Source organism: Oryx dammah, unplaced genomic scaffold, assembly GCF_014754425.2.
Source record: "Oryx dammah isolate SB20612 unplaced genomic scaffold, SCBI_Odam_1.1 HiC_scaffold_23, whole genome shotgun sequence".
In the NCBI taxonomy this organism is placed as follows: domain Eukaryota; kingdom Metazoa; phylum Chordata; class Mammalia; order Artiodactyla; family Bovidae; genus Oryx; species Oryx dammah.
Window position 1 is genome coordinate 118,626,735 of NW_024070207.1, and position 129,090 is coordinate 118,755,824.

Below are 129,090 nucleotides of genomic sequence, written 5' to 3' on the forward strand. Positions count from 1 at the left end.
TTTTTTCTATCAGTCTCTAATAGGGCAGCTCTGCAGTTTGTAAAAGTACAGTCTATGCTAACTTAATAAAGTACTAATCATCTCTTTTTGATTAACTGATTGTGGTCTGCAATTTGTTTTCACACTGTGGAACACAGTAAGTTCAATTTTTATGTTATGTTTAATCTGCTCACCAGTCCTAGAAATAAATTACTTTTGTTGTGTGTATCCCTGCTTGAAGATTATAGTTTTTAGACTTGATTTTACCCTCAGAATGAGAGAAAATAATAGCAAATGAAACAACTGACAAAGGATTAATCTCTAAAATATACAAGCAGCTCATAAAACTCAATACCAGAAAAACAGACAACTCAATCAAAAAGTGGGCAGAAGACCTAAACAAACATTTCTCCAAAGAAGACATACAGATGGCTAATAAACACATGAAAAGATGCTCAGCATCACTCATTATCAGAGAAATGCAAATCAAAACCACAATGAGGTATCACCTCACACTGGTCAGAATGGCCATCATCAAAAAGTCTACAAACAATAAATGCTGGAGAGGTTGTGGAGAAAAGGGAACACTCTTGCACTGTTGGTGGGAATGTAAATTGATACAGCCACTATATAGAACAGTGTGTAGAGTCCTTAAAAAACTAGGAATAAAACTACCATAGGACCCAGGAATCCTACTACTGGGCATATACCCTGAGAAAACCAGAACTGAAAAAGACACATGTAACCCAGTGTTCATTACAGCTCTATTTACAATACCTAGGACATGGAAGCAACCTAGATGTCCATCGACAGATGAATGGATGAAAATGTTGTGGTACTTATATACAATGGAATATTACTCAGCCATTAAAAAGAACACATTTGAGTCAGTTCTAATGAGGTGGATGAACCTAGAGCCTATTATACAGAGTGAAGTAACTCAGAAAGAGAAAAACAAGTATCATATATTAATGCATATATATGGAATCTAGAAAGATGATACTGATGAACCTATTTGCAGGCAGCAATGAGGATGCAGACATAGAAAACAGACTTGTGGACACAGTAGTGGGGAAGGAGAGGTTGGGACGAATTGAAAGAGGAACACTGAAACATTTATATTACCATATGTAAAATAGATAGCCAGTGAGAATGTGCTGTATGATGCAGGGAGCTCAAACCTGGTGCTCTGTGACAACCTAGAGGGTGGGATGGGGTGGGAGGTGGGAAGGAGGTTCTACAGGGAGGGGACATATGTATACCTATGGCTGATTTATGTTGATGTATAGCAGAAACTAACACAATATTGTAAAGCAATTATCCTCCAATTAAAAGAATCATACTAATAGACTTGATTTTACTTCCAGATAGGTATCGTTCTAAATTCTAATAATAATTATACATGTACTGGGAAAGATTGAGGGCAGGAGGAAAAGGGGATGACAGAGAATGAGATGGTTGGATGGCATTACTGACTCGATGGACATGGGTTTGGGTGGACTCCGGGAGTTGGTGATGGACAGGGAGGCCTGTCGTGCTGTAGTTCATGGGGTCGAAAGAGTCGGACATGACTGAGCAACTGAACTGAACTGATAGAAAATTTGCAGCTCAGTCTCCCACTGCCATCACCAACAGTTGGTGTTATAGCAGTAGTCGCTAACTCGCTTCCCATATCCCTTTTTATTTTGAAGGCATGGGATGGACCAATTTGATCACTAGAACATTTTCTTCACTGTTTATCGTGAAGCTGAGGGGGTTTGTTCCACTTGCAAAAGTCTGTTCCACTAAATATCCTTGCTGAGGAAGTTTTCTTTGCTAGCAGAAATGCGCTGTAAAATTGACCATCAATATAACAGCAAAATAGAGCTTATGTCTCCTGCACTGGCTTTGACAAACATTGCAGGTAATTAGACAGCAGTCAATCATAAACCATACCTTTCATTTTAAAAATAATGATCCTGTAATGTCCCACAAAGGAACACATTGTGAGGTGATATGTAGTGGAAATAAAATGTTGTAAATTGAGTGGAAATATGGCTGTCACTCTCATCTCCCAGTCCTTAGCAAAAACGATGATGAAACTGGAAAGACAGAAGCATGTGAAAACCAAGTCACTGCAGAAAAAATGAGCTGAGATGGTGATATTTGGATTTGTCTCACAGAAGAAATGTAAATGCAGGTAGATTTTGGTTTTGGGGGTGTAGTTTCATCTACTATATTTTCCATAAGGACTAACCAATACAAAACATCACTATTTAAAAGAATGCAGTGGACTCTTGCATCTAGAATGATGCATGATCAGATATTAATATCATCAAGTGAAGTATACACATTTTTCATCCCTATATAAGGAACAAGGAATAGAGAACACAGGTGAAGAACCAAAAAGAGTGTAAAATCCCTCAAACTCCAGATTCCCAGTCCTTACTGCAAAAGCCAATGGGCCCCTTAACTTAGTATTTTATTTCCCGTCTTACACCTTGTTTTTTATTTATTTTTAATTTTTGAATTTTGCATCTTGTTTTCTTTCAATTACATAAGCAAATGCATGGAAGTTTTCTTTCCTTCTTTCCTACTAACCTTCCTTTGACCCTTCCTCCATTCATTCCTCCATCCCTCTCTCCCTGCCTGAAGAATTTATTAAATGGAGACGCTCTGTGTAAGATAAGATGCTAGGTTCAGGAAATATAAACAGAGAGAGAATTTCCTAGAAGGGATTTGTTCAGTATTTAGATTCAGTTTATTGCCGAGCATACCATTCTTTTTTAGGAGATTTTAGTTTAAATGAATATGGGCATGGGAATTTGGGTTGTAGGATGGAGACATTTAATCAGATGCAGAGAAAGAGATCCCAGGGTTGTTTTTTTTTTTTTCCCAAGTGTCTGATGTCTTTTGGCCCAATCTGAAAGTAGATTCCCAGAACAACATGGCTAGGTCATATCCAAGACCATTGGAAAGGGTGCACAAGAGCTCCTGGGCATGGTGGAGCTCTTGTGAGAACCAAGGTGAGCGCTAGCCACCATGGGCAGGCAAGCCTAGAAGGTGCCATGGTCAAGTGTCTTGCTGCACTGAACAAGTGGCCCCTTTTGCAAAACTTAGCAAAAGTTCAGTTAAGACTCATGTGTTCATCACTCCTGGATTCCAGCTCTCCTCCTCCACTATTAGTTCATAGTCCACCATAATTAGTGAACTAACATGACAATATTGTTTATATCAAGGTTGCATTTGTAAACTTAGGAGGTTGAACCAGATCAAATAGCTGCTATGCAGTCATTTTTGCCCTACAAAAATGACAGTTAACCTATGTTTCAAGCTGTTAGTTCTCTAGTCAGTTCTTCGAAATTTAGAAATGATGTTCCCCATGTAAATATGTCATACATAGTAAGGGAGCCTTCAGGCCGGTTCACAGGAGCATATTAACCCATGGTGTAGCAGAAATATTGTATATTTATGTTGTAAAATATTAGAAGATGAACTGTTGTAATGTTTAATGAAAACAAACAAAAAGAAGACAATGTAATACAAACCAGCTTTGGTTGTGTTTTATTGTCAGTGCTTGAGGAAAAGCAGATTTTAATGGAAGAGTGAGGAAGTGCATGGAACTGGTAAAAGGAACTTAACTCTGAAGACCTTCAAAAGTTGTTAATCCTGGCTCATTAAAAATTGTCTATATTTATTGTCTTGGCCTCACCAACATCCACATGCTCTCCAACTGTGCCTTCTGGGGTCCATTCCCATGTGTGTGTGCTAAGTTGCTTCAGTCGTGTCTGACTGTGAGACCCCACGGACTGTAGCCCGCCAGGCTCCTCTGTCCATGGGATTCTCCAAGCAAGAATACTGGAGTGGGTTGCCACGCCCTCCTCCAGGGGATCTTCCCGACCCGGGATCAAACCTGTATCCCTTACATTACATGTGTCTCCTGCATTGGCAGGCAGGTTCTTTACCACTAGTGCCACCTGGGAAGCCCTCCATTCCCATAACCCTGAAGAAACTGTTCCCTCAAAGGTGACTAGTGAATTGCTTGTTGTCAAGGTCACAGTGTCTTGGTCCTCAACTTCCTGAATCTTTTTGTCCCTTTGACAGTGTAGGGCACTCTGCTCCCCACCTTTTGATACTCTCCCTCCTTGACTTTTCTGTGATATGACCTTATCATTTTACTCATCCCCTCTCTCTAACCTTTTTTTGTGTGTGTGTGGCCACCCTGTGCAGCATACAGGATCTTGCTTCCCAGCAACCAGGGATTGAATTTGTACCCCCTGCATTGGAAACATGGAGTCTTAACCACTGGACCACCAGGGAAGTCCCTCTAACTGTTCTTAAAGAATCCAGAGAAGAAATTGAAAGGGAAATAAAGATACCAGTGATGAAAAATTAAGAGATGTTGTATAAAGTATGGCTGAGCTCTCAGTAGTGAAAGAAAAGAGTTGTCTCTTGTGCATAATGAAGGTGGTGGAGAAAATGCTTGGGCTTAATGGTTCTCTCTGCTGACCACCAACAGGTTGCTTGGTATTCAGAGAAGGCTTGGAGTAAAAGATAAAACGTGCATTAAGTAGTCATTGTATCTTAAATGATGAGTGCTTCACGCAGTGGTGGAGAGAGAGCACCAAGGCTAAGAGAACACACTTTCACAATCCTGCAACTCCAAAATCCAGAACCCTCTAAAAACCGTTTGACAGCAACCCCTGACCCAAACAGATATAGTACTCTTTATGAGCTATATTTATTGTACTCAATGGTCTTTATTTATTGTACTTAATATTATTGAATGCAGAAATAGTCAAGTGTTTACTGATAGGACGCTGCCCCAGATCTCACAGAGTGTAGATTAATAGTTGGTATATGCACAGTATTACCTCTATTCATGAGTCATTTTTAAAATATATATTTGGCTGCATCATCTTAGTTGCACCATGTGGGATCTTCCTTGCAGCGTACAGGATCTTTTTAGTTTTAGCATGCAAACTCTTAGTTACAGAATGTGGGATCTAGTTCCCTGATCAGGGATTGAACCTGGACTCCCTGCCTTGGGAGAACAGAGTCTTAGTCACTGGACCACCAGGGAAGTCCCTATATTGCCTGAGTTCTAATCCTAAGACCACCATTTACTAAGTGGGTGGCCCCAGGTGAGTAGGGGCTCATAAAAGTGGAGAGGAAGCAGTCCAGTGAAATAACTTATTTCCATTTGATGTTAATAGACTAGCTGTAAAAAGGAACTAATACTTGCCCTATCTGCCCAAAGAGCTATTGCGAGAACAGAATGAAATAAAGAATAAAAACAGCAGGATTAATAAAGAAAATGTGCACTGTGAATGCAGTTTTTACTTATTAAAATTGATAGTGAAACTTCTAAACTTGAGGCCATAAAAAGTAATAAAGATTTATTTAAGGAAAATATTTTGTTATATGAATAATGCATAACTATATACTGGCTTAATCTCAGAAGTAGATAGCCTGCCCGCCTAGGAAGACACAACTACACACAGATGAAGTATTTATTTGAATTTTCAGCCCAGAGGTATTAAAACCTACAAAACTCTGCTAGTGTAATTGCAAAGAAAAACTCATCCAAGTCCATACACATTAATTCTAACCACCATGATCCCTCATTTTCCCCCCATTGGCTATAATCCTATATAACCCCTGAAGAGACAGAGAGAGCAGCTTGTGGCAACTCAGCTAATTATTCCAATAATAACTTTAATTCAATTAGGTAACAATGATTATGTTTTTAAATTATTTTTTTTTGATTCTCTGACTTATCATTGAACCAGTTGATATTTGTTGAATCAAGTGGCCTACCTATCAATTCAGGTAAACAATTTTATCTGACTGGATGGACAAGCTGTTTTGTTGGATTGACAAGTTAATTCACAGTAGAACTTTGTGCATCCAGTCAAATTTTGATGATACTCAGATTCTCCTATATCGAGGATTGGTACCTGTGACTTGTCTGCCAGGTATGTGGGAATGAGTCACCCATCCCTGTTTCTTTATTACTTGGGGCTGTTACTAGCAAAGACTCAAAGGTCCTGGGAAGACAGGGCCACAAGACAGCAGTAGAACAATTAATTCATGTGACAAGCCTTTTTGGTTTTTATTTAGGAGAATTCCAGGTAATCTAACATGCTTTCTGAAGAACTAAGAAGTAAAGTCGCTCAGTCGTGTCCGACTCTTTGCGACCCCATGGACTCTAGCCTACCAGGCTTCTCCGTCCATCGGATTTTCCAGGCAAGGGTACTGGAATGGGTTGCCATTTCCTTCTGCAGGAGATCTTCCCGACTCAGGGATTGAACCTGGGTCTCCTGCATTGTAGGCAGATGCTTTACCGTCTGAGCCACCAGGGAATCTCTGAAGAACTAAAGAAAATTTAAATCTATAAATGCAAGAACTAAAACCTGCTTGCTCAAAAGTGACAGAGGCTTGTCAATGTTAATATCTTTGCCATCATTCCAAGGGTTACTGAGGCTCATATTAAATTCTCATCACATATTATAGTATTACCTGCTAGATTATCATCTGCTTAGCTATAAAGGGGAATACCAAGGTTCATTTTAGTAGTACAAAAACCTCAGGTTACAGTTTCAAATACAGTGCTTTGACACAGCACAATCCAATAGATCAAGGGAAAAAAAGCCATTTAGAAAACCTCCCAAAGGATTATACAGGTGTCTCTTCAGGAGAATTGAGGGTGTGGGGGGCTAGAAATTGGGGTACCTAGTAATTTTTCGCAGAGTTTTGTATAGTACTTTTTTATTTGTGTTGAGAATCCAAATAGATGCCTTACATATCTCTATTTCCTTTCATCACCTCCATCCCAGAGCTATGTTTCTTTCCAGATAGATAGGTTATCCTGCTTAAGATTTAGTCATTGTAGATTTGCATATCCATATTGTAAAAATTTTTCCCTAAACAAATGCTGTTTTCTTTTCTTTGTGAACTCGAGTTTAATACTACTTTTTATAAAGAATATATAGGTTTTATTCACAAGATTAATTTCCTTCATGAATTTTTACTGCTTCACCTTATTTTATTCAAAAGCAATTATTACTAATCCTACTTAAGGAAAGTAGAAACAGCTGAGTGAATTTAAATATCTTGCCGAAAATCATGCAGCATTTAAAAATGTTCCCGTGTTGTTAGAGGGTTTGAGCAGTCATTGTGCTGGTTTTCATATTTTAACTTATTTTTCTACATTTAGCTCTATTCCGCTTATAAAGGATTTTGTCATCAATTCGTCTTCCTAGAGTAACTTGAACGTGTCATCTATGCCATGCTAGCTGTGTCCTCAGTGGAGGACACGAGCTGGGATTGGGGTGCCAGAAATCCCACAGCTGGGTAATGTGCGGGCTGGTTGCCAGGATTATTCTTGGTCCAAACTGAATACATTACCATGGGTGGTGGCATACAGAGAAATTAGAATCTGAAACAGATTGAACATGTTTCACAACTGGAAAGTTTTAAAACCATGGATTATATTTTTGCTTCAGCATTTGTATAGCTCTTTGGATCATTGTTGACCATGCCTGTGCTATGCTTGATTTAGGTCATTTTCTCTTTATACTTGGCTTGGGAGTAATGAAGGGCACATTTTAGAGGCTCTGGTAAAATTGCAATCAGAATTGCAACTTTCCTCATCCTATATGGAGTCAGATTTAAATGGAGGAAGGAAGCCTTGACATATCCTGTTAAAATGGAAAGCCAGGGAATTCCCTGGTGGTCCAATGGTGAGAACTCTGTGCTGTCACTGCCAAGGGCCTGAGTTCAATCCCTGGTTGGGGAACTAAAATCTCACAAACTACACAACACAGAAATAAATAGCAAACACCCAAATGGAAAGTCAGACGATATCGTTCCTTTGCTTAAACCTCTCCTCTCTACCCATCTCTTTCCGGGTAGAACCCAACCTCTCACGATCTGCCCTCAGCCCCTGTATAAAGATAAAAAGTAAAGTGAAGTTGCTCAGTCGTGTCCAACTCTTTGCGACCCCCACAGACTGTAGTTTACCATGCTCCTCCATCCATGGGATTTTCCAGGCAAGAGTACTGGAGTGGATTGCCATTGCCTTCTCCAGAGGATCTTCCCAACCCAGGGATCAAACCCAGGTATCCCGTTATACCTCCTGATATTTTTTATCATAAACATTATCATACATAAAGAAAGGTTGAGGAATAGTATAATGAACACCCACTTATCTCCCACCTAGATCTAACCATTCAAAACTGAAATTATAAAGGGCTGGGAGAGATGGGGTCCTGAGAGGGCTGGCAGTGAGAGAGAACCCAGTGGGCAGGCTGTTGGTAGTGGAGGATGGGCTAGGCTGCCTAGGAAGCTGAGGTCCTCACACAGGGAGTGGGAGGTAGGGACGGGGCGGCAGGTGAGGAAGAAGCCACATCTGGACTGTGGGTGGGCTCATTCCTAGGGCAGCTCTTGGTTTCATTTGTTTGTTTGCCAGCTTTATAGAGATATATCAGTAACTGACCTATAATGTGTGTAAATTTAAGGTGTACAATATGTGTTCATTTGATACAGATTGTAAAATGATGGCCACCATAGTGTTAACTAACACCTCCATTACATCACATAATTACAATCTCCTTTTTTGTGTGATAAGAACATTTAAGATTTACTCTCAGCAACTTGCAAGTATTTAGTATAGAATCATTAATTATAATCACCATGTTTTACATTAAATCTCCAGAACTTGTCTTATAACCAGGAGTTTGTACCCTTTGACCAACATCTCCCAGTTTTCCCACTCCCAACCCCTAGCAACCACCCTGTACCCTCTGTTTTTCTGAACTCAACTTTTTTAATTTCCACATATAAGTGAGATCATACAGTATTCATCTTTTTCTGTTTGACTTATTTTGCTTAGCATAATGCCCTCAAGGTCAATCCACATTGTCATGAATGGCAGAATTTTTTTTCTCATGGCTAATAATAGTCTAATATGAATATGACATATATATATAACATATATAGCTATTTTATATATGTATATATATATCACATCTCTTTTTCAGTGTCATTGAAATATAATTGACATATAACATTGTATGAATTTAAGGTGTGCAACATAATGATTTTTTATATGTATATACTGCAAAATAATTACCACAATAAAGTTGGTTAACACACCTATACCTCATATAGTTACAATTTTTCTTTTTGTGATGAGAACTTATAAAATCTACTCTCTTACCAACTTTCAAATATACAGTATTGTTAACTATAGTCACCATACTGTACACTATATTTCCAGAACTTCTTTATCCATTCATACATTGACAGACACTTCAGATGTTTCCATATCCTGCCTATTGTGACTAATGCTGCAATAGACACAGGAGTGCTGATATCTCTGAGAACCTGTTTTCATTTTCTTTGGATCTATACCCAGAAGTGCGGTTGCTGGACCATATGGTAGTTGTGTTTTTTAATTTTTTGAAGACCCTCCATATTGATTTCCATAGTGGTTGTACCAATTTACATTCCCAGCAACAGTGAGCAAGGGTTCCCTATTCTTCATCCTCATCAGTACCACCTTTTGCCTTTTGATGGTACCCATTTAAAAAGGTGTGAGGTGATATCTCATAATGGTTTTGATTTGCATTTTCCTGATGGTTAGTGATGTTGGGAACCTTTTCATGTACCTGTTGGCCATTTGTATGTTGTTTTTGGGGGTGGGGTGGGGTGGGGTGGGGAATGTCTTTTAGAAGAGAATGATGTGTTGTGTTTCCATTGTCATTTGTTTCAAGATGTTTTTTCCTATTTTTATTTATTTGACTTATTGGTTGTTCAGGAGTGTGTTATTTCCCACATATTTATGAATTTTCCATAAATTGAATTTATTTATGGAATAATAAATTCCATAAAATGTTATTGAATTCTAGTTTAATACCACTGTTGTTGGAAAAGATATGTTGGTATGATTTCCATCTTCTAAAGCTTGCCAAGACTTGTTATATGACCTATCATATGATATATCCTGGAGAGTGATCCATGTGTGTATTCTGCTTCTGTTGGATGGAATTTTTTATGTCTGTTAGATTCACTTGATCTAAAATATGGTTCAAGTCTAATGCTTCCATATTGATTTTCTGCCTGGATGATCTATCATTGCTGAAAGTGGGGTATTGAAGTCCCTACTATAATTACATTGTTGTCTATCTTCAGATCTTTATTTGCTTAATATATTTAGATACTCCAAAGTTGGGTGCACATGTATTTACAATCATTGTATCTTCTTGATTAATTGACTCTCCAGTTCAGTTCAGTTCAGTTCAATTCAGTTGCTCAATCATGTCCAACTCTTTGCGACCCCATGAATTGCAGCACACTAGGCCTCCCTGTTCATCACCATTTCCCAGAGTTCACTCAGACTCACGTCCATCGAGTCAGTGATGCCATCCAGCCATCTCATCCTCGGTTGTCCCCTTCTCCTCCTGCCCCCAATCCTTCCCAGCATCAGAGTTTTTTCCAATGAGTCAACTCTTTGCATGAGGTGGCCAAAGTACTGGAGTTTCAGCTTTAGCATCATTCCTTCCAAAGAAATCCCAGGGTTGATCTCCTTCAGAATGGACCGGTTGGATCTCCTTGCAGTCCAAGGGACTCTCAAGAGTCTTCTCCAACACCACAGTTCAAAAGCATCAATTCTTCGGCGCTTAGCTTTCTTCACAGTCCAACTCTCACATCCATACATGACCACAGGAAAAACCATAGCCTTGACTAGACGGGCCTTAGTTGGCAAAGTAATGTCTCTGCTTTTGAATATGCTATCTAGGTTGGTCATAACTTTTCTTCCAAGGAGTAAGCATCTTTTAATTTCATGGCTGCAGTCACCATCTGCAGTGATTTTGGAGCCCAAAACAATAAAGTCTGACACTGTTTCCACTGTTTCCCCATCTATTTCCCATGAAGTGATGGGACCGGATGCCATGATCTTCATTTTCTGAATGTTGAGCTTTAGGCTAACTTTTTCGCTCTCCTCTTTCACTTTCATCAAGAGGCTTTTTAGTTCCTCTTCACTTTCTGCCATAAGGGTGGTCTCATCTGCATATCTGAGGTTATTGGTATTTCTCCTGGCAATCTTGATTCCAGCTTCTGTTTCTTCCAGCCCAGCGTTTCTCATGATGTACTCTGCATATAAGTTAAATAAGCAGAGTGACAATATACAGCCTTGACGTACTCCTTTTCCTATTTGGAACCAGTCTGTTGTTCCATGTCCAGTTCTAACTGTTGCTTCCTGACCTGCATACAGGTTTCTCAAGAGGCAGGTCGGGTGATCTGGTATTCCCATCTCTTTCAGAATTTTCCAGTTTATTGTGATCCACACAGTCAAAGGCTTTCGCATTCTGCTTTACTGACTATGCCAAAGCCTTTGACTGTGTGGATCACAATAAACTATGGAAATTGACTCTTATTATTATATAATGACTTTTTTGTCTGTTATTACCGTTTTTCACTTAAAGTCAATTTTTTTCTAATATAAGTATAGCCACCCTTATTCTCTTTTGGCTTCCACTTGAGTGAATTATCTCTTTTCATCCCTTTGTTTTGTTTTGTGTGCCCTTGAAGCTGAAGTGTATCTCTTGTAGGCAGCATATAGTTGGTTCTTGTTTTTAGCTGTTCTGTGTCTTTTGATTGAAGCATTCAATTTATTTACAATTAAAGTAATTATTGATAGGTAAAGATTTACTAATGCCATCTTTTTAGTGGCATCTTATTCATTGTTTTCTACTGGTTTGTGGTTCTCTTGTTCCATTATGAACTGACCATTTTCCATGTGACATGCTTTGACTCCCTTCACTTTATCTTTTGTGGATCTACTGTAGGTTTTTCTTTTATGGTTACCACGAGGCTCACATAAAACATCATATGGCTATAACAGAATATTTTACACTGATAGCAATTTAACTTTGATCACATGTAAAAACTCTCCCCTTTTATGGTTTGGATGTCAGAATTTACATCTTTTTATATTGTGTATGCATAACCAAATTATTATAGTTATAGCTATTTTAACTAATTTTGTCCTTTAAACTGTATGCTAGAGTTAAGTGTTAACACACCACTGTATTACAGTATTAGGGTATTCTAAATCCTTTACCAGTGTGTTATATATTATGCTACTAATTAGCACTCATACATTTCAGCTTGAGGAGTTCCTTTCAGCATTTCCTGTAAGACAGGTCTAGTGGTAATGAACTTCTTCAACTTTTGTTTGTTAGAGAATCTGTATCTCAACTCCATTTTTGCCTCTACTTTTTTCACCTCCATTTTTGAAGGACAGCTTTGCTAGTTACAGTATTCTTGGCTAATAGTTTTTTTTTCTTTTAGCCCTTTGAATACATCATCCCATTTTCTCTCCAAGCTTAAAAAGTTTTTGCTGAAAAATATGGTTATACCCTTATTGGGGGAGGGATTGCCTTGTATAAGAGAAAATTTTTCTCCTTGCTGTTTAAAAAATTCTCTCTTTGGCTTTGATTTAGTTTTATTATAATGTGTCTTGGAAAAGACTGTTTTGGATTGAAATTTTGGGGGTGACCTATTAGCTTTGAGAACTTGGATGTCCAAATCTTTCCCCAGGTTTGGGAAGTTCTCAGCCATTATTTCTTTAAACAGTCTTTCTACCATTTTGCCCCTCTCTTCTCCTTCTGGAATTTCAATGATACAGACATTATTTCTCTTAATGGTGTCCCATTATTCCCATAGGCATTCTTCATTCCCTTTCTTTCTGTTTTTCCCAGAGCAGCATTTGACTGGAGCTCTGACCATCCAGCTTTGACCTCTGTCAAGGTCAAGTTTAAACCCTCCTAAACCTTCCTCAGCCTGTGAAAGCTTCCAGAGACAAAGATTCAATAGTCTATGTCAGTGTTGACAACTGTCAAGTGATTCTCCCTTAGGACTAAACTTGAACTCTTGCCATTGTGTCCTCTCAACCCGTTTCCTCCTATCCTTTTCTTGGGAGTAACAGAACTGTCTGGATTATATCTCCTACACATTGACGTCAACAAATTTCAAGGCAGAAGTACAGCATCATTTTCATCTATTTTTAAAAATTGTAATTATCTTCTTCTTCAATAATCTTACTGGTACTTTTGAACTGAACATCCCATGGAAAGAGACAGGAATTGAAATGGAAAACACACTGGCAGATTTACCCTGGTTCTCTTACTGGGTCGTATAGAGCTAGTTACTGATCGTGCTGAGTATTTAGAAGTAACAGTTTCCACAAATGTAGATTGTGAACACTCCGTAAGGTGATCTATAGTAAATGCTTTAAGTGTTAGTTTCTCTCCTGTCATTTTAAACTCAGGGCTAATTATTTGTACTGATATTTTATTTTATTTTTTCCTGCTTTCTCCTATTTGTTATTGAGACTAGTGCAAATGCAGACATATAAATGTCTAAACAGGGTTAGTTATTACTCAAATGTCTTAGCAGCTTTGCTATTGGGATTAGGTAATTTACTATTCTGCTTGGCCCTGATTGAGATGTAGGGAGGTGGAATCATGCATGCATGATTCTTGAAAGTACTGTGTTCATAGCATTATCTATTAATACGTCAGGGTCCCTTAACCTCAGCACTCGACATTGGGGCCAAATAATTCTTGTTTGTAGGGGAGCTGTCCTAGGCGTTGTACAGTGTTTAGCAGCATCCCTGAGCTCTACCCACCAGACGCAGTAGCATCCTCTCCCAAGTGGTGACAGCTCCAAATGTTTCTAGGCGTTGTCATCCGTCCCCTGGGAGACAAAATCATCCTGGTTGAGAACCCCTGTTCTCTATTACAGACATACATTTGCTTTTAAGAGAACACAATGACTGCCGTGCCATCTGAGGTGGTTGTCTGTGAATCTATGATCTCTAATTACTCTCCATTCCTGAACATTCTCACTGTACTGAGAAAAACATAGCTTTTCACCAGAAGAGGTAGAGCACCAATGACCTCCCTTCAGTGAAAACTGTGAAGATGAATGCAGTCAAAGGAGTGTAAGGAAAGAACTGTGTTTGTGACTTGTGCAAATTTGCTGTCATCCTGGGACCCTTTCTCCAGCTGTCCAGCTATACATGTTGCTTCTTTATGCCTTGACTGTCCTTCTTGTCCATGCTTGCCACAGGAATTCTTTCAGAAAGCCCTTTCTAACCATCGTCTGGGCATGCATTTGAACTGCTGAGGTTCCAACCCCAGTTCCATTGCTTCCCAGCTTTGTGATCTAGATGGCATGCCTTCGGTTTCCTCGTCTAGAAAATATGGATGGTGCTATCACTTACCTCATGGGGCCATTGTGAGGATTAAATGCAGGGACACATGAAAAGTAGCTACATTCTGCCTGACACATAATAAGCACTCATCAGAATTTGCATATTATTGTTTTTATCGTTAGCATTATTGTATTAGTTTCTAAGATTTAGAGTCTCATCTACTTTTTAAAGCCTTTCTGGCTGATTCCTTGGGTTCATTCTGACCTCATATTTCTCTGAAATCATGAAAAGTGTTATATTCTTACAAATCAGAGTTTGTTCCATCATCTTTTATCTGTGTCTTCTGAGTAAAATTTCCCAGCAATACAGAATGTAATGAGCCAGAGTTTATGTGTTCTACTTGATTTGCATTCTCTCATCCATCTCATTTATTGGATAAGTAGTTAACACTGTTGTTAACGCTGTTGTGGGGATCTATATCCCTGGAAAAAATTAGGTAGTCACTTGGGAAAATATCTTTTCTTTCCTATTAGGACTTTCTCCTCCTCTCGCCCACTCTTATCAGTTATATCATATATAGTCACTGGGTAGAGACATCAGGATGATATTGATACTAAGATGGAAACTCCCTCCAGACCAAAGCACAATTCAGGAAGATCTCACAAGCTCTGTCTTCTGTCCTGATATTCGTAAGAACCCACACTCATGGTTGGAATGAAATCTCTACAGAAAATGTCCCAGAAATAGCGTGACCTAGATTAAGTATGTGAAAGGCATTCCCTCATACTCTCTTAAGACATAGCCATGTTGAGCTGGAGGTCTACCATTTTCCAGCATGAATCAGATGTAAACCTTGATTAGTCTAAGTCAGTTATGCTAGTTCTCTGAGAAAGCTTTCCTTAGTCTTACAAGAAGTCATTAAAAAAAGAGAGATTCACAAAAAGAAACTGTTCTTCTTTTTCCATATTGTCATTTCTGGATGTGACACTTGAAATGAGTGTAGCCATCTTGTGACCCCAAGGGGAGCTTTAATCAGAACAGAGGCCAACATGCCGAGGGTGCACAGTGGAAAGATGGAAGAAACCTGGGTCTTTGATGATATCAATAAGGCACTAAATTAACTAACTCTGGATTTAACACATCATAGTCTTTCATTTGCATGAAAGTTAATATGTTTTCTTTGTTGTTTAAAGCCAGTTGAGTAAGAGTGTCTTCTTACTTGCAATCCAAGAGCTTCATAACTGAATAGAGAATTTGGAAAGACCTTTGTGAAGTTATTGAGAGGTTGTGTGGGTTAGCTTTTGCTACACAAAAAGCCACCCTAAAACTCCATGGCTTGAAATGGTAGCCATTTGTTTAGTTCATGATTCTATGGGCTGATAGTTTTTTCTGGGCTCACCTGAGAAGTTCTTCTGGTTTTAGTTGCTCTCATTCATACATCTGCAGTCAGTTGCCAGGGAGGCTGGGAGCTGACTGGTCTAGGATGGCCTCAGCTTGGTTGTCTTATCTGCTCCATTGGTCCCTCACTCTGCAGGACTTTCGGTCAGGCTGTTCACTTGGTAAGCTACTCAGCCTTCAGAAAAAGAGAGAGAGAGAGAGAAAGAATGGAGTGGCCCACTTTCATTTCTACCACATGCTGTTGGCCAAAGCAGGGAAGAAGAAGAAGGGAAGAAGGGAAATAGACTATATATCTTGTTGGGAGAAACTGCACAGTTACATTATAAAGGGTGTTGAAGAAGTAATTTTGCAGTCTACTGCAAATATCTTGTAGTGAATATTTACAAAGCCCTCTCCCTGATTAGTTGAGCGTCATGGTAAATAAATGGGTTAAAATGTGGGCACCTCTACTTGTTAAACAGACTTGGGCTCTTTAGTTAACCTCTTTAAATCTTCATTAATGATCCTATTAGGTGGAAATCATCATGATTCCTTACCCATAGGGTAACAGTGAGGATTCAAGAAGATACTTCTTCTAAAGTGCTTAACACAGTCCCTGGAATATAAATATTATTCATGATTTGTAATCTGTAAAGACAGGCCTGTGTGCTATCTAGTTAATGCCCTAGCATTCTCTCTCCCTCTTTCTCATTTTCCTCGTTCTCTTCTCCTCTCTTAGTTAAACAAAACTCTGAGTAATTTCTTATCTGTTCTGCCACTACCTTTGCCCTATGGCTATTCTAGTGGGCAGCTGGATCACAGCATCTCCATATCTGTCAGAGGCTGATGCCCCCAGTGAAGCTCTTTAGGATATTGGCTTGCCAATGCCTAATGCTCGCTGATGGGTGCAATGGGGCCTGGCTTAAGGCCTTACCTTGTCTTGGGCCTTGTTACTTCTGGGTTTTGATTACCAGCAGCTTCCTCTTTAGGAGAGTGCCAGGTTGAAATCCCAACTGAGTAATACATGGAGATTTTGGCCCTCCCCTACTACTTCTCCAAGTTTTCCAAGGAGTGTGTTACTTGTAGGCATAGATCTGGACTATGAAAAATGTCTCTCAAGTGCCCCATGCTCCCAGGCATCCTAGATCATCCAGAAACATTGTATGGAAGAGTTGGCGCTGTCCCCAAATTTCAGGTTCATGTTGAATTTGTATGGAACTTGGCCATAAAGACTTCTTCACCAAATAAATTCAGAGAGGATTCTGAATCAGCTTTGAAAGAAGATCAAGCATCCCAGCAAGCTATAACTGACTCCTGCTCCCCAGCTAATTTTAGGGAAATTCCAGTTTTACAATAGGAGGGGCAAAAAAGCTTGTGACAATACCAATCAGAAAATCCAGGGGAAAGAGTGAACAGAGAAAGATACTCTATGAGAGTTCCTCCAAGTGTATTCTCAAATTTTCAATATTCACAGTTGCTTGGTGATTTTATCCTTGCACAGATCACTGAGGCTTTGCCTAACCTCATTTAAAGCAATGTCAAAATATCAGGAATATCTGAGATCCAAAATTAACATCTTATAACATAATGGCATGGTCCAAGTTCCAAGGTCCTAAAGGCCTTGATTCTTTCCAAATGAATATTATTAATATTTACCACATTCTGACTGTCCTAGAAAAAATGCAAGGCTGTCCTGGGATTTATGTTATATAGTGTCTGCTTTCTAGGCATACTTCATCTGACATGTTTCTCCAGCCAAAGCAGATTCCTAATGAAACTGATGACAGGCCGGCAAACCTTGGGAGGAGCTTTAATGACAAAGAATGAGATAGTTGTCTCTTACTCAGCTGAGCTTTCAGCCTTTATGTATTTGTGGTGACATTTCATCAAAAGCCAAGATATTTTTATTTAAAAAATGGTAGATTCTGAAGTCTCAGAAAAGTTCTTATAATTTCAAGTGCTTGTATCCATGTAGGCAAGAGATTGAAGCTTTTACCATTCAACTTTTGACTTCCAGACTGATCCTCCTTGAACCTCAGATGCTAGGCCCTTGAGGATTTATAATGTGATTTATCTACTCCACATCTCTCTGATCTGGCCAAGGTAACTAGCCCTGGCCAAGCCACCCTGATGACCTACACCAGATACATCCCTTAGAAGAGGAGGTAGGAAGGGTACAATGTGTCTCCAAGATAAACCTACTAGACTTCAAAAAGATGACTACTGTTGGACATTTCTAGCTGGATCAGAAAATATGGCTGTTATACTCAATTGACAGACTATAGTAGAGGTCAGTAGGGATGAAGGCTTATCCTAAGATATTTAGTTGGTGATGGACAGAGAAGCCTGGCATGCTGGAGTCCATGGGGTCGCAAAGAGTCGGACACGACCGAGCGACTGAACTGAACTGAGGAAATATTAACCAAAGTGTAAAGGTCTTCAGTCACCCTCGGATTCCAGCTGACAGATAGGAGCTAGCTGCAAATGGAGTCTTCTGTGCTTTGAATGTCCACCCGTGTTTCAGCATTGACCTGGACTGGGTTTAAGCTACTTGGCTTCAACTCTGTATCGTGTCAGCTGCCTTCTCTGCACCTGCACCTTGCTTCAACTCAACCATCCTGTGCTCCTGAGATGAGTCTACTCTTCTATAAACCAGTTGAGAAATGTGGTACTGCCTTTTATCACTTCCCTGTACAGTCCACAGATGGCTCCCCTAGGGAGGGTTATTTGAAGGAACTTTTTTCCTTCTTATTCCATCCCATTTTCCTCCTGAGGTCTGGACTAAGTCATACTTGCCAGCACACTGGAATCCCGAACAAGACCCTTTCCTCTTTGCCTTAACTGAAAAGACCTATTTGACTAACCATCTCTAGATAACAACTCTCAAATTTTATATCTTCATCCCCGACTTCACTGCCAAACTGCAGGTTTGTATATCTAGTTGCCTTTTCAGCACCCTCACTTGGATTTCTCATGACCTCAACTAAACTCCTAGTCTTCCCTCCAAACCATTTTACCTGCAACCATCCCATTTAAATTGATGTCAGTATCATCCTTCTAGTTGTTCAGTCCAAAAACCCTGGGATAATCTTTGACTCTCTTGATCTTTCACAGCCTACATCTAATTTCCCAGAGAATCCTGCTGGTTTTGCTTTCAAATTGTATTCAAAATCTAGCCACCTGTTCTCCATAAAGCAGCCAGAGTGATTCTTTCATATATAAATGATATGGTGTCACTCCTCTGTTCAAACTCTACCATAGAGTCCCATTTCATTTAGGATAACGGTTCAAGTTTTGCTTCTAAGGCCCTAGATATAAATTTATACTAGTGGCTCTAGTGTTACCTGCTATTTTGTACAGTTTGGGTGTGGGAATAAATGTGGGTTATATGAAAAGCACTGTACTATCATAAATTCAGACAAATAATCAGTATAACCTTCCTGGAATCCACAGTTTGACTTTTACAACTTGAACTCTGTCTGTTGAAAACATTTGTCAATTGGTTAATGAAGATTATCTTTCCTCTATCTGTAAGAAAACGGGACAGCTATGCAACTAGAATGTAAACAGGAAAAAGCTTTAGCTTTTCCTTTGGGTTAAAGAGTCAACTTATTGTTTATTTTAAGTAAAGTACTTATAAATTCACTTTGTGTGATAAATATGTGGTTGAAACCAATTGGACTAAAGGCAAATCATTCTTGATCATGTACAGTTTTAAATTCCCTCTGTTTTATATTCCTGATATCCTTTCTTATTTCTATTAGAAGCATTACTTTATCAATTTTAAGATAAATTATGCAAAACATCCTTTTTTCTCTGACCAAAGTTATCGTCTCAACTTGGAGCACTAGAGGAAGTTTATGCTATAGCTGTTTAGAGACCTCACCGTTTATTACTCAGTTGGAAGTGGATAGAAAGCTGAGCAGTAAGGGAAATATGGATCTCAAAGTCTATGCACTTTGCTCGAGCAGGATGAAGACCCACCCTCAGGTCCAAGCCTATGAAGAGGGAGCGTCCTAATTGAACTCCATGGTTGTCTGGTTCTTACTTAGTTCTCAGCATACAGCACATCAAACACAGGGAGAGAATTTGCAGTGGGCAGGGCCACTCAAAGTGCATTCTTCAAGAAGTGGCACCGAATTCAGAGCCTGCAGAGACAGCAAAGTTAATAGCAATAAAGCTGTCTGGAGCCATTTAATGTGCAACCCCAAAGATGTTGTCATGTTGGAGCCTAGTCAGTGAATGCTGTCCAAGATGATGACACTGAGTCACCTGGAAAGAAAAAAAGGACACATAGAATAATGTTCAGGCAACATTCTGACTAGGATGGAATATATTGTAGGAAAATACCTACCTTAAATGGTTAAAAATGCAAAACTAGTAAGAATCAGAGCAGTACCTTTTCATTTTGCCCACATGTGCACACTTATTCTCAGAATATGACAGCTTTCCTTCAGAACTCTTATGGTTGAATCTCCCATCTCCCTCACTGCTCAATGTCCCCTAATTGTTACATAGCTTTGCACACTTTGAGTGACTTTTATTCCTAGTCATTTTTCTCTGTGTTCTCATGTATTCATTCATAGAACACGCACAATGTCCCTGTGAGATGGCTATACTATTATTATCAGCTTTGAAATAAGGAAATTAAGTATGAGGGAAATATTAAGTATTACCTGCCCAAAGTCATACAGCTAATTAGTGGCAGAGTCAATCCGTTAAGCTACCCAAGTCTTCTAAATGACAGTCCTGTGACAGAGGAGAGCAGTCTTTGCTGGGTCTCCTTTCTCACGTATGCACCGTGCTTCAGATAAAGTTATTTTAGTCCTACTTATTGCAGAATCTCATGGACAGAGGAGCCTGGTGGGTTGGTTACCCTTCCCATAGGGTCACAAAAAATCAGGCCCAACTGAGCAAATAACAGGTTCTTGCTTTCACTCTTTTCTTTATTTTCCTCTGGATGCAGCCATGTTGGATTGATAGCTCATGTTAAGCTTTTATTCAGCCTCGCTTGACAAGGCATCTATAGTAGCTCCCTGACTGACCTCCTTGCTTCTGCCGTACTCCCTCAGTGTCTGTTCTCTAACCAGCAGTGAGAGTGATCCTGTTTAAACAGTTGCCGGATCACTTCTCTGCTGGAGGCCCTCCAATGTCTTCCCACATTTCTCAAGAATAGAAGCCAAAGTCCTACAATTGTCTTTAAGGCCCTCCTTACAGCTTCCTATCCATCTTCACCTCCTGCCACATTCCCCATGCACTTTGGGCTCCAGCCATAAAGGCCTCTAATGTTCTTGAGACCTTTGCACTCGCAGTTCCCTCTGCCTACAACAGACTCCCCTCAGATATCCACGTGGCTTTCATCTCTTCCTCCAGGTCTTTGCTCAAATGTCATCCTGTCATCCCCACCCCATCATTTACCACCCTGCTTTCCTGCTTATTATAAAGCCATGGCATTTACCACCAGCTATTTGTTTCTTCCTGCTACCTCACCTCATATATTATCCACAGAACTTTTCTTGTCTTATTCATTAGTGTGTATCCAGTATTTAGAATAGTGCCTTGCATATAGCATGTAGCCAATAAATAATTGTTAAATCAAGATTCTTTTTTAAAAATTGAAGTGTAGTTGATTTACAATGTTGTGTTAGTTTCTAGTGTACAGCACAGTGATTCAGTATTATACACACACACACACACACACACACACACATCTGGGCTTCCCTGGTGGCTCAGATGGTAAAGAATCCACCTGCAATGTGGGAGACCTGGGCTCGATCCCTGAGTCGGGAAGATCCCCTGGAGGAGGGCATGGCTACCCACTCCAGTATTCTTTCCTAGAGAATCCCCATGGACAGAGCAGCCTAGTGGGCTGCAGTCCATGGGGTAGAAAAGAGTCAGACACAAGTGAGCAACTAAGCACAGCATACACGCATGTGCACACACACACACACACACATATATATTCTTTTTCATATTCTTTTGCATTATAGGTTATTTTAAGATATTGAATATGCTTCCCTATACTATATCATATATCCTTGTTGCTTATCCATTTTATATATGTGACTCAAGACTTGTTGTCTTCAACATGAATTGTTGTTGATCAGAGGACTGCTTAGTTCTGTGCTATGTGGTTCTTTTGGGGACATTTAGATCAGATCTAGTCATAGAACTTCGCATTTTGTTAAATCTCTTATTGAAATGGAAGATACAAAGGTAATGAATCAGGCAGCATCTGATTTGTTCCTAGTGAATCCCTAGATATATATTTGAGATTAAAGATATATATTTTCCAAGTACAAACCACATTCTAAAAAATGATATTTTATAGTTTTGTCAGGTGTCACAACCAAACTCTCCCTGTATCCTTTTGAAAAGAAGAGTAAGTTTCCTCACTCTCCGTTCTACTTTTTTTCTAGTTCTTCATTCTTTAACAAAGAATCTGTTCATCTGGCAAGTTGTTTTTCTGGGTCCCATCCTCTAGGTCTTTAGTGGATTCTTTCCATTTTCAGAACGGGCTGAAAGAACACTTCTGGGGAGCTAGCAGAACATAAGTATCTTCTCAGTAGGGAGTCAACAAAAATTTCAATAGTCACTGCTTACAGTTGGCCATTGCAAGCTAGTTTTCCTACAGAATTATTGTGACAAAATTCTCCCATTTCCCTCACTTCTCAAAATTTCTTGGCTGCCAGAATTTTCCTGCCTCAGTGTTAGGCTCCTTGTTCATCTATTTTTAGCTTTCTGATTTCATATCCTGCTGTCTCTATTTCAATTCGATTGCATTCACCTGACTTTCTGCCTCAATGTGTTGGAGTTGGACTACTCCCTTTTTTTTTTTTTTTTTTCTGAATCTGAGAGCTTCATTCAGGAAGCAACCTGAGTAGACTTGTATTTCAGCTTTTATTAAAGTGACATCCCGCCTCTTTGTTCAGAGCCTCACACACTGCCCTCTTTTCTCTTGACTGGTTTTTCTCTTAATGCTGTGAGAAGCAAGTGGATCTCAGCTTCCCTGAATGTGGGAGGAATTTGACTGAAACTGCACTGACCCCTGCCAGCTCACTTTGTTTTAACCTTCTTGATCATAATTGCTTAAATGTGTCAATTACTTTATGTCTTAGAAAGATGATGTCTTTTGATTCATATCAAGGGTAGTAAGAATCCACCTCTTTTTGATGTGGCCGAACCAGATCCATCATCATCCTCAAAGGCCCACATCCCTGCGCTGCTCCCAATCCGTACCTACATCGTTGCTGTTAGACTACTGACAGCACTAAAGGCCTATACTGTACGCTCAAACGGCATACCTTCATATCCTGGCTCTGCCACTTCCTGTGTGAGTGAGGTTTGGACATTTATTTAAGTTCTCTGAGCCTCAGTTTCATAATCTGTATAATGGCAATAAAAATGTTTGCCTCTAGGTTTGCTTCAATGAGATATTATAATGCAAAGCACTTTAAACAATTGCTTATTATTTTTTGCTTTTGAACAATAATACGTACAATGTTAGAATAAGGGGAAGTAGTGGAAAGTTTGTTTTAAAGGCCTAGTTACTGCCATTTCACCTGGACTGGAAGACTTGTTTTTCTGGGTGAAGAAATGTTTTCCCTGTGTGAAAGTTTCATAATCACAGCCAAGCAGGCCCACAAGCCCTGCCATTTAAAGCGGCTCGTCTCTTTTATCTATAACACTTATATCTATAGCCTGGGAATGAGGATACTGGTCCAACTCCTGATATTCTACAGGATAACCACTGAAATCTCTCTGAATTCGATGCCATGATCCATGGCTATGGATGACCAGGACTGACATGGACACTCTCTGATTTTCATACCATGTGGTGGCGTTCTGATTTCCTTGTGAGCTTGACCGAGTTTTGAACAGGTAAGTAAGTGAAAGGGATGGAGGCACACAGTGATCACCTGAGAGATAAAAAAGGACCCTTTTGAAGTTTTTCCAAGTTAAATCAGGAGACTCAACTTGTGGAGTGAAGGGTAGTTTTATAATTCAAAAAAATGGCCCTGGAAATGAAAATTTACCAGAAAAAAATGAATTCTATAAAGACAAGGGCAAAGTTGTTTACTTAGGAAAGGAAAGTATTATCCAAGTGGAGAGTTTTTGTGAATATGAGCTTAAAATTAAAAAAGGAAGGAAAGATAAGTGATTATTAATGGACTTGTCTGTAAAACATCTAAGTCCCCAACATTAGCCCCAAGATTCCTAATACAAGAGTTCATTGGTCACTGTAAAATCCTAATATCTTCAGTGTATCTTTAACAGATTTTAAGGAACATATTAACCAAATGTACAAGTTTTGATTTGGCCATAAAAATGCAAGAAGAGCTGTGATTCTCTAGGATTAATGAATAACATTTGTTTATTTGATTTGCTCTAAGAAATCATTCTAAAATCTGTTTACATATCTGGCCTCTCCAGGATGAGTTTTATGTTGGTTCAGCAGATTGTTTACAGTTTTCTCTTCTTCTTCCTTTTTTTTTCATCTTCCCTGCTCAGTGCCCAACCCAAGGTCAAAGGCTGATAGAGAGTAAATCTCATGAGAAGGTTTTACTCTAGGGAAGTTGTTCAGTGGATGGGATCTTGGCGTACAGAGAAAGATGACAGGCTCTTTCTGGCTCCTTCTCAGCCTTGTTGCTGTAACTGCTGCTCAATCCACCACTGAAGGACAGGCCAAGACATTTTTGGAGAAGTTTAACCATGAAGCCGAAGACCTGTCTTATCAAAGTTCACTTGCTTCTTGGAATTATAACACCAATATTACCGATGAGAATGTCCAAAAGATGGTGAGTCCTCATGGCTACAGAGGGGTATTGGTTGCTTCTTAAAAATCAGCTTACTGCCCAGGAAACTGAAAAGGGAAATCAAACAAATGCTCTGAGCTGTGAGATTGGATGTTTGCCTCAGTATTTCTGATTCTGGAGTCCCAGATGACTGAAAAATTGACCTTTGAGTTTATTTGAAAAAATGTTACAAAATAATTCACTGGTCTCAGTCCAGATTCTTGGTGAACATGCTTTAGAAATTTGCCACCATAATTCTTATCATAGTCAGGCTTTCAAAGCATGTCACAGAAATGCCATAAGTTATTCAGTTAATAATTTCCTCAAGCCTACAATGTCAACAGGAATATCTAAAGACTCTCTACAAATCATCTATTAACTGAAAAAATATGCAGCTGGAGGCTTAGTGAAAGAGCTCGCTAGTAATTAAGATTACCAGGGGTCGGGTGAGGCTGGACTTGGGAATTCCTTCCTTAATTGTCATGGAGTTCTGAGGGACTTCCAGAGCATACAAGATCCACAGAGCCCTCCAAGAAAACCCGTAATCAAACCAGTTCTGACAAATCTCAGAATGCTCTGGGAAAGCAAGATGTACTATTTGACAAGTGCAAGGATTTAGGAAGTTCCTTCCCTCACATATCTGAAAGCAGTGCTGGAAATGGAGTGACATTATTTAAGGAAAGTTTTTGTGACATTTGTCCAGCAATGCGTTCTTTCAAAAATGTAGTTCAAATCTGGTTTTTTCAAATAGTGGGTTACGGGTTTAAGTTAAATCACTGCCACTCACTGGACAGATTCTATATTCTGGATAGATTCAGTCTGAGATCTGCTGCTTCATGTGAATTCCCCAGGAGATTTCCCCCCCACCCCCGCCACAGTTTTTCTAAAGCTTTAAGAGATCCAGGAGATTTTGACAGCCCAGTGTTGTCATAGGAGACCTTTTTTTTTTTCTTGTCTCATATTTTGGTCTTATCTTTCTTCATCTCTTCATGTTTGCTTTTTTCTAGCGTTGTATTTGATCTTGATGTGCACTGTGCATTTGTTTTCATTCTCAGTCAAATGGTCCATAGGTGGTGTTGAAGGTAGACCAGCATTGTGCCTAAGAGCTCTGGAGTCAAACTGCCGAGGTCCAAGTCCTGGCTCCACCGCTGTCTACCTGGGTGAACTTGAACTACTTAATGAACCTTTCTGCGCTTTAGTTTTTCTGCCTGTGAAAAGCCACCTAGTACTCATATTTGCTTCATAGGGTTGCTGTGACAACAGTTAACACACAAAACCACCAGAATTGTGCTCAATGCTTGTGGGCCTGGGAGAACGATACAGTACCACTGCTGTGAATGTGAGAGGGAATTCTAATTGCTGAAAAAGTGTGTAACAGTTCTGTTCAGTGTCCAGATACTGAGAAGGCATTTTACAGAAGGAGATGTAGCGATGTTTGTTGAAATCATCTCTGGATCATTAAGTGCTATCACTTTTGAATTGCACTGGTTGATTAGAGGAAAGGCAGAAATGAAAGGGCATAAGTCCAAGAAGGGTAGTCAAAGTGCAGACAGTATGGGCCCTTTAAAGAAAAGTGAAAATATGCAAATACAAGAAGCAAGCAGGGGGCCCAGTATCTCCTTCCTCCAGCAGTGATGAAGGGCGAGTTAGCACATTAGTGCATCTGTGTGAATTTACCTGGGGAGGAGGCAATAGACAGGGAGGACAACGGCTCATCTGTTTTCTTATCACATTTATTGAGATCCCCTAATGAAACGGGAACTGCAGCTGGTGCTACAAGAGGTACCAAGACAAATAGGAAGCTGAGATAATGGTCCACTGCTGATGGCCATGCTTACAGAAAGAACTGGAGAAATGGAGAATGTTTTCCAAGAAAAGAGCCACTGGAGTGATTACGGGGATGAGAGAGAGTTAGAAGGGAAAACAGAATTAGCTCTACAAAGCCTAACTCAAAAAGAAAACCAACATGAGTCTGAGATGGAAGAAGAAAGGGTAGAATGTTCCCAGTTGTATTGGCCAACTCTCTTCAGATTAGAAAGGTGGTGCCTTTGAAAGCTCAAAAGAGATAAATTTACAATAAATAGGAGGAGGTGCTGTTTCTATTACAGGTAGTGAAAATGGTAAGACTTGTAAATCTAGACCATTCTTGAATCTGAAAAAGTGAGACATTGAAAACTATAAATAGGTTTTGGAAATATTTAAGCAAATGTAAGGATTGTAGATCCACTGTGGGTGAGACATGCATTTATAAACCCAATTATTTACCTTCCTCAGTATCAATGCCCAAGGCTATGTCACTTTACAGTGCCATCTCACTGAAGGTGACGTGACTGTGTCCTTTGCCATGTGACTTACTTTGACCAATGGGCTGTTAGCAGAAGTAGAGGCGTGGAAGGACTTGAACAATGGGACTTTTCCTTTGCACCTTTGCCTTTGCCATGAGGACATGCCTGGATTGACCAGGTAAAGAGTGAGAGATGTGTGGAATAGTTGTCCTGGCAGAAACTAATCCCCCAGAGTTTTAAGAGGATCCAGCCAAGATTAGCAGAGTTGCCTGGCAACACTCAGTGATTCTAGGCACACAAACAATGAACACTTATGCCGTTGAGATTTTGGGTTGTCTGTTATGTAGTACTATTGTAGCAATAGATAACTAATATAGGAAGAGAAATTTGGGCTGTATGACATGTGTATGTTCATATCCCATTATGGTCACATTATTGAGGGCAATCTGTCATTTCATAATTATCCCTTGGTATAACGTTCAGAGTCAGAGTATTGGGCTTATCAGCCAATCGACCTAGTGTGGCAATTCTTAGATCAAGTCATGAGAATAGTTTAAAACAATAGAGGGCACTAGAATTTGATCAGTATGGTGTCCCCAAAGCTCCCTGTTTAGGAGAGGTCCATCAGATAGATATAAGGAAAAAAACTTTGTTCAAAACAGATTTCCACATAGTTCAGAAATTCAATGAAAATTAATTACCAGACACTTGCTTTAGAGCAAATACAGTTCTCATGTTTGAGATCAAGCATTCACCAATTAAACTGTAATTCTCTTCTCAGTAAAATGACATTACTTTTTTGCATTTATTGTTGGTTTGATTTTTGAAAGAGTCGTTTGTAAGTCGAAGGATTTTTGTTTCTCTTTTTTGCAAAGTCAGAAGCTCTTTGGCAACATGGGAGGTCCCTGGACAATTTTTTTCCCCTGGAAGAGAGTGAAAGGATCCTGCCACTGGCAGGGGCATCCTGGTTCTTTGTTCCAGTATTTGGCAGTAGCTACTACAGCTGCCCCCAATTCCTGTGGGCACAACTGTGAAGGGAGCATTGAAGACTGCCCTGTTGGAGCCCCAGAGGTCTCAGAACACTTCATAAATATTTCTTGTTGAGTTATCAGAAGCTGTGAAGAGACAGCATAAGGCCCACACTTACCCTTTGGGTGGTCAGGGCCCCTAGAGCCCTTGGGCACACCTGCTTCCTGGACCTTTTCCTCTGTCTTTAGGGCGGGGGCACAGTGAACCCAGAGCAGGGTCATTTTAAACTGCTATTCTGTACCCAAGGAGAGAACGCAGACTTCAACCCTGTCTGCAATGAGTCTGTCCCACACTCCCCAAGATATGTAGGCACCTACGCATAGGTACAGGGGTGGGGCAAGGTCAGTGTGATGCAGATACGATGGAATTCAGGAAATCTGATACTATCCTGATTCTGCTAAGCTGGCTGTGATGCGTTGGGCAAGTCACTTACTTTTTATCTCATAAATGTAAGATAGTAGATGGGCCCAGTCAAGATTTTTCAGTGGATAACAGTGATGAGTGGATAAGTCCCACATGTGGAGGGTTCACAGGAGTCAAGTGCATTGGAGGTATTGTTCATACTAGTTTTCCTTTGTCATGAAAACTTGATAATGTCCCAGTTGAGTGATGTAATTTGGTAAAATTGAACTTGAGCAATTCAAAATGACATGTTTCACGCCATCCAGATTTGACACTCATTGATCTGAGCACTCTGATGGGACACCAGGCAGCCGCCAGCTACACCCAGGGAGGGCAGCCTAGTGGTCAGGGACTACTGCTGCTTCTCAGTGTGTGCCAGGTAACTGGGCAAAAGAGAAAACACTTAATTTTGGCTAAATCTTCTGGTTTGGAGCAGTTCCATGGGGGTTTCAGATCTAGTTCTAGGACCTAGGGAATAAAGTGGGTTTTCTTTTTCTTTACTTTTACTATTAAGGGCTTTTATAACAACAGCTTTATTGAGATATAACTGTGTGCTAAGTTGCTTCAGTCATGTCCAACTCTTTGTGACTCCATGGACTGTAGCCCGCCAGGCTCCTCTGTCCATAGGATTTCCCAGGCAAGAATACTGGAGTGGGTTGCCGTTCCCTTCTCTAGGGGATCTTCCTGACCCAGGGATCGAACCCGGGTCTCTTAATCTCCTGCACTGGCATTGGCAAGCAGGTTCTTTACCACTAGCACCACCTGGGTTATGTACCATAAAATTCACCAATTTAAAGTATACAGTTCAATGCTTCTTAGTATATTTACAGAATTATGCAAATATCATCACTATCTCATCTTAGCACATTTTCATCACTCCAAAAGGAAAGCACATGCTTATTAGCAATCACTCTTCTTCCCCTAATCCCCCAGCTCTCAGCAACCACTAATCTACTTTCTGTCTATAGATTCGCCTATTCTGGACTTTTCATATAAATGGAATTATACACTAGGTGGTCTTTTGTGCATGCCGTAGCATGTACCATTATTTTGTCCCATTTTACTGCCAAATAGTATTCCATTATATGGATTTTACTTTACTTTTTATTATAAAAATTTTCAAGCACATATACAAGAAGAAAGACTAATATGTTGAATCTCCTTATACCCATCATCCAGCTTCAGCAATTATCAACACTTCGGCCAATCTTGTTTTATTTTTCTACCCAATGCCATGTTTATTGGATTATTTTGAAGGAATAACTATATGTTTTATGTAATAAATGTTTTACCTTGAGCTCCCAATGTAAGAATTTTTAAATAACCTTAATAGCAGTTTCATGTCAAAGACTTAACAATAATTCCTCAATATAATCAACTATCTAGGCAATATACAAATGTACCCTAATATCTCATTTTAAAAATTCAGCTGGTTTATTTTAATCAGGATCTAGCAAAGTCCTCTCTTGATCATTTTGGCAGATGTACTTTAAGTCTCTTTCAGTCTATAGAGCCCTTCCTCTTTTTTTTTTTTTTTTGTAATTTATTTGCAGAAAAATTGAGTTGTTGCTCCTAGAGAAACTCCCACATACTGGATTGGCTGATTGTGTTCCCATAATGTTGCTTAACATGCTCTTTTGACCCTTGTATTTGCTACAAATGTATAGATCTGGTACGGAGGTCAGCACACTTTTTTCTGTAAAAGGCCAAGTAGTAAATATTTCAGGCTTTCTGAGCCCTACAGTCCCTATTCAATCCTGCTATTGTAGACCAGTCAGCTCTGCCATTGTAACACAAAAGCAGGTATAGACAATACATAAATAGGTGTGAATATGAAAACTTTATTTATAAAAAAAGATGGTAGGCAGAGTCCTGCTCTAAAGACTTGATCAAAATCAGGTTTCCCCTGTGAGGTTTTTTAATAGGTGTGGAAATTGAATTTACACTACTAGCAGGGTGCAGGAATATTGAGCCAAAAAATTAATTCAGGTTCCTAGAGCTCTGGAAAAAAGAAGGAAATTAAAAAATCTGTAGGGACCCTTTTTCGATCCAAAGCTCAAGGCATTTCTACTTTATGCAATAGATACAAATAAATTTAAGATAGACCAAAACTTAAATAGGAAAAGCAAGTCAAGCTTTTATAAGAAAATATAGGTGACTTTTGGTTAGGAATGGTTTATTAAGTGAGTCTCGGTTGGAAATGGTTTACTAAATGAGTTTTAGTTGAGAATGGTTTATTAAATAAAAGACAAAAAGATCAATCTATAAAGGAAAAGGCTGAGCAAATAAATTTCATCAGAATTAAAAACAAACTTTTGTGCACCAAAAGACATCATAAACACATACACACACAAGACAAGAAGCAGAGCTTGAGAAAACATTTTGATACATATAATTAACAAAAGATTGACAGCCGAGATATATAAAGAAATTTTACTAAATGATAAAGACAAAAATTCACTAGAAAAATGGGGGAAAGATATGAGCAACAAATGCATAGAAGAAGAAATTCAAATAAATAAATAAAGATATATATATACCTCATATATATGTTTAACCTGACTAATAATCAGGATAACATTATTTTAATAGTGAAATACCAAATTGACATAAAATCATATTTGCCAAAATATGATATCTGTAGAAGTTGAAACTTGCTTTAACCCATCAGTTCCACTCCCAAGAATTCCACCTGGAGAGCCTCACCTGTGTACTCAAGAAACTTTATATATTTGCAGATTTAAATTAAATATTAGCAATTTTATATGATTTAACCTAATACAAGGATGTATATGGTAAAAAGTATTACTTGAAGACAGGAAACGTTCATAGATCAGAAATTATTAAATAAATTTGAACTTGGTCATATACTTAAATATTATACAGCAGTTAAGATCAATAAGGAATGTATACTTGAAAAACTGGAAAAAATAAGTAATGCTAAGTGAAAAAAGCAGAGAGATTTTCTTTTTTTCTCAACTTTATTGAGATATAATTGACATATAACATTGTGTAAGTTTAAGCTATACAAACTGTTGAGTTGATACACTGATATATTTCAAAATATATGGTAGCAGTAGTAGCAGTAGTCTTAACTAATACCTGCATTACATCACATGATTACCATTTGAGAACATTTAAGATGTATTCTCTTAGCAACTTTTGAGTATATAATATGATATTATTGACTCTAACCACTAAATAAATATGTCTGAAGCAACTATTATAAAGTATTAACATTTTAAAAACCTGAGTAGAGGTTTTTGTGACATTTGCTATGTTATTTATACTATATTATATTTTTATTATGAAATACATCAAATATATATCTGGTGGGCCACTTTCTGGCAGGGCCTAATTTCAGGAGTGAGTTTTTTTTTCCCTATAAACTAAAATTTTTTAAAAATCCCACAGACAGAGTAGCTTAGTGGGCTACAGTCCATGTGGTCGCAAAGAGTTGAACACAACTAAGCAACTAACAGACACACAAAGTGTAATTTAGGATTTTATATTTTCAGTCCTTGAAATGACAAAGCATCTCTCAATAGGATGAAAATATGGTATCCACTACAGTTATACATAGTGGGTCAGAGAGGGTTTTAACTTCCTGTGATTGTACTGAGTAATGTGTATCTTGACCCCAAGCCCCCATCAATGGCTGCAGAAACATTTGCTGTGTTAATTGCTGCTCTTCTGCCTTTGCACAGAGGCAGTATGGGATGCTGTTTATTTGACCTGTAATGGTTCTTTTTGAACCCTGTAGCTATGTAAGTAACTGTATATGCTTCAATTCATTCATCATTCAAATCCAAAAATTACCTATAGCTGTCAAGCATTATCTAAGTGACTTGGTTGGTATGTATGAACTGACTTTGATTCTCTGTGTAACTGCTTAGCTGTCAGTTTTATTTAGGCATGGGTACCTTATAGTATGAATATGGAATAAATTGTAAAAAAGATTAAAAAGAACAGCTTGAGATGGAACAGTGTGTCCTCAGGGGCCAAATTTCAAGACAACATAATGTTTTTGTGATACAAAGTATAACACTTCTAGTATGATAATGATAAATAAAACATATCCTCAAAGTTCCCACATACATTATAATTTAAAAAAATGTTTTAAGACTGAGGCCTTTTGGGGATTCTGGGTTATCTCCAAGGGAGATTGAAATAAAAAAATGCTCTTAATTTGGGATCAAATTTTACCAGAAATTTTGCTGTAAATAATCCTAGATTGGATGAAAAAGGGTAGGGGCTGAGAGGTGGGTGGTGGGTTATGTAAATGAATCTGTGCTATAGACCAAACTCCTCTTTCCATAGCTCATTCCTTCTCATTCAGACATGGTACAAAGAAGACTAGAATGTGTTGAATCCAATCTACAGCCAGTGGTTAAGAGCATTTAGCTTTAGAGGCAAACATATCTGTGTTGATTCCCTGATTCTTCCAGTTAATAGCTGTGTGACCTAGTCAAAATTACTTACCTGCTCTGTGCTTCATTTGCTTCATTTGTGAATTGGAGACAATCACAACTACCTCACAAGATTGTGCAGATTCATTGAACAGTAGTTCCTAAGGGGTTGTGTGTGCTCAATAAAGAGAAATCATTTTCCATTTCACTGTGACTATTCTATTCATCACTTGTATGATCCATGGCTGCACCGTTCATGAACCACTTTCATTATGTCACACACCTGCTTGCAACCCGTAAGTGACTCCCTAGTATTCACAGGATAAAAGTAAAATTTCCTAATCTAGAAAATGCAGTCATGCCTGGAGTCCTGCTTTGGAATCTCTACTATTTATCTATTGTGTAAAAGATTACCACAAAAGATTATCTATTGAGTAAAAGATTACCAGATAAAAACAACACACATTTATTATCTCCTGGGATAGTTTAGCTGGATCTGCTTCTGAGTCTTACAAGATTACAATCAAGGTCTTGGCTAGAGTTGTGTTCTCATCTGCAACTTAACCGGAGATGAATCCACTTTCAAGCTAATGTGGCTAGTGGTAGCATTCAGGTCCTCCTATGCTCCTTAGGATGTCAGTCAGAGGCCATCTTGAATTCCTCACCATGTGGCCCTAGCCATGGGATAGCTCACAACATAGCATCTTGCTGCATCAGTATTAGCAAGGGAGATTCTTCAAACAAGATAAAAATGATAGCCTTGGAAATTCCCTGGCTGTCCAGTGGTTAGTGCTCTGTGCTTCCACTGCAGGAGGGAACGAGTTTGATCTCTGGTTAGGGAAGTAAGATCCCACAAGCTGTGTGGCTAAAAACAAACAAACAAAACAATCTTATCTAACATAAACATGTATATCCTTCACTTCTGCTGTATTCTCCTTGTTGGAATGAGTCAGAGGTCCTGCTCACACTCAAGGGAAGGGAGACACAGGAGGGTGTGCCACCAGGAAGTAGGGGTCCTGGGAACCATCTTAGAGTCTACGCGCCTCAGGATCCAGGATTCAGACGCTGGCAATTAGTTGCCGGCTCTACTGTTCATTTTTCTTAGCTCCTTCTTCACATACGAAAAATGGAAATAGAATAATTTTCTGTCTCTTGGGATTGTTAAGAAAATCAAATGAGGTAAATTATTTTGCAAAGTACTCTACACCGGTCTGTTTTCTGCCTACTTTAAGATCTGTCTTAAGTTCCGCTGCCTCCAGGAAAGTGAAAGTGAAGTTGCTCAGTCGTGTCCGACTGTTTGCGACCCGTGGACTGTAGCCCACCAAGCCTCTCCATCCATGGGATTCTCTAGGCAAGAATACTGGAGTGGGTTGCCATTTCCTTGCCAAATCTGGTCCCTATAACAGGAACTGCTTGGCCCCACTCATAGTTTATATGGAATCATAGGCTTTTATGTTTCAGTAATGAAACATTCATGATGTGTATCTTATCTGCTTGATAAAACAATAAGCAGCTTAAGGACAAGGACTTTTTTTCTATAAGTGATAAAGTAGCTACCATTGTTTAGTGCTTAGGATGTATCAGGGACTCTGAGAGGCATTTTATTATTTGTTAAATTTTCTTGTCCTTTCAACAACCCTTTGAGGTGAGTTCTACTATTACTCTCATTTTATGGATAAGGTAACATGACTCAGGCTAAGTAATTTGCTCAAGGTCACACAGCTAGTTAGAGGTGTCTGACTCGAGGAATGCAGTTCTTACATGCCTCATATGCTACCTCTTTTTATAGTCTAGAGAAGTACAGTGTAGAAAGGGGTTGCTCGTTTTAGCCTTTGATAAATGGAAGTGAGCTTGTCCACTGAGAGAAGACTGCATTGGATGCATATGGAGAAGTCAAGATGGGGGCAAGTGAACCCTGCTATCACTACCTGCTTCTTGGTTTCTCTGGTGAGTGGATAATCACCATGGCTACCAAATGGCCATGTTCAGGGCAGTCTTGAACTGGGGATCAAAATTCAAGATCAGAATCTCTGGTAAATCACAGTACTATGGAGTTTCCTACAAACTGGGTATTTCTCATGGTTTTCATCACCATGAGAAGCTGTATTCTCAGGAACTGTGCTCTGAGCTCTGCTGGGCTTTCCCTTTAGAGTGTTTATTGTTGAATCCTTGAGCGACTCACCCACGTCACAGTGCTAAGGCCGTACATTCCAGGACCCCACAACATAAATCATCTGTGAGAATTCACTTCCAGTTCTGGGGACAGGACCCTTGGGAAAACGAAGCAAAAGGCCAGGAAGAGAGAGTGACCAAGAGTGGCTTGGTCACGCTTAACCTAAACCTTGACCTTCAGCAAAGTAGAGAATTAAATAACTCAGGAAATATTAGACGTTCCACCAGATGTTCTTTGGCCTGTATCTTCTATTTGAACAGTCCCATTCTAACTTCAACTTCATTTTTTGTTGTTGTCATTTCAGAATGAAGCCAGGGCCAAATGGTCTGCCTTTTATGAAGAACAGTCCCGGATGGCCAGAACTTACTCACTCGAAGAAATTCAGAATCTCACACTCAAGCGTCAATTGAAGGCCCTTCAGCATAGTGGGACCTCAGTGCTCTCGACAGAGAAGAGCAAACGAGTATGTGACGTCCTAGCACTGATCCCAAGAATGGAAATACTGGGGAAATCTTAAACATTAGTATCACTCAGGGCTGCTTACTTTATCTGCAAACCTAGCAATGCTCAGAATAGAAAGAGTGCTGTGCCTCGGTGGGGTGATCACGTAATTTATCGTCCAAATTGGGATCCTTTGAGAGTCAAGGGGGATGCTGGTATGTTAGGACACATCATTAAACTAGGATAGTCAGGGCTCTGCGGTCCATAGATGCAGTGACAGAGGTTGCCTTCCTGAGGACCAGGCACTTAGTCCATGTCTGTGCTTCTCAACTGCGAGTGATTTTGCCCACCAGGGCCATTTGACAATGTCTGGAGATATTTTTGATTGTCACAACTGTTGAAGGGTGTTATTGGCCTCTAGTGAGGAGGGATGTTGCTAAACACTTTGCAAAGCACAAGGAAGTCCCCAGTGACACTTGTCTGGTCTAAACTATCAGCAGTCCTAAGCCCGAGAAGCCCGACATGTCATCTCATCCTCCCCAACCCCTTTCATTCTTGACTGTCTTCTGCAACTTCTTTAAAATGTTGCTAAACCACCCCAGCTCAGACCACTTTAAGGATAGGCAAGTCGCTTCTTTCTAAAACATCATTTCCATATGTGGGTCCCTCTAAGTAATGGCAAGATTCTTCCTCCATTGAGTGTAAAGAGATTTACCTCCACTTTCTACTGCCTTCTGGAGCCAAATGGCTGTCTCCTGTAATCAATTCAGTTCAGTCGCTCAGTCGTGTTCGACTCTTTGCGGCCCCATGAATCACAGCACGCTAGGCCTCCCTGTCCATCACCATTTCCCGGAGTTCACTCAGACTCACGTCCATCGAGTCCGTGATGCCATCCAGCCATCTCATCCTCGGTCGTCCCCTTCTCCTCCTGCCCCCAATCCCTCCCAGCATCAGAGTCTTTTCCAATGAGTCAACTCTTTGCATGAGGTGGCCAAAGTACTGGAGTTTCAGCTTTAGCATCATTCCTTCCAAAGAAATCCCAGGGTTGATCTCCTTCAGAATGGACTGGTTGGATCTCCTTCCAGTCCAAGAGACTCTCAAGAGTCTTCTCCAACACCACAGTTCAAAAGCATCAATTCTTTGGCACTCAGCCTTCTTCACAGTCCAACTCTCACATCCATACATGACCACTGGAAAAACCATAGTCTTGACTAGATGGACCTTAGTCGGCAAAGTAATGTCTCTGCTTTTGAATATACCATCTAGATTGGTCATAACTTTTCTTTCAAGGAGTAAGAGTCTTTCAATTTCATGGCTGCAGTCACCATCTACAGTGATTTTGGAGCCCAAAACAATAAAGTCTGACACTGTTTCCACTGTTTCCCCATCTATTTCCCATGAAGTGATGGGACCAGATGCCATGATCTTCATTTTCTGAATGTTGACCTTTAAGACAACTTTTTCACTCTCCACTTTCACTTTCATCAAGAGGCTTTTTAGTTCCTCTTCACTTTCTGCCATAAGGGTGGTATCATCTGTATATCTGAGGTTCTTGATATTTCTCCCGGCAATCTTGATTCCAGCTTGTGTTTCTTCCAACTCAGCGTTTCTCATGATGTACTCTGCATATAAGTTAAATAAACAGGGTGACAATATACAGCTTTGACGTACTCCTTTTCCTATTTGGAACCAGGCTGTTGTTCCATGTCCATTTCTAACTGTTGCTTCCTGACCTGCATACAGATTTCTCAAGAGGCAGGTCAGGTGGTCTGGTATTCCCATCTCTTTCAGAATTTTCCACAGTTGATTGTGATCCACACAATCAAAGGCTTTGGCATAGTCAATAAAGCAGAAATAGATGTTTTTCTGGCACTCTCTTGCTTTTTCCATGATCCAGCGGATGTTGGCAATATGATCTCTGGTTTCTTTGCCTTTTCTAAAACCAGCTTGAACATCAGGGAGTTTGCGGTTCACGTATTGCCGAAGCCTGGCTTGGAGAATATTGAGCATTACTTTACTAGCATGTGAGATGAGTGCAATTGTGTGGTAGTTTGAGCATTCTTTTGCATTGCCTTTCTTTGGAATTGGAATGAAAACTGACCTTTTCCAGTCCTGTGGCCACTGCTGAGTTTTCCAAATTTGCTGGCATATTGAGCACAGCACTTTCACAGCATCATCTTTCAGGATTTGAAATAGCTCCACTGGAATTCCATCACCTCCACTAGCTTTGTTCGTAGTGATGCTTTCTAAGGCCCACTTGACTTCACATTCCAAGATGTCTGGCTCTAGATTAGTGATCACACCATCGTGATTATCTTGGTCTCCTATAATAGTCTTCAAATAAAGGAAGGCAGATTTTTTTTAAAACTATTTGAGGCTTTTTTCTCTAACCTAAAACATCCTTCCATCCGTTGATTTTTTTCTTATATGATGGTTTCAAGTTCCCTAACCAGTCCTGGTTGCTGGCTTCATTTTGTCAGTATCCTTGGACTGAATGCAGCCCTCCAAGTGGGTTCATCTCTGCATGAAAGTGAGCAGCGATATGACATCCTGCTCTTCCAAGACATAGCTCTAATGTGCCCCCTCTTTGAAACCATTCCTGAATTTCCAAGTTACTAATTCAACCACTCCCCCCATCCTGCCACACCTTTTTGGTGACAGTTGTAGCATCTGTCACTCTGTTATGTAATCATTGATTTCATGACTCGCTGTGGCATGTCTGTGGGGCTCTTAAAGACCAGTGACTGGTTCATGTCATAATTATCAGAGTGTAGGACGTAGTAGATGCTCAGTGAAGCCTGAATGGAACAAGAAATGCACTACTCTGTGCATGTGTAGGTAAGAAACATTCTTGGGATTTGGGTAGATCTGTTTTTTTTTCCAGTCACTCCACATGTATTTATCATATGCTTATAAAGGCAGTCCATGCTAGTTGATGATGGGAAAATTTAGCTGAGATATTCCAACCCTACATAAAAGGAGATACTTGGCCAAGAAGCTGTGAACTTCTGTATTTTGAGGCATAAAAAATTGCATGATTGAAAAGACATCTCTACATTAGCATTCTCTTTTGTATATCTTCCATTTTTAACATTGTTTATTATCTTTAATTTGTAGTTGAACACGATTCTAAATAAAATGAGCACCATCTACAGTACTGGGAAAGTCTTGGACCCAAATACACAAGAGTGCTTAGCACTTGAACCAGGTGGGCTATTCATTTTTAGCAGTGATTATAAAATTTACTTTTTTTTATTCCAAGCTTTAAAAATGAGATTAACATCCGATGATGATGTTGTGCCTTTTAGACAGACAATCCAAAAGGGAAAAATTCCAAATGTGTGTGTTTTATCACACGGATGCTCTTTTAAGTTTTAACAAAACTTCACTATAAATCCTGTCACACTCAAGTAGTTTAATTAAGTTAGTAGTTCAATGATCTCAGTGGTTTATTTTCTCTGCAGAATTATTTTGAAGCTCTTATAAGGGTGAGGACACAAAATGGATTAAAGATCTAAACGTAAGACCAGAAACTATAAAACTCCTAGAGGAAAACATAGGCAAAACACTCTCTGACATAAATCACAGCAGGATCCTCTATGACCCACCTCCCAGAGTAATGGAAATAAAAGCAAAAATAAACAAATGGGACCTAATTAAACTTAAAAGCTTCTGCACAACAAAGGAAACTATAAGCAAAGTGAAAAGACAGACTTCAGAATGGGAGAAAATAATAGTAAATGAAGGAACTGACAAAGGATTAATCTCAAAAATATACAAGCAACTCCCACAGCTCAATTCCAGAAAAATAAATGACCCAATCAAAAAATGGGCCAGAGAACTAAGCAGACAATTCTCCAAAGAAGACATACAGATGGCTAACAAACACATGAAAAGATGCTCAGCATCACACATTATCAGAGAAATGCAAATCAAAACCACAATGAGGTACCATTTCACACCAGTCAGAAGGGCTGCGATCCAAAAGTCTACAAGCAATAAATGCTGGAGAGGGTGTGGAGAAAAGGGAACCCTCTTACACTGTTGGTGGGAATGTAAACTAGTACAGCCACTATGGAGAACAGTGTGGAGATTCCTTAAAAAACTGGAAATAGAACTGCCCTATGACCCAGCAATCCCACTGCTGGGCATACACACCGAGGAAACCAGAAGTGAAATAGACGCATGTACCCCAATGTTCATCGCAGCACTGTTTACAATAGCCAGGACATGGAAGCAACCCAGATGTCCATCAGCAGACGAATGGATAAGAAAGCTGTGGTGCATATACACAATGGAATATTACTCAGCCATTAAAAAGAATACATTTGAATCAGTTCTAATGAGGTGGATGAAACTGGAACTGATTATACAGAGTGAAATAAGCCAGAAAGGAAAACACCAATACAGTATACTAAGGCATATATATGGAATTTAGAAAGATAGTAACAATGACCCTATATGCGAGACAGCAAAAGAGACACAGATATATAGAACAGTCTTTTGGACTCTGTGGGAGAGGGCGAGGGTGGGATGATTTGGGAGAATGGCACTGAAACATGTATATTATCACATGTGAAATGAATCACCAGTCCAGGTTTGATGCAGGATACAGGATGCTCGGGGCTGGTGCACTGGGATGACCCTGAGGGATGGGATGGGGAGGGAGGTGGAAGGGGGGTTCAGGATGGGAAACACATGTACACCCATGGTAGATTCATGTCAGTGTATGGCAAAACCACTACAATACTGTAAAGTAATTAGCCTCCAATTAAATAAGTTTATTAAAAAAATAAGGGTGAGGACATGAATGAATCATGAGATTTCATTGAACAACTTTATGACCTTGATATTTGCCAGCCTTTCAATTCTTTAGAGATGAAAATTTCTAAAACTGCATGTTTTTTTCCTTTGGGTGCTTTGTGATAATAGGTTTGGATGACATAATGGAAAACAGCAGAGACTACAATCGGAGGCTCTGGGCTTGGGAAGGCTGGAGGGCTGAGGTTGGCAAGCAGCTAAGGCCATTGTATGAAGAGTATGTGGTCCTGGAAAATGAGATGGCGAGAGCCAACAGTAAGTTTGCTGGGCTGTGGCAGTTGTGAAGCTCCCTATAGGGCTGTGGGGCTATTTCTCATGAATTACCAAGCCTGCCCTTTGATATAAGGGGTATCCCTAAATTAATCACCTGCTGAACAATTCAGGTTACATGTCTCCAAGAGGAGACCACTAGGGAATAAGGAAAGGTGAATTGACATTCTACACTTTAAAGGGCTTGAGAGCGAGAATAAGTTACCAGGCCTCAAACAAATCAGTAGTCTGGGAAGGGCTCAGGCTCCTGAGGGTTCCTAAGGTAGTCTGTGGATGGACAGATTCTATTTACCAGAAAGGATGAGAGACAGAGATACCGTCTCTCCTTTCAACTCCCATGTGGCTGCAGTTCATTCTCAAAGGTCATTTGTGTGATTACCTCAGAGTGGTGTCCCAGAAAGAAACAAGTGAGAGTACTTTAGGCTGGAAACTGCAGTCATCAAAATCTTAACATGGGGAGGAATTTCCATATCTCTCAAGTCATCCTCCTGCCTGAATAATGAGCTCAGGCCATGGCATTGTGAGGAAATTTCTGTTTTGGTCGTTTACTGCCTCCTGGGGTTGAGGAAGGGAAAACAGTTTTCATCTGTCTTTCTGTGCTCTACTGCCGCTTAAACTCATATTCTCAGGCCAGAGGCAAACTGGAGACTGGAACCCATCGCCACATCCAAATATTTACTTCTCTCCTCATCTTCCTGATCATTCATTGCCAGTGAGCATGTAAACATTAAAATGCCGAAAATACACTGTGGCCGTGTCCAAGATGGGTTGGGTTACAGTTGAAAATATAAGGCCCTAAACAAAATGAGAATTTAAAGACCCAATCACATGTTTTAAAGCTAAAGATGCTAACTGACCTATGGAGAGAGTAGAGACCTGGGGTTAGGCGGCTAGGAGTCCGCCTCTCATCCTCACCAGTTGTGTGACCTTGGACGAATCCTTTAATCAGCCAAGAACCAGCTGTTACCCAGCACCATGGGGATTGTAATACTGACCATCTTGTAGAGTTTTTGTGCTCATTAGATGAGATAATGAATTAAATTTCAGGCACATTAGCTAGTGTTATTCATTTGTATCCCTTTGAGTTGAAGGCCAATAAAAATGTGACAGGTCTTTGGATTTTTTTAACCTCCCAGGAAGGCTAGTCTATGTATACTGTGCTTTATCTCTTTCTTTCCAGATGTTCTCATTTTCTTCTTTTTAAAACAGATTATGAGGACTACGGGGACTATTGGAGAGGGGATTATGAGGTGACTGGGGCAGGGGACTATGACTACAGCCGTGACCAGTTGATGAAAGATGTGGAACGTACCTTTGCAGAGGTAATGAGACACAGAAGTTCACATATTGTATGGTTTCATTTATGTTAAATGTGTATAATCAGCCAAACTATAGAGAAAGAAATCAGTGACCACCTGGGGCTGGAGGTGGGAATGGAGTTGACTGCAGATGGGTACAAGAAAACTTTTGGGAATATTGGAAATGTTCTAAAACTGGGCAGTAGAGATGGTTGTCCAAAAGTAGACTTTTATTAAAACTCACAAAACTGTATACTTTAAAATGGGTAAATTTTATAATATATAAATGATACTTCAATTTAAAAATGAAGGAAGTAGGTAGCATCTTAAAATGAATATATATATTTTTTGCATCTGCCTTCCAACTGGGGCTTCCAAAGTGGTGCTAACGGTAAAAAACCTGCCTGCCAATGCAGGAGACATAAGAGATACGGGTGTGATCTCTGAGTCAGGAAGATCTCCCAGAGGAGGGCATGGCAACCCACTCCAGTATTCTTGCCTAGAGAATCCCATGGACAGAGGAGCCTGGCGGGCTACAGTCCATGGGGTCACAGAGTCAGACACGATGGAAGGAACTTAGCATGCACACCTTCCATGTGGTGTTTGTACACCTCCAGATGTGTTCACCGCTTTATTTTATGCAGTGGAACTAGTCATCATCTATATCTGGTAAGAAGGAATGCTTTCAAAATCTTCAGAATATTTCAGAGGAGAAGAAATTAAAATTTAGGGTAATTCTACTGTCTAAAGAAGCCCCTATTTTTAGTGTTGGGAATTGGAAATTGGAATAGGCTATTCTTGGTCTTAAACTGTCTTCCTGGGCTTTTCAGATTAAACCATTATATGAACAACTTCATGCTTATGTGAGGGCAAAGTTGATGGATACCTACCCTTCCTATATCAGCCCTACTGGATGCCTCCCTGCGCATTTGCTTGGTGAGAAACTCGAGGAATTCCTTGTCTACTTTGCTCTTTGCTGTTTCCACCAATAAGGTTGTTATTTTGGGGTGAGGCCCAACTTTTGAAACATTCTGTCAATGAAGTTAGTAACATTATAGAAATCATATTTTGAAAGCACTGTCTTCACCAGAAAAGTCATTTTAAATTGTCCTCTATTGCATTACTTTATACACAGAGAGTTGTTTTGTTTGGCCTCAATCCATGGATAAAGGGGTTATTAAAGATCACCAGAGAATTAGAGTGAAAATGGAGAAAAAAAGTTTTTGTTTTGTTTTTTAAGATCCTCAGGTTTATTTTTATTTTTTAATTCTTTTGGCTGTTCTGGGTCTCCCTTGCTGCATGCGGGCTTTTTCTAGTTGTGCTGCGTGGGCTTCTCTTGTTACACAGCATGGGCTCTAGGCACGTGGGCTTCAGTAACTAAAGCTCATGAGCTCTAGAGCGTGGGCTCAGTAGTTGGGGCACACAGACTTGGTTGCCCTATGGCATGTGGAATCTTCCTGGACCAGGCATCGAATCTGTGTCCCCTCCATTGGAGGGTGGATTTTTAGCCACTGGACCACCAGAGAGGTCTGAAATTAAATTGTGTTGTTCAACTTGATTGGCTGAGATTTTAGCATCTTGTTGTCAGACGAAAGAAGCTTAGTTGGTTGGGAGTGGTCAGGGGTGAGAGAAAAGCTCTCTAGAATTAAGGTATAGCCTGAGTGAAAGCTTCGTAAGTTGGTTGTTCAACTGCAATAGTATCTTTTGCTGCAAAGTACTTGGTTTGGAATCATATGGGTAATCAATGAAATCCTCCTCATGAAGAAAGCTGCCTAGCTTAAGAGGAGAAACAGTCTTCAGAGAACTCAGGATCCTGCTGTAGAGCTTTGGTAGACCAGGCAAGACCTGGGGCCCTTTACTGAACTCCTTTATTCCTTCCCAGAGAGTGATCACCCTCCCTCCCCTCTCCCTCACCCTCAAAGCCTAGGCCAAAGAAAATATCTGTGTTTGGAAAGTTTATGTCCTGCATACACAGCAGGCCTACTACAGGCAAGCTAAGTTGCTAGTAGCTGATTCTCTATAGGCAAGCCTCTTTCTTAGCAAGAGGGAATCTGGACAAAGGAGCAGTGGAGACTTTTTCCTCTAAAGCAATATATAAATACTCTCTACAGTGTCTTTGGCAACCATTCTTTGGTAATTCATTTTCTGCTTAAACCTGTCTGGCGTGAAGTGGCTCTTGCTTCCTTCCAAAATAGTCTCATCTATCACTACACTTTAAAGAAAGTCCTACGTTATGTGGAGGTGAACCAACACCCCTCTCATGCCTCCCATTCATTCTGCCTAATTCTGTGCTCTGAGGTTACCCAGAGTATGTCCACTTTTCTTCCACAAGAGGCCTTCTAGAGATTTGTAAACAACCACTGTCAAGGTACGGCATAGTTCCTGACACAAGAGTATGTACTCAGTATATTTTACTATTATTATTGTCATCATGTATACACTATTTTCTTCTTGTATGTTAAATATCCTACACAGACTTTCAACCATTCTTAAAAAATCTCACTTTTCTACTTGTTCTCATTTGGACAAGCAAATAAATAAAATAAAACTTTATTGATGTCCCTCTTCAAATATCATGCTTAGAACTGAGCAGTTACTCCAGCTAAGGTTTGACCAACATGGAATAAAGGTGGTGCTGTGACTTCCTTGTTCTAGACACTAATTCTGTTCGTTTACCTTAAGGTGATATTTGCATTTTGGAAGCCACGTCATACTGTTTGTTGGACCACTTTTGGTCTTTACATGTGATCTGTGTTTCAACCTGATGTCATATATCACATATTTTTATAATAGCTATTTCTTGACAGTTGAAGCATAGGAGTTTGCATCTATCTCTATTGGATTTTATCTTCTAAAACATGAATTTGTTGGCATATTCTTCAGGTAGTTATTTTGCTCCATTCCTTTGGTGCCAGAATTCTGGTCCTGCTGTTACATTGATTTTTTTTTTCAGATCCATTTTCTCTTTTAGGGTTTCTGGCCTTGGAATCCAGTTTAACATTTGTTTGAGATGTTTGAAAAGTCACCAGTTAAGTAGATTACTATAGTATAGTAATAAAAGTGGAACCTAGTTACTAGTTACTAGCAGAGTTTCCTGAATGATCATCCTATATGCTCTCACTTTTCTTTTCCATTATAGTTTATTACAGGATCTTGAATATAATTTCCCATGCTATACAGTAGGACCTTGTTTATTTATTCTATATATAAAGACTTGCATCTGTTAACCCCAAACTCCGAATCCATCCTTCCCCCACTCCCTCTTCCCCTTAGCAACAGCAAATCTGTCTATATACTCTCTCTTAAATTCAATATCATAGATTACTAACAGTTTAATTTGTAGTATTTTGTCCCATGGATGAGGGACTATATAAACCTATTTCTAATCTATAGTAGCTATGATGTCCTATATATTTAATACATTGTGCCTTTGAATTGTGATTTGAAATGAAAGAAACAGGGATGATTCCCTAACAAGCTTTGCCTCACCACATCACTCTTGCCATTTTAACCTTTTAGAGGAGACAGTAAAAGAAGGGAATGTTGAAAATATAAAATAAGAGAAGAGGAAAAGAGGTAGTGAAAGGAAGCACAGAAACTACTGAGTTGGCCAAAAAGTTCATTCATGTTTTTCTGTAACATCACTTTTTGGCCAACCCAATAAATTAAATCTAGAATACTCTATGGCCTGTTTACCAGTCCTACCTCATGTGCTATGTAAAATCATGTCTATACTTCTACTGTCTTTATCACATATTAACAAATCTTTTTTTTTTAATAGGTGATATGTGGGGGAGATTTTGGACAAATCTGTACTCTTTGACAGTCCCCTTTGAACACAAACCAAGCATAGATGTTACTGAAAAAATGAAGAATCAGGTAGGGAGAAGACACCTTGAAAACTAAATCTTCAACCTCATTCCTTTTTATGCTACCTTTCTCTTCTTATGTTATAAAGTCATGTAAATGAGAAAAATTTCAAGCAATTTTAAATTTATTTCTTATGTAGGTGTCCTTTCATAGAAAACTAGTTTACAATGACAGTGACATCTAGTACCTAGAGTAAGTATGGCATTGATCTTGCTGAGAGTAACTAAAAGTGGAGATGACCTGGTTTTCCATTAAGCAATAAGATGTGAAATTGTGAACTTATAATTCTTTCTAAAGTTAGTCATTGCTATGTAGTCAGTAACCTCTATGAATAGGGGAAAAAAGGATATCTTTAGGAGATTTTTACATATTAAAAATCATTATTGTTAAAGATACCATAAGAGTCTGCAATGGTTTGCAAATAAACTTTTTGTTACCATCTGGGAATAATTGTTTTAATTCTCTGTGTTCCCTTCCATTGATGAAAGCATATTATAGCTGTAATTATGTGTTTTTCTTTATTGAGCTAATACTCTACAATTCTGGGTAGAATCTATAATCATACATCTATTAGCTGTGTAAAATTGTTCCGAATCATTGCACTGTGATTTATGTTAGTATTTATGCATTGCTTGTGAACAGTTTTAAATCTGTAAGCAACTACGCAATGAACACCTTCACTTGCATAACATATTCCTGAGATAAGTCCACAGCAGAATGAAAACATGAAGCTTCAAGAGCCCCCAAACTCCTGCAGCTGTTCTAGCCCCATTTTGCAATTGAGTAGCAGCAGGGGCTCATTTTTATGTACCTCCATTGCCTGTCTATGGTGTTTTCACACCCACCATCTCTCCTAATGTTATGTTTACAACAAATCTATGGGACTATCAGGGCAGGTATTGTGATAGTTCCATGTCGTAGGTAAAGAAACTGAGGCTTGGGTAAATGATTCACCCAAAGTCACAAAGACAACCAGTCAGTGGCAATTAAGGTTGGAACACAGAATTTGCAGTCTGGTTTTCTACCCATTCATTCTTCATTCAACAGATATTAACTGTGCTTGCCAGTCTACACTCTTCTGGTATACGTTCATTTTCCTTAAGAATACCATAGTCACCAATAGCAACATTGTCTGACGTTAAGCCTTTAAAGGTAAAAAAACAATCCATAGTGTCTCTTATACCCAGTTTCATATTTTCAAGGCAGACATGAGAGAAGAAATTAACTTGACTGGTTTTTAAGATCAGAGGAAGTTTTCTGTGTCACTAAAAAGTGATTCATTAACTATCTACCAATTATACAAATTTAGTTTGACTGATATATGGGCCTTATCGCCAAAGAAGTCTTGGTCAGCTCCAGGGACACTGGTTCCCAGAAAGATTTGCTGAATAGCAGACACCTTCTGCTGCCCTTCTGCAGTTCCAGAATATTCTGAAAGTTTAGGTTCCTATACAGACTATGAAGCCAAGGCCCAGCTACCCATTGGCTGCTGGGTCTCTTGTGGGCCTTTTTGACTTCGAAAGCATGTGACTTCATGTTTGCTTTATTGTTTGTGTCTTCCTCTGACACAGACATTAGGAATCCCCAGCCTAATACTGGGGCCTTGTTCACTGAACGAACTCAATCAAGGGTTGTTGTCTGGAGTTGAACAGTTTTTAGTAAAGAGAAGGTCATTACTACTTGTCTTTATACCTGGAGCATAAAGGCAAAAAAATTCATACATAATCGCAGTCTACTCCTGACATTTTAATGTACTTCTTTATTAAAATTATACTATATAAGTGTTTTACATATTTTATCTTCTCATTATTATTTTAAAAAATCAATAAAAATTCTTTATAAATCCAATTTATTTAGGTTTTCTATTCCACAAAGGCATTGTTATTTACTTAGCTATTCTGGAGGCTTTTTCCACTTTTCCCTCTATTAAAAATAATTTTGTAACACTTTACAATTTGTCAAATATATTTTAGTTGAAAAATAGTAATAAAAATCATTTAAAATGTAATTCTTTGACCTAATTTCTGAAAATTTCCTAGGTTAGTTCCCTAGAGACTGGATTACTGAGACAAAGAGTATAAACACTGTGAAAGCTGTCTGTACATGTTGCCAAATTGCCTTTCAGAAAGGCTATGCCTTTGTACATACCCAACAAAAAGAATGCTGTGATTTTTAATGCTACAATTAAATGCTGTTCTTTTTTTTCCCCAGTCGTGGGATGCAGAAAGGATATTCAAGGAGGCTGAGAAGTTCTTCGTGTCTATCAGCCTTCCTTACATGACTCAAGGATTCTGGGACAACTCCATGCTGACTGAGCCAGGCGATGGCCGGAAGGTGGTCTGCCACCCCACAGCGTGGGACTTGGGGAAGGGTGACTTCAGGTAGTGAGACTGATGTTCACACTGCCAGAATTCGAACAGGAGACAATGGAGGGATGAGGATGAATTTGGATTCCTTGTCTGATTCTCTGAGCACTGAAGAGAGGAGTGAATTTTTCTTGAATAGAGGCTGGGAGTCCAGGAGACCACATCTGGGTTTCTGAGGAAAAGGGGATTGTCATCAGGCCCTCAACTGCACCTTTAGACAGTTAACCTCGTCTGAAATAATATGCGTTCATTAGAGTTTCACGGTCATAAGTATGGTGGTGCCCCCATTAGGAAAGGCTTGGTGCAAAGATTTATGGAAGATAAAATATATGAATCAGACATTAATCCCCCCTCCCCGTTTCTTTCTTCTGAGTGAACTAGGACAGGTGGATGGAAAATCTGGTATGTATCATAGGAGAAATGCAGAGAGTACTTAAATCGTTTCTTTAGGCTTTGCAGGTCTCTGTTGAAATTACTCGTCTCTGCCCTTGTGGCATGCAAGCAGCCAGAGACAATACAGAAACAAGTGGTTGGGGCTGTGTCACAGTAAAGTCTAATTTATCACAACAGTGGCCAGCTGCAGGCCAGAGCTTACTGACTCCAGTACTAGGGTAAGGTTGAAAAATGAGGAAGTGTATATAAGCTTCCTAGCACAGGCTCTTACACACAGTAGACATTAAGTAAGTACCTATTCTTATAATTGTGTCAAAGAGAATAGAGAAAAACCAAAATTAGAAAAAGAGGTCATATTGGGTGTATAAAAGAGATTGAGTTTGTTCCTGAGCAGTGGGAGTCCTTAAAAGGTATCAAGGGGATGGTGTGCTCAGAGTGGTGGGAAAATGACAGCACCTACTGGAATATGACCCCTCCGCTCACCTACCTGAAACTGCTCTTGCCAAGTTGAAAAGGACTGGTATCTAATTGCCAAATGCAGTCTTTGGGCCACAGCAGCATGAGACAGTGTTGGTTGGTTGTCTTTGACGTGTTTTTTTTCACTAGTGTCTGCATGGTCCTCCCTTCCGGACTTCTCTCTCTGTCCCCTTTTCCTCTCTCCACCCTGTACATCCTGGGACCTCCTGGGGCTTGTCCTTGGCCCTCTTTCCTTGCCATCCTACACTAGCTCCATGGGCCATCACATCCACTCCCCTACTTACATGCTAATGATTCCCAAATGTCAATTTCTAGTCCCTCCCCCCTCCTTTTTTTTTTTTTTTTTTTTTTTACTGCTTCTCTGTCCTAGCTGTCCCAAACTTCTGGCCGTGTTCCCATTCTTTTCTCAAGCCATCCTCGTTGAGCATTTCTATGAAGGTCAGTCTCTTGACCCTTCCTGCCATCTACCGGGCAAACTGCTGTGCTTTAATCAAGGTCCAGATTGCTCATTGCATCTTGAGTCATGCCATTCCTGGTGCTTCTAGAAGACTAGGCCTGCATTTACTCATCATTATGGCCAAGGCCATGTCTGCTGATCACTTGTAGAGCACTTGCCTCAGAGTTTTTGTAGTAGAAGACTGTCTTCCTTTCTATTAGTCTGTGAGTAGGAGGACAGGATTCAGCCCTGCCTATCGCTTTATATTGAGCACCTAGAATAGTTTCTAGAACATGGAAGGTAGGTCCTCAAGATTCATTGGTCAATAAATCTTGGAAATGTGATCCATGCTATAGAAATCCCATATAACTATTATGATGAATAAATGAAATTCAGTGAGGTTCACGTTAATCTTGCCCATTTTTGTTCAGGATCAAGATGTGCACGAAGGTCACAATGGATGATTTCCTGACAGCCCATCACGAGATGGGCCACATCCAGTATGACATGGCATATGCTGCACAGCCCTACCTGCTCAGAAATGGAGCTAATGAAGGTTTCCATGAAGCTGTTGGGGAGATCATGTCACTGTCTGCAGCTACACCTCACTATCTGAAGGCGCTTGGTCTTCTGGCACCTGATTTTTATGAAGACAATGGTATGAACATTTTTCTCATGGCTTCTTTTGGGTATTCTTTATTCTGACATGGGCAAAGGTATTTATTGTCATGCGTAGGATATATTTAATCTTTGCCATATAAAATATAATGTAATTATGGGTAACTGGGAATTGCTTCTGGTTAAAAAAAACCAGTATGTAACATAACATGCCAACTTTTGTTTTTGTGTCTTTGAGAAGAGGTAACTAAGTGAATGATCTTGGGACTCTAAGAATCATCTAGCAGAAAACTTTTATTTTATTTTACTTGTTGTTGTTGTTTAGTTGCTCAGTCATGTCTGACTCTTTGTGACCCCATGGACTGTAGCCCACCAGGCTCCTCTGTCCATGGAATTTTCTAGGCAAGAATACTGGAGTGGGGTGCTGTTTTCTTCTCCAGAGGATCTTCCCCACCCAGGGACTGAACTTGTGTCCCTGCATTGGCAGGGGGATTTTTTTTATCACTCAGCCACCAGGGAAACCCAGAAGATTTTTAAAAAGATGTTAAAACAGACCCACAGAACTGAAATGGCTTGTCCAAGGTCACCTAGCTAATTAGTGTCAGAGCTCAGATTGAATTCCCCCAGTTCTAGGTAAAAACCTCAGTGATGGAGCTGGAAAAGATTCTAAAAATCACTTTGTAGAGGAAGCAAGCTGAAGGCATGAGAGGGAAAATAGCTAGCCCAAGGCCAAAAAGCAGCATGGCAGAACCAGAACCAAAGACCTAATATACAACGTTTCCCATAATATTATGGGAATATTATGGGAGTTGTTAGGGAGCAGGTGGTAGAATATGAAGATTGGAAGAGACTGAAACATTTTTTTTCATCTAGCTGAAGCATGAATTTGCCCCATAACATCCCCTCAGATCCAGGCCATCATTCGAGGCACCCTTTTTCTCTTTGGATGGCCTAGACTTGATGGAACCCAACAAATTCACGAGATCCAGATTTTTTTTCTGTGAGGATTCTTCGCTCAGTCGTGTCCGACTCTTTGTGACCCCATGGACTGTAGCCTATCAGGCTCCTCCGTCCATGGGATTTTCCAGGGAAGAGTGCTGGAGTGGATTGCCATTTCCTTTTCCAGGGGATCTTCTCGACCCAGGAATCGAACCCAGGTCTCCTGCATTGCAGGCAGACGCTTTACCATCTGAGCCACCAGGGAAGCCCTGTAAAAGGACACTTAGAACCAAATATGTTCTTCTTTTCCATGTTTTTCTCTCCCCTCATTTTAGCCATTTGGGAAATAAACATCAGCTCTGCTGACTGGTACATTTAGTCAATGAGGTCAAGGTCATAAGCTCCATCTTTGTGTGGACAGTTCACTTTGCCTTGACTTCTGACTCCAGACCTTGATGATCTCACAAGTGCCTGGGAGTAGGTCACTGTAAAGCCATCATCATGTCTGAAAAAGTGTGAGTACAGACCCAGTGGGTAATAGACAAGTAGCAGTATCCTCCCAGAAGTGAGCAACCAAGGAAAGGGGTTTCACAGTAACCAGACCTGTCGCCTAATTTTAAATGATCATTCTCAAGTCAATTCACAGAAAAGTGTTTTATCATTTTTAATATTCCTTGACTGCAGGCAAAGATGATTGAATCACTGGTATGAAAAACTCCTGCTTCTTTCCTTGGCTCTGCTCCTGATCTGTGAATTATATTTGATAAAATAAAGTCCTTCATTCCTTCTTTTCCTCTTTCTTTCTCCCTCTCTTCCTTTCTTCTTCCAAAAGTGTTTACTGAGCACTTGCTACGTGTAAATCATTTTTTTAAAGACACTAGAGAGATACAGTGATAATAGCCCCCTGCTTACATTCCAGTAAGCTGCATTTATACAACAGATATGAGCTCCACTGCCCTTTTACACCACTGCTGCTGCTGCTGCTGCTGCTAAGTCGCTTCAGTCGTGTCCTACTCTGTACGACCCCAGGGACAGCAGCCCACCAGGCTCCCCTGTCCACGGGCTCCTCTAGGCAAGAATACTGGAGTGGGTTGCCATTTCCTTCTCCATTTATACCACTAATAAAGGATAAATGAAATAATATAATTTGTTAAAGCATTTTAAACTCTGATAAGGAAGATATTTGTAAGGCCTGAGGAAACCTTACAAATAGCTGTGAAAAGAAGAGAAGCGAAAAGCAAAGGAGAAAAGGAAAGATATACCCATTCCAAAGAATAGCAAGGAGAGATAAGAAAGCCTTCCTCAGTGATCAGTGCAAAGAAATAGAGGAAAAACAATAGAATGGGAAAGACTAGAGATCTCTTCAAGAGAATTAGAGATACCAAGGGAACATTTCATGCAAAGATGGGCTCAATAAAGGACAGAAATGGTATGGACCTAACAGAAGCAGAAGATATTAAGAAAAGGTGGCAAGAATACACAGAACTGTACAAATAAAAGATCTTCACAACCCAGATAATCACGATGGTGTGATCACTCATCTAGAGCCAGACATCCTGGAATGTGAAGTCAAGTGGCCTTAGGAAGTATCACTATGAACAAAGCTAGTGGAGGTGATGGAATTCCAGTTGAGCTATTTCAAATCCTGAAAGATGATGCTGTGAAAGTGCTGCACTCAATATGTCAGCAAATTTGGAAAACTCAGCAGTGGCCATAGGACTGGAAAAGGTCAGTTTTCATCCCAATCCCAAAGAAAGGCAATGCCAAAGAATGCTCAAACTACTGGACAATTGCACTCATCTCACATGCTAGTAAAGTAATGCTCAAAATTCTCCAAGCCAGGCTTCAGCAATACGTGAACCATGAACTTCCAGATGTTCAAGCTGGTTTTAGAAAAGGCAGAGGAACCAGAGATCAAATTGCCAACATCTGCTGGATCATGGAAAAAGGAAGAGAGTGCCAGAAAAACATCTATTTCTGCTTTATTGACTATGCCAAAGCCTTTGACTGTGTGGATCACAATCAACTGTGGAAAATTCTGAAAGAGATGGGAATACCAGACCACCTGACCTGCCTTTTGAGAAACCTATATGCAGGTCAGGAAGCAACAGTTAGAACTGGACATGGAACAACAGCCTGGTTCCAAATAGGAAAAGGAGTATGTCAAGGCTGTATACTGTCAGCCTTCTTATTTAACTTCTATGCAGAGTACATCATGAGAAACACTGGGCTGGAGGAAGCACAAGCTGGAATGAAGATTGCCGGGAGAAATATCAAGAACCGCAGATATGCAGATGACACCACCCTATGGCAGAAAGTGAAAAAGAACTAAAGAGCCTGTTGATGAAAGTGAAAGAGGAGAGTGAAAAAGTTGGCTTAAAGGTCAACATTCAGAAAACAAAGATCATGGCATCCTGTCCCATCACTTCATGGGAAATAGATGGGGAAACAGTGAAAACAGTGACTGACTTTATTTTTTTGGACTCCAAAATCACTGCAGATGGTGACTGCAGCCATGAAATTAAAAGATGCTTACTCCTTGGAAGAAAAGTTATGACCAACCTAGACAGCATATTAAAAAGCAGAGACATTACTTTGTCAACAAAAGTCTATCTAGTCAAGGCTATGGTTTTTCCAGTAGTCATGTATGGATGTGAGAGTTGGACTGTAAAGAAATTGAGTGCTGAAGAATTGATGCTTTTGAACTGTGGTGTTGGAGAAGACTCTTGAGAGTCCCTTGGACTGCAAGGAGATCCAACCAGTCCATCCTAAAGGAGATCAGTCCTGAGTGTTCATTGGAAGGACTGATGTTGAAGCTGAAACTCCAATACTTTGGCCACCTGATGCAAAGCGCTGACTCATTTGAAAAGACCCTGATTCTGGGAAAGATTGAAAGCAGGAGGAGAAGGGGATGACAGAGGATGAGATGGTTGGATGGCATCGCCGACTCAATGGACATGGGTTTGGGTGAACTCTGGGAATTGGTGATGGACAGGGAGGCCTGGCATGCTGCAGTCCATGGGGTCGCAGAGTTGGACACAGCTGAGCGACTCAACTGAACTGAACTGAAGGAAGATATCAGTAAATTTAAAATTCATGATACTTCTGATTTTCCACTGGATAATTAGAGGAGGGAGGCTGTTTTTTCTTTGTTTTCTTTCCTCCCTGGTTTACTGGCTTTTGGCCACATCTGTTTAATATCCATTTATTTAGCAAAAACTCACACAGGGCCTCATGTAGCAGACACCAGTTTAGGTATATAGTCTTGAATGAGACATTGACAGTCACTGCCTTCATGGAGCTTACAAGAATAAATAGTATGACTAGGAAAGCAGGTGAAATAGCCCTACTTAGCTCTGACAAGAGGTAGTTAAGGAAGGTAGTACTGAAACTAATGCAAAAAGCAGGGTTCCTTGTGGATTTATTTAACCTATTCTATCCAAGGCTTCACCCTACTTCAAATCCCTCAGCTGAGAAAATGAATAAATACATATTATTATGTCCACTGTCAATATTTCTCATGTGATCATGCTTATAGTAAGTATATCTTGAGGAATAATATCTTGAGATTAGGAAATTATTGAACACAAAATGTCTACTGTCATCCTCATCTTAATATTTATCCTTTCCCATTTTCCTTTCAGAAACAGAAATAAACTTCCTGCTCAAACAAGCACTTACAATTGTTGGAACTCTACCATTTACTTACATGTTAGAAAAGTGGAGGTGGATGGTCTTTAAGGGTGAAATTCCCAAACAGCAGTGGATGGAAAAGTGGTGGGAGATGAAGTAAGTCAGTGAATATGCATGCAGTCAGTAAAATGTTTTCTCATGAATTTGCTGTTTATTTAAAAGCATCTAATCGGCCTGTATAGACATATACACATTCACATTAACTACTTGCTTTTTATTAAGTCTCCATTTGGGTGCCTTCTTCTCAGATAACATTTCCTTGGCTTTGCCCAACCCCTCAGAAGCAGGGTCAAGTGACAAAATTTCTCATGCTCTATCTTCTTGCATGTTGGGGCACCCGTTAAACTCTGATATTATTTAGGAAGTAATCAATGTGTTCATTTTCATTTTTTATTTTGTCCATTCTTTGAAACAAAACTTAATAACCCCATATTTTAGGTAAAGCACCAGGGGTCCAAGACTGATCGTTTGCACCAGGGATCTGAGGCTGATCGATTTTGATGTTCTCTTTGACTTCCAAGAGCTTTTAGTTTATGGAGGGATGTGGAAAATGAAACCACTGCAGTGTGTTGAATTGTGATGGAGGGTGTGGGGATCCGTGAGCATCCAAGGGGGGATCCAAAGCCCTGGCCAGTGAGTCAGATGAGGAGAGGCATCCAAGCTGAGGTTTGAGAACAATGTGGGAGTTAACCAGGTGTATGTAGAAGGGAAGGGAGAGAATTCCAAGCAAGTGAAAGCCTGCCATATTTGGGCAACAGATGGTGATGCCTTTCAATAGTTTCAGTGCTACGTCATTCATCACTATATCCCAAGTGCTTTGCACAGGGCCTGGCTCAGACACGTGTGAAATAATGATCAAAGTACTACTGAAGAAGATGGAAGGAAGAAAAGCGACCTCCCCACCATATTAGTCAGACTCCTGTTAATGATTTTTCTTTGTTTTTCCTTTTTGGAGTGAAGATCTACAATTATAACATTTAGCCCCACGTCCATAAGTTGAAGTCAGTGCCACTATTCTGCTAAGATTCTTTCTGTTGACATAAATCCTCCTTGGGAGGAAGGAGACAGCATCTCTAATAACTGTCTCTAGCATTTAAGTATTACCAAAATTATGTCTCTCATGATCCCACAATCAGCAAGGACAAATGTATTCAAACAATGCGAAATACATGGTTTCTGTACCTTTTAATCCTGATTAAATTTTTGACCCCTTTTAGTTTATTTCCAGAGGTACATGGAATCAGGCCCTGAAAATGATTCATTGTGCTCTATGCATGTAATAAGTCCACATGAAGTCTTTTCTTAGCATTGGGCATTGTGGCTGGCCCTGGAACTATAAAGATGACCAGAACACAGCCCTGTCCGCTAGGTGCTCAAGTCTCCAGAGCAAGAAGGAGCTGTATGTGAATAATTATAAAACAGAGAGAGAAATGGCAAAGGAGGCAGAGCTAGAGAAGGCCTGGGGAGCTGGAGGGCTTGCTGTAGTGGCAGGTGCTTGGGGTCAGGGGCAGCACTTACAGATGGGAGGGCATTTGAGCTGGCCTTGAAGAATCAGATCAATCAGAAGAATCAGCGAGGTTTCAATTTTAGAAAATTCTGCCTACCAAGAGCCCATAAAATATGGTGCAGGAGAGGAATTTTTAGGACTTTCACTGTATGGCTTTGGTCACATAATATACTTTATGAAATTGGTGTTTTGATGATACAGCTATTTTTCAATGGTATAGATTGGCTGAAGTAACAAAAAACAGAGATGATTACATGATGGGATTTATTCTGTAATTCTTTACACTGTTTCAATTTCACCTGACCACAAATTCCAATAGAAATGCCATTGACTGATGGCACTGCACAATGGCCCATCTATACTTTCTCTCAGTGAGCGACCCACAGCTAATATACCTTCTTTTTCCTCCAAAGGCGAGAGATAGTCGGAGTGGTGGAGCCTCTGCCCCATGATGAGACATACTGTGATCCCGCGTGTCTGTTCCATGTGGCTGAAGATTACTCATTCATCCGGTAAGTGACAGTTTTCTTCTGTTTCACTTCTAGAATTTGTAGACAGGGTGACAACTTTAATTTCTCCATCTCCATTCCCCTCCCCCTTAGAACCTCAAAATAGATGATCAGTTTCAATTCTATGTAACTGAACATGATGTATTGAGTTCAACAAAAGTTATATGAGATCCTTTTCTCCACCAACAGGGAATTTATAGTCTCCTTGGGAGCAATAGAAATGTTTTTGTTTGTCTCCTTGTTACTGGCAGAGTTCAGGGTGGTCATAATAAAGCATTTTTAACTTGAAGTCCCAAAATCTATGTTCTTCACCTATTAGCTCCAGATCTTGAATTTGTTGAGTCTCAGTTTCTTTATTTGTAAAGTAGAAATAATATTGATGATTTGCCAAAAGGATTGATTGGCATCAATTATGTGAAAAGGCTATAAATCGGTAAAACACAATACAAATGTGAGCTCACATTTAACAAGATAATGCTGCCTTTTTATCAGCTGATACATAAAAGAGGTTTAACTGATACTTCTTTGGTTGCTGGGGCCTCAAAATTTAAATATATGTCCCAATCTATGACTTTACCACAGAAACTACACATGGGACAACTCTTTTTTTTCTTTATCTCTTTTACAGGTATTACACAAGGACCATTTATCAATTCCAGTTTCATGAAGCCCTTTGTAAAACAGCTAAACATGAAGGTGCCCTGTTCAAATGTGACATCTCAAATTCCACTGAAGCTGGGCAGAGGCTGCTGTAAGAGATGCTTCAAAAATATTGAACCTCTCGTCCTATTTAATGTTACTCATTCCCATGCCTAGGTTGGAATTTTATTTCTTTGATCCAAAAAAGAAAATTTGGGGACTCAAAATGTCTTCATCCATGAATTAAATGTTTGTTCTGTGATCACACAGGAACCTGCATCCTGTGATGGCTAGACAGGCCACCTCCTCTCCCCATGTCGTAACTATAGAGCTCTCTGGGGAAGGGAGATTGAAAGATGAACACATCTTTTACCCTGCTTTCTTGTCTTATTTGCCAGGAGCAAACTTAGTCAAACCAAAGAGGAGTGACCATAGATTGTACATGTAAACAGATACGCATCTGGAATCCATCCAAAGGCCCTGAACCCACCTTCCCCTGCTTTTTTTTTTTTTTCTTTTCCTTTTTTTTTTTTAATGTAGCCAAATGCTGCGCCTTGGAAAATCAGAACCCTGGACCTTAGCATTGGAAAGTATTGTGGGCATAAAGACTATGGATGTAAAACCCCTGCTCAACTACTTTGAGCCCTTGTTTACCTGGCTGAAAGAGCAGAACAGGAATTCATTCGTGGGATGGAGCACGGAATGGACTCCGTGTGAGTAGATGGCGTTGACACATTTCTAATGGCCCTTTTTCTGCTTCCCTAGTCCTCTCTGGCCCTAGTCTCACGGGACTCACACAGTTGAGTGTGTTCTTCCTCTACTTACCCCCTGTACTGTGGTGGCAGATGCCATTTTCTCTGGGAGGAAACACATTTGTTGAGCACCTACTGTGTACCCGACACAGTGAAAACTCCCCCCTTCTTGTTTTCAGTCTGCTTTACTAGCCCATATTTAAAATAAGAGTCTAACAGTTTCCAACCCACTGTATGTGAATCCTGCCCTTCAAAGGCAAATACGTTTAACAATTTTAATGCAATCCCCTCTTCTTTCTGGCAGTTACATTCATATTTCTAAACAGCTTGTTTATATTGTCATTTCCCCATTGCTCAGTTTTAGACATGCATTTCTGCCTACTCTTCTGCCTCCATTTCCCATTCTCCCAATGCAATTTAATGTAATTTTTAGTAAAGAAATTACCAACATTTGCATCATTATACCTGTAAAACCTAGTAATATACTATTTTATATATTTTTTAATGTAGCTTTTTGTTTGTCCTGAAGTTTCTATTGCCTCACTTTTTTGCATGCCTAATTTGCTGTCTATACTATATTCTTCTCCGACTATTCCAACGTATCTATTCTTTTCAGTCTCATTTTTTCCTAAAGAACTCCCTCTTGGAGTCCTCCTGTCTCCATCTGGACCACAGTTTTCATCCCAAGTTACCCCTTTGCTGCTGTCCTGGGTTGAATCCTCTCCTTCCTGGATGCCATATCTTCTTTCATGAATTGCCTCCTGTTTTGCTGCAGCACGGCCTCCAGGTGACTTTCTAAGCAAGAGCTCATGGGGTAGGAGCATCAGCTGTTCCCCTAAGTGGCTATAACCAGACCTAGATTTTCATTTTCTTGTTTTCAGTCCAGTATCTTCTTCCCACCCCCTGCTGTACCTGAATCCCAGGATTCTCTGGGGGTCTCTACTGCTTGTGTGTACACATTACACCATGACTTCCTGACCCTTGGGAAAGCATTTACCACTCCTCCATAACTTTTCATTTTCCAAAGGAGTGTTTATACCTTTAAAAAATTCCTGTACTATCACTTTAGTGGGATCTTGGGAAAGGAAGGAAATAAACACACGTGGTCAATCTGCTGTCTGTAACAACAGTCTGTTATTTCTCTTTAATCAGATTCTGACCAAAGCATCAAAGTGAGGATAAGCCTAAAATCAGGTCTTGGAAAAAATGCTGTGAGTATTCTAGATAGCACATCTATGACTTTTCAATGCATTCCCTTATTTAGGGCACAACAAGCCCATTTCAGTGCAGTTGAAAAGATGAAAGGGCACATGATTCTCTTAAAAAGCCATAGATTCTGGCCTCTGGCATTTGAGTTGGTTTTTTCAGTAATACATTCCGTATTGAATTGGCTATGCCTCTGTTTTCCTTGTGACTCTGAAGGTATTATGAAGATCAGTGGGAAAACATCTAAAGTATCAAATACCTACCCTCCAATTCACTCTAATCACAATTACTTGTATTTTTAAAAAATATATTTATGTGGCTGTGCTGGGTCTTAGTTGTGACGTGTGGGATCTTTAGCTGCAGCATGCAAACTCTTAGTTGTGGCATGTGGGATCCAGTTCCTCGACCAGAAATTGAACCCAGGCCCTCTGCTTTGGGAGCCTGGAGTCTTAGCCACTGGATCACCAGGGAAGTCCCCACTGCTTGTATTTGAGGAAGAGGACATGTTTATATTTTTAGAGACTGCTTTTAGAAGTATTGTAGGCAGTTTGGCTTTGTTTCATCTTAGTCGATCATCTAGGTACTAAAAGCTTGTTTTAATCTTAGACCCCAGCCTTGGACCTGCTTTATCAGAATCTGCACTTTAACAACCCCCAAGGTGGTTTGTGGACACAATAAAGACTGGGAAGCAACAATTCAGACCACTGTTTCTAAAGCTTGGCTCACACTGGAGTCATTCAGGATGTTTTTTAAAATATTAATGCTTCAGTTCCATTCCCAGAGATTCTGACTTACTCTTCTGAGGTGTGGCATCAAAACCCACTCCAGTATTCTTCCCTGGAGAATTCCATGGACAGAGGAGCCTGGTGGGCTACAATGCATAGGTCACAAAGAGTTGGACATCACTGAAGCGACTTAGCATGCATGCATCTGGCATCAAGTCATCAAAGTTCCCCAGGTGATTTTGATTACAGCACAGCTTGAGAACCACTGAGGCAGAGATGCATTTCTGGACAACAAAAAGTTTTACAGAAAATCAGATTACTTACACCTTCATGTGAATTACTTTAATCAGCTATTGCTTTCTCCTAAAAACCTGTCTCAGGTTATCCAGTTTGAAGCAATTTGTTTCGGGAGGAAAAAAGAGACGAGAGAGTTGCTTCAGGCAGATGGAGATCAAAGGCATGGATGGAAGTGTGGCACCCAGGAGGCTTTGCAGGATTAGAGAACAACCTGGCATTATTGGATAAAACAGTCCAAGGTGCTACAGAAAATTGTTCTTTCCGCTGGAGAGAGTCAAAGATGGCATTTCTACCCCCATACTTTTCTTGGGAAGTTAACTATTGTCCAAGGCTCCACAGTAGTTGTAGTGTAATTTTCATATATAAGCAAAACATCTAAATATAAATAACATGTCATTGTTGTTGTTTAGTCACTAAGTGATGTTCAACTATTTGCCACCCCGTGGACCATAGCCTCCAAGCTCCTCTGTCCATGGGATTCTCCAGGCAAGAATACTGGGGTGGGTTGCCATTCTGTTCTCCAGGGGATCTTCCCAACCCAGGAATCAAACCTGGTCTCCTGCATTGGCAGGCAGATTTATTACCACTGAGCACCCAAGGAAGCCCATAGTAGGAGTAAAAAGTGAAGATTTAAGAAACAAGTATAAAATGGAGGTGTATCACTTCTCAAACTCTGAAAGTTCAAGTTCCTGTTTCTTAGCAATCATTGTCTCTGGGGTTATTTCTCCTTCTGTCCTATTTTTATTAGCTCTTCCTTGGACTGATAAAATTTAATTTTAATTTAAAGTATCCAGTAGATCAGGATTCTTTTCAATTATCTTCTTTTTTTCTTGACATGTTTTTTTCCCCATGTTCTCTTTCCATGCAGTGAGGGATTAGTAAATAGTCTTCAGAGGGGTGGATGGTATAATATTCTGAGGCCCATTCACAGAGCAACAGGCTGCTTTGATGACAGTGGAGTTATACTTTTAGCCAGAATAACTGTCCAGTTCAAGCTACTTCATAGCAAAGTCCACCTGGATCTTTGATACTATATTGAAAACGTAGCCTTTACTTTTTTAATATAGAAATAATAACCAGAATATTAGTCGCCATGTTCAGTTCAGTCGCTCAGTCGTGTCCGACTCTGAGACCCCGTGGACTGCAGCATGCCAGGCTTCCCTGTCCATCACCAACGCCTGGAGCTTGCTCAAACTCATGTCCATTGAGTTGGTGATGCCATCCAACCATCTCATCCTCTGTCGTCCCCTTCTCCTCCTGCCTTCAATCTTTCCCAGCATCAGGGTCTTTTCCAATGAGTCAGCTCTTCACATCAGGTGGCCAAAGTATTGGAGTTTCAGCATCAGTCCTTCCAATGAATATTCAGGACTGATTTCCTTTAGAATGGACTGCTTGGATCTCCTTGCAGTCTGAGGGACTCTCAAGAGTCTTCTCCAACACCATAGCCATATTAATAATATTATTATTACTATTAAAGCAACTTTCCCAATAAATGAGTGGTATCAAGCTGGACTCAATGTAGCAATCCTTTGAAAAATTTTTTTTATATACAGCTAAAATTTTCTTCTGAAAATGTAACATTTTCAAATTGAAGTATAGTTGATTTAAAATGTGTTTGTTTCAGAGGCCCAGAATCTGTTCAGTTATACACATACATATATATTTTTCAGATTCTTTTCCCTTATAGGTTATTACAAAATATTGAGTATAGTTCTCTGTGCTATACAGTATGTCCTTGTTGTTTATTTTATATATGGTAGTGTCTGTCTGTTAATCTAAATTCCTAATGTTTTCCTCCCTCCTTTCCCCTTTGGTAATCTTAATTAGGTTTGTTTTCTATGTCTATGGGTCTATTTGTTTTATAAATAAGTTTCTTTGTATCATTTTTTTAGATTCCACATATAAGCAATATCTTATGATATTTGTCTTTGGCTTGCTTGCTTCACTTAGTACCATCAGTTCAGTTCAGTCGCTCAGTCATGTCCGACTCTTTGCGACCCCATGAATCGCAGCACGCCAGGCCTCCCTGTCCATCACCAGCTCCCAGAGTTCACCCAGACTCACGTCCATCGAGTCGGTGATGCCATCCAGCCATCTCATCCTCTGTTGTCCCCTTCTCCTCCTGCTCCCAATCCCTCCCAGCATCAGAGTCTTTCCCAATGAGTCAACTCTTCTCATGAGGTGGCCAAAGTACTGGAGTTTCAGCTTTAGCATCATTCCTTCCAAAGAAATCCCAGGGCTCATCTCCTTCAGAATGGACTGGTTGGATCTCCTTGCAGTCCAAGGGACTCTCAAGAGTCTTCTCCAATACCACAGTTCAAAAGCATCAATTTTTCGGCACTCAGCCTTCTTCGCAGTCCAACTCTCACATCTGTACATGACCACAGGAAAAACCATAGCCTTGACTAGACGGACCTTAGTCGGCAAAGTAATGTCTCTGCTTTTGAATATACTATCTAGGTTGGTCATAACTTTTCTTCCAAGGAGTAAGAGTCTTTCAATTTCATGGCTGCAATCACCATCTGCAGTGATTTTGGAGCCCCCAAAAATAGTCTGACACTGTTTCCACTGTTTCCCCATCTATTTCCCATGAAGTGATGGGACCAGATGCCCTGATCTTCGTTTTCTGAATGTTGAGTTTTAGGCCAACTTTTTCACTCTCCACTTTCACTTTCATCAAGAGGCTTTTTAGTTCCTCTTCACTTTCTGCCATAAGGGTGGTGTCATCTGCATATCTGAGGTTCTTGATATTTCTCCCGGCAATCTTGATTCCAGCTTGTGTTTCTTCCAGTCCAGCGTTTCTCATGATGTACTCTGCATGTAAGTTAAATAAGCAGGGTGACAATATACCCTAATCTCCTATAATTGTTTTTCCTAAAAGGGGGAAGAGAGGCAAGCTTTGTGCTATTCATGATCTCTACTGCCATCTACTGGAGGAAAGGGTGAATTTTTTTTCTCTTTGAACAGGTTTTTCCTGGACTACACAAATTTTACACAAGCCATTGGTTTAGCACTGGAAAACAAGAATTACCTTGTCTACAAAAAGCTATTTTTTCCTTTGAACTTGAAGTTTCTTTTTCTTTTACACTTACACATCTGAGAACTTGCTATAAAAATAGTAAAAGGTCAGCATACTTGTCTACAGTATATGGGTGTTTTAACCAAAACCAATGGCACACATAACTCCCATCTATAAACCTACCCTAGAGTGCTTATTTCAGCTTAATTTAAGTTAAATTCAAAGGACCAGTGAGCCCTGTGGTTCTTAAAGCATTGGTGCTGGACCAGCAGCGTTAGCATCATGTGGGAGCTTGTTGCTGCTGCTGCTAAGTCGCTTCAGTTGTGTCCGACTCTGTGCAACCCCACAGATGGCAGCCCACTAGGCTCCTCTGTCTCTGGGATTCTCCAGGCAAGAACACTGGAGTGGGCTGCCATTTCCTTCTCCAGTGCATGAAAGTGAAAAGTGAAAGTGAAGTCGCTCAGTCGTGCCCAACTCTTTGCGACCCCATGGACTGCAGCCCATTAGGCTCCTCCGTCCATGGGATTTTCCAGGCAAGAGTACTGGAGTGGGGTGCCACTGCCTTCTCCGTGGGAGCTTGTTAGAGATGCAGAATTCCAGGTCTTCTCTGAGGCCTGGGCCCAGAATTCAGTGATTTGACAAGCCCTCCAGGTGATGCCAGGGCACACTCAAGTTGGGGATCACCGACTTTACGCAGAGCTAGAATCTTTGGCATATTAGACAGTTTAAAATTAACACACGTCGGGAAGTCCCTGGTGGTCCAGTGGTTAGAACTCTGAGTTCTCTCTGCTGAGGGTGTGTATTCAATCCCTGGACTGGGACCTAAGATCTCACAAGATGCATGGCATGGCCAAAAAAAAAAAAAAAAAAGCTTGTGGAATATCAGGTTTTAATGACCCCATGATCTCTACTGAGCAGTGTTTTTGTTGTGAATTTGCAGTATGAATGGAATGACAACGAAATGTACTTGTTCCGGTCGTCTGTGGCATATGCCATGAGAAAGTATTTTTTTAAAGACAGAAATGAGACCATTCCTTTTGGGTGAGTTGATGTGCTGTGCTCTCAATCAGTATTTCCCTTACTCTTGGATCAGAAAGTTTTATGCTTCAGCTTTTATTCACGTGAAATTGAGAAAAACTCCTAACTACTATTAAACCTCATTGATGTCCTGGAATTAGGGCCACCTTTTTTTAGGGATGCTTGTGACTTATTTGACTTGTAGATGGAAGAGCTTTGTTATTATTAAATGGCCCTCTCCTCACCTCTTCCCCCCCACTGTCTCTCCTCTCCCTTTCTTTTCCCCAAATGCTCTCATGCACCCTCAGCACTGAAAACAAAAGGCAGAAATCTCTGCTTTCATTGAGCTTGTATTCTAATGTATCTGTTTTGTGTGTGTGTGCGTGTGTGTGTGTGTTATAGACAGTCAACAAAATATATAAATGAAATATAGTAGAATTTGATGGTGATAAGTGCTAGGGAGAATAGTTCAACAGGAAATGGGCAAGGGAGTGCTTGCTGGTTGTGTGTGTGTGTGTGTGTGTGTGTGTGTGTGTGTGTGTGTGTGTGCATGTGTGTGTGTAGGGTTCCATTTTAACTAAAATGGTCAAGGAAGACCTTGTTAGTATTTGAACAAATAGCTGAAACAGGAGAGAGAGTCAGAGGTGCAGACCATGGGGGAAAATGTTGCAGCTTGAAAAATAGCAAGTAGAAAGATCCCGAGGAACAAGAATCCTTCACCTATTGAAGGAACAGCAAAGAGGCCAGTGTGGCTGGAGCAGAGTGAGCTAATAGAAGACAGGAGATGGGGTCGGGGCAGACAGGGCCATGGGGGTGGAAAGGCGAGAAGAAAGTTTGTGTGTGCCTCCGAAGCCATTCTAAGGCCATTCGCTTTCCTTCTGCATGAGAAACGCTCTGAACCACGTGATCTGTCTTGGGTCTTTGTTTTGTTTTTTTCAGTAAACATTCATTGTTTTATTTATTTTTGGCTGCGCTGGGTCTTCATTGCTGCCCGTGGGCTTTCTCTAGTGGTGGCAGGCAGGAGGCTACTCTTCGTTGTTGTACACAGGCTTCTTCTTGCAGAGCACAGTCTCTAGGCACGAGGCATGTGGCCTTAGTAGTTGGGGCTGGCTGGCTCTAGGGCACAGGCTCAATAGTTGTGGGTCACAGGCTTGGTTGCTCTGTGGCATGTGGAATCTTCCTGGACCAGGGATCGAACCCCTGTTCCCTGCATTGGCAGACAGATTCTTATCCACCGTACCACCAGGGAAGTCCCTGCCTTGCATTTTATTAGGATCAGTCTCATCAGCTGTGAGAGCATAGTCTTGTCACATCCTACTATAAACCCCACTCCTCACCCTCACCTGTGGGGGCAACATGACGAGTTTTGCCAGGAGGGGCCCAGTTGGAAGATATCAGGGCACCGCCTCTGTCCATGGAAGGGAGCCATCGCTGCCCGCCATGTTATCACAATCCTGGGTCACCAGTGATTCCTCACTGAGTCTTCCGCCGCTTTGTTTGAAATATTTCTATCACTGAAAAAAACTGTGGTTCTTATATGGTAGCAGAACCAATCATGCCAAGACTTACTCTCACACCTTAGGGAATTGAGTTCATGTGCTTTGGGCAGTGTCAAGGTTATTGGGACAGTGACATCCTTCCGTGACGGGCCCTGCTCCAGGGCTCTCCACTCTACCCTGTGACTGTCCCCCAATCTCTAGCAGTAGAAGTCTTCATTCTCTTCACAGTGTCCTCTGTGCCACCAGGAAAAATGTTTCTTTTGTTTCTCCACAGGGAAGAGAACGTGTGGGTGAGTGACAAGAAACCAAGAATCTCCTTCAAGTTCTTTGTCACGTCACCCAACAATGTGTCTGACATCATTCCTAGAACTGAAGTTGAAAATGCCATCAGGTGATATTTTACTTTCAAATGTAGGATAGAAGGGTGAGGGGGTCCCAATGCAACAACAGTAATGAAATGATTTGTGTGTTCCTAAAGGTGCCAGGCACTGTTCTGAGTCATTTGCGTGTTTTTCCTCATCTGAAAAACTTGGGTTTTAATTCCAAAAGGATCGCGTAGCAAGGGGATTGCCTTCATTGGGTTTCTTCAGATGCAGGTCCTTAGACAAGGATTTGAAAGTAAGTAGTTTATTTGGGAAGTCACCTCAGGAAGAATGGATTGAGTGTGGACCGGAGACAGAATGGAAGGAAGGTAACCTGACATGTTATGAGCAAGTTACCACTGTGGGCAGCTAGAACTCCATTGTGCTGGGAATTCTGGGAGATGGTGTGGAGCATGTACCAGAATTGTCCCATCAGAGCTGGGGTGTTGATTCACCACTTCCCATCAGTCACTGGTTGAGAACTGTGTACAGGGGACAGTAATTCCCCAGCCGTACTGGTCTGCAGATAGGGCTGAATCTTGTAGCCTGAGAATGCTCTCAGGCAAAGGCAGTAGGTCCTGGCTGAAGGAAGTCTAACCAGCACGCCCGGAAAATGGTAAATGCAGAGGGTACATGGGCAGGTGTTGCCATCATTGCTGTAGGGACTTTGATGCAGAATTCGTTTAACCAAAGTCTGAAACAAGGCAGGCAGGGACAGGATTCCTTAGATACTAAATAAGTAAGTGTTAGTCGCTCAGTCGTGTCCGACTCTTTGCGACCCCGTGGATTGTAGCCCACCAGGCTGGATAGATGTTGATGTTTCCCCTTGTCATTAAAAAAAGAAAGAGAAGAAAAAAAGGCTTAATATACCATTGCTATGGGAAATGCTACTAGGTGGCGCTCTTGAGCTGCTTGTCGTCTTTAGAAGCAGAACCAAGACTTGCCGGGCAGAGTTGGCCTAGAAAATCTGGCTTAGTGGGGTTTACAACCCAAGCACACCGACTCAGTGGCTGCCTCCACAAGACTTGTCTTGGGGGAAAGTGCTAGCTGAGATCATCACGAAGGAGCCCAGCATTCCTGCAAGCTCTGGGGAGTCCTCAAACTTCCTATTTCCAGAGTGACGAGACTCTTTCAGGTGGAGGTTGCTGCTTGGATGGCTCTCTCTCTCTCTCTGGCTGGACTCTGACTTCCTGACCTGCACTGTATTTAATGGCAGGAGAATGGGATGCCAGACACTTTGGTTTTCAATCTGGAATACTGAACATTTCACTGTTTTTTGTTGTAAAAATAACCTTCATCCTTTTTTCCTCTATGAAATTCGGCCATATCCCAGCACAGTGCTGGAGAATTTGGCAAAGGCTCCTTCCCTGTGTTCCTCCCCAGAGCTGTCACTTATTAGGATGTCAACACCTTTTATTTGGAAAATGCAGCTGTTGAGACTTGTGTATAGGGCCTGATTCATTTGTAGAAGAGGTGGATCCGATTGTCCTTTTCCATTATTTGATATAAAGTCATTGTAGACATACCTCAACAGAAAGGAAATTCTTACCAAACGTGCAACTTCGCCTTTACAACACAGTAGTCACAAATGAACAAATGCCAGCCATCTGCACATTTCCACACTTTCAACCTCATTTTCCAGTGAAGCTGTTTCCAAACCTAATCCAGATCACACGGTATGAAAGAGGTATAATTGTTAAAACTCAAATCTGTCAGTGAACCTGGTTATTGACTTTGATTTCATTGCTTCTTCAGGTAAGCCTTATCAAATCCTTTTGGAGACAGTGATATAGGCAGTAAATCACTGCACCGTTTTCTTTTGCCTGAGTGTTTTGCTTTTGGGAATAGGTTGTCCCGGGACCGTATCAATGATGCCTTCCAGCTGGATGACAACAGCCTGGAGTTTCTGGGGATTCAGCCGACGCTGGGACCCCCTTACGAGCCACCTGTCACCATATGGCTGATTATCTTTGGGGTCGTGATGGGAGTGGTAGTGATTGGTATTGTTGGGCTCATCTTCACTGGAATCCGAGATCAAAGGAAGTAAGTGACCTTTCTTGGACTTATTTATCTAAAACAGAACAGTTTCATGAAAACTAACTGAAAAATTTGCAGTAAGTCGTAGGTTGTATAAGCCAATTACGTATGTGGACAATTCCACAGCTAAATATTCTTGTGCACCCGCTAGAAGTTTACCAGATTTCATCAGCACGTCACCACCCTAGCAGGCCCCACCATACAGGAGATCTCCAGCCTGGGGTTTACTACTGGTATGCCCCGGTAAACTCCATCCTGGCCACAGCATCATTTCCCTACTGCTAAAAGGCACTCCAAGTTCTGCAGTGGTGAGTGGGCTCAGGGCGATGGGCGGGGGGGATTATCCTTACTGAGGAGTCCTCCTTGGTCTAGAAGTGATCTTAGAGAATGCATTAGTGACAGATTTGAACTGTGAAATTGTTCAAGAATGAGCTCTGAGGTTTACTCCAAACTGCTATGCTTGAATCCTCTGCATCCCTCCTCCTATGGCCTGGATGCCTTACTATACCCTCAGTTCATGGGTCATGCACCCTCTAAATTGTTCTCGAGTTGAAGATCCAAGTTCACTGTGGATTTAAATCACCAGAGGCCTGATGTATAGTTGTGCCCTGCCACTAGATTTGTTTTCTGATCTTGAGACAGCGTTTACTTTTGTTGGGCTGGTGTAATTGAGGTTAATTATATTTTATAACATCTAACAAAACTCTTTGCACACCTTAGGTTGTTTAAATGTGTTCTTTAATTTTTATATGCACTAGTCTGTTTTGCTCAGTCTTCTTCACTATATTGTTTCCACAAATAACTTCATTTTTAAAATTAGGCATTGAAAAAAATAGATTCATATAGTAAAAATGTTTTAAATACAAAAGGATGCATAGAGTTTCCCTGTCACTCTTTGCTTGCAAGTTCCCTTCCTAAAGTTGACAAAAATGGTCAGTTAAAAGAAATTTTTTTAAATTGTATAGTTGATGGACAATGTTGTGTTAGTTTCAGGTATACAGCAAAGTAATTCAGTTATACATGTACACACATCTATTCTTTTTCTGACTCTTTTCCTGTAGAGATTATTAGAGAGTACAGAGTTCCCTGTGCTATACACTGGGCCCTTGCTGGTTATCTATTTTATATATAGTAGTGTGTATCTGTTAATCCCCAAGTCCTTATTTATCCCTCCCCTCCCTTTCCCCTTTGGCAACCATAAGTCTGTGACTCTTTCTGAAAAATGATCAGTTTTTTAGAGACCCAGTGTATCAGAATCTACATTTTAGTAAGGCCCTCAGGTGACTCATACGCACATTACAGTTCGAGAAGTGCTCTTCTTCATAGTACAGGTTTGCATGTGCGATGCTATTCCAAAGTTCATTCATCAAAGAAATTCTTTTTGGGTTCCTCCTTCATGCTATACACTGCATTAATAGAAGCTACACAAAAAAATAAGACTGCTAATGTATTTCTTACATTAATGTATTCAGCAATTGTATCATATATTCCTATGTAATTATGTTCATGTATATATAAGACAGAGATTCAGAGAGGCCAAGAAACCCTCTCAAGTTTGCACAGCTAGTCAGTAACGCATGAAGATATGCACTCGGTTTCTAAAGCTGGTTGTTGTAGTACAAAGCGGGCCTATCCTGACCTTCAACTTTGGAAAGTGGTAATTTAGTAGGGAAGTTTTTTATAATGAAGTGATTGGCTAAATGACCACTGAGTTCCTAAAAATAATAATAATGGTTAATATTTATTGGAGATTATATGCCAGATACTGTGAGTGCTCTGCCAGCATTATTTCACTGAGTTTACATATCTGCCATCATTTTCTGAATAGTTAGACTGAGGCACAGAGGCCCCCACTCTCAGACTTCAGAGCTTATACCCTAACCAGTCTCCTACTCTGCCAACCATCGTGCCAACTGATCATCGGGCTAAAGAAGTGAATTCAATGCACTCTGGGTGCCCACAGTCCATTAAAAGGGGACTGGTATGCAAATGAGTACAGGTGGTAAAATGCTGAGATGGAAAAGATACCCGGGCCATTGGAGTCCAAGGGAGGCCGTGTCACTCTAAGATCATGATATTAAGGTGAGTTCACTTTATTTAACAGGAAAAATCAAGCAAGCAGCGAAGAAAATCCTTATGGCTCTGTGGACTTGAATAAAGGAGAAAATAATTCAGGATTCCAAAATACTGATGATGTTCAGACTTCGCTTTAGAAAAATCTTTTTTATTTCCTCTTGAGATGATTTTATTGTATGTAAATATTACTTTCACAATACAGAACATAGGCAATTATAAGAATGTCATTAACTGTCAAAGCTCTGGCTCTGTTCAGGAAAAGCTGTCCAAAGAAGGCATGCCTGAGAAGAGGGCATCTTCCCTTGCATCACTTTTAGTACTTGTTTCTGCCTCAGCACTTGACTTCTGTTTCCTTAAAGAGATGTTTCTGTTTGAGAATAGAGACAGTCTGTCTTTGGCCTCACAGGCTGTTCAGGGGTAATGGAAATGGAAATTTCCATTGTGTTGCTGGAGATGGAACAAAAGGATACAGGGTAGGAGCAAGTGTGTGGAATCTGGACGGATGGCTCTTAAGGACGTGCCTGTGAATGGATGGAGCTGCGAGGTGGAGCCCGGCATGCACTGTTCACTTGGGTTTACTTCAAGTGTAAAGGAGGACATGCACTCTTCACGTTAACTTAATCTAAGTACTCTAGTGATTCTCCCCAGTCATGATTGGACCAGAACATGCCTTCTTCAGAGTGACAGGGCTACAGAAGAGAGAAGAATCCAGACAGCCATTGGAGGACATTGCCTTTTTACTTTCAAGCTGCTTGGCCACCGTCTTTCTGACATCACCCTAGCCCTAGGGGCCGCCATGAACCCCCTCCCAAGCTGCCATGTTAGGAACTTGCTCCCGTTGCTCTCTAACTGTGAAGTGCACAGGGACCCCAACTGAATGTTGCTTCTGAAGTGGGCTCCCAATCTCTTGAATCTTCTGTATTTACCCATAATGTTTGAGTAGTGCTGAGCACAAAGCTCACAAAGACAATAAATACTTGATTTACACACTCTTGTGGTCTCATGTGTACTTCTGTGCTCCGCCTTCCGTGGATTCTCTCTGCTTTTCACTTCCAGGGACAAAGCTGCCTGGGTGTCCCGACCTCCCACATGTCTTGAAGTGCATCCCAGTATGTTCAGTTACTTTATTGTATAAAGTGATTATGTTCAATAAAATCAGTTGAAAAGAGTTGTGTTAAGAGCATCTACACTCTTAGGTTAGGAGCCAAACTTGGCAATGGTTTTACAAATCTCAGAGCTCCTAGCCCAATTCTGAGCACAGAATCCAATACAGACCTGAAAACTGGTATAAAATGGATGATGTAGATTAAAATATCCAAACTCTACCTATCAGTTCACTTTATGTGGTGACCAGCATACTGTAGAGTAACTTAGTCAAGTAAGAAGAACTAGCAGCTTGTGCTCAAAAGACTGGAACTTCCTGCTCGCTTTTAGGAAAGGGCTTTTAAAGGCAACATTAGAGCTGAGGGTTGTAGGGTGCCTGATCAGCTTGTGGACATTCTTCTGATCGGCTGATGGTGAGGTAGCTTGGGTGGTATTTCAGGAGTCAGCATCATCAACCTTCTGGTTGTAGCCAGTCTGGGGTCTATGTGCTGGTGGTCAGGATGCAGTTAAATTCTTCCACCTGGTAGGGATTTTAGTATCTGCCAGACAGCTCAAGGACATAGCTCAGGATATTATCTGTAACCCCTGAGGAGGAACTAAAGTTCCTTTACTTTGCTTTATGACTAAACTATGATTACTTTGTCTTGATTGACTGTTTTTCTTTGTTTCTGCATTTTCTCTTTTATCTTATGAAATTTGCCCTTTAGAATGCAGGGAAGGTCTAGGAAGCTAAAGATTTTCTACAAACAAGAGGCAGGGTGATGGGAAAAGGGGGGAGTGTCTTTCCCCAGGAAGGTCCCATAGAGTCCTGCTCAGTTTCATCTTTAGAAGATCAAGTATATAAAAATAAGGAGAAGAAAGAAAAATACCCTTCGGCAGGGGGGACCAGGAAGACCTAGTTTGGGCATGAGAAATCTTTCTCATGGGGGCATTAAGTCTGTGGTGCAAGTCTCTGGTGAATGGAATCAGAGCTGCAAAGACTGGCACCCACTCCTGACAATGGGCCTGTTGAGCGGGAGGGGCTGTATTATTTGTTCCTTTTCTCTTGGGGAGGAAGGAACCTGGCACACAGTACCTGCTACATAAATGCTCACTGAACATATAAATGCCCTAGTGGCTGTTTCAAAAGTTCCATGAGATTTGTGTGCCTCTGTTAAGAGGGGAAAAAAAAAAAGGAACAAATAACCAAGAACAATCATTCACAATAGCTGAGGGGGAGTGGAATGAGGAAGGGTGTGAACATCTCTAAAGGGAGATTGTTCTGTCTAGAAAACAGTAGCGTCTTTTCACTGTAACAGAGCCCTTCACATAACCTTTCTCTCTCCCTTCTTGACATTACAGACATAACAATGATGGACTCCAAAATGATGAAAACCTAAGGGTTCAGCAGCAGGCCGTGAAGGTGGACATTCCCAGGAACAGTTTGAAAGCTACAGTACCTTTTAGTAATAGTCCTGAGAAGCTCAAATAGGACTCCTGTACTTCTGTGTCAAGATAGAAGACGGAAAGAGAAAGTTCAGTTATCAAACTAGCCAGAAGTCCTCGGGCTCCAGACTTGAGGATTTTAAATGGTTACAGTAGGCCTCTCTTATCCCCAGTTTCACTTTTGGTGGTTTCAGGTACCCGCGGTCAACCACTATATGAAATATTTAGTAGAAAATTTCAGAAATAAACAATTCGTGAGTTTTAAAGTGGTGAAATCTCGTGACGCCAACTCTGCTCCCCCAGGATGCGAATTGTCCCTTTGTCTGGTGTGTCCCGCCCATTAGTCGCTTAGCGGCCGCAGTTATCAGATCTGCTGTCCCAGTCTCACAGTGCGGTGTTCAGGGGACACTTGTTTTCCTTAATCCTGGCCCCGAAGTGCCAGAGGAGTGATGCTGGTGATTTGGAAATGCCAGAGAGAAGCCCTAAAGTTTTAGTTGCCTTTAAGCGAAAGGGTGAAAGTTCTCAATATGGAAAGAAAAAAATGAAGGCTGAGGTGGCTGAGATCTACGGTAACAATGAATCTTTTATCGGTGAAATTGTGAAGGAAGAAGAGTTCATACTAGTTTTGCCATCTCACATCAAACTGCAAAAGTTACAGCCGCAGTGCATTAAGTGCTTAGTTAAGATGGAAAAGGCATTAAATTTGTACAGTTAGATATTCTGACAGAGAGACCACATTCACATAACTTTTATTACAGTATATTATAGTTGTTCAATTTTATTATTAGTTATTGCTGTTAACCTCTTACTGTGCCTAACTTATAAATTAAACTTGATCATAGGTATGTATGTATAGAAAAACATTATATATGGGGTATGGTATTATCCTTGGTTTCAGGTATTCACTGGGGGTCTTGGAATTTATCCCCTGCAAATAAGGGCAGAGTACTATAGAAAGCAACAATCTGATACAAGACCATGGTTATAATTGGGTTGAAATTGATAATAGTTTGAGCATAAGGAAAAAGGCATCAAGTTTTACCTTAGCATCTTTAAAAGTTGTCTCTGTGACACATAGTTAACATATTATTGAATAATGTTGTTTAACTTCAGTTGTATATTTGTGTACATGATGACATAAATCCATTGTTCTGATTTGGATATCAGATGAGAACTGTATCATTTGAATTGAATTATGGAACACCTAATGGTGCCCACCAGATAATGAGGTCTCCTAGGGCAGTTCGGAATGACTGCACAGAAATATCTGGGAGGTTATTAAAAACACAAATTCTCAGCTTGCGTTCAGACCTGCTGTACCAGAATCTCTGGGGTAGTTCCTAATGAACCTGTGTTTTCATAAACTCTCTATTTGAGTCTCATGCATGCTAAAGACTGAAACCATTGAGACATGAAGGCAGGTGTCACCATTTCTATACTTGTTAATAGCATATTTAATTATCATGATAGTGGTGATATTAAGAAAAACAAATATCCAAAAACTAATTTTTCATTTCTGCTCAATCTTTACACATAATATACATCCTCTCTATTTTGCAATCAGAAAATGTGCTTCTGCTATAGGCTGGGAGGTGTAATACTAAGAGAAGCATAAACAAAATTACTAGCTTGACCTAAATATCAAGGAAATCTTTTGTTTCCTACCTTGTTTTTTTCTAGATAATAGAACAGACAAAGCAGCACACAGAATACCATTAAGGAAAACTAGCTAAATTACAACATCTGTGCTATGCTACTTTCCTTAAAAAGAATGAAAATGTTGGTCAACATTTATACTCATTCTCATCAGATCTTCTCACTTCTTCTTCAAGGCTTGTCTTTTTCCCGAAGTGGTTCAATGGATGACAGGAGCTGCTGAAATGTGGGACGCTTTTCTGGAAGCTAGATAAAAGAAAAACCCAATGGTTTAATTTATGAGGGTTCCGATTTAAAATAAACTATGTAAAGTATTTATACTTCAGTCCTAAAACTAGCAATTCTTAAAATGTGGAAATGCTATAGACATTTCTTCTAAAGAGAAAACAAATAGAACCCTAAGAATTGGGAAAGAAAAATCAAAGTATCTTTATTTGCATAAGATATGACTGCATACCTTGAAAAACCAAGAGAATTAATGATAGAACAAACCCAAATAACAAAGGAATTCATCAGGAGAGCAGTATATAAAATTAACTGACAAAATCTATAGTCTTCCTGCTGCTGCTGCTGCTGCTAAGTCGCTTCAGTTGTGTTCGACTCTGTGCGACCCCATAGACGGCAGCCCACCAGGCTCCACCGTCCCTGGGATTCTCCAGGCAAGAACACTGGATAGTCTCCCTATATATATACAATAACCAATTAGAAGATATACTGGAAGAGAAAACTCCATTTACAATAGCAACAAACCCCAATAAAATACTAAAAAAAAGTACCCCCAAATGAGGAAAACTTTAAAATGCTGCTGAAAAATACAAGTGTAGAATTGAGCACATAGAAAATAACATTGGTTGTCTTTGAATAGAACACATCAATAACATAGAGATGATAAATCTCCCAAGTTAGAATACAAACTCTTCCAAATATGAACAAGCTTGTTTTAAGCTGAACAAATTGATTATCTAGTTTGTGGATTTTAAATATGCAAAATAGCTAAGCAAACTATTCAGAAAGAGCCAGACACAACTTAGCAACTAAACCGCCACCAAGAGAAAAGGAAGTAGCTCTGACTTACAGGTGTCTGTTTCTGAGTGGGAAAATAAAATTATGACTACAAAAAGTGGTAAAGAGTTTTGTGGAAAGTGGACGCTGGGAAAAGAGTTTTGTGCATGGTCAAGACTGACTAAGTTTAAAATAAAATTTAACTGTAAATGAATTTAAACGTAAGCTGAGCTTCTTAGGTGGTGCAGTGGTAAAGAATCCTCCTGCCAGTACAGTAGACGCAGAAGGCACGGTTCGATCCCTGAGTGGAGAGGATTCCCTGGAGAAGGAAATGATCACCCACTTCGGTATTCTTGCCTGGAAAATTCCATGGACAGAAAGGAGCCTGGTGGGCTACAGTCCATGGGTTCACAAAGAGTCGCACATGACAGAGCAAGTAAGAAGAGCATAACCACAACTAAGACTCGACACAGCCATAAAGAAATATGAACAAAATTGTTGGCACCTACAGTGCTGGTTTCAGATCACAAACTCCTGAGAGCAGGGGCCCAGGGCCATCGTCACCTGCTCTGTAGCAAGTGTGGCATGCTCAGTCGCTTCAGTTCTGTCCGACTCTTTGTGACTCCACGGACTGCAGCCCGCCAGGCTCCGCCGCCCCTGGGATTCTCCAGGCAAGAACACTGGAGTGGGTTGCCATTTTCTTCTCCAATGCGTGAAAGTGAAAAGTGAAAGCGAAGTCGCTCAGTCGTGTCCGACTCTTCGCGACCCCAAGGACTGCAGCCCACCAGGCTCCTCCGTCCATGGGATTCTCCAGGCAAGAACCCTGGAGCGGGGTGCCACTGCCTTCTCCAGGGGATCGTCCAGATTCAAGGACTGAACCGCATCCCGTGTGTCTCCTGTATTGCGGCCAACTCTTCGCCACTGAGCTACTCGGAAAGCCCCCGGAGCAAGTGCCTCCGCTCAGAAGCGCTCCTTCCGGTGGCGAGCCAACAGCCAGCCGGATGCGCCCGCGCCGCGGCCCGCCCGCGCCCGGTCGTGGGGCACTCGCCTCGTGCCAGCAGCTGTACATGATGTGGTAGACGGTGTCCGACGCCAGCTGGGGCCGGTAGAGCCGGTGGCCCTGGGAGACCTTCACGACCACCTGCGAGTTGTCGTACAAGTCGTAGGGCTGCTTCCCCAGGCTGAACACTTCCCACATCAGGATCCCTGCCCCGCGGCGAGGGCGGCCAGCCGACAGAGGAAAGAGAGCCCACGTCAGAATGTGCAGCGGGCTCTGGGTCAGAGCCCGGGTCCCTGGGGGATGAGTCCCAGCAAGAAGGGCGGGTTAGGGAGGACAGACTGGGCTAGCCCTTCCGGAGCCCCAGCTCTCTTATTCCTGCTCCCTGAGGCCCCGACGCCCATTCTTGCTGGGAAACGGGGAGCTCCCTGGGGCCAGGGCCCGTGGGCTGCTTCAGAGAGGCGGCGGCCCCGTCGGAGCCACGGTGACAGCCCCAGCTTCAACCCTTGGAGCGAGGGTGGAAGTCCCCGCCCTTTCTCTCTGCCTTGGCAATAATTTCCTGGCACTCACACATTACCTTTGGGTGGAAATTTAAGATAAAAGTCATGGACAACTTTCCGGCTTTTCTATTGCCTCAGTCCTCTGGAACAGTGGTTCTCCACCTTCTTGGCACCAGGGACCCATTTCGTGGAAGATAATTTTTCCCCGGGACCGGAGAGGGGGCAGGATGGTTTTGGGACGTTTCAAACGCATTACATTTACCATGCACTTTATTTCTAACCTAATGCTGCCACTGATCTGACAGGAGGCACCGGGTCTCTGCCGTAGAGGTTGGGGACCTTTGTTCTAAAATACTTTGTGGGTCAGGTGTCCTTTTGAGAATCTGCTTAAAACCATTGGCTTCCCCTCAAGACAGTGAATGCACAGAATTTTCTGACTCATTTTCTGGAAGTTCACAGAGTGTTTTCTGGAAGTATCCAGAGTATGGCAGACTCCAGATTAAGGAACTGAGCTCTGGTCATGGTGGGCAAGAGGGTGGCGTCTGGGGCCAGTCAGACATGGCTTTTGAGGCACAGGTTTGCCACTTACAAGGTGGGCAAGTTTCTTTGCCCTTCTCAGTTCTGCTTCCCAGTCTGTAATATGTGGATATTTGCATGTCACAAAGTTGTCATGAGGATTGAATAGGATGAAACACTTGGAGCACTTAAAGGACACTGGGGACATTTTAAGCTCTCTAAATGGTGGCCATTGTGCTGTCATACTAGCCATGCCAGAGAATTCCAGCAGTCAACCAACCTCAAAACCTTTAGAAAACCAGACATATGTAAGAAGGGAGAAAATTGTTCTAGAACCATAACTGAAGTACTAACTTCAAAACTTTGACTTTTAGGGCTACAGATTTTATGTAAAATATTTATAGTCAGGCATTATTACAGTTTGTGGGGACTGTGTGTGTGTGTTTTAAACATTCTAAAAGAACCATCCAAAAATTTGTTGACTCCTTCACAACTCTCTCCTTTGAAGCGGGTCCACTTATCTCATGAATAATATCATTGCTTAAAATGTCTGTGGGGCTTCTCTTTGATAATTGCTTTCAGAGGTTCTGGTTTCTTTGGAGTATCTTTACTAGGGTCAGATTATTTAAGAATGAATTTAGTTTTTGGAAACAGCCAGAAAATATTTGCAGCCAAATTCTGGCACATAAAAGATAAGCAATTGACCTGGGTAATACAATTTTTGGTCAAAAAGCAGTTGTGACTATTACAAATTCTGATATTTTTTTCTGAGTAAGAAATTTTTATTAACTTGAAAACAAAGTATTTGCAGAGTGTTATGGGTATGCAAACTAACCTGATTAATTGCCCTTTACAGTCCGGAAATATCTTTGTACTGTATTCACTCAGGGCTCTGGGGCCACCTTTAAGGGGCAGAGTAGTGGCTTGGCTGCCTGGGGTCTAAACTCCTTCTTGGTCTACTGGAGACATTCTGATTTCATCTATTTGTACACTGGGACTTTGACTAAGATATATTTTAAATAAAACAATTTTCTGATAGTTGGAGTGGGGCAGGCCTGGATTCTTATTTTTTTTATATAAATTTTATAAGGCATATGAATTGGTACAAAGAAATTGAAACTAATTTTGACAAGTTCATCAGCACAAAATTACATCAAGTATTCACTAAAATGCTCTTCATAGTTTTTCCTTTTTCTGTATATTTCTTGGAATTTTTTTTAAAATGAACAATGTCACTTTTATAAAAGGAAGAATTATTTTAAATAATTATCACATAGAAAAATAAATGGCTAACTAAATTTTCCTTTGTTCAGACAGTCTCAGTTGTCATGTAGAAAGTCAAATTATACTTATGGACTGAGACAGGCATGAAATAGTTCTCAGTTGTATTTAACATATTCCATAACCTTATGATAATTTGTAATACTTATCCTGGGCCCATCTGACAGTGATTTTAAACAAGCCTGACATTCCTACTGATGTGGAAAAATACCAGAATATCTACAGAAGTACAATTTAAGAATTATCTCTGTTTTCTAATTGCTGCTGCTGTTTATTCGCTAAGTCATGTCCAACTCTTTGCGACCCCATGGACGGTAGCCCGCTAGACTCCTCTGTCCAAGGGATTTCCCAGGAAAGAATATTGGATTGGGTTGCCATTTCCTCCTCCAGGGGCTCTTCCTGACCCAGGGATCAAACCTGTGTCTCCTGTTTGGCAGGCAGATTCTTTACCACTGAGCCACCAGGGAAGCAATTTTTTTTTCTTTTTTTTTTTTCAGGGAAGCAATTTTGTAATTATGTTTATTTAATTTCAGTGCAGATCTTTTAATAAAATAGGGAAGGCCACATAGTAAGTTTGCTAGGTTTGAGGGTCACGCAGTCTCTGTGGCAGTTACTGCTGCAAGCACAAAATCAACCACAGACGATACATAAACCGTATGTACAGAGGACATGGCAGCACTCCAGTAAAACTTCGCCTGTAGAAACAGGCCACTGGAATTGGTTCTGTGTCATGGTTTGCTGACCCCTGATCTAAATGATGACTTTTAACAAAGACACTAGCTGAAATTGGGATGGGCCAAAGAAAGTGCTAACTCATGTTTGGCGTTTACACCAGGCATGCGCCCCCAAATTGGTCAACTCAGAATAATGGTTATCATGCCACTTTCATGCACAAAGCTGATGACTTCGTTTTAAGCCCTTCAACGTTTTATACCTCATGCAAACTGGGTTTTAGTTTTCAGTGACTCCTTTTTGAAAACAAAATCTTCAATGCAAAAAGCTTTTAGCCCTTTTGATTTTTATGAGGAGGTGTTAGCAACACACCAATTATACAGTAAGTGGCAGACATCTAACACCAACCCAAGAAAGGGTCACTATCATCGTCTTCAATCCCTTGCTTATCTCTGGGTATACAGGTAATTTTGTAAGTGCTCAGAGGGTTTGCTGAAAATGGATGTTGCTGCTCTGTGGTTTCCTGTTGTGGAAGCCAGCTTGTGAAAGGGGTCTCATGTGGCCACATTCTTACCGAACGCCCATACGTCTGACTTGCTGCTGTATTTGAAGTAGTGAAACACCTCTGGGGCTGACCACTTGACTGGAAACTTTGTTCCTACGGAACTGACATACTGGTCATCAAGAACATACCTGCAGGGGAAAACATCAACACAGCCTTTACACCACTTGGCTGTATCAAGTGGGAAGCCCTCTGCTGGCCGATGCAGGGCTTGCAGCCATCCAGTCTCAGCTGCGGGCTTCGATTTTCTGAATCTTTCAGTTTTTGAGCTTAGCTAGAGGCTGCTTATGACTTGTAAGCATTTTTAAAAAATGATCTCTAGTTTTGAAAACACCAAAATATGAATGCAAAGTATTTTGTAAATATAAAATATTTTTTAAAAAACATAAAAGTGAAATCACTCTGAATCCCACCCCAAGGATAGTCATGCTACCACTTAAGATACATTTTTGCTTGTACTTTCCAATCTTTTTTTATATATAATTTGAACAAAATTGGGTTTCTGTTGTATTGAGGTTTGCTTTTATTTTTCCTTTAATGACATATCAAGAACATTTTCCCCATGGTTACGTTTTCTTGTGCAGCATCATGTTTAATGGCTGAATAGTCTTCCCTCTTATGGATTAATGTAATTTGTTTAACTGTGTAAGTTGCTTCTAATCTGCTGTTGTAAGCAATGATGGACAACAATATCTTATGAAGATATCAAGATGATAAAAATATATGTTCAAGGATATGCAGTACACTTTTGTTTATAATATTTAGGGGTTCCAGAAGAGGAGCAGCTTTTCATAATGAATTTTGAAGAAAACTTAAAAAAAAAAAACAGGTCTCCCTATAGTGTTTTTAGGGACATGTTTGCTAAATATAGGGCTGGCTTTGATCAACTCTTCAGATCTTTTTGAAATTATATTATCCCTCCTCAGAATTACATGTGTTTATGTTGAATTGGCGCAACTTTATGGCTGTATTTTGTCTCAATGACAGGGACATCTGCTTGCCCTCTAGACTCAACTGTGGGCATTTTGAGGGCAGGGATTAACCCATTTATATCAGTATCTCCCACAGGGCCTAGGCATTAGGCACTCAATAAATGTTTGTTGAATGGAAAGGCTACCAGATATGTCTTCATTTCCTGTATAAAACCATGAAAATTGGCTCTGAGGCTTAAATAGTAAGAGATTCAGAATTCAGGAAATGGAAGATTCTTCTTAAACGGCTATCACAATCAAACTAATTTTTCAAATCCTAAAGTGTTGCTAGAATGCCAAGAGAATCTGAGTCTACTGCCTTACCTGATGCTACAGAAAATTTAATAAATGACAGGAAAAATTTTCCTAGTGTTAATGCTGTGCCCATTTGAACATATAGTATTAAGAAAAAACCAGAACCGGCTAAAGGAGAAACACACACACGCACACATTCTCTCTCCAGCCCACCTCCGCCCCAATCAAGGCTTTTTAAACTTTTCTGGTTTTTTTCCTGGCTGTAACAGGTTATATATGAATATTTAAGATCTTTTGTGGATTTATTTACATTTAGAAAATATTTATCAAGGTTTTGAAAGAATTAAGAGAGCCTTGGGATAATTTCTGAAGAACAATCCTATTTTTATCAGTGAAGAAAATGAGTGTTCGGGGTAGTGTGAGTGAGGAGATCCAGGTTTCTAAGCCCCCAATCCAGAGCATGTTTTGTATCCCCGTTTAGATGTGAATGGAAATCCTTCTTTCATTGATTGCCCTTTTGGAACTGGCTTACCTCGTCATCCCGAAGTCAGAAACCTTCACAGAGAGATCACTGTCTACCAAGCAGTTCCGAGCAGCCTTTAGAGGGAAAACAAAATTTGAAATGACCAAGGATCCCCTGTCATCAAAATCACACATTTTCCTTCTCTTTGGGACATTTGTCAGCAAAATCTAAGATATCACAACCCCAAATGCTGTATTTAAAAGGAAATATCTAGAGTATAGATGTTGTCTTTTTTCCTTTGCAATTTTCAATCTTTCAAAATGACAATGTGCTCACAGAAGTATCTTCCCTCAAGCATCCATCCTTGTCAAACAGTATGAGAGGTATTAGACAAGAAACACAGAACCTGAGCTCATCAACAAGAAGGGAAAAATCACCTCTAGGGGTTCCCTCTCCATTGCTAGGACCCTGTGTGTTAACAGGCGCTTTGAAGGTGTAAATGCGGCACTGAGAATCCTGAATGCGCTGGCCTAGCATGCGTGGCACGTTTGCTGTTTAGCACCAGAAAATCTCTAAAGATCAATCAATACCAGTGCAAATCAAGCAGAATACTCTCCACATCCACCCTGACTCAAAGATGCACGCGTTTCACTTCTTGTATTTTCAGGTATTGTATTAAATGATTGCTTTAGCACTAAATCCTTCCTGGAGTAAAGGTTAGCTTGGGTTAAATGGTTCTGGGAAACACTAAATTGACCAAAGTCTTTCCTTTGCATCTGTTTTCCATTATACCACGACCTAACTACATAGACCTTGATGGCTTCTTTAGAAATTCTTTTTATACTTGAAGTGTTTTATTTTGAATTGTGGTTTTTATCACAAAAGTGTCATGTGCTTAAGCAAATGAGCAAAATATTGGTTGATCAAAAAGTTCATTTGGGGTTTTTTTGTAACATCTTATGGAAAAACCCAAATGAACTTTTTGGCCAATGCAGTGTAACTGAAGATGCTCTCTTTGCCATCCCTCCCAATGGCCCCGTTGCTGGAGACGGGAGCTGGAGATGGCTTTCTTTCCTTACCAAGTCCCGATGTATGAATTGGTGGCTCTCCAAGAAGGCCATGCCTTCACAAACATCATAGCACATTTCTAAGAGCTGGGAGGGTTCAAGTCTTTTTCCATGACTCTTCAGGTAACTCAGCAAGCAGCCATTGGTTATATATTCAGTCACTATGTATATAGGGTATCTCTTTGAACACACTCCATAGAATTTCACCAGCTTGGGATGGTTAAGTTTCCTGGAAGCAACAGATATTCAAAGTTCAATACTGAATTTCCATACTCCATTTTCCAGATGTCCTGAAAAAGAATCACTGTCAGATTTTTGTTTGTTTTAATTTCTGCCCTTATACTGGAACAGAAGAGAGGGGTAAGTTTAGGATCTGATTCTGGGAGCATTAGCCTTTGGAGGCAGAAAAATGCTGCTTCCTATTGGATGCTGACAGCCTCAGCATCCATCCATCTTGTTCAGCTTTCCTGCAGAGAATCAGGGAAGCAGTGGTCTGTCTATTACCTCAGAAATCCTGCTTAGTCTTGTAGCATCTTGAGAACTTCTATGACTGATTTGGAGGAAGCTATATCCTAAGAGCAGTCACTTCCATTTTAAAGCATCTAACTGATGTCTAAACATTTCATTAAAAAAAATAGAATATGAAGGTAAAAGGAAAATGGTTGTCATATTAGAGAAGTGAGATTAGTTGTGATTTTCCTTTCTTTTAAAAAAGCTTCATTTTGAGTTATTATGTCATTTTTTGTTAATAGATTTAGAAAATAGTAACTACATGACATGGGCTTCCCAGGTGACTCAGTGGTAAAGAGATCCGCCTGCCAAGCAGGAAACATGGGTTCCATCCCTGGGTCAGGAAGATCCCCTGGAGGAGGGCATGGCAACCCACTCCAGTTTTCTTGCCTGGAGAATCCCATGGACAGAGGAGCCTGGTGGGCTACAGTCCATGGAGTCACAAAAGAGTCGAACATGACTTAGCAGCTAAACAACGACCAGAACCACAAGACATAGCATTTCTAGTAGGTCCCCACAGCTATTACGATGTTCATCAATTAGTCCTTATGTAACTGACCTACTTTTGTCAATTAACAGGATGATTCTGTTTTTCTTTTCCATTATGGTTTATTACAGGATATAGAATATAGCTCCCTGTGCTATACAGTAGGACCTTGTTGCTTATCCATTCTGTATGTGATAATTTGCATCTGCATTTGCATTTTGCACCCCAAACTCCCACTCCATCCCTCCCACTTCCCCTCCCCCGGCAGTCACAAGTCTGTTCTGTATGTCTGTGAGTCTGTTTCTTTTTCACAGATAAGTTCATTTGAGTCACATTTTAGATTCCGCATATAAGTGATATATGATATTTGTCTTTTTGTGTCTTCACTTAATATGCTAATATCTAGGTCTATCCATATTGCTGCAAATGACATTTTTCATTTTTATGGCTAATATTCCATTATATATTCATGATATGTGGACTCTTGATTCAGGCCTTACAGATGTTAGGGACAGTCCTGTTAGCATGAATGTCCTCGCATGATGAGGGCTAAACAACAATTCCTCAGAAGAAACTTACGTCATGGTCTGGGCCTCCTGGAAGAATTCATCTTCTGACATGGAGCCCTCCTTGATCATCTTAATGGCAACATCATACTGCCCCTTCCACTTGCCCAGATGGACCACTCCAAACTGGCCACTTCCCAGCTCCTTCAACAGGGTAATCTCTTCACGTTTCAGTTCCCAGATTCCTAATAAAGCAAGACAGGCACTCTTTAGGATAAGAATAGAAGGGTTTGAGGCTAACAGCTTTTCAAGTGACTTCCTCTCCAGTGAGACTTTAATATTGATGACATGAAGAACAGCAAGCCTTTTTTAAAAAGTTGGTCACTTAAAACTGTTAGTTCTGTGATCTTATGACCTGTTAAACCACGTGACAATGCCACCAGAACAGTATTGTTCCTGAAGTAGCTTCAATTAGTGACAAGAAAGATTAGAGTTAAAAAACCTTTACCAACCAGAGGTATGTTGGAAAGACTTGATGTGTTTAATGCTCTTAGCTTGGTGAAATAACATTACATTTTCTTATAAAACAAGTTAAACTCTGATCTGGGAGGGTGTCGTTATTGTAAATTTACTGGGGAAAAAAAAGGAAGACAGGAAGCAGATCCCTGTTCAGATAGTGCTAGGGAGGGCCTCAGCTCTAATATATTCCTTAATTTTCTTGAACAAACTAAAATCGTTTCTATCCTCCCAACCTAATTTTGTAATCTCCCTAGCATACCAGAAAGATGGATCTACTGCCTGTCCTTTCTTATTCTGGGAGTCTGAGCCTGATCATGGGGCTAGTTTGCAACCTTGTGTACTTACGATAATGACACTCTCCCAGATCAGAGTTTTATTTGCTTTATAAGAAAATGTTATTTTACCAAGCTAAGGGTACTAAGCACACTAAGGATTCTTTACTGCTGAGCCACCAGATATATAATATATAAAAATGTATGCCAGTGTATGTATACATACATATATATTTTTTAAAACCAAAAAAGATAGGAGTTTAGGAGCACAAGGGCATGTCCTTACCGCTTCCCAAGGACACAGAGATGGGAACCTTATTGGCCTTGGTCGACACAGGGTGGCGGAGTCGTGTGATCATGCCTGCAGTGAAATCAGCAACATTATCATCACATGATCACATTGTATCACATCACATTACATTACATTGGTTTACATCTCTGCTTCTGCTGTCTCTAGAGGAGCTAAAAAAGCACAGAGTTCAGGATGTTCTCCTGCAGAATCTATTCTGACCATATTCGTCCTGTAAAATTAATTTGCTGGACTTGACTAATTAGTTCTATATAAAGCAAAAATTAAAAGTGTAAAACTACTTTATGTGATCTTTAAAAATCTCATCAAAATTAGTTTCTTGATGGAATCTATTTTAAAATTTTTCCCATTTTTGCTAACTTTTTTCCTTTTTGATTATTGTGTTATTAGCTAGCCATCCGGAGAAGGCAATGGCACCCCACTTCAGTACTCTTGCCTGGCAAATCCCATGGACGGAGGAGCGGCTGTGGTCCATGGGGTCGCTAAGAGTCGGACACGACTGAGCGACTTCACTTTCCCTTTTCACTTTCATGCATTGGAGAAGGAAATGGCAACCCACTCCAGTGTTCTTGCCTGGAGAATCCCAGGGACGGGGGAGCCTGGTGGGCTGCCATCTATGGGGTCGCACAGAGTCGGCCACGACTGAAGTGACTTAGCAGCAGCAGCAGCAGCACAGTGGATTTACAATACTATATTAGTTTGGGGTGTACAACATAGTGATTCAATATTTTTATAGATTATACTCCATTTAAAGGTATTAGAAAATAATGGCTATATTTCCCTGTGCTGTATAATATATCCTTATAACTTGTTTATTTTATACATAGTGGTTTGTATCATTTAATCCCCTACCCCTGTCTTGCCCTTTCCCCATCTCTCCCCCAGTAACCACTAGTTTGTTCTCTATATCTGTGAGTATGGTTAGTTATATTCATACATTTGTTTTATTTTTTAGATTCCACATATGTGATAACAAAGTGTTTGTCTTTCTTTGTATGACATTTCATTGAACATAAACCTTCTAGTCCCCCGACTTGTTGCAAATGATAGAATTTCATTCTCTTTATGACTGAGTAATATTCCATTGTATATATGTACCACATCTTCTTTCAGAGAAGGAAATGGCAATCCACTCCAGGACTGTTGCCTGGAAAATCCCATGGACAGAGGAGCCTGGAAGGCTACAGTCCATGCGGTCGCAAAGAGTTGGACATGACTGAGCGACTTCACTTTCACCACATCTTCTTTATCTGTTCATCTGTGGATGGATACTTAGGTTGCTTCCATATCTCGGCTATTGTACATACTGTGTCTATGAACATGGGGTTCATATATCTTTTCAAGTGAATGTTTTTATTTTCTTTGGATATATACCCAGGAATGGAATTCCTGGATCATTTGGCAATTTCTATATATATATTTCAGCAGACACTCAGGCAAAATTAAAAAGAGTGATAGTACCCAGGGTCAGTGAGAATGAAGTGTTGCTCTTGGAGGGAGTGTACATTTCTGAAAAGCATTCGACAGTGCCTCAATTTAAAATGTTCTTAACCATTATCTCAAATTCTTTTAGGGTGTTTGGCTACAGAAACACCCATACAGGTGCACAAAGCTATATTTACTGAAACAGCCAGTATTATGGGAAAATATTGTATATACTCCAACTGCTTATCAGTACAGGATTAGGTGAAAAATTATGGAGTAATTCTACACTAGAATTCTCTTTTAACAGAACAGGCTCAACTGTATACATGTGCATGGAAAGACCTCTAAGATGCTGAGTAAAGAAAGTAAGCTAAAAAGTAGTATGTGTAGAATTGGAGAAGGAAATGGCACCCCACTCCAGTGTTCTTGCCTGGAGAATCCCATGGACAGAGGAGCCTGGTGGGCTGCAGTCCATGGGGTCGCTAAGAGTCGGACACGACTGAGCGACTTCACTTTCACTTTTCACTTTCCTGCATTGGAGAAGGAAATGGCAACCCACTCCAGTGTTCTTGCCTGGAGAATCCCAGGGACGGGGGAGCCTGGTGGGCTGCCGTCTATGGGGTCACACAGAGTCGGACACGACTGAAGTGACTTAGCAGCAGCAGCAGTATGTGTAGATGTCTGTAAACATATAATGTGTATACATACACACATATATAATATATATACATATATAATGGATGTTAGTATCAGCGTAGAAAAAAAATTCTTTCAGAATAGACACTGACTTGTTCATGGAGGTTATGTCTCCAGTGATGCACACTTCTATATTATTTGAAGTTTGCAATCATCTTCTATAGGCAGAAAAAAAAAACCTGCAAATATTTTAAAAGGGAATCTCTACTTCTAAGTCACCGAACTCACTGAGCTTCGTTTTTTTCTGGCATTGTAGAGTGTATAATGTTATATTCCAGGAAATGTGGGTTAAAAACCACACAGCAGGGCTTCCCTGGTGGCTCAGTGGTAAAGAATCCACCTGTCAACGCTGGAGACACGAGTTCAATCCCTGATCCAGGAGGATCCCACATGTCGCAGAGCAACTAAGCCTGTGCCCCACAATTACTGAGCCTGTGCTCTAGAGCCCAGGAGCCACAACTGCTGAGCCCAAGTGCCACGGCTACTGAAGCCTGTACACCCTAGAGCCCATGCTCCACAAGAGAGGCCACTGCAGTGAGAAGCCCACGCACTGCACCTAGAGAAAGCCAGCGCAGCGACAAAGACCCAGCAGAGACCGAAATAAAGGAAGAAATAAAATTGTGTGTGTGCAAATATATACACACATACACACAAAACCCCACACAGCATGCAGAGGGCTTGTGAGCATTTTTTCCTTACTTTTATGGTTCCTTATATGATTGAGAGTATTGGGGGAGGGGGAGGGATAAATTAGGAGTTTGAATTTAGCAGATACACACTGCTGCTGCTGCTGCTAAGTCGCTTCAGTCATGTCCAACTCTGTACGACCCCATAGACAGCAGCCCATTAGGCTCCACCATCCCTGGGATTCTCCAGGCAAGAACACTGGAGTGGGTTGCCATTTCCTTCTCCAATGCATGAAAGAGATAAGTGAAAGTGAAGTCACTCAGTCATGTCTGCCTCTTAGGGACCCCATCGACTGCAGCCCACCAGGCTCCTCCATCCATGGGATTTTCCAGGCAAGAGTACTGGAGTGGGGTGCCATTGCCTTCTCCAAGATACACACTACTACATGTACAACAAACAAGGTCCTACTGGATAGCACAGAGAACTATATTCAGTATCTTATAATAACCTAAACTGGGAAGAATCTGAAAAAGAAAATATATATATATATATATATATATATATATATAACTGAATCACTTTGCTGTACACCTGAAACACTGTAAATCAACTATTCTTCAATTTTATTTTATTTTTTTCTTATTTATTTATTTATTATTTTTTTTTATTTTACAATTTTAAAAAAGAGAATTTGGAGGGTCGGTAATATCCAAGAAAATTTATATTCATCAACATAAGAGAAAAACTGAACCAAGTTACCTGCTGAATTGTGTTGATGATAGTGAATAAGCTTTGGAATGGAATCAAAACAGTAGTTCTCTGCCAGGTACAATTTGTTCTCAGCATTTGTATGCACATGGTAATGTTTGACAGTTCCTTTTTTATCACTGGTAAGGAAGAAAGAATGTTAGAATGTTTTAAATCAACAACTGAAGCTTGATTAAATAATGATTAAATCATTGTCTTTAAATCTTTGTCTTTGCAAATTTTGGAGAGGGAAGTCAGAGACGGTTTCTCAGTCTCGACATCTGGTGTTTTTTCTGGAGGTATACATGACAAGCCATAATTATGTAAGAGAGCTCCTCTCTAAACTCAGCAGATCCTTTGTGCTCATACAGAATTCACCTATCATAAAACTCCTCCTTTCTGTACGGTTCTTCCCTTAGTAAGTATGAAGCAGCCATCTTCCTTTGATGATTGAGAATCCTGCAGTTTTTAGGATCATTATCCTGAAATATCAACTCTCTTTTAGGATAATAATGGAGATTAAAATGTGGGAAGAAATGGTCATTAGGCTGTGGGTGGAGGCTCTTTTGGGAGTGGAGCGTACAGGATGGAGTGGGTGGGAACAGCCTTTAATTCCTCTTGTGAACTTGTACCTTTTCCACATAAAACATTCTTTTTCTTTTGCTCTACTTGTAGAAAATAGTGGTGAATTGATGCATGTTGATTTAGGCTAACCAGCAATGATGTGCCTATCTTAGATTTTAGAGTATGGCATGGCAGTCCAGGCTTCCCTGGTGGCTCAGACAGTAAAGAATCCACCTGCAATGCAGGAGATGCCGGAGACAAGGGTTCAATCCCTGGGTTGGGAATATCCCCTGGAGAAAGGGAGGGCTACCACTTCAGTATTCGGGAGAATCCCATGAACAAAGGAGTCTGGCAGGCTACAGTCCGTGGCGTTGCAAACAGTCGGACATGACTGACTAAGCGTGTGCGTGCACACACACGCACACACACACACACAGCAGTCTAGAACTGGGTTTTGAGTAGAGTTCTGTTGCTGGCTAGTTACCTCATCCAGTTATTACAAAGTTCAGATGAGATTATGACCATATCAGTTTGCACTATACTTGGCACATAAGAAACTATTAATATATTCTTATTGCTATAATACCACCGTTACTAAAATTGTAATTATAAAAAGAGAAAGGATGCTTTCTTGTTGCAAATGGCTCATCGGCTCTTGGTCTTAGAATAAAATTCAGCCCACTGATGGTGTTTTGTAAAAGAAGCCTTCTGTAGTCATTCACTGGGATTCTTTTCATTTGATTCCTCATCTGTTTGCTGATTTTTTTCTCCCTGGCCACCTTCAAAAATGAATCTGGTGTCAAGAAGCTTAACTAAGAGGACTTCTGACATCAGATTTGGCTGAAACTGGAGGACCTGAGGGCCACAGAGATTTTGATATTCAGTGATCCAAGCCTTCTCTGCCTTCTTACTGGGCTGGCTTTAGTCACCACCCACATTTGCAACCTTGTGCATGAGATGCACCGGGAATGTGGCTTCTAGCATTGAAAGATGTCATGCGGATGTTTATGGTGCGTGCTGTTATCTGAAATTGGAAGTAGGCACTCTGTGAAAACATTCCTGAAGTAAAATAACTTTTACATTAATTATTTTTAAAATACATATATGCAACACGAGACAGGGCATATCGAGAAACCACCAAGGCCCTTCATTCATTCAAGGTCATTCAATCCAACTGTTAAGAGAGGGTCGCATACGTAGACTTTTTTTTTTTCAAATGGTTCTAATCACGGTCTGACCAGATTTCAGCGAAGACACAGGGATATGGTTGAGAGAACATGAACATGCACTCAGCTGTTGAAGGTCTGGCTTCAAGTGGGTCATTTATTAGTTTTGAGGGTGGGTCTTTGTCAGCTCTGTTTGAACCACAATCCTCTCATGTAAAATGGTGCAAGTAAAAACAGCTTTCCCGTTTGCGTCACAGGATGTTTAGAAGGAACAAAAAGGCTAACAACCAATGGGAAAGTGGCTTATAATACTCTGGAGGGGGATCCTGATGTTGCTGATGACAGCTTCCTTGAGATGACTTTGGGGGCCTTATATACACCTAAGTGTTGGGATGGAAGTAGTGAGGCAGCTCATATTACTTTTTCCAAACAACAGCCCTCCAAGCTCCTCTGTCCATGGGATTCTCCAGGCAAGAATACTGGAGTGGGTTGCCATTTCCTTCTCCAACAACAATAATAGTGAACACTTATTACTATGTGCCAGGCACTGTTCTGCTCCAGTATGTCAATTAACCCATTTCACCCATAGAACATAATAATTGTTATTATGTCCACTTTTCAAATGAGGAAGTTGAGGCACAGAAATTAAGTAACTTGCTTAATGTCATGATGTTTTGGAATGGCAGAGTCAGGATTTGGACTCAGAGGTGCAGCTTCACACCGGAACTCAACCCAACCAATAGGACAGCATCCTAGAGAGAAGCCATCGGCGAAAACACTGCTACACGGAATCAACCTCCTGCTCCCACTGGGAAGACTTACTGAAAACCAGACGTTGGGGTAGGTTTCTCAGTTCAGCTGGTGGCTAGAACCAAGAGTGGAGAGGTGCCATTGCTATTTTTCTCTCTTGCTAGGCTCAGGATGAATCAAGGGGGAGTAATACAGGATTCCTTTAACAAGCGTTTCCTGAGGCAGTCCATATACTGGGCAATACTCTGCTGCCTGCAATGGGTAGGAGCGAATCACCTAGAAAACAGCCTCTTGAAAGTAGTGGGGGTGGGGGAAGGCAACTACAAATGGTCACATTCAACAGAAATACTTTGATTCCAAATTCCAGAGTTGAAAGATGGGGTCTTATCGCAAAATGTGACCGAATGACCAGGATATTCAAAGAACATACACAAGAAGATAAAAAAAGAAATCCACATCGTACTTACTTCATAGCCTTACTAAACAAGGACACTGTGTACATTCCCGCCTGGCTGGAGTTTCTAACCATAAATGCTCCTTCTTTCCCCTAAAGAGAAAGGCAGATATGGAAGGGACAGAAAACATTTTCATTATTCTTGAAAATGACTTGTGCTGGTAGGTGGTAGGAAAATAGATCTTTTAAATGTCATTAACAGCACAGATTGCCCACTAGTTGGCGCAGAAAGAACTCCCAGTTTAGCTTCCCTCTTTCCCTCATTCATTGTCTTTATAGGTTTACCCTATGTGCCTCAACTCTTCCTCTCCAGTTAATTTTTAACCTGTGATAGTTTTCCCTGTTTGGTGTTTGTGCAAGCCTAACATTTTAATCTTTCAGAAATAAAATTTAAAGCTGGCTATCCAGATGGTAAAGAATCTGCTTGCAATGCAGGAGACCTGAGTTTGATCCCGGGGTTGGAAAGATCCCCTGGAGAAGGAAATGGCAACCCACTCCACTATTCTTGTCTGGAATTCCACGGATAGACCATGGGGTCGCAAAGAGTCAGACATGACTGAGTGACTAACACTTCTATCCCCATATCTTGCCCCTGGAACGTTTTAGAAAACCAAAGATGCAGAACAAATCATTTGTTAAATTTCTGCTCAACCTGCCTTGCTTAATGTGCTGATTCTAAGCAAGTTTAGATTGAGACAAAGTGGATTTTAAAACCGTGAATGTGAAAAAATACTGAGTTAGATAATGGTCACCACCTTCTCGTTATTACCCCTCAAAGAAATAATTGGTGTGCTGTGTTAGGTTGAACTATAGCAAAGTGTCATTTCTGTAGGTCAAAAGAGTTTGCCACTGGTAAGTCCATTACCAACTAGTAACAAAATCCGATCGATTTACTCCCCATTATATCTGCTGTACTCTGGTTTAGGTGCTCATGGTTTTTGTGACAGAATTGAAGTGTGAGGTAGAGATGGCCCCCAGTAAGTCTTCTCTTTGTATACTCCTGCTCTGGGCAGTCCCCTCCCACATTGAGTCTGGGCTGGGCCATGTGATTTGCTTTGGCCAGTGGGACATTAGCAAACATGAGAAAAGCTGAGACTCCATAATCACTTGCCCTGAACTGTGAGGCTTGGCCTCGTCAACCACTGCCTTGAGATCACCATGCTGTGAGGAAGCCCAAGTTAGCCACATGGAGATGGAACACGGCACTCACCCTGGTTGACCACCCCAGCTAACCCCACTGTCAGTCAGTCCACCAGCTAAAGGCAGCCACATGAGTGAAGCTAAGCAAAACCTGCAGAAAAACTGCTGGCCCAGCTGCCTCACAGAATGGTGAGGAATCATACATCTTATTTCCAGCTACTAAATGTTTGAATGGTTTATTATAGAGCAAAGGGAATAGAGGGAGGCTAGATGTGAAGGGCCTGGTAACCCATAAGCCAAACAATTAGCACTATGATGTCTGGACTGTATAATTACCAATAGGGCTTCTGTGAGCAGTGCGTTACCCTCTGAGCCCAACAACAGAAAGACGTTCTTAGAGGCTATTTTAAAGATGAAACTACTCACCTTTTGTCTCAGTAACTGCTCAGATTGTGACCTGGAGATGTTACCTGCAAACCAGCTGCAATAGAAAAGAATTCCATTTTGCAAATGAGTAGTTTTTAATTGCATAACTTGTCACTTAATTTTCTCATCGGTAAAATGAAGCATTGGCTTAGATCAGGGGTTTCCAAACTTGGCTGCTGAAGAGAATCAGTTGAAGAGCTATTTTAAAAACTCAGATTCCTGAGTCTCTACCAGCCAGTTGTGATTCTGGGGGTGGGGCCTACATATCTTTCCTGATTGTTTCCCCAAGGCACACCTCTCACCCTGCTTTGGAATCTAGAAATGATGGAGACAGAGACTGTCTGTATGGTCACAGCTGGGCTTTCTGAATCAAAGGAAGCCTTCCAATTCATCTAAATACTAAAATCCATGATGAGAGGTTCACTCCCATTGGTTTACATCTTTGTCAGTTGTTAAAGTACAATTATCTTTGGATAATTTTTGTGCTAGTCTTTCCCAGTCATTTTTATCTTGGTTTGAATGATTCCTGCAGGTGCCTTCTGGAGGGTAAATGTAGGGGAAGTAGAGGCGGTGACATGTACTTTGAAAAAGCTCTCACTACACTTGTAGCCAATGAAACAAGAACAGAATTCATACAAAAACAAAGCTAGTAATATGTGTTCTCCTAGTGTCCAGCTGACTTAGTCACTCTCAGGTAGCAGGTGTCTGAGAGATGCACTGTGCCTTATTATTCCCACTTCTCCTTAATGCCAACCTCTTAAGACCCTAGTGACTCAGATGCTAAAGAATCTGCCTGAAATGCGGGAGACCTGGGTTCAGTCCCCAGGTCAAGACGATGCCCTGGAGAAGGGAATGGCAACCCACTCCAGTATTCTTGCCTGGGAAATTCCATGGACAGAGGAGCCTGGCGGGTCCAGTCCATGGGCTCACAAACAGTCGGACAGGACTGAGCAACTACACTACAGCTAAGTCCAGGAGATGATTATTTGTGCCTAATTGTTGTCCAATGATAGAATCTTAGATTTTGAAAAGGACCTTAACAGCCACTTAAGACCACTCTGTCTCTGTGAATTGAGGTGAGCACACATTCTTACTTGCCCAGAGGAGTCCACTTTATGTCTGTATGGCCCTGTGTCTTTGTCCTATGTCCAGGTGTAACATTGAACAGTACATTCTCCCTGTTCTTAAAGTATCCTAGTTTGGACGTTCAATGATAAGGTCACCCTTGAAATAGGAATCTCCCAACAGTTGTGCTCAGTTGTGCTACTATGTGAAATTACTGCATGATAACTAACTTCAAAATTGGACTCAAAGCTAGTAAGAGCCTTCAAAAATCATCCTGATGAGGGCTTCCAGGAAAGAAAGAATCAGCAGAAATGTCATAGGCTGTATCTATGAAGACAAAGCAAAATGAACGATTGGGGGTCAGCTATGTAATAAATCCCAAGAATTTATGCAGCCAATTTAGATCATCTAGATTGGGGGGAAGTATATTGATGAGGATGAAAGAGGAGAATGAAAAAGCTGGCTTAAAACTCAACATTCAAAACACTAAGATCATAGCATCTGGTTCCATCACTTCATGACAAATAGAAGGGGAAAAAGTGGAAGCAGTGACCAATTTTATTTTCTTGGGCTCCAAAATCACTGGTGACAGTAAACGCAGCCATTAAATTAAAAGATGCTTGCTCCTTGGGAGAAAAGCTATGACAAACCTAGACAATGTATTAAAAGGCAGAGGTATCACTTTTCCTACAAAGGTCTGTCTAGTCAAAGTTGTGGTTTTTCCAGTGGTCATGTACAGATGTGAGCATCGGACCCTAAAGAAGGCTGAGCGCCAAAGAATTGATGCTTTCGAATTGTGGTGCTGGAGAAGACTCTTGAGAGTCCCTTGGACGGCTTGAAGATCAAAACCAGTTGATCCTAAAGGAAATTAACCCTGAATATTCATTGGAAGGACTGATGCTGAAGCTGACGCTCCAGTACTTTGGCCACCTGATGTGAAGAGCCAACTCACTGGAAAAGACCCTGATGCTGGGAAAAATTTGAAGGCAAAAGCAAAAGGGGATGGCAGAGGATAAGATGGTTGGAAGGCATCACTGACTCAATGGAGATGAGTTTGAGCAAACTCCAGGAGATAGTGAAGGACAGGGGAGCCTGGCATGCATGCTGCAGTCCATGGGGTCGCAAAGAGTAGGACACGACTTAGCAACTGAACAACATTTTCATTAGTAACAGCCCAGTTTATTGTCACCCATCCTCCAGTTTCATGGCCCAGAACCTCACAGGAGTTTCTCCATGTAAATACAGCCTTTTCAGAAGAATAGATAGAAATATCTGTCTAGTTTTAAAGGAACACAGAGGACTTTCAAAACTCACTCATAATCATCAAGGTTTTCCTCTTCTTCAGATGAACTTGACTCAGGGGAGCCCCTTAAGAAGAGAGGAAACATGGTTAATACGCACGCGCGCACACACACACACACACACACACACACACACACACACACAAAACCAAGCAATTCTCCAAGTGCCTCACAGTGCCATGTCAAATCCCACCCTGCTTTTATCCACATAAATAAAATCTGCACTGTTAGATTTCCCTTTTTTGCACTTGGGAAGGGGGTCAGCAAAGTGAAGAGAAGGTTGCTCACAAGTTGAGCTCATGCCCAGTCTCATGAGACACTGGCTCCTTGATACAGGAGGATCCCAGGAATGTAGATTTCCTTGACTCAGTCAGAAGAGCAGACTCGTGAAATAGATGAAATGCTTCAGGGACAGCTGTGATATGAAGTTAGAGGAAGTCTTGTGAGTGTATAGAGGTATTCTCAAAGAAGAGTTCCTTAACACCACGTTTTTTCCCTCCGGCTCACATGCCTGAGCCAGGTAGGTTCGTGTTCATGCTGACACTTGTGTATATCATGTATGATGGGTAGGAAATATCAGTGTGACCTCGGAAGTTATCCATTCAGACCACTGTCAGGGTTCAAAGAAGCAAACTCTGTGTATTTGTTTGTTTTATAGTCACCTTGAAATTAAAGGCTAGTTGCAAAATTTTTACACCTGTGATTAGTTTTCCTGCAGATGAAAGAAATCCTGGCTGCAACAGAATATCTGAAGTTGATTTACCATGACATCTTTGAGGTGTTGTGATTTACAACATTTCTTTCCCTTTGATTACTGCATGCCAAATCTTCACTGCTACAAAAAAGAGAGATACAGTTTATAAATTTATATTTATTTACAAATGTTAAATGGCAAAAGTAATTGTTTGGATATGTTTTAGCTTTATTTAATATTGTGACCCATCTATGTCGTTTGGTTTGGAAATTGAAGCTAATGAGTCATTTTCACATTTTCATCGTTGCAGTGACCCCACTAAAAAGCAGTCATTTGGTAGGATGCCTAAACAAAAGAGAGTTTTTAATAATGGCTCATAATAACCCCAAACAGTAGAAAACTTGGATTAATAAATCATCCTGACTGGGTTTGCTCTGATTTTCTTGTATGTGTGCAGGCATTCTATCATTAATATATTTTAATATAAGTTATTTTCCTCTTTGCCATTATGCTTGCAAAGGAAAGTCCTGAAAACACTGAACCTTGTAACTCCATGTGTACACACACAGGTCTGCAGGGCTCTCTTCATCCTCTCCACCCATCATTTTCTCTCTTTTACTTGGTGTGTGAAGCAGCCCATGAGGAAGTGCCAACTTCTCCAAGTCCAAAGGCTGTTTTAGTTGGAAGGTAGGACCTATTTCCTGTTTGCCTTCACAACCCAGGCTCTTTTTCAAAACCACACTTCAGAGTGACAAGCTTCCTTATCAAGGAAAGCCTGGAAAGCCCCAGCTTCCCAAAGAGCCTTGCTCACGAGCAAAGCTTTTTCCCTTCAGCTCTTCATAAGAAAGCTCTTATTTAAAAATACCAAGCAATTTATTTAGCCTTTTTGTGGTTTTTAAGAACATGTGGAGAGTGTCCATCAGTTGTGCATCACTTAGGTTTGTCCACATGATGGAATGCAATACAGACATTCACAATAATCAGGTGGCTTACACAACAGTGGGAAGGTAATGAACACTGCTGAACTCTACACTGCAACATGACGAAGGTGGTAAATTTTGTGCTGTTTTACCACAGCTAAAACATTAAAAAATTAAAAATGTAGTATATCCTCATGTCTTCAAATAGGAAAAATGTCCCAGATGTGAAGTGAAAAGTGCAAGTGGCAAAGAAGACTATAGGTGAAGGTGTACATCCTGAGAAGGCAGCCGCAGCCTCGTTTGAATACTTGTCATTGGCCAGTGATGCCAAAGCATGTTGCAAAAACCTACCCACTCTAAGCTCTCTCAGATAAAGGATATATTTTAAAGATTTGGCGTTCTGGAATGTGGGATTGTTTGGAGGAAGAAGGAAAGAAAGGAAAAGGAATAAAGTGCTCAAGTATTGTACACATCATTAGATTCAATCATCTAAATGGCAAGTCTGTGGTGCTGAGTCCCAGTGGGGCCACCACTACTCTAGGCTTCTGGCTCAGGCACTGAGGATTTTCTGAGAGGGCAGCCCTGTCTCAGCCATGGCCTGTGCAGGCTGTGCTGAGGCTCAGCTCCGAGGCAGTGGGGTAATGTCTGCTTGACGTGCTGTGCAGCTGAACTGAAAGCTGGCACTTACCTTTTCAGTTTTCTTACTTGCCACCAGTCAGGGAAGTCTTCTTTTGGAATATACTTCATGTTGATGTTTGACTGGGAGCCATAGTTTTTCTTGGAATCACTGTCATACTGGGCTAGAGTGGTACTTGAAGATGGTTCATCTACTTTGAGAATAGGAACTGCTCTAGGAATCTTCAGCTTTGGAGGACAAGAGATTCAAGTACATCACAGTGAGGCACAGATTCATGAGCTGGGAACTGACAATCAAAGTATATCAGCTCTTAAATTAAAAAAAAAATAGGAAAGAAAGGGGTAGTAACTAGTAGTCACAAGACATGGAGCAGCTGGAACTCTCAAACTTTCTTGGTTGGAGTATGAAGTGCATGACCACACTGGAAAGTTGTTTGCACATATCCTAGGACTCATATATGCCCAATAGTGAAACCAAAAGACATATAAAAGAATGTTCCATAGCAGAATTGTTTCAATTAGGTAAAAACTGGAAATGACCTTATTGTGGCTGTAGTTGGCTAAATCATGCCCTTTCCCCAAAGATGTTTATGTCCCAGTCCCTGCAACTTGTGAGTATGTCACCTTACATAGTAAAACATACTTTGCAGATATGACTAAGTTAAGGATCTTGAAATGGGGTGATTCTCCTGTATTACTGGGATGAGCCAGATATATATAATCACAAGGGCACAAGTGAGATGCAAGAAGGTCTGAGATTAGGGAGCAGGTATAAAGATGGAAACAAAGATCAGAGAGGAAAGCAGATGCTACCAATCTGGCCCTAAAGATGGAAAAGGGGGCCAGGAGCCAGGGAATGTAGGCAGCCCCCAGAAACTAGGAAATAAGTAAATAGATTTTCTGTAAAGCCTCCTAAAGGAGTACAGCTTTGTAGACCTGATTCTAGACTTCTGACTTTAGAACTATGAGAGAAGAACTTTGTGTTGCTTTAAGCCACTAAATTTGTGGTAATTTTTTACAGCAGCAATAAGAAACTCATACAGCATTATATTCACACAATGGAATTCTGTACAGCAATTGAGGATAAACTGCAACCACATACTAAACTATGAGTGAATCTCATGGGAAAATAGGCAATAAACAACTATATAATTCCATCTATGTAAAGATCAAAGCTAGGCAAATAATCTATGATATTATATGTCAGCCTAGTGATTGCTTTTGGTGGGATGTAGTGACCCAAAGGGAAGATAAGGGTGGTCCTGGGGTTCTGAGATGTTCTGTTTCTTAATCTAAGTGTGGGTTATACAGATATGTTTGGTTTGTGCAAATTCATGAAGTTGTCCACTTAGGACTTGTATGCATGTCTAAGTGCATGTTATACTTCATTAAAAATTCATATAGATATATAATCTGAATTTAATTTTTTCACGTATTTTACTTTTTTCCAGGGATTGACATCCTAGTCATATAGCTATGCTATTTATGAGCTGTGAGATGCTTCTTTCCAAAGATAAATGCAGTAGAAATTTCCCTAAACAGAAATCTAAACAGAATGACTAGAGAGCAGATTTTAATTTTCCTCATCTCAGTAAAACAAGTCCTCTACTGAATGATCACGTGAAAACAAGCAGAGGAAAACATGCTTTTCACAGTATCTTCTATGATCCCTAATCACTTAGGGCAGCTTATAATCAAAACAGACTTGGTCACTGATTTGCCCAACTGATCATTTTCAACACATTTCACAAAGAATTCCTCACCAGAGACTAGATGCCTCGTTTGGGCTCCTAAATTTTCCTCTGCTCTTAGATTTGTTTAAAATAAACTTTACTGGAGCACAGTTTATATACCACGTGCCACCCTTTGTGGTATTCACCCTTTGTAAGTATAGGATTCAGTGATTTTTAGTAAATTTATCAAGTTGAGCAATCATCACCACCATCCAGTTTTACCATTTTCCATTACTCCTATAAGATCTCTTGGGCCAATTTCTAGTCAATCCCCATTCCCATACTGACCCCAGGTAACCACCAATTGACCTTTGCTTATTTTGGACATTGCTTTTAGGTGTTTTACAGAGCCATAATTTTCAAGCTTCAGAACTGAAGCATGTATCCAAACCAAAAAACAATGTCACTGATAACAACATAAAATCCCCAAACCTTAATAATTCTATCAGTTTCCTAGGACTGCCATAACAAATTTCTACACATTTAGTGGTTTAAAACAACAGAAATTTATCCTCTTAGAGTTCTGGAGACCAAAAGTCCAAAGGCAAGTTTTCATTGAAAGGCTGCGGGGGAGGATCTTTGCTTGCCTCTTCCAGCTTCTGTTGGGTCTAAGCATTCTTGGCTTGTGGCATCATAAGTCCAATCTCTGCTTAGGTCTTTAAGTGGCTACCTTCTCTGTGTATCTCTCTGTGTTCCCTCCTCTTCTTATAAGGACATCAATAATTGAATTTATGATCTATCCTAATCCAGGATCTCATCTTGGTCCTTAACTAATTATATCTCAAAGACCCTCTTTCCAAATAAGGTCACATTCTGAGCTTTTGGGTGGACATGAATTTAGGGAGGCAAAATTCAACCTGTGACAATAATGGATTTAGTTTTGTCTTTCATGTTGGTTTACAAAAATTATATGCTGTTTTGTTTTGGCTGTGCTCCACAGTATGTAGTTCCCTGACCAGGGATGTAACCCATTCCCCCTGGAATAGAAATGTAGAGTTTTAACAACTGGACCACTAGGGATGTCTCTAAAAATTACATGGTTTTTACTTTAGATAGAAAGAGAGAAGTAAGTATGCATGAATGTGTGTAGGTGAAAATAAGTACCCAAGCCACCACAGAGCTGATGGGTGGATGGAGATGCTCTCTTCATTTCAGGTGAGCTTCCAGAAAACTACTGGGAGCTCATGTTGTATGTCTCATGGCATTTGAGGAGGCTGACACCTACCTGGGAAGCCTAAAAGCAGGAAGTTATGGCTTTGAACCCAAGAAAGCAGGGCAGAAGGATAGCCTGTACTGTGAACTTGAGCCACATACAATTTTACTAAACAGAGAGATCAAGGCTCTGTTTGTTTTCCTGTAGGCCAACTCCACCTTTGAGAGAGGGTTAGCAGAAAGCCATCTTGAAAGGAACTCTGCTCAAAATGAGTGAATGGACCCAGTAAAAAGTTGGAGGGGTAGAAACCAAAGCGCTAAGGTCAAGACATTTGCTCTGTCATAAAACTACAGCCCAGGGGGAGACCCATGAAAGTCTCCCATATGATAAAGAGTCAGTGTTAGAAAACTATCTCACCCAGAAGCCACCACTACCAAATCATGATGGGGCCAGCCACATATGACTCTCTTTTTCATAGACCTTCTCTTCCTGATCCTCGATCCTGAAAGGGTCAGAAATCTTAGCCTCTCCATGACCTCTTCCCCAAAGCAGGCTGCCCTCTGATGCAGACTTGAGCTAAGGGAAGGGGGTAAGTTTTAACTTGAAATGGTGTTTGGAATCATATGATTGTAGTATTGGATGGATCACTTTAGAGGCTCTTCTCATGACTACTAGTAATTGGGAAAATTTATTTCATCTGAGGTGACTGGAAAACTAGGAAATCTTCAGATTCCATCCAGGAACAGAGAAGAAAGCACACTGAGTGTGGTGCCCCGTTCCTTCCCAGGGCACTTACATGAGGCAGATTTAGCCGTGCTGGTGGTAGAGGAGGAATGCCAGCCAATAATAGCTGCCTGTTACATGTCATACCATCTTAAGGACTTCTCGTCATACACCATTTTTTGCGTTTACAGGTTAGAAATAGGCTTGGTTATCAAATGCAAAAATATAACATGATAAAATGGTTCTATGTTTGAATTTTTTATTTGCTACTGCCATGGCTATTGGTGATAGCTCACGTCTTCTCTCTCTTGCTGGGCATTCTGAGTGAAGCCCATGTTTTCTAGTCTTGAATTTGGCAACTGTCGGTTTATTTAATATATCCTGACTGTGAAAAAAAAATTGAAATGTTGACTTACCACTCTGTCTGGGAAGATGGGAACCCTTTGTTTTTCTTCTTTGGGTGCAGTGTGCAGATCAGCATCTGAAGAGTGAAACCAAGTAATATCAGAAGAAAATTTAAATAAAACAAAATAAAACACCCAATGTTATGAATCAAAAGAGTGAACTAGTTACTGTGAGCAATATTCCAGATTACATGGACTTAGACACAACATCTGGAGTGATTATGTTGCTCTCCTGTATGATACCCAACTCAAATACCACTTCACCATTGATTATCAGTATCTTCCCGAGCAGATAAGAAATTCAAGTTGCTCTAAATTCTATAAGCTGTTAATTTATACCACATTGCCACCTGGTATTTGAATAACAGATATCTAATCTCATTGGAAGGGGACGACAGAGGATGAGATGGCTGGATGGCATCACGGACTCGATGGACGTGAGTCTGAGTGAACTCCGGGAGTCGGTGATGGACAGGGAGGCCTGGCGTGCTGCAGTTCATGGGGTCGCAAAGAGTCGGACACGACTGAGCGACTGAACTGAACTGAACTGAATCTCATTGGGTAGTGTCAGTGACCCTAGGATTCAGAATCTGGGTCTGATTCTTCTTTGATTGACTCACACACAATGCATATAAATAGCTGATTTACAAGTGAACAAATCTATCCTAAACTTTTTCCTCTCCCTGTTCGTAGTATAATTGTTGGTTTTTCTTTCTGCTCCTGCGTGTAGATAAATATCCAGGCTGTGAGTGTGAAACCAGTATATGCCTTTTGAGTGGGGTTGCCGTATGGTTTATTGACCCAGCTGGGACATTTCTGACAGTGATAGGTAGGCTTTTATAATTATGCCAGGTCCCCGGCTGAAGAATGAGACTGTCTCAAACAAACTGGGGTGTATGGTCAACTTACTTTAGGCCATGTACTTTGGAAAGATGCCCAACTGTTTCCTTCCTCGTAGATGTGCCTGTGGGCTGCCCTGTAGCTCACAGAGGAGGAGGTTGAGGGAGTAAATTACACTTAGGCAGATAGACAGTATCACAACTGCCTGTGAGCCTAACATCTCTACTAAATTCTGTAGTTTTCTTCAGAAGCTGGCAGAGAGCCTGTGGCACCCAGGACACATGGCAGGTGCCATGCAGACAGAGGCCAGGAAGATGATCCCAGGACAGTGCTCTCTCTGGCCTGTTTTCTTGCTCTTTCTCAGGAAGTTAGGGTGAGGTCAGAGCTAGAATCTGGCCTGCTGAGTAATAATGCCAACCACAGACAGAAACACTGGGGTTAATGATTAATGTTGCAAGGAAACATTACTCTCTGGCCTTCACAGTGGAGGGAAGATCCATGCACAGTACATTCTGTAAAGTTCATTGAATCATTATCATTCATGAGTATAAAGGGCAATATGATCAGTAATTAAGATCAGTAAATATTCATTGTGTAGTTTCATTGAGATGGGAAACACAATGAATATTTAGTCACTGTATAAAATTACAAGTAGTAACATTAACATGATTCTCAGTGAATTTGAATAATATTTCATGTCCCTGTTTGTTCTACAGTTCTTGAAGTTGTTATTGTGCAGCTGATTTCATGTAATTCTTTAAAGTAGTTATAATCCAACCATATTTTGTCCAGGTTGGTAAAACTGTTACCAAAACAAGTTCTCCTTTTTATTTATCAACAACTTAATGTTGTTAAACAATGATAAACTTCTAAACTATATGATTGTTTCATGTAAGTATCCTGGTGATAGAACAGGACTCCACAGGGCACAAGCAGAAAACAGTATAATTCTTTCCCTCCATTAGGCCTTCAAAGCCACTCAGTGGGCTTCCTGTCCCTGGATAAAGTCTCAGACAGACAGATTTCCCTAGAAATATAACTCTGGATAGAATCTGCACGTAAAGCAAACCCTACACTACCTTCTCTGTTGTTATGAGGAAATCAACAAACATATACAGAATGGCATTTTAAATTTATCTTTGAAAACTTGGCCATCCATCATTTTGGTAGCTATGGCAATACTTATATTTTATCCTTTGACATATTTTTTATAAGAATGTTGGTGTTTTTAGTTTATGATGTTAGTTTATGAACCATGGTGATGTACGTTCACCACATTCTCCTCTCTTGGAGTTTATCTTAAACCAGGAAGAATTTTGGAAGGAAATAAACAGCTCCTTTCTTGATTTATGATTTCCCTTTAAAAACACTTATCATGACATGAATGAATGGCAGATGTTTGTGTTGTTATTATTTTATGGAACATGACTCAGTTGACTCTGGAATTATGTTTCATTTGTCAGATAGCATGTTCAAGGCCGGGTATACATGATGCCGACCAATCTGGCACATTTTGTTTTCCCGAACTGGCGAGCTGTTCTGGCATTTGCCAGTTTTGCCTAAAGGGCATTGTACCCAGGGTCCAGCCCAACAGAGGAGTCACGTTACATGCTTCCCAGAGAGTACATCCTGGGGCCGCTTTGCAACTCTGCTGGCAGCACAGGAACTTCCCGTCCACGAAGAACCCACTGTGGTACTTGATCAGCAGGTGGGGGTTGCCCCTTATCTCTGGGGAGCAGGCAGGAAGAAAACACAGCATGAGCAAATGTTGACCCAAGAGAAGAAGCACATCAGTAAGTGCTGTCATCATAAAACAATGAAACCTCATTGTGCCAGTAACCAGCCTAAGAGCAAATGGTTCCTAAAGGATGTAAGTCTTTCACTCAGAAGTTGAAAAGCCAAAGAGAAAAGTCTAACCATGTTTATAGTGAGAACACACAATAACTTACATCAGTCTTAAAAAAAATACCTACTAGAAAATATATATACACATCAGCTTGGTGTTAGGATTTTAGAGTAGGACTAGATCTTAACAAGAGGAAAAGAAATTTCCAATAAACATATACTCCCCCTTCCACTTTTTATTTTGAAACATTTCAAGTGTACAGAAAAGTTGCTAGGACAGTGAAGGAAATGTCTATATACACTTCACACAGATTCACCTAATTTTAACTGTTTGTCACATTTGTTTCTTCTTAGTCTCTTTTTTTACATACATATTATTAAAATTTTATCATTATTTTGCTTAACCATTTGAGAGTAAGTTGCAGATATCATGACCTAAATAATGTCACCCATTAATACTTTAGCATGTAACTTCTGTTAATAAGGACATTCCCTTATATAACCATAATACAATGATCAATTCAAGAAATTTAACATTGATACCATACTAGTACTTAATATACATTTTGTATTTAAAATTTTTCCAGTTTTTCCAATAATACCCTTTGTAATCATTCACTTTTTTTCTGATCAAGGATCCAATCTAGAATCATACATGGCATTTAGTTATCTAGGTTTTCTTGGTCTAGAACAGTTCCTTGTCCCTTCTTTGTCTTTTGTGACTTTTGACCTGCTTCCACAAAGGATTAGATGGGAATATAATACTAAGGAATATGGGATTACTTTTCTAGGAGTATGTTTGTATTTTAAAAAAGTGTGGGAATAGGGCAATGTTAAATGCAAAGAAATGAAGTTCCAATATTGGAGTATAATACTGTGCCTGCAACAAATTCACCTCTCTCAAAATGCAGCAGAGAAACCTAAAAGGTCTTAGTAGAGAACAGTTCAAGAAGAGTCTCCAGGTAGGGAGGGCTGGTCTAGGTGTGACTTAACCTCCTTCCTTCTTGATTTTATATTCATCTTGAGGATTCCATATTTTGATACCAGGAGAACAATGCTCCTTCTTTACAACCCTGACTCCAGGAAGTGTCTGGGAATAATAATATCTACTTTGCTGGGTCATTGGGAGGAGATGAGCCAATGTATGTAAAGCATTCGGCATAATGTGTGGCTCAGAGGAGGTGCTTAATGATATCATTTCCTTAGTTTAATTCAACTCAACTTAGCTAAAAAATTTGGCATTAAAAAGCTTTACCAAATATTAATGGGAATTAAAGGGAAATTATTACAGAAGTCACAAAAAGCAAAAGAAGTTAGGATTACACACACTAGTACTTGACCTTAGTCCCTAATGGTCAATGCAATTCCTTGGGTACATTACATGTCTTTCTGCTCTGTAAGCTCCTGGTCTCTGTGTACCAGAGTTCCTATTACTTCCTATTACATGAATTTAGCTTCCTGGGTAACTAATTGTTTTCCAATCAAGTCCAGAAGTCCACATTGCAATACTCCTACCATCTAATAATGACAGTAAGAGAAACTCATATATTAATATGTGTATAGGACTTCACATTTACATATTCTGCCTCACTTGCACCATTTCATTTAACCTACTCAGCAAACTTGAGGGGAGCTGCTGTTGCTACCATGGCTCTTACAGAGTCAGGTAAGCTGAGGCACAGATGTCGCCTGATCAAGTTCACGATCTAGCACATTTGAGACTCAGACCCAAGCTCGCTCTACTATATTCCAATGCTCACATGCCCACTTCCCTGCCAAACTCCCTTCAGTTTTAATTTTTGGGAAGAAAGGAACACTTTATTCACATCTGGTCAGCTGAAGTCAGAGCCATGGTAGCTGACACTCCTGAATCAGCCCAAACCCAATGTAGGTTACCATCTGGGAAATTTCCTGTCTCCAATGTCCACCTCGGTTTATAATGCCTGAGCCAAATAATAGACACAAAAACGTTGGGACATGGATAGGGGGGTGTGGTGTCATTCTAGATCAGGGAAACTTCATAGGAGAAAGGATCTGAGTGAGGGAACCATGTTGTTTTCCTGTGGCAGATTGGTTGGCCACCCTGACAGCTGATCTCTCCTACCTTCTCTCTTGCTATCATCCATCACAGAGGCTGGAAAAGCCAGATGCTGTCTTCCAGCCTCCTTCTCACACAGAGATGGCCATGAGACACAGTTTTGGCCAATGAAACACAAGCAAGAGTTTGCAGAGAAAGGTTTCTGGGAAAGCTCAGAGCCTTTCTGGGAGCCCCTAAGGGTAGCAGAGCAGAACTCTAGAAGGAGCCAGTGTTCCTGCTCACTTCATTGAGCTGCTGCACCAGCCCTGGGCTTGTTTACTTCTGGATTTGGAAGAGGAACAAACATGTATTTGTTTGAGCAGCTGTGTGGTGTCTTTTTACTTGCGTCCCAAAGCATCACTAAATGGTGGAAAGGGCTTACTGTGCACAGGGCAGCCCTAGTGATAGGGGCTCTCTCTCAGTTTAGAGGCTACCAGAGTCACTTCTGCTTCTCTCTCTGCTCTCCTTTTATGTTCCATTTGCCTGTACATGGGCTGCCCAGGCAGAGAAGGCAATTTCACCCCATTCCAGTACTCTTGCCTGGAAAATCCCATGGACAGAGGAGCCTGGTAGGCTGCAGTCCATGGGGTCACGAAGAGTCAGATACGACTGAACGACTTCACTTTCACTTTTTACTTTCATACATTGGAGAACAGTCACACAGAGTCAGACACGACTGAAGTGACTTAGCAGCAGCAGCAGAGCTGCCCAGGGCCCATCCAAACCTGCCTAGCATATATAGTTCCAGAAAGACCCACACAGGACCCTAGTGCATGACAGATAGCTCCACAGTGAGTGCCTACATAGCAACTGCCCCTGGCAAATCACTGCAAAGAAGACTGGATAGGAAGCAGCATCTTAGAGTTCCTCCCGAAGGCCCCGAGATAACACAGTGGCTTGTGTTTGAGTGTCAGACACTTTACTGTATCTATGAGTCATACGTTTGTAGCTTGTGACTGCACCAGGAAAAAAAAGAAAGAAAACTGATCTCCTATTTTACATGTCAGGAAACTGAGACCCAGAGGTGTTAGATGGTTTTGTAGATGACACAGTAAAGCAGAACAGTCTGACTCTAAGAAGGATGCCCTTCTCACTTCAGCGAGCTGGTGGCAGGTAGAAGGTGACTTTTCTCCTCCCTGGACCTCCTCTCCTACATAATAGGATGCTAAACCCTTTCACATGAAGGGAAAAGTAAGCCCTAGGAGTGAAAAAGGATGTATTTGCATCAAAATAGAGTAGGTGGAACCCACTCCAGTACTCTTGCCTGGAAAATCCCATGGATGGAGGAGCCTGGTGGGCTGCAGTCCACGGGGTCGCTAAGAGTCGGACACGACTGAGCGACTTCACTTTCACTTTTCACTTTCCTGCATTGGAGAAGGAAATGGCAACCCACTCCAGTGTTCTTGCCTGGAGAATCCCAGGGACGGGGGAGCCTGGTGGGCTGCCATCTATGGGGTCACACAGAGTCGGACACGACTGAAGCGAGTTAGAAGCAGCAGCAGCAGCAGAGTAGGTGGATGTCTGAGTGTTGTAATTTGAGGTGTAGTGAAAAAGAACCTGAATCTAAAACTTAAACAAAATCATCCCCCTCTGGGAGCTTAATATCTTAAATTCTACCAGTAGAGCCCCTCGTTTGAGTTAAGTATTGTCCTTACACCTTTACCCCTCTTTAAAATAAAAATATCCTAGGGAGAAACATCATAGTGCCAAGTTACTATTAATTTTCTCTCTTCTGCCAAAGGATGTTACCAAGGTAGCCTAAGAATCACTAAATAAATGTTTCATCAAATTCCCAGTTTTGCCTGGCATTTATACTGTATTGTTTAAAAGTTGGATTTGGGTAATTGAGTTATATGTTCTTTGTAATTAGGTATTTGACATTGGCCACGTCTTTTTAACTTCACTTATCCAGAAAACAGAGACTAATATTACTGCTTGCCATAGACTTGTCAAGAGCATTACCTAAGAGAGTGTTTTACAGCTATTCGACATAGTAGCTGGCAAACAATAAATACTTTGTAAGTGTTAAGACATAAATTTCTATAAACATCCAAAGTACAGTAGCTACAGGAGCTGCCAGAGCCCCATGAGGACCTAGACTTTGCTCTGATAAAGGCAAGCACGGTGGGTGGAGAGCAGGTGGCCTGACTTCCTCCCAGCTGCTGGATGGCACAACGCACAACGGCCAGCTCTGTGCTACCAGGCAGGAAAGGGAATCAGATCCCCAGGCTTCCTCTAGGTAACAAAGAGAATGCAAAACGAGGATGAGTGCAGCACATTCTCTGAGGCTGGTAGGAAAATCAACAGATTCTATCTTGGCAGTAGGCCCTTTTATTGCCATGTCTTTTTCCACCAAGTCTCAAAGAACTCAGTCAGCAACTCCCTTTTATGACTTTTAAAAAAGTACCTTTTTGTAATGCTTTCAGCCACTGACTTCGGCTCTCTTCATTTGATGCATACACATAGAGAAGCCCATCTTTGTAGACAATCTGGAAAGGAAAAATATTTGGTGTGTTTCAATGTAACTGTGTTATAGTTCACTCTGGTGCAACTACAAAATTTTTGTTATTCAAAAGAAACATTGAGTTTTATTACATGATATACATTAGCTCTGAATTAGATTTTAAAAATTTAGTTATTTTTATCCTCTACCCCTCAATATATTTTACCCAGATATGTTTACACTTCAGAAAACCACAGCAATGATGCATCTAGCAGCAAATATGGAGGTCTCAGCAGGAGTCCCCGAGCCATGGAGAATTATAAACGCATAAGACCTTAGCATTACAGATGTCTTAGAAGTGTTCTGGTCCATCCACCAACCCAGTGCATGACTCTCTTTGTAGCCTACTGCAAAGTGTTTATCTGCTCTATTCTGGAAAATATCTTCAGGGATGGGATGTCCTTTACTTCTGTTATGCCATCCTGGTCAGTTTCCTTTCATTCTGATCATTATATAGCTCATGCTTATGTTGGGTTAAAATGTGACTCCCTATGGTCATGTCCCACCTTGGGAGTCCCAAGGATAAACATTTTTCTATTTTTTAAGACATTTGGTGAGATGTGTGAACATTCTAATGTCTTGCCCAGATCCTTCTCTAGTTTATTCAGCTTTTGTGGGTATATAATACATTGCATTTATGCTCTTTTCTAGACAGTTTAACATTTTTATTCCCTTTCAACTCTATAAAAATATGAGATTATGCCCACTGCAAATGAGGAAACAAACTCAGAGGCTGAGAATATTTGTGGGGCATCAAAGCCAGTGTACTTTTGAGTATTCCAGGCCATGATGATATTCATTTCAGAGCTTCTGCCATGAGCACATACTCCCCCTGGTCTTTCCCAACTGAGTAATGTTCTTTTTTTTTTTTTAAGTTGGAAATATGGGTTGTTCACTGACTGGATTATTTTATTTTATTTCATTTTTGGCCACTGTTCCCTCATACTAGCCCAGGGTAATCTGACCATTGGAAGGACAGTCCGTCTGTCTGTAGAGCAGATTGATAAATATTCCTAATATAATAAAAGGAGGGAAGCTGTTAGATCAAGCCATTTCCACCTGTACTGTAGGCACAGTCTTCACAGCAGGCCAGTGTTTGAAATACTTGAGGGTAAAATTCTAACTCCTTAGCAGCCATTCATGATATGGCCCGGCCCACCTTTCCAGACCCATCTGTCACTCTTTCACTGGGCTGCTTAATTCTAAGCACCATCTGGATCTCTCTAAACATGCCATACTGTTCCACCTACCAGTGCCTTGACATCCGCTGTTTCTTTGGCTTTGCTGCCCTCCTGTTTTTGCTGGGCTAAACCCCATTGCTTTTCCCAATCTAAGTGTCACCTCCAGCAGGAAGTCTCCCTGACCTCTTGAAGTGAGGAGTGCAGCTTCTGCTTTCTGGGACACCATGGGTACGCTGCCACCGTTTTCATCTTAAGGCTCTGTAAATGCCTTGGGGACAGGGATGGCATTTTATTCCTGACAGTGTGCCTAGTACCTTGCAGTATAATGGAAATGCTCTGCAATTTTGGATAAAAGAGATCATCAGACCCCAAGGCAAGTCAGACCACTGAGGCTTACACACTCATCTGTCTTTCTCTCCTTCTAGAGAAGGGAGTTTGGTGTATCGAATTTTAGTAAACTGCCCAACTCCCATCTGGGGATGTTACAAATTCAGAGAGAGAGGTTGAGAATGCTGTCTATGGTTACATAAATATAAGCACATGCCATCATCTTAATGAACCATTTTGCAGTGTCTTTATTTATCCCCTCAATACTGAGTTCATAGTAGAAAATACTAAAAGAACAGCCATCCATCCAATGGAATGTTACCTTTCCCCTTACCTGAAATGGGTACTGTCTCTCCACAGGGGTCTGCTCCTCAAGATTAACTTTCTCCACACATCTGATTTTCTTAATCTCAATCGATCCTTTTCTGCTGCCTCTTTTCTGAATTAAAAGGAAAATATAAGATGCCTCATGTGATATACAGGGGTGCACAAAGAAATGCATAAAGTTAAGGTTATGCTTAGGAGGGAGAGATTGTGAGATGACATGAGCATGTGAAAATCATTCCAATTATTCCGTAATAGTAAAAATTCAATGACAACATAATATATTTTTTTGAGTATGGACATAAACTTAATTAAATTCCCCCAAAGCAAGTCTTCAAGCAGCACTTAATTATTTGATAATCTTGAAACACATTTCAAATCACCTACTATATGGTTAATCTACTCAGTAACATCAAGGTTTAACTCCACAACGCATTTTCATTTTTCAATTTTCAGTATTTCTACCATGATAGATTTCTCAGCTGCATATAAATACTCTTATTTCCACCCAGGAGACACCAATAGCAAATTATCTTCCACCTTCAGTGACGGCAACCAACCAAAAATGGTCCTAGCCATTGCTGAGTGTCCTTTAGGGGGCAAAATCACCCTCAGTTGAGAATCAATCTTCGAAAGTTACACTTTTCCTTAGTAAAGTGAACCAATGTTTGAAAAATCCTTTATTTTGAATTATGGGTTTCCCTGGTGGCTCAGCTGGTAAAGAATCTGCCTGCAGTGCAGGAGACCTGGGTTCGATCCCTGGGTGGGGAAGATCCCCAGGTTGCTCAGTCACTAAGTCATGTCCGACTCTTTGCGACCCCATGGACTCCAGCACACCAGGCTACACACTCCAGTATTCTTGCCTGGAAAATTCCATGGACAGAGGAGCCTAGCGGGCTACAGTCCGTGGGGTCACAAAGAGTCAGACACGACTGAGTGACTAACACTGGTATCTTGAATTAATTATAACTTGGTTAAGAAAAGACAATGGGATAAGAGAGTACAAGTTGGTTTTTACTGTGTAAGCTGAGAAATCTGTTTCCTTATATTAAGCACTTTGTGGAGACTTAAAAATAAGTAGTATAAAAACAATGGAATAAATAAGAGTCTTACCATTTTGTCATATTCATAGTAGGAGAGGTTTGTTTTGGTTAAAACAAAAAGCCGTTCTTTGTAATTATTGGGTGACATTTTCTTCTTTTGCTGTGACCTTTTGAGAAGAAGTTCTTCTAGAATGGATTTTGTGTCCATATTGTCGTCCTAAATAAAAGAAAGTAATTAAAATGAGTGTTAGCAACATCTGGCTAGGTTCTCTTTTAGCTTTCATAATTTTTATTCAACTATTTCTCGTTAAGGGATGGTATTGTTGTTCAGTCACTAAGTCATGTCTGACTCTTTGCGACCCCATGGACTCCAGCACACCAGGCTTCCCTGTCCTTTCATTACCTTCCAGAGTTTGCTTAGATTCATGTCCTCTGAGTCGGTGATGCTATCTAACCATGTCAACCTCTGCTGCCCTCTTAGTTTTAAAAAATTAGATTTAGAACTACAGAGGAAAATGGAATGAAGCACACTCTTAAATGCACACATACCTGCACTTTTCCCCTACTGCCTTGGCTATGACTTGTATAAATATGTTGATTTTTTAATATCATTTTTATGTGTGCTCATCCCCCACTTTGGATCATACATTCACCATCTTCACACTACCCTCCAGACCACCACATCAAAATTCTCCTTTTTCCTTAAGCATTCTACGGACATTTGTTGAATTGAATTGAATATCATCCAACTTTTAAAAATTTCAACTCTTGACAGTTCACCATGTTTGAAGTAACTGATAAACTGAAATTTCCCTCCACCAATGGGGTCAATTGTTGGACCAAATTATCCAAACTACTGTGAGACTCTGATATTGTTGGTGAATAACACCACAACCCCTGAACATGATCAATCTTTAGCATAAAGGACATGGGTATAATTTTCACTATTTCTGAGCATTAAACTTTTTCAAAAGTTATCAAGAGAGATGTAAAAGAACTGAAAGAATTGGTGCTTCATAAGCTAAAAATACTCTTGCTTTTTCTTCCAGAACTGCATAGAACATTAAAAGTTAAGCTATTTCTGGAAAATGAATGCATTTTCTGATTTCTATTGTTGCTTCAACCCTCTGTCTGATACCAGGTCTGGTAATGAAAAGGAACGCTAAGTAGTCAGTCACAAGAGAACAACTTCCTTATGTTCTTCTCTGCTTTGTGAAATCACATGGTTCTTAGCAGTCAGATGCTCAATCATTACTATCTTTTTTGTTTGCTGATAATCTGAAGGTAATTAACTTTACTCACCTTAATTTCGATAGAGCAGAAGAAGTGTGCTTCTACGTCTTTAACTCTCAAGCTCTAGGCAAAAAGTCACTGCTCTGAGGCACCCCACTCATATTCCTTCTGGCTATGCCAGGGTTATGCATTAAAAAGAAGGTATTTGCATCCAATTCATCACTTGATCAGGAAGCAGCCACACAGACATTGCTCTGTCTGGATGGAGGCAGATGCCAAGTGAACCCATCCAATCACTAACGGGCATGGCCCTGGAGTATGATGGGCCCTCTGTGGTAGGGGAATGGAAGAAAGGGAGACTGAGAAACTCTGCTTGACATAGAATAAACTATCTCAGGCCCAGACAGCTTCCCTCCTGACATAGGCCACGCCACTCTAAAAATGGGAATCAAGCAACTCAGCTTTTGTCATTTATCATACATGGATCAGGCGATTATTTATGAACCCCTCTAACGTTCTCCAAGGGTATTGCTTTTCTCTTAGGCAGAAGTAGTAATCTTATCCATTAAATATAGTAAAGTCTTTGTAACTTTTTACTTTGAATATTGTTTTATCTGGAAGAAAAGTATAATTCCTTTGAGTGCTATTCTCCATGGTCACTGGTTTGTTTGCCTTGGACTCAAAAATGAGGCAGAGATTGGGGTGCAGTAAACCCAGCCGGATCTGGGAAGGCAGGGATCACATCTTCCTTTCACCTTTGCCTCCATGATAAAGTCTACACATACGCCTGTTCAGATAAGATTATTTTCTACACCTATAGCCTATGGCTGGAAGAGAATTCACTTGAAGACTTACTGAAACTATGAACGGTCTACTTTTTGGTAAAGTCCACTTTGGAGGAGCCATATCATACTGGTCAGAGGTGCAGGGAACTTTTGCCTTTTAAATTTCTCCATGAAAAAAATTAACTAACAAAGCAGAAAGAGAACACTGTGAAAACTCCTATCAAAGATCTTTTATATCCACACCTGAAACATTCTTCCTCAAAGCAGAGTTGTAGTTAAATAGATGTGGTAGTTAAATAGATGTGGTGGTTAGTTGAATACAAAGTTAATGTTGCAACATTTATTCCAGATGCTGAATCAATGTGTAAAATTAAGAGCACTGTTTTAGGGGATTCCCTGGTGGTCTAGTGGTTAAGATTCCATGTTCTCACTGCTGGGGACCAGAGTTTGATTCCTGATCAGGGAAATAACATCCCACAAACTCAAAAAAAAAAAAAAGCACTGCTTTAAAAATGCAAATTCCAGTGTCCAAGGTAGTGCACAGCCCTTCCTGGTACTATATGTGATACACATGCTTTTCTGTTTTTGGAATTTGCACATTTATCACATGAAAGATGCTTTCTTGGGGAATTTTATCTAAAAAGTTAGTATGATGAACCACAGAAACCATTGACAAATGAAATTCACAAAATCTCTTCTGTATATTGAAGGGAAGAAGGACATTGACTAGAAAGGAAGGTACCAAGTCCTCCAGAACATTTTCTAATACAACTCCAAGAATTTATACACATTGTTGCATCTGATGGAATATAATTTGTCAAATTTTAACAAAAATGTTTATTCCAAATCCTAACCTTTGTGAATTTTTTGGCTTTCATTTTTAAAATCATATGAATATGTGTTTATTCAGCAAAACCAAGAAGTACAGACAAGCAAAAGGAAACTTAACATTTTGGTGAATATACCTCTAGATTTTTTCTCAAATTACATAGGAACTTGTTTCTTTTCACAAAAATGAGTTCACATGCTGTACATACGTGTCTGTAATCCATGGTTCTCATGTCATAAACACCCGGAGCCACCTGCTTTTGATGTCCTTCAAAGTTCCACTCCCTAAGCTGGACTCCGAGCATCTTAACAAACTTAAAGAGCCTTGTTTGGATGACTCACACTTTTTTCACCTCCCGATCACTTTCTTCTGAGACAAAACCTGATTCCTGATCAAGTTTGAACCAGCCCTTCTCCTTCTGTTTTCTTCTGTCCCTTCCTTGTACTTCCCTCTTTTCTGAGATTAGCATAGATTCTAAATTGGAGGCATTTCTATGGTGAGGACTAATTTTTAGAAATAGCATGTCTCCCATCTCGTATTAGCACAATAAGTCAACAGGGCTCTGGGACCACTGTTGACTCAGCTACCTCTCCAGTGACTAGCAAACTCAGGTCTGCCTACCCACATTTAAGGAAAATTCATTTGGGAAGGTTTAAAAAGAAACTAAACAGAAGAAAATTCGATCCTGAAGCTAGAAACCAGAGATCTATTTCCATAGAGAAGCTGGTGGGATTTGGCTGGATACTCGTATATCAGTACCTACATAGAATAGATGCATCAATTTGCTTACCAAATAGTTCAGGTTGCCTATTTCCATAAACACATGAAACTAGGAAGATTAAAGTGCAGGGGAGGCAGAAAAGAAAACCTGGAAGAAATCAGTATTGTAAGGAAGTCAGCAACCATTTGTAACCTTTAATGCATAAAAGGTGCATGCTGAATTAACCAGATGTGTGTGTGTATATATATATATATATATATATAAATATAATACACACATGCATATTGTTTTCAGATTCTTTTCCCTTAGAGGTTATTACACAATATTGAGTAGAGTTCCCTGTGCTATACAGTAGGTCCTTGGTAGTTCTCTGTTTCATATATATTAGTGTGATCTGTTAATCCCAAACCCCTAATATATCCCTCCTCTCCCCTTTCCCCCTTTGGTAACCAGAAGTTTGTTTTCTGTGTATATGCACAGCCCATATTCTTGACCATAACACTGATGATAGAGAAGAACATGCCAGCTATGTAATCCTCCTAATCAGAGAACACTCTAACCTAAATGTAGGGAGCTAGCTGCTAAGTCGCTTCAGTCATGTCCGACTCTGTGCGACCCATAGACGGCAGCCCACCAGGCTCCCCCGTCCCTGGGATTCTCCAGGCAAGAACACTGGAGTGGGTTGCCATTTCCTTCTCCAATGTACGAAAGTGAAAAGTGAAAGTGAAGTCGCTCAGTTGTGTCTGACCCTCAGTGACCTCATGGACTGCAGCCCACCAGGCTCCTCCATCCATGGGATTTTCCAGGCAAGAGTACTGGAGCGGGGTGCCACTGCCTTCTCCGAGGGAGGTAGCTACAGGGTATCAAAGGTGGTAGAAACCCTCTAAGTCATTTTTCAGAAGCAACACTGAGCCCCAACAGCTTAGGTGACTTAGCCAGAATCGCAGCAGTGTGACCTGAGAGACACAGCCCAGGGAGCCAGATCACTGGTGTCATGCCTGGGACACTGCCCACCCCTTCATGGCAATAAATATGCTAAAACATCTATGTGTTCAGCTAAACATATGATACCCTTGCTTAAGCTTCAGTATGGTAGGACTTGGCATCAATTTTAGTTTTGGCAGACCCACACAACGGACCTTTTATTGGAAATATCAGAAAGATGTGACCCATTAAGTAATCTTTCAGCAGGAATCTCCAAAGCACTGTTAAACAGCAAAACTCTAGCCCACATTTTGAAAATAGGTAAGAACATACAACCACAGAAGTTGGAATAAATTCTAAGTGGTGCAGAAGTGGAGCAGGAAGCAGGAAAGGAAGGGAGAAAGGTATGTACAGTTAAAAGGGGCCGTCGGATAGTTCCTGAAACCAATGTGTATATTTCCTGACTGGCTCGGGATGGTGCCTTTAAAGCTTTAGTTTTTAGAATTGAGAGATGAAGGTAGCAGTTCCTTACCCCTTTATTTGATTTAGTTATCCTCTTTTACTTTGCATGTCATTTACCTAAAGATTTTGATAGGTGTCAGGATATTAAAATAATAGCGTGTGAAAGCAGTGGAGGAGGGAGGGCGGGAAGGAAAGGGAAGATGCTCCAAGTGCAGACTGGGACCCAAAATGGCTAGACCTGTGACAAACTTGATCTTCCACTATTTGCCCAAGGCCAGGCCTGCTTATCTTCCCGCTAAATAACTGGAAAAAAAAAATGATGGTAAGTTAAACGGGAACAGAAAGCTTAACTCAGAATCAGGTAAAGTGATTGAAAAATACAACTCTTAAGACCCTAGCCTGAGATGAATACTGGCTCCACGGAAACTACGTATCTTAACCACTGTGCTACCTGGGAAGCACCCCGCAGAAGCTGCCAGGTCCCCATTTCATGTGACATTTTGCAGGCAAGAGAAAGTTACAACTGATCTTGGCATGACATGGACAGAAATCCTTTAATAGTGACACTTGAATCCAGCATTTTGAAACACCATACTTTGGTTGCTCCAAAATGAATTTTTGAAAACTACACACTTTGTGAAGCCATTTTTAGACAAAGAAGATGAGAATGCCAGTGTCTTTCCTGTTGGAGCTAATATTTGCTTTAGGTGTGAAATTTCGTCTTTAGTGCCTCATAGAGCTTTGCTAAACCCTTCCTTCTCCTCAGCAACCTCTTTCCTTCTGCTCCCTCCCCTCTGCCCAGGACACCCTTCTGGGCACCTTCCTTAGGAAAAAAGCAAAAAGTGGTAAATCCACATCCTAATACCTCATGCTGAATTTGTTTAACATGTTACACTGCTAAGGATACAGGTTGATGTGGACAAAAGCACCAGGCTTTGGTGGGTTCAAATCCTTGCCCTCTCTCTGTGCAATGTGGCATGTTACTTAACCCTGCTAAACCTCAGCTTCCCTATCTGTAAAGGGAGTAAAACAATAACTACCTCAAAGGATTATGAGGAGTCGAGAGAAAACGGCAGTATGATGCCTAACACCCTAGTAGGTGTTCCAGAAACCTGTACCCCTTCCTCTCATCACTTCGTAGGTGAAATTTTTCAGAAGATCATAGTGAAGTTTAAAAACTGGAGACAGTGAGATGACCTTCAACATAAATTTCAAGCCTTACCCCTCTTCCCCCAGCGCCCCTGGCCCAGCCCCCGCAGGGATAAGAGGTATTGGGAAGAAGATTCCCCATCCCATGTCTAGTCAACAAGCACCTGCTCTGTGGGTCTGTTACAATTCAGTCCAGGGACTGGTTACCTTAAAATCAGATTGACTGTGTATTTGTGCCACCAGATTTCTAACAAATCAATATTTGGATGTTATTCAAAGTGTGGTCCATGGACAGGTAGCATCAACATACCCTGGGAGCTGGTTTTAAATTCACACTCTTAGATCGCACCCCAGCCCCAGTACATCAGAATCTGCATTTTAGCAAGATCCCCAGGTGACTTATGTGCACAAGAGAGTTTGAAAAACACTGACCTAGACTACATTATAGTTGTACAACTTTTTAAACCCAATGAAATCATCTGGGTCCATGAGAACTTTCAAAATTCTATGAATGTGCCTGCAACTGTGTGGTTCACCTCCCTCCCACCTTCTACCTCCATCTAAAATACCCCAGACCCCTGAATTAGGGAGACTTCAGGAAGCTAAAAACAGATACTCATAGCTAAAATAACATCAAAAAACACAGGTAAAAGAAAGAAGGCTTGACTAACATTTCTTTATCTTTTCAGGACTAGTTATGAAGCCAGTATGACAAGTCATGGAAGGACCTATAAAGGAAAAGAATTTGAAAAACTACATATATATATATATATATATATATATGAATCATTTTATTGTACACCTGAAACTAATACAACATTGTAAATTAACTATAGTTCAATTAAAAAAACAACTAAAGGAAGAAAAAAAGTCCTGGAAAGGCAATGGCTAAAGAATAGTATGGAGAAAATCAGCAGAGGAAACGACACAAAACCAGATCAAGCCAATGGTGATGTACACACAACCTGACAGTTTCCATGATGTTGAGCTAGGAGGGAATTTCCAGTGAATTTCCTATAGCAGGCTGCTGGACGACATGGTCCCACGAAAGAGCCCCATCAATGTCACATTCATAATTTTGCAGTATTTTTCTTAAAGCGCTCCCCCCTCCACCCCATCTGTGAACTTCAGGGTCTACAACACCCAGATGCAAACCTATTTTGTAGCCACTTGCCGCTTACACGCACCATTTTGGCTGGTCCTGCTGCCCAGGGCCACGGCTGTGAGGTTGCTCTGCTCTTGCAGGAACACAGCCCCAGCTGTCCTCCTTCCAGCAGCAGCAAACTGTCTCACATTTTCCCGGCTGCCAAGTCAGAAATGGCCACATTACTCAGTGCCCCCCAAATGTCTATTGTCCTGCAAGGCCTTACACAATCCCACAGGAAACCACGCTCAACGCTTAGCCAATACTTGTTGACCTGATTGAGCGCAACAAAAACAGAGACAAAAGCATATTTCATACAGGTTCCAACTTTGATAACTACAGCTCCTGCTTTTCCCAGGCAGCTCTCGGGTACATGTGATAACCTGTCTTTGTTTGGAGAGCTCTGTGCTGGAAAGGAGGAGAAAATATCTCGGCCAAGCCTGCTTGTGACGCTGACTTCTCTCACACGAGTCAGGAAACCATGAGGTAATGCCAAAGTGTGCAGAGAATAAGCAATGAAAACTAAGCTCAAGAATGGACCCAGGGAGGCTAGAGAGGGTATGAGAGAGCCAGATGGTCAAATGACCAAAAAGAAGCCCATTTCCACAGCTTAAGAAATCCCGAAATGGAATAGAGATGGGTTTGGCTAATGTACCATGCACCAAGAGTGCAATGAAAGAGTGCGATTATCACTTGACTGATTTATGATGAATTATCACTCTAATGCTTTATGACATCGCAACATTGAAACTTTATTTTTATTAAAAATTTTTATTGCAGTATTATTGATTTACAATGTTGTGTTAGTTTCAGGTGTACAGGAGAGAGGAAGGAGGAGACAGGAGACAAGAGAGGAGACAGGAGTCAGGAGACAGGAGAATATTGCCTGAATATGGCAATAAAGAGAATTTAAAAGGAAATGGTTTATAAAAATAACATTTGCAGTGTGCAAATGCCTAGGCATGGCAGCACTAGAAGACATAATGAAGTCAGATGTTTTTGCCTATTGAAAGTAGGTTGTCTCCTCTCCTCAGTTATACATACATATAGATATATATTCTTTTTCCAATTCTTTTCCATTATGGTTTATTACAGGATATTGAGTAGAATTCTCTGTGCTATACAGCGGGTCCTTGTTGTTTATCTATTTTATATATAAGTGTATCTGTTAATCCCAAACTCCTAATTTCTCCCTTCCCTGCCTCCCTTTTGGGAACCATAAGATTGTTTTCTACGTCTGTGAGTCACAACATCATGGCTTTACTCATCTTACTATCTTCTCCTGTGTACGCTGACTGTATGTAATCAGTAATAAATCTAATGATTTATTTTAGGCTCAGCTATGGACAGCTGGTTCCAAATTGGGAAAGGAGTATGTCAAGGCTGTATATTGTCACCAAGCTTATTTAACTTATATGCAGAGTACATCATACGACATGCCGGGTTGGATGAAGCACAAGCTGGAATCAAGATTGCCGGGAGAAATATCAACAACCTCAGACATGCAGATGACACCACCCTTATGGCAGAAAGTGATGGAGAACTAAAGAGCCTCCTGATAAAAATGAAAGAGGAGAGTGAAAAGGCTGGCTTAAAACTCAACATTCAAAAAATGAAGATCATGGTATCCAGTCCCATCACTTCATGGCAAATAGATGGGGAAACAATGGAAACAGTGACGGATTTTATTTTCTTGGGCTCCAAATCACTGCAGATGGTGACTGCAGCCATGAAATTAAAAGATGCTTGCTCCTTGGAAGAAAAGCTATGACCAATCTAGACAGCATATTAAAAAGCAGAGACATTACTAGACAAAGGTCCGTCTAGTCAAAACTATGGTTTTTCCAGTAGTCATGTATGGAAGTGAGAGTTGGATTATAAAGAAAGCTGAGCGCCAAAGAATTGATGCTTTTGAACTGTGGTATTGTAGAAGACTTTTGAGAGTCCCTTGGACTGCAAGGAGATCCAACCTGTCAATACTAAAGGAAATCAGTCCTGAATATTCACTGGAAGGACTGATGCTGAAGCTGAAGCTCCAATACTTTGGCCACCTGATGGGATGAGCTGACTCATTGGAAAAGACGTTGATGCTGGGAAAGATTGACAGAGGGAGAAGAAGGGGACGACAGAGGATGAGACGGTTGGATGGCATCACCAACTGGATGGACATGAGTTTGAGCAGGCTCTGGGAGTTGGTGATGGACAGGGAAGCCTGGCGTGCTGCAGTCTTTGAGAACCTGTCTGCTAAGCATTCTGTTAGGAGCTAGAAGCAGCAGCAAACAGAACAGAGGCAGGCCAGACCCTCAGGGGACTTATGTCTCATGGAGGAAGGACCACAGTAAAGTTTTAATTACCATAGAATGTCTGAAAAATGTTTCTGTTTGAAACTGGAATTTAGGGAATGACAAAGAGTCCTTTAGGACAATTTAAAACAAGAGAACTTAACACCCTGACATCAGCAAAGAAGTCACCGATGGACTCCACACAGCTCTCCATCCTCTAGCAATCAAGTAGGCAGTCATTTAAGAAAGCGAGGGTGAAGCAGTGTGACCGTGGCAAAGCAATTTAGCCAAATAAATTAATTCTGCCCTCTGCTAATTCACTTCCATTCCCATATGGTAATTTGTACTTACTCTGCTGTTTAAACATGGCTGAAGATCAATTCTAGAATAAAAAGTCAATTTAGGGGAGGGAAGGAGGAAGTGGCAGAACTCTTGAAACACCTAGGCACAATCTCTTGGGATTCTCATCCCTTTTTAAGGGCTTGGAACACTCGAGGGCAGCTGGGAGGAGTGTTTTCCTCTGAGTCAAAATGTCCCAGATTTATTTCTTTACTCTATTCATTCGCTTCCTCTGCCACTTTTCCTGAACCTTCCTTGGGCTCTGTATTTTCCATGTCTTTAGTCCAATTCTAACTTGTTGTGGCAACCTGCTATTTCCATTACGTGATTTGATTTGCTTAAATTATGGTCTGTGTTGTCACCTCTAGCCAGGGAGACCCATAGGAATTTCCTCTTAGCTTCTCTTCCTGAGCTTTTAGCAGGCAACAAGCTTGTAGGGTGATTTGACTTCATGATGTAAACAAGCTTGTTCAGTTGGGAACAGTAGTGCTCACATTTTTTACAAGAAAGAACCTGATAGGATCCATTATGTGTGTATGTGTGTGTGAGAGAGAGACAGAGAGGGAGGGAGGAAGGGAGAGAGGGAGACTGTCTTTCTTCTGGCTTCTGACTGACCTCTACTTTTCTCTTTAAAAAATTCCTTTGACTCGTGGCTCTAGACACCATCTATATGTTTATGGTTCCAAATTTCAGCCAGGCCCTCCCCTGAATTCCAGACTTGTATTCGACTGTTAGCTTGCCCATCCATACTTGGAATATCTAATAACTATTTCAAACTTAACATGTCCAAAGCTGACCTGCTGACTAACCCCTCAAACCAGCTCTTCCTACAAGGCTTGCCTTCTCAGCTAATAGCAACTTTAACCTTCCAGTCGCTCAAGCCAAAGAAGGTGGAATCACCCTTGAATTTTACCCTTCCTTCACAGCCAGCATCTGATCCATCATGAAATATGGCTAGCTGTATTTTCAAAATGTATCCCAAATTTGGCCACTTTCCACCAGCTCTGCTGCTACCTACTGCTCTGAGTTGCCACATATCTGTCACCTGGAGTATCGCGCTTGCCTCCTGCCTGCTCTCCCTGCTTCTGCACTTGCTGCCTGCTATCCTCCACTGACTAGCCAGAATGATGCTTTCACGTGTACGTCAAAGCCCACCACTCCTCCTGTCTGAACTTTTCAATGGTCCCCCATCTTCTGGTCCCCTAATGCCACCTCTAACATCATTGTATGATTTTTCTACCTTACATTGCCACTCCTACAATATTCTGAGCACTACCCACCCCAGGGTCTTTTCACAGGCTGTTTCTTTTGCTTGCCAAACCATCACAGACATCTGCGTGGTTCATTTCTTCATCTCCAGGTTCTGTGTCAAAAGGCATCTTGCTAATGAGCCCTACTTAGACCATCTTGTTAATACTACACCTTGCTCCACCCAGCACTCCCAGCCTCCCTTACTCTGCTCACTTTATCTTTTTTTCATAGCACCTAACATGTTAAAACCAACTACACAATTTACTTATCTGTCTCTCTTCCCTGAAGAGTAAGCCCACAAGAGCTCTGATAGCTTCTCTCTGTTCAGTTCGGTTCAGTTCAGTCGCTCAGTCCTGTCCGACTCTTTGTGACCCCATGAATCGCAGCACGCCAGGCCTCCCTGTCCATCACCAACTCCTGGAGTTCACTCAGACTCACGTCCATCGAGTCCGTGATGCCATCCAGCCATCTCATGCTCTGTCGTCCCCTTCTCCTCCTGCCCCCAATCCCTCCCAGCATCAGAGTCTTTTCCAGTGAGTTAACTCTTCGCATGAGGTGGCCAAAGTACTGGAACTTCAGCTTTAGCATCATTCCTTCCAAAGAAATCCCAGGGCTGATCTCCTTCAGAATGGACTGGTTGGATCTCCTTGCAGTCCAAGGGACTCTCAAGAGTCTTCTCCAACACCACAGTTCAAAAGCATCAGTTCTTCAGCGCTCAGCCTTCTTCACAGTCCAACTCTCACATCCATACATGACCACTGGGAAAACCATAGCCTTGATGAGATGGACCTTTGTTGGCAAAGTAATGTCTCTGCTTTTCAATATGCTATCTAGGTTGGTCATAACTTTTCTTCCAAGGAGTAAGCATCTTTTAATTTCATGGCTGCAGTCACCATCTGCAGTGATTTTGGAGCCCCCAAAAATAAAGTCTGACACTGTTTCTACTGTTTCCCCATCTATTTCCCATGAAGTGATGGGACCGGATGCCATGATCTTCGTTTTCTGAATGTTGAGCTTTAAGCCAACTTTTTCACTCTCCTCTTTCACTTTCATCAAGAGGCTTTTTAGCTCCTCTTCACTTTCTGCCATAAGGGTGGTGTCATCTGCATATCTGAGGTTCTTGATATTTCTCCCGGCAATCTTGATTCCAGCTTGTGTTTCTTGATTCCAGGTTGTGTTTCTTCCAGTCCAGCGTTTCTCATGATGTACTCTGCATAGAAGTTAAATAAGCAGGGTGACAATATACAGCCTTGACATACTCCTTTTCCTATTTGGAACCAGTCTGTTGTTCCATGTCCAGTTCTAACTGTTGCTTCCTGACCTGCATATAGGTTTCTCAAGAGGCAGGTCAGGTGGTCTGGTATGCCCTTCTCTTTCAGAATTTTCCACAGTTTATTGTGATCCACACAGTCAAAGGCTTTGGCATAGTCAATAAAGCAGAAATAGATGTTTTTCTGGAACTCTCTTGCTTTTTCCATGATCCAGTGGATGTTGGCAATTTGATCTCTGGTTCCTCTGCCTTTTTTAAAACCAGCTTGAACATCAGGAAGTTCACGGTTCACGTATTGCTGAAGCCTGGCTTGGAGAATTTTGAGCATTACCTTACTAGCATGTGAGATGAGTGCAATTGTGCGGTAGTTTGAGCATTCTTTGGCATTGCCTTTCTTTGGAATTGGAATGAAAACTGTCCTTTTCCATTCCTGTGGCCACTGCTGAGTTTTCCAAATTTGCTGGCATATTGAGTGCAGCACTTTCACAGCATCATCTTTCAGGATTTGAAACAGCTCCACTGGAATTCCATCACCTCCACTAGCTTTGTTCATAGTGATGCTTTCTAAGGCCCACTTGACTTCACATTCCAAGATATCTGGCTCTAGATTAGTGATCACATCATCATGATTATCTGGGTCGTGAAGATCTTTTTTGTGCAGTTCTTCCATGTATTCTTGCCACCTCTTCTTAATATCTTCTGCTTCTGTTACCCTGAGCTTTTTCCACAAGAATCTCTTCGCGGAGGCCATCATTCAAAGTCACCTCTGGCTCTTATGCCTCCTGGTGTTAAGATAATCTACTTGGAGGTTGGGTTCTGATGTGAATAGATTACACTTACTGGAACCAAAGATGAATGTGTTATCTCTTCTAAGAATGCTTGCATATTAAACCTCAGGTTCAGTGGTGGAACAATAACCTTTTTTTCCTCATGAAAGGAGATGGTGAGTGGAAGGGGAGGGTTAGGGTGGAGATAGAAAAGTTGATTCTGTAGGGATTTGTTTTGCAGGATCTTAGTTCCCCGACCAAGGATCAAATCTGAGCCCTCAGCAATGATAGCACTGAGTCCAGACCACTGGACCACCAGGGAACTCCTTGGTATGTGGTTTTGTTGTGCCCTTTCCTGCTATATGTGAAATATTTACATAGACTGTTGGCATTTTATCAATTTCACTCCCTATTTTTTAGTGGAGGGTAAGGACTTGGGGTCTAGATGGAGTTGGCAAGCTGTGACTATCACCTGTTTTTGGAAGCAAGATTTGTTGGAGCACAGCCACAGTCATTTGTCACATACTGGGCGAGGCTGCCCTCCTCCAATGGCAGAGTAGAGCTGTGACAGAGGCCATGTGCCTGCAGAGTCTCTTCATATTTACTATCTGGCCTACATAGAAAACATTCGCCAGCTCATGCTCTAGAAAAATCCTGCCAGCTGTGGAAGTGCCCTAGAAGCTTGGAATTTAGCTCAACAGCTCAATTCAGTACATCTTCACTAAATTGTATAGTGTACGAGATACCAGAGTTGAAAGGAAAAGAAGTAGGCAAAGGGGAGATCTTTATGGAACTTCCAGCTACGATTCCCACTTTGATTCAAATTATTTTTTCCCAAAATGTTATCGTGAATAATTTCAAAATACAGAAAAGTTTTTAAAAAACCAATACACTGCTAGATTCTATATTTACATTTTACTGTATTTATTTTGACATCTATTTATCAACCCTCTATCCATCTGTCAATCCACCTTATTGGTATTACTACTACTACTATTGTGTGTGTGTGAAGTCGCTCAGTCGTGTCCGACTCTTTGCGACACCGTGGACTGTAGCCCGCCAGGCTCCTCCATCCATGGGATTCTCCAGGCAAGAATACTGGAGTGGGTTGCCATTTCCTTCTCCAGGGGATCTTCCTGACCCAGGGATTGAACCCAGGTCTCCTGCATTGCAGGCAGACGCTTTATCCTCTGAGCCACCAGGGAAGCCTACTACTATTACCTGGGTTCAGTCTCTGGGTTGGGAAGATCCCCTAGAGAAGGGAACAGCTACCCACTCCAGTATTCTGGCCTGGAGAATTCCATGGACTATATAGCCCATGGGGTCACAAAGAGTCAGACACAACTGAGCAACTTTCATTTTCACTTTTTCCCCACCACTACTGTTACTGTTATTTGCTGCATTTAAAGTAAGTTGCAAACATTAGCAACTTTATCTGTAAACACTTCAGAGTATGTAACTGAAGATTAATTCAAATTAGCCTTTTATTTTAACTCCAACACTGTAATCTTGAAAGCAGCCTTCATTTGGCCAGAAGACACGGCATTATACGAGCTGAAAACTGAGAAAGGTTTTCAGGATAACTGAGTAAAGTATCAGGGGAATCATTCACCTAAATTTCTTCATTTCCTTCATTAAGAGATGAATCAGCCTTTCAGAGCTGAGAATGTTTTGCCTGTGGTGAATTCTAGGAAAGTTCTGTGGCTGAAAAGAGAGGGTCATAAGCTGTTCCTTTCTGGCACACTGCCAGAAACCCATGGGAAAGGCAGTTATGAGTTTCAGTGGTTGATCACATGTAGCGTCTAGGTCAGAACCCTGGCTAATGGACCAGACTGTGTCCGTGCAGATTGCTCTCACAAGGGTGGAAATGGGAGTCAAGTGTACACATCATTCCTGGATATTTTTTAATGTCCTCGACCACGAGCATATCTATGTCCTTCGTAAACAAATGCTTATAAAATAATCAGTTGCTGACTTGGAGCCATTTCCTGGAGTCAGAGAGTCTGAATCCCCAATATGGAGTATTCTAGAGATATTTGTCATTTAATAAGCAGCAGCGACTGTGCTTTAAGGCAAATTACCGAAACCTGACCAATCTTGAAAAAAAAATTTTTTTTAAGAAAGATTTTTTGAGTTGACTGCTTGAAGGAGAAAAAATGGCAAATGATGAAATGTCTAAGATGTCCATGTATTTCTATAAGGTGTATTTTTGAGAAGCATTTTGAATGAAAAAGGAAAAATGATCGCATAAAATACGTTGATAATGTAGGTGTCCTCAAAGATAGATAATGGTGCTATCTGGAATCATTTAGCAACTGATGGCATATCTACACACTCATATATCCAGCTGCCTGCTCAGCATCGCTGACTGGATGGCAAATGACAGTGTGAAAAGTGCTCATAGCTCCATGTACGAAGTCACATTTCTCATTTCAAAAGCCGGCCCTGTTACAGTGAAATGTTACATGCTGCATATTCCATTTGTAAAAATTTGTGCTCCCCCCCCACTGCCGCCATGCTTGTTTTTCCTCATTTTAAGTCTTCTAGCTTTTCAGGTCTACTTTTTTTTTCTGTAGACTTCTCTGCCTTGCCCTGACAATGCACGCCTTTGAATTAGCTTCTCCCTGCGACTGCCTTCTCAAAGTTAAGAAAGAAAGGAAGCTCTTCTGCCTGTTTCAGAGGTGGAGGGGATTCTGAGACCCAGGAAGCTTGGAAAATGTGGTAGAAAGCATCCTCAGGAGTATGGCAAGTCCAACATGGAAGCATGTAAAAATGTAGAGCACATCCATCTTCTCCCGTTTTCTTGTATCAGGAAGCCGTCCTTCTCAATGTCACGTGTAACTGAAGAAACTTTAAGGACCCCTGCGCTTCAGAGGTTACTGCTCTGCCCAGTAGGACATAACATTTCTTCTCTCAAGTCTAGTTTAATACATTTTTATCTTACTGGATGGCTGCTTGCCTTGATAGTAACATTTAGATGAACAGATTCACTTTCTGAAAGGGTAAATATTTGTAGAAGTCTTTCTTTACTCCAGAGAGCTTTGAAAATCCACCACATCTCTTTTCTTGCATCAAAGCATATTTTCCAGTTATCTATCATCACTAAACAAATAATCTGGAAACTGAGTGGCTTGAAACAACCATGTTTATCTGCTCACAAGTCTACGGGTCTGTGGGTGGGAAGAACGCAGTTAAGTGTTCATGTCTTAGACATATGGAGTCAGCAATGGCAGCTGGGCCTGGAAGAGCCACTTCGCAGATGGCATGTCTATATATCTGGCGCCACAGTGTCCTTGGCCTCTGTCTCCTTCCTCACATGGCGTTTCTTCTTCCAAGACCACTCCTCCACGTGGCGTGGCCTTCTTCCAGAATGCTGGTCTCAGAGTCATCACTCCTTTTACAAGGGAACTGACTTCCAGAAGACAGGAAGCAGAAGCTGCCAGGCTACTTCAGAGCCACACCTAGAACTGGCACTATCCTTTCCAGTGTATTCCATCAGTCAAAGCAGCCACAGGCCCTGCCTAAACTTAGGAGGAACAGAAGTAAACTCCACTTGTGATGGTGGGGTGTGTCAAGGCCACACTGAAGAAGAAGATGTGTATGTGGGAGATACTGTTGGAACCATCTTAGGAAAATAGACTCTTCAAAGGAGGACAACCGAAGACTGATCAACAGTGTGTAATCATGATAACAGTGTGTAGTCGTCATGCTTACCAGGTCAAACATCTCACCCGGATTGGAGAGGACAGACAGGCAAGGCTTCCTAGAGGGAGTAAAGTGGAAACTGAGAGCTGAAAGATGAATGGCGATGAACCAGATCAAGGAGAAAGAAAGTTCCAGGCAGAGGCACAGCAAGTCGACAAAAGAGTGAATGCACATTCAAGAGCCTTAAAAAGTTCAGCATAAAAAGGAAAGAGGGGCCATCTCTGTGTGTGTATGTTTATCCTTGAGCAAGTATCAGCATGCTGAGGGTGAGGCTGGGTTAAAGACATCACAGGGTTTGCTCTTGAGGGCAAGGAAGGTTTTAGGCGGTTGGTTCATTTCCCTGTGACTTGGAGAATGGTTTGACTACCAGAGAAGATGGATGGTGGGAAGCACTGGACATATTTAAGAGATAATAGGAACAGAATATACAGGATTTCAAGGTGGACAAATGATGGCTTGGGTTTCTGG

The 129,090-nt window shown here is 40.8% G+C and overlaps 2 protein-coding genes and 1 long non-coding RNA gene across 6 annotated transcripts in view; 1 reads left to right on the forward strand and 2 right to left on the reverse strand.

Annotated features, from left to right (window-relative positions):
• The first annotated feature begins 24,155 nt into the window (after positions 1-24,155).
• ACE2 (angiotensin converting enzyme 2) lies at positions 24,156-70,914 on the forward strand. The gene is made up of 18 exons (XM_040266581.1): positions 24,156-24,360; positions 34,960-35,118; positions 38,214-38,304; positions 40,029-40,172; positions 41,397-41,509; positions 42,316-42,421; positions 45,267-45,364; positions 47,567-47,736; positions 49,459-49,685; positions 54,229-54,373; positions 56,198-56,296; positions 56,922-57,044; positions 57,473-57,645; positions 58,837-58,895; positions 63,872-63,972; positions 65,722-65,838; positions 67,658-67,852; positions 69,951-70,914. The coding sequence occupies exons 1-18, from the start codon at positions 24,175-24,177 to the stop codon at positions 70,057-70,059; spliced, it is 2,415 nt and encodes an 804-aa protein (XP_040122515.1). The 5' UTR covers positions 24,156-24,174; the 3' UTR covers positions 70,060-70,914.
• Positions 70,915-73,016: 2,102 nt separating this feature from the next.
• Positions 73,017-119,187, reverse strand: BMX (BMX non-receptor tyrosine kinase). 4 transcript variants are annotated; one of them, XM_040266578.1, is made up of 19 exons: positions 119,052-119,187; positions 111,832-111,978; positions 110,729-110,833; positions 108,791-108,872; positions 104,070-104,189; positions 101,634-101,698; positions 97,661-97,836; positions 96,122-96,190; positions 95,372-95,425; positions 92,993-93,047; positions 91,440-91,519; positions 88,505-88,632; positions 84,974-85,048; positions 83,970-84,141; positions 82,406-82,622; positions 81,396-81,460; positions 79,650-79,768; positions 76,158-76,315; positions 73,017-74,353 (listed from the first exon to the last, which is right to left on the reverse strand). In XM_040266578.1, the coding sequence occupies exons 1-19, from the start codon at positions 119,052-119,054 to the stop codon at positions 74,279-74,281; spliced, it is 1,965 nt and encodes a 654-aa protein (XP_040122512.1). In that variant the 5' UTR covers positions 119,055-119,187; the 3' UTR covers positions 73,017-74,278. The 4 variants fall into 4 exon arrangements, with proteins under 4 accessions (XP_040122512.1, XP_040122511.1, XP_040122513.1 ...); XM_040266577.1 differs by having other exon boundaries at positions 96,122-96,193; XM_040266579.1 differs by lacking the exon at positions 119,052-119,187 and adding an exon at positions 113,064-113,153 and having other exon boundaries at positions 96,122-96,193.
• Positions 119,188-128,832: 9,645 nt separating this feature from the next.
• LOC120882567 overlaps positions 128,833-129,090 on the reverse strand; it is an 18,033-nt gene continuing 17,775 nt past the window's right edge. Inside the window, exon 3 of the long non-coding RNA XR_005725517.1 lies at positions 128,833-128,843. This is a non-coding gene — a long non-coding RNA (uncharacterized LOC120882567). The remainder of the gene's footprint in view (positions 128,844-129,090) is intronic.

Excerpts from the sequence above, each read along its gene's own strand:
- BMX (XM_040266577.1), bottom strand. Across the intron at positions 110,834-111,831 it reads ACTATGAATATGACAAAATG|AAAAGAGGCAGCAGAAAAGG; the intron begins GTAAGACTCTTA and ends CTTTTAATTCAG. Across the intron at positions 104,190-108,790 it reads GCTGAAAGCATTACAAAAAG|AGATAAGGGGCAACCCCCAC; the intron begins GTACTTTTTTAA and ends CCTGCTCCCCAG.
- ACE2 (XM_040266581.1), top strand. The coding sequence starts at position 24,175 with ATGACAGGCTCTTTCTGGCTCCTTCTCAGCCTTGTTGCTGTAACTGCT. Across the intron at positions 45,365-47,566 it reads CTGAAAAAATGAAGAATCAG|TCGTGGGATGCAGAAAGGAT; the intron begins GTAGGGAGAAGA and ends TTTTTTCCCCAG. Across the intron at positions 63,973-65,721 it reads AATGAGACCATTCCTTTTGG|GGAAGAGAACGTGTGGGTGA; the intron begins GTGAGTTGATGT and ends GTTTCTCCACAG.